General features: G+C 39.9%; 1 protein-coding gene across 8 annotated transcripts; it reads right to left on the bottom strand.

The window, feature by feature from the left end:
• Nucleotides 1-63,109: 63,109 nt before the first annotated feature.
• On the bottom strand, nucleotides 63,110-121,382 carry LOC146367227 (activated CDC42 kinase 1-like). Of its 8 annotated transcripts, XM_084911822.1 has the most exons (19): nucleotides 121,169-121,382; nucleotides 110,048-110,288; nucleotides 81,092-81,269; nucleotides 79,797-79,867; nucleotides 77,263-77,532; nucleotides 76,844-76,996; nucleotides 76,465-76,628; nucleotides 75,417-75,536; nucleotides 75,088-75,214; nucleotides 74,831-74,977; nucleotides 74,534-74,628; nucleotides 72,653-72,847; nucleotides 72,298-72,389; nucleotides 71,906-71,950; nucleotides 71,126-71,559; nucleotides 69,777-71,012; nucleotides 68,159-68,254; nucleotides 66,803-66,933; nucleotides 63,110-65,653 (listed from the first exon to the last, which is right to left on the bottom strand). In XM_084911822.1, exons 3-19 carry the CDS (start codon nucleotides 81,252-81,254, stop codon nucleotides 65,647-65,649), a joined length of 3,546 nt encoding a protein of 1,181 aa, XP_084767948.1. In that variant the 5' UTR covers nucleotides 81,255-81,269; nucleotides 110,048-110,288; nucleotides 121,169-121,382; the 3' UTR covers nucleotides 63,110-65,646. The 8 variants fall into 8 exon arrangements, with proteins under 8 accessions (XP_084767948.1, XP_084767944.1, XP_084767941.1 ...); XM_084911818.1 differs by lacking the exons at nucleotides 110,048-110,288; nucleotides 121,169-121,382 and adding an exon at nucleotides 94,568-97,068 and having other exon boundaries at nucleotides 77,266-77,532; XM_084911815.1 differs by lacking the exons at nucleotides 110,048-110,288; nucleotides 121,169-121,382 and adding an exon at nucleotides 94,568-97,067.
• Nucleotides 121,383-121,896: the final 514 nt, after the last annotated feature.

Consider the following 121,896-nt stretch of genomic DNA (forward strand, 5'->3'; position numbering starts at 1 on the left):
AGGAGCATGTTGAGACCATTGCTACAATATTCTCATGCTAATGTTAGCTGTTAACTACCTTTAAAATGAGTTGTTGTGGTGTTACAGTAAAGGTAGAGTGTGTACAATCTCACTTCTATAGAAAGTAGTCAACTGAAAACTGTTTTCTTACCTATCACAATTCAAGTGCATAATCCGAGCTATCGTGGTGACTGTGAGACAAACATGTCTTGCTGTTTTTTAATCTGTATTGAGTGTGAGCAGTTGCCAGCTATCAGGAGACCGGAGGCCTGCGTGTCTAATTTGCTGACAAGTAGTCAACAGTATTTGAGACAATATCGGAAATATATAATCATGTTTGTACAAGTTTCTGTATTTTAGAGCCCTGACTTCAGTTCAGGAGATGAGGCTGGAGGTTAGGAGGAAGACGTTGAGGTAGAAAGGAGGGAGGATAGAGAGCAGTGGTGGAGGAAGAGAAGGAGATCGTCGGAATCTCGGATCCATTGCAGCTGCATCATGTCTGACAATTGGTTCAAGGATTTCATCCTGACACCTAATGGTAGTCAGGGTGGTGTTGCCGAGCCTGTAGAGGTCTGTCCATCCCTCCATGGATATGCTACATACCACCAAACCGATCATGCTGAATGCTGTTCCAGGCAGAGTAAAGTTGTCCACGGCTTCTCCTCATCCTTTCATGTCTGTCACATGTGTTTGGGTTGAACCCGCTCTTAACAGTGAAAAGCACAGGGTACCAGTGATGAACCTGCCAATTCTGCTATTTTATGGCAGATATCAATCGGGCTCCACGGTTCCCACTAACGTGAGGCCCACTGGAGGACATCGGACCCTCAGACCACCCTCATGAAGTCTCTTTCTGATTGTTTGTTCAGGCACATTCACACCAGAGGCCTGCTGGAGGTCATTTTGTAGCTCAGGCAGGGTTCATGCTGCCAGAGAACTGTTGGTAGACTGCTCACTATGGTCCTTAAGCCGAGCAGTTACTCACACATTGATACTGTAGAAAGGTTGCATTAAAGGGCAGACATGTTTTCTTTAAGAAACAAACTTAAGCAGTGTCATCTATGCAGCCTCTTTGTTCTTTGCGTTATTCTTTACATTCTTGTTTTAGTTATCGTCTCATTTTGCCCGTCACCTCTGTTCCTTTTCCCTCTTTTTGTCTTTTTGGCTTCTCCTTGCTACTTCATCCGTGACTCCACAGCTATAAATTAGAATCTCTTTCCTTTTCTCGCCATCTCCTTCTGTCACCCCCCTCCCCAACTTGCCTTTGTTGCCATCTCTTTCAGTTTTTCAATTTTCACATTCCACAGGTACTCCTCTTTCCACGCATTAGCTTCCTGTTGCTTCACCTTTTGCTCCGTCTCCTTTCCTTCTTTCTTCTTATCCTTGGCTTGGTGCTTGTGATTCCTGTGCCTAATCTGTCACTATAGACATATGAGCAGCAACACAAGTCATTTCCCACCTGGTCTGCAGGCAAATCTAAATCAAATCCTCAGAGAGACAAGGAGACAAAGGGATAGGGTGAAGAATAACAGACAGCTCGTGAAAATGAGGAAGAAGAAGCCCATTAGATAAACAGGTGGGGACATAACCTCTGATAGAGTTAGATATCACTCCAGTGAATTAATTAGACAGCCAAGGAGGAGTGCGATAACCTCACAAGTAAAGCGATAACCTCACAAGTAAACTTAAAGAAGTCCAGACGCTTTTCTTTGCAAGCTCCTTTGACTACGATGACCTGGATGACTGAGAACCTTCACAGACAACCTCACAAGAGAGACTTCCGTAGTGTTGACATTTTTTATTGCTACTGGTCAATGAGACCCTACGCAGTGTGTTCGCCATTTAATGGGTTTTATTGAAGACCACTGCAACTTTAATTAACTCGTCCAATCATCTGTGTCGTGGCAGATGGTTAAATTTGTACATTTACATAAATATTGGCTCTTCTAGAAGACACTGATGCCGGTGAATCCAAATGTGTGCGTGTCCCTCCTGTGTGTTGACTTCCTTTGACGGAAGGGAAAGACAACCTACCCTGTCAACCTCCATCCCAGATTTAGAAAAAGACTTATGTTCACATTACACCCCCACAGGTTCCCTCCTGATTAAGAGATAGCGGATGGAGTAGGTGACGGAGAGGTGACAGAACAGCCCTCTTGTTCATTATGTATCTGGATATAGTGCTGACAGCTCTGATGACTAATGGACAGAGACTCTGAAGAGATGAGAAACTGGCTAAACTTTGTGACCATGGGGTCTTTTTTTATATTGACTGTGAAAATACTGTGTTCATTCAGAAGATGTAAGTGCTTCATTTATTTTTAAGCTGTCAAACCTGCTTTTGTTTGGCTCTACAAGCATTTAACAAAACATAGCAATTTTTCTTAAAAACATAATCTCATTTCGACACGTACCAATTATGATGAAAGTGTTTTCTAAGTCTTACTAAAAACTGTAGATGGTTCTAAAAAGTCAAATAAAATGAGGTACAAAAAAAAGTGTTTTATCTTATTAACCAGACCCTGGTTATATAATTTCTGAAAAAGAACCGCCATAGTTTTTCTTTTAGTGCTCAGTTCAATTGAGTTTTATTTATGTAGTGCCAAATCACAATAACAGTCATCTTGCTTCACATATTTGCTTTTATGCTTTATATATTTAAGGTAAAGATAATTCAGTAATAGAGAGGAATCTCGAACTATGAGACGGTCCTCTGTGAGCAAGCATTTGGCAAAGAGGCTGCAGATCATTTACATTTCTTTTCTTTTTTTTTTACATTTACATTAACAAATGTTAAAACTAACACATGAAGTTGTTTTTGAGTGCTCATAAAGACACAGTGATATCAAAAGACTGGGAAATAATAATATTAACAAAAGAGTATCCCAGAAAGACTGAGTCTTACAGAGACTGTGAAAGACTGTGTGAGGAAATGGTTGGAAAAAGAAGGGCTGGCCACACACCAGTCACCCCCACCTGGCCAGGACAACAAGGACTGGGACCAACCAGATGCCAGCCGTCCCCACCCGAGGAGCAGGCATTGGTGCAGGGATGTACTGGATCTTGGTCCTGACTAAAAAAGTGCTTCTGGTTCTGATTTACTATAACATGAAAACTGATACTTTTTAAGTGACAGATATTATAATGTTTTCCATGCGATTTGTTAGACTGAAATGGGCATTTGGATCTACATACTCTAATCAGCCATAATATTTAAATTGTCAGCATAATGATGTGTTCTGTGTCCTCCCAAATTGGGTCCAGCCTATGGGCATGTCCTGCAGCACTAGGAAATCAGCGGTGGATTCTTCAGGTCCTGTGGGCAGTGGGTGGAGCCTCCATGAATTGGGTGTGTTTGTCACGATCCTGGGTCTTTTGACCCAGCGTTTTGAGTTTTAGTTTATGGTTTATGTTTAAGCCCTTCAGGTTTTCTAAGTTCATTTTTATCATGCCTAGGTTGTTATAGTTCTTTGTTATTAGATTCCCCTTGTGTCTTCCACCCTTGTTAAGTCTCCCTTGCCCTTCATGTGTTTCATGTCTGTGTCTTACGTTGTCAAGTTCAGGTTGTCATGTCTGCGTGTTTCCTGTTTTATTTTGAAGAGGTCTTGTGTTCCTGTGTTTAGTTTTACTCTTCCACTGTGACATCGTTATGTTCATGTGTGTCAGCTGTTCCCCCATGTGTTCCCACTTCTCTCATTAGCCTCCTGTGTGTATTTAGTCTGTGCGTTCTCATTCAGCCTTTGTCGGATCATCTGCATTGTTCCCATGCCATGTCCTGCGTTCAGGTTTTCATAGATCCTCATCGTCATTGCCATGTTTAGAGTTTGTTTGTTTTTCTCCTTGCCAAAGTTTTTCATGTTTCCTTTCTAGTTTACCCAGTTTAGGTTATTGCTTAGTTTGCGTTGTTTTCGCCCTTTTATTTTGTACTGTTCTGTCTGCTTTAATAAACAGTTCATCATCAGTTAAGTTTGAGTTGTGTTTGCACCTGGGTCCATTCCTCACATTCCATGCAGTTTGCCTCGGCAAACTGCAGTGTTGTGGAGCATTCGGATTAGGATCTAGGGAGTTTAGAGGCCAAGTCAGTGCCTTGAGCCCTTTAGCCTACTCAGTCTGTTCCTGAGTAGATTTTGAAGTTTAGCAAGTTGCATTTTCCTGCAGGAGACTACACGGTATCAGGAGTGCCAGTTGCATGAGAGGAGGGTCTATAGCAATGTTTAGGTGGAAGTGGCGTTAGATGTCAAACTGTCAAATTAACATACAAACCAACACCTGGGCTTTTCTAAAAGAGCACTATATTCTAGCAAGATCATGTTATTAACTTAATCTGTCACCTGGTGTTGTTATGGCTCATCAGTTTATATTTTATATGTCCTACAAGGTAAACACAAATTCAGAAAGCAAAAGCACAAACTGAATTTCATTCCCAAATTTAAATTAAAATGCCCACACTGCGAAACGGACTACTCTACTGGACCTTGGAGCACGTGCAAATCACAATAACAGTAGAGTTTACTTGAAGAGATCAGACTGTTACTCTTAGTAAAATAAAGAACCTCAGTTTTGTGGAAGTTGGTGCTCCGTGAAGATTTGAAATTAATTTCAGCTTTGTGTATATATGACCTCTGCAGCACATCTGCAGGTCTTAGAGGTTTCCATAGTGACAGCGTTGTTCACCTCCTCAGGAGTGCTGCTGGTGGGTGATTACTGGAGATGAGATTAAAAAGTCTATAATGAAAAAGATGGACCTGACTCTAGATGAGAAAATTATATTCTTGTTCTACAAAAAAAAATGTGGCTGAACAGCATCTCCTTCAATTGCTGCAGATAATCTTAAACAACCGTCCTCTGCTTATTTCTCCTGCAGTTTTGGGTGCTTAAAGTACTTCAAAATATTCAAATGAAGTCAAATGATATTTTCTTGCCCACATCTGATTAATGCACTACACCTGGAAGCGAGGTTACAGTAATGAGACCCATATTTTTTGTCAGTATTTTTCCAGAGGTGTTGTGTGTGTTTTTACAAAAGTCTGTGTGTCTGTGTGTGTGTGTCCCTGAACACGTGTGTGTTTGTGTCAGTCAGGCGGGGCCATGTTCAGCATGTCTAATGAGATGGAAGAAGGTGCTTGGAATGAGGATTAGAGAGGAAATAGTTGAGAATCTCCTGAAGGCCAGAGGTGAGACTGGTAACTCGTACAAGGCGGGCCTCATTACAGCAATGTGTTATAACAGAATCACTTCCGTAGAATAAACACGGGACTCACAGGAACACTGACATTATCTTTAGAGCTCTTTAGTCATTCGTATGTGAGCATCTCTACATGTGTACACATCATATGCATAATTTTAAAGATTTAACAAACATAAGACCAATACAAGGTAAAAGGAAGGAAACTTTTCCCCCCCTTTCTGCTTCACCTTCACAGTGATGTGACACGTTGGCTGATGTTACAAGTTCTTTATTATAGTTCTTGCTGCCAAGGGTGGCACAAATAGCCATTAGTGTTAGGAGGCAAGCCAGGTATGTTTGGATATTATTTTTTCCATTAATGAATGAAACCATCCTGCAAAAATGTCCATCTGGCAGATACAGAACATAAAAAATAGTTTGAAGCAGCCTGATAAACTCCAGAATTTATTCTTCTTTTAGCTGTCTTTTAGAGCAGACAATGACGACTGCTCCCTTTCCTTCAGTGTAAAGAAGTTTATCCATGTATCACCCTTACCTAACCCAGTCAGCCAGTCCTATAGTGCAGATGAAGACTTGTTTTCAAATAAAGGGATTTCTTTAAATTCAGGAAAAAAGTGATATAATCTTCTTTGGCAGCAACTATATAATATCTGAGTCTTCACAGGTGCATTCAAGAAAACCCAAGTAAATATTTCTATAAGCTGCAAATTTAACCTGATCGGCCCCACGCCCCCAGCACCATTTAAACTCTAGCTATTACATTGGATTTGTAACTGCAGACTGCATTTAAACGTGAGACAGTAGTTACACCATTGGTATCACAAAGAAACACTTAGACCATACGAGATCACTGAATCTGCAGCCAAACAGGGTAATAGGGTGCATAACAGGCTGTCTTTGATCCACAGGCCGGTGAGCTGATTGAACAGCGGAGTTCTCTTGACTTGCATTGGCTCTAACCTGACCTCCTGAAAGAGGATGGCCTTTACTCAGCTGGAAACGCTCCTGTCTCAGAATATAGATCACTTTCCAAAGCAAAGCACGACAAGACAACTGCAGGTCAGGTCAGAAAGATCCTCACAAATAAAATTTAAACTTTTTTCCACTCACAATTTTAATTATCTGCATTTATATATCAGTATGCAGGTGTTTGGTTTTTTGGTTTTTGTTTTATTTGGTGGTTCTGGTGGGGGGTTCAATTGCATGACTAATGAAATCATCAACGAAATGACTAATGACAGCACAAATAGAAGTGTCGAGGCATATTGGTTTGGTTAATAGAGAGAAACCATCCCAGTTTGACCTGATCAGCTGTGATCAGTCGAAACAGCAAGGGTCAACACTATCATCCCTGGCTGTGAAGTTGCTTTTTTGAAAATCACAACCTGGCACACCACATGTGAAGATAAATAAATGAGCTGGAAAAAAAAAGAAAAAAGAAATGCCACTGGCTTCCAGTCTCTAGACCTCTTATTAGAGAGTGAGATGAGTGCTTTGTGTGCATCAGATAGTGGTATATAAAGGAAAGATGCCCTATGGGCTGAATGATGGACGATTTCCCATGATGAAATCAGCAGCCAGTGGCAGCTGACAGCAGACAGGAATACAGGGCAGTGGTATGTCTGAAAATAGTCATTTGGTGGTTGGGTGGTAAAGTAACAGCGGCCACCCGCTGGTAAATTATAGGGACAGGCCAGTGAACCAGTTTCATAAATAGACCAGTTGAGCTGAAACACTAAACTCCAACATGTTACAGAAAAAAGTGTATATTTTTTTCACTTATTCATTGAGCAGAACAGCAGTAAACACTAGCTGAAATAACTGAGCGACATGTCAGATTAAACTTGTATTTCAATGAAAAAGGTGAATGTGTCACTCTTTTGTGTCTCTACAACTTTCTGTGTGCAGCCTAATCAGCTACTGCTTGTTTTTCTTATAGTAAAGTTATTTTTGGGTCTCATTGAGACACAAACCTCGTCTTTTCTCTTTTGTTCCAGCTTTGCATCTTCTCTCCTCATTAACTTTTTATGTTCAGCAAATTTGTGACATTACCAGCATGGCAGCCTGCCAGGAAATATCACAATTGGCAACATTTTTATTGACAAGCAAAAGAGAAATGAGCAAATTATGCTGCAGCATCGCTCGGGCATGTGAGGCCTGGAAACTGGAGAATGATTCAAGTGATGAAAGACAGCAGGTATAACTGGGCATCATGGGAAGGTATAAAATCCAGGATGATGTCTAATCTCTTTTTCTTTAATAGTTGGTGCTATTATATGAAATCAAGCGAGCACAAATGGCACAAAAGAAGAATCATTTTTCATGGGGACACAGACGGAAAGTGTTTTGTTTATATTCAGTTAACAAAAGTCATATTTAAGAAAAAAAATACTTTGAATAATAGTTACGCAGAATTACGGAATATCTTCAAAATACAGGGGACAAACCTTCAAAGGGTGTAATATATATATATGTGTGTGTGTGTGTGTGTGTGTGTGTGTGTGTGTGTGTGTGTGTGTGTGTATGTGTGTGTGTGTGTGTGTGTGTGTGTGTGTGTGTGTGTGTAAAAATCAGGAAGTTATGAGCACCCTTGAGGAAATACTACTGAGGTGCAACTATATGGGAAGAAGGGTAAACATGAAATGATCTGAAAAGAGATCAAATTACAGCGTCATCTGCTACTGTAGCTTCAGTCTGTGTCAACTGTGTCTAATGATCACAGTAAAAATCCCGGGTTAAAGTACCTGTGTTTCATTTTAGTGCATTTTCACACATTCATCTTACAACTTTAAATTTACTGTGTTGCATATCTGAAGAAAATGATTCACACTCAATTTATCTATAATCTAAGGTTACTGATTATTTTTCATCTTAACATTGTTCAAAAATCTTAAGATGGTAAATTAGGTTTTATCTTGTTAGAGTCCCAATCATGTTGAGGGATTTATATTTACTGTTCAATAAAGCAAAACTAAAATGTTTCTTTCTTGCTAACCTCTGACTAACACACAACACTGGTTCATCCTGTGAGTGAAGTGTCATTCTATGCTTGAATGACTCCCAAGTCAGTGTTGATTGGTTCGAAAAACACAAAGACATTTCTCTGAAAATGGTCAGGACTGGACTGAAAATGAGTATGAAAGCAACCAATGTCCAAAGACAATCTTTGAAAAACTCCATGAGGCCTGGAGAACTATTGCAGAAAGTCCACTTTAAAACATCACATGGCATTCTGGCTCCTTAGAAGCAAAATGTAAACAAAGAAAGGGTGACTCTAGACTTAACACACCACAGCACTGCACTTTCTTTTATCTTTATTGTACATTAATCAAATCAGAGAATTTTATTTTAAAATGGCCAAATCTGTTGGAGATCAATGGAATCACTATTTATATCAGTTAATATAATTTACAGATTATTTGAGTGTACAAACAGTTCCATTCTGGTGAGTCTTGAGACTTCAGGTACCATTAGTCATTGACCAAAGTCATCTTCTTCATCATCCCTTTCTTCTGATTTTGATTTGTTTTGGCATCAATAACACATTCCCTCATGCTTCGATGAGAAACGTCTATTTCTCTTTATGTTTTATAGCAGCACGTGTGATAATAATTGATTGGGATATGGTTAGAACGGGACGGACTGTGTGCAATGAATTCTGCAGCAATCACTCAGCTGGTCAGTGTACATTAGCGGTGACTTGTTTGCAGCATTCCTGTCAAAACAAGAACCCAAATTACTTTGCTAATGGCTAAGTTTCACACAGCCAAGACAAAAAAGGAATCAATAGCACAGCTCAAAAGCAAGAAGGCAAAAATGGTGTAAGGCTGGCAGACCAGTTAAAGAGAATAATTAACAACCACCAGTTAGTACTGCTGAGAGTATTTATCAAACATGCAAGCACCTAAGCAAAGAAGTTAAAACACACACAAACACACACACAATCTTGTACTGTCATAGGAAATCTTTGAAATTGGCTTGCTGTGTTTTAAGATCTTGCAGAAATTATAGTGAGTGCTTTTATTTGAAAAAGAGATTTGCACAAAGTATATCTCAGTGTGTTGGTGTGTGTGAGTCAGTAGCCTACAGAGACCAACAACTGGGGCTGTACTCTATACAATAGAGTGGTAGCACAGTTCAACTCTCATTGCACTCTGTCTCTCATCCATGAGCTAGCAAGGAATGTTTGGTCCACTAGGCATTGACATACTCCTAGACAGAGGCGGAGCCAGACATTTGAAACACCCGGGGCTTAGCCCTAAAGGGTAGTATGCATGTGGGATTTTTTTTTTTTTTTTGGGGGGGGGTTAGAAATGACTGAACGATTATTAGGCTCTGTTTTGAGTTTTGTTCAAAAAAGAATGACTTCATATAGGGAAAAATATATATCACATATGCAGGACACCTTAAACTAGTTTTTTAATTAAGCAGCAAGGCAGAACAAAGTCGGGGCTGTATCAAGACACGAGGACTACTGAGGACTTAACCAAGACAGAACCAGAATCAGAACTAGATGATAGTAGCACTAAAAATCATCATAGACCTGCACTACACTTGTTTTTTTAATTCTACCAAAGTCCACTATTTAGATTGAGAAAAGTTTATATAATTATTTAGCCTTGTAGTGCAAACAAGCCTGCATAACTTAATAAATGTAGAATTTGAAAAATAGTAAACCTAAAAAGAAACACTAGGTACGAGATGCATGAGTACCTATGATACGGTGATACTTTTGGTAAACAACCATTTGACTAACATGTGTGTCTCACCTGCTCTTGTTCCATCTCTGTTCTGTCCTCATTCTCCATCTCCCTCTCTGTTCCTCTCTCTCCCTCTTTGTGCTGACAATCATCAAATATACAGTTGAAACCAGATATTTACACACTCTTCAGATCAAAACACAAACACTTTTTTAATTGTAACATCAAATCAGACTAAATGTTTATTTTTTTAGATTGATAAATATAAAAAACATATTTGTTAACTTTAAGAGTAAAGAGAGAAACTATCTGTATTTCTTAATTGCAAATGGCACCAAATTGTATTCAAAATTGAGCCACATTTATGGAGCTCCACGATTCTTTTTCTGGTGTTTTGGTTGATATCTCTTGATTTTCCCATTTCAAAGAAACAGGCTCTGTGTTTTGCCTTATATGCATCCACAGCTGTGCCACCAATTTACTCACATGGACAATAAACTTAGTGTACATGTACTCCTAAATTTGATCAAAGTGATAAAAAATAGACAGCTCTGTCTCTCTTTATTCTGACATTTAACTAATTCAAAAGATATTTCAATATTTATCTAAAACAAAAGTTTACTCTAAATTGATGTTGTACAGTAAAAATGTTTTATGTTTTCTCCCTAAAGTGTATGTAAATATCTGGTTACCAATGTGAATATCCTGCTGTGTACTGAAATCCCTCTTGTTTTGCATAGAAATATACTGAAAAACATACAAAGCATAATATATAAAATAACATTTACCTGAGTTTTTTCTTTGAAAGAACCCTCTAATGTCCATTCTTATATTTCAGTACATAACTGAAACCTATTTAGTCGGGGAGGGTAAGAACTGAAAATATGAAATAAACACACGTAAGCTAAGACTCTCTAAAAAAATAGCATTTGTTCGGCTTTTCATTTCGCCATTTGTTGATTCACTTGAAGAGCAAGTAACGTAATATTGGTCAAGTGATCAGTTTGATATCAATCTTTCGTGATACACCGTCATATTTACATTATTTGTACGGTACGAATGATTTGCTTTGGTACCTGGTCAAACTTAAGCTCTCCTTAGTATGGCTTTCTCCGTTTCTCCAACAGCGCACTCACAGGCAGCAGCTGCCCCGCCCTCTCGCTCAGTCGCTTAGTGCCTGAGCTTGGATCATACCAATATCAGGGGGGAATTCACGCACAGTCGTAAATTCCCACAGTGTGCACTATGTGCTTCGAATATTGTGTGTACTTTTTGTTTTATACAGTTGTCAGCCAGGCATCTAACTATGAAAAAATTACACTCCAAAAGACCCCGGGCTTCTGACAAAACAACCCGGGCTTAAGCCCAGTAAGCCACCCCCACGCTCCGCCCCTGCTCCTAGATAGGATTGCAGCAAAAAGCCATTTCACCATTAAAGAAACAACAGATGGGGTGAAGAGGAGGAGGAAGTGAAGAAGGAACAGTGAAAAAACAAGGGATGAAGAAAGGGTAACCTGGAGAGATACAGGGTTTATGGATTACCTTTCCTTACATCTAACAAGACCACCTACACAAAGACACACACACATACAAACAATTCCTCCCAGAATACCACTCATCCTAATCATAATTACACAGGTTGGGCAGGATAATAACCCGCCCTCAGCCCATCATGTTGTTCCCCCTACCAGATAAGAGGCTGAAGCAGCAAAGAAAATGAAATTGGAGATTATGGAAGCTGACACATGTGTCCTTCAGTGCCTGGACCGGATCCGGCTAACATTTCATCCCAGGAGACGTAAATGTGTGTGTGCGCAAGAGAAATGAGGTGGGGAAAAAAGCAGAAAGACAGTTTATATTTATTACTAAGGCAGATGGCTTGTGTGCTCTTTAAAAGGTTTATTTACAATTAATTTAAAATCTTGCATGTTTTATAGTCTTATTATAAGACTGTTAAGTATGTTGTCCTTAAAAACGTTAAGGTCAGGAAGCCTGTGAAAAATCAAGGACATGATGCTTTGTTCTGAGTGAGCTGACCCACTGTTGTAACGATATTCATGGACCATTGTTTTGGTAGTGCGTCACAGACCTGTAATGTGTAACAGCAACACTTCCACTGAAATGGAAATATATTACCTATTACTCCTCCCCCTCTTGTTAATTCCAAGATTTTTGGAGAGGATAGAATTTCTTTCCTATCATTAGATACCTTTATTAGATAAAAAACAAAGGACAAATGAAATGGCAAATGGATATAATGATCAGCCATAACATTATGACCACTGACAGCTGAAGTGAATAACACTGATTATCTCTTCATCATGGCACCTGTTAGTAGGTGGCATATATTAGGGAGCAAATGAACATTTTGTTTTCAAAGTTGATGTGTTAGAAGTGAAGTCTGGCCTGTGTGTTCTGATCCAACAGATGAGCCAAAGTTCATGGTGGTTGTAATAGAGCTAGAATACACAGAGCATCACAGTTTGTTGTGCAGACCAGTCAGGGTGCCCATGCTGACCCCTGTCCACTGCAGAGAGCGCCAACAATGGGCATGTGAGTATCAGAACTGGACCACAGAGCAATGGAGGAAGGTGGCCTTGTCTGATGAAATTCCTTTTCTTTTGCATCAGATGGATGGCCATCACTTATCTAGGGAATATCTGCCGCCATGGACTATGGGAGGAAGGAAAGCCAGCAGAGGCAGGGTGATGTTTTGGGGATTGTTCTGCTGGGAAACTAAATCAAATGGGAAATCAGCTGCTATCTATGTGGATGCTACTTAATATGTACTACCTACATAAGCAGTGTTGCACTTCATGTGCACCCTTTCATGGAGACGGTATTCCCTGATGCCTCCTTTGTGGCAGACGCACTCTGCCACAAAGGAGGCATGATTCAGGAATGGTTTGAGGAGCACAATGAGTTTGAGATGTTGGTTCGGCCTCCAAATTCCCTAAATCTCAAAACAGTCAAGCATGTGTGGGATGAGCTACACAAACAAGTCCGATTCATGGAGGCCCCACAGGACTTAAAGGATCTACTGTTGATATCATTGTGACAGATAGCACAGCACACCTTCGGGGGTCTGATGGAGTCCATGCCTCAGTGGGTCAGGGCTATTTTGGCAGCAAAAGGGGGACCAATGCAATAACTTGCTTTTACATTTTTGCATTTACACTTTTCTGTCTTACATTTAATTGTGTCTAACTGTGTCCTTATGTTTGAATAGTAAAATTGAAATTAAGATGCTATAATAGTTAGTTTATTCTTTTTATTAATTTTTTCCATTTAGGCTTTTCTTCTAAATAAAATTATCCTCAGAGAAATTCATGTGAATTTTAAAGCAAACTGAAAATGAAAATTAGAAATGTTAAAACACAAATGATCTCAGTGATGTAAAATATAAAAATATTAAAAATTGTTGAGGGCATTTTAGTGCATCTGAATACTGCTAATGGATTTGGGGGATTTTTCCTTGAATTGTATTGAAATATGTTAAGGGTTCAAATATTGAGGAGGGATACAGGAGGTAATCCAAATAACAACACTGATCCGGCCGGGTGGAGTCAAACGATGATTTTAATGAACACACGTGTGGGAGATGAACACTGTACGCAGACAGCATCGATCTCTCTCTAACAATACACAATCAGTTGTTTTTATATCATCAGGGAAATTTATGACGCCCCCTCATGCGTCATCACATGCATAAGTTTCAAAACCACAATGACTTTTAACACAGTTTGAAAAAGCAACATTGCCTCATCTCCATGCCAGGTGTCTTCCTGTCGCTGCCGGATGCTCGCTTATCGTCTGGAACATCAGGCACACATTCTGCAACAAACTGTTCTTTTGCAGGCACAATTTTGCAGTGACAAGCAAAATATGATTAACCTCTCACCTATAAATGAGTCTATCTACTGTGTGTGTGTGTGTGTGTGTGTGGGGGGGGGGGGGGGGGGGGGGGGGTGTATGTATCAACCTGAAATGCACTCAGTTTCACCTCTCACCTCACCAGCTAAACCTTGTAACCTTTCCACCAGACCAGAGGCTCATCCTTATGTGTAATAACCTAACTGAAACTATATCTGTATGTTGAATAAATGTTTTAATCAAGAACCTCTACTAAAAGCTTAATCAAAAGATATAAATGAATAAAAGACAATAATGAATAACCTGGTTATTCAAATAGCATCCTCCCAACAGCTCCTCAAAGTAACTTACACTTAGACTCTGCTTTAGTTTCACTTTCACAAGCACACTCTGCAAAAGCCTGCGCTTCCTGTCTACTTTGGCACAGAGTGTACTCAGAGTTAGGCCTTTCTTTTATAATGCAATGTAATCTACATATAAATATTTAAGATTATGAAAAGCATTCCAAAGCATTTAAGATTATAGATTTAACTCAACAGTTTAAAGTGGTTATAAATGCACCTGTAATAAAGGCTAATTGGGTGCCAATATGTTTAAACATCTGAATACAATATCAATCCTGTAGATTATGTTATTAATGCAATGATAATGATGATGACCATGAACAATAGCAGTAAAATATTTCTCTGATCTACACAAATATTCAGAAGAAAGTTTTTTTTAAGTAGTTTATTTTCCACTTTTTCTTCTGTCTTTGAATCCTGTTGGAGTCTAAAATTACTCAACTAAAAACAGTATTTTGGTCTATGTTGTATCAATTTGTTCCAAAAGTTTTTGAAAGTAGTTTAAAAAGTTGATTGATTGAATAAATCTGCAATATGTCTATAATACTGCACGGCCTGAAATCACCACATTCAACCCTTTATTTCTCGATTTCTTCTCCAGATACTGTAGTCTACAATCACTTCATGATTTAATGAGCTGTGCTTGGCCAACTTAAGAGTTTATTATTTTGATTTATGATTCCTGTGGTATATAAATAAAAGCTTAAAGATGAAAAGTTAGTTTTCTAACATGATCCAAATTCTCTTCATCTTTCCCACGATGCTCAGAGCAGCATTCATTTTCCTCTCTCTCTTCAGTTCTATCATCCTATATAAAAGCTTGTTGCTCAATATCAACTTCACAGAAAGACTCCTCCGTACAGCCTAATAGTGGTTTTGACCTTTTTGGGGCTAAGGCACATCAGACATCAAACCAGATTGTCAGGGCATTAAACCAGTTTAATTCTAAATGTAAATATATTCTGAATGTTAAAACTCTAACACTACATTTAGATAAAGACAGTACCTTAGTTGATTAGTGTAATAGCAGTGTGTCTCATGTTTTACATTAAATTAGGTTTATTGTATGTATATATTATCATGTATGTGAAATGACATTGATCAAGCTGCAAATAGAGCTGATTGCTATTTATTTAATTGTTTGTTTGTTTGTGAAGTTTTTAAAAAAGAAGACAAATATGTGTATTTAAAATAGCCAGGGCAAAGGTGCTTAAGCTATTGGATCTAGCACCGGTGCATGTGCACAGATGAAAATGGGACTGTACTTGTAAAATATTAATATATCAGCAGGAAATTGGTATGCTTAGCTATGTTTGCCCTATTCCATTCTGGGACGGGAATTCAAATGACCAAAGGACAAAAGTTCCAAAGTCAAGAAAGTCTGACAGAAATTTGATAAAGCTTAGAACACACACACACACACACACACACACACACACACACACACACCCTTGTGTTTCATCTCTCGCTCTTTAAGTCCAAATAAAGACATGTTTTTAGATTTCATTTTCTCAAATGATAAACTAGTTTATTCAGTTTTATTTAATAATAGCTTCAGTGAGATAAAAATGTCTTTTTTCAACTAAATGGGCAAAAAAGCCAGCAAACAGACATTGTGCCAACAGTAATACAACCTGAAATAGTGTAGGATGAATGTCAGGGTCTATTAAAAAACAGAATGAACAGCTCATGCATGAAGAGTTATGACCTTCCAAAAGTAAAATAGATCCTCCACTATCCCTTAATAATTCAAAGTCTTACCATCTATTCCTAACAGTACAGGCATTTGTATATATGCAGGGAAAGACAAATGAATCCAGTAACCATAAACTATAAGTTGCTTTAGTTGTTGAAAGAACAATGCTCAGTATTGAGTAACATTATTTTAATGTTAAATGAGACCAGTGCAACCTTTCAAATATAACCTGGTTTGGGCAGTTTGGGAACATCTGATGATTCTCTCAAAAATTCTCTGTCAAAATGTAGAGTCGAATCACTGTTTGGGATTTTATTGTAACAACCCCAATTTAAATAAAGCTAGAGAGTTAATTAAAAATATGTGTTTCTTAAAATATTTTTTTTCCTTTCAGTGTACAGTCAGTACACTCTCATTTTTCTCAAAATGTTAAAAAACTTGTTGTTCTTCGCAAGTTTCCACAAAATCCAAGAACTAATTTACAAAGACATTGAGAGCCTTAACTGTGACGATGTACCAAGATTCACCCTGTTTGATTTCTTAATCCTTTAGAAGTGTCTAGAATTTCATTAGAATCCACTTGTGGAAAATGATTAGACATCTATGTATACAGCATACCACAAAGCACACTGTGTTTTAAGACAAAAAGCACACCATGAAGTCCAAGGAACTTCCTGTAGGCATACATATCCACAGTTAAAACTGTCTGAAGAACGTGTCAAAGGACAACCATTGCAGGCCCCTCTACTAGAGCAGCTTTACAGAAGCATCAGTCAACAAAGCCAAACATGAGCGCCTGTTTGGAGGGCTTCATATTTGCATTCAAAGGTGTGAGAGCATCACCTTCCCTGTGGTAAACCATGGACGTGGCATCAATTTTTGCTTCTCAGCAGGAAAACTAGGATACTAATAAAAACTGAGAATAAATGCATCTACGAATGCAAACATCCAGTACATGTCTGACTTCAAAAAAAGGCAGGTAAAGCCCACAGAACATCTGTAGAATGAACTGTTCATGGACACAGGGACATTAGAATAAACAGCTTTTAAAGCCAGTTTTTAAAAAAGAAAAAAAGTCAATTTCATCCACATGAAATAAAATTTGAAGCACTATCACATTTGCAAACACATTCTGTTGGATTTACAGTAAAATACAGGCAACTGTAGCTGCAAACCTTCACTGTAAGAAATACGATGACGATATTTAGCTTGAATACTTTGTGAAATTACTGTATATATAGACAGATATACACTATATAAAACCCTGTGGTATACAAGCATAACATTCTTTAAATGAATGGGCATAAGGGAAGAACATAATTTGATACACTCCCATGTGAATGTAGCAATAACAAAAGCAGTGTTGTGTTACATAAACACAGATAATGGCAAGGAAAGAAAATCACAGCATTTCCTGCTATCGTCATTATTTGGACCATAATTCTCAAAGCTTTAAAAAACTATTTTTTAAAGCTTTGAGAATCCTTAGTGAGCCTTTTCCCTCCAGGTTTTAGAAAGCATCCACTGTTAAGTGCCTTTGAATATCTGGCTTTTTGGCTTGGTAGTTATGTACAGACATCAATTACGAGATCTTATCCTCTTTATTTTCTGAATAATTTGTCATTGTGCTTCATACACAGACAACAGAGTCTGCCCGTGCCAGGCAAGGTCAGGTTGCTTCAAGTAAACGTACCATTAGTCAAAGAAAACCATTTGGCATGACAAACAAATCCTCTCAGCATCGTACGGAGGGAAGGTTTAGTCGATAAGTTGGGAAAAAACAGCAAGAATGAAAGAACGTTGAATGACTTTTCCCAGTCCTCTTTTATTCTTCCCTGAAAAGGGAGAGAAAGCTAAAGAGAGAGAGTACAGCTTAAAAAACACATTTCTGAAATATTAATACATGACATTCCTCAGCCAGATTCCCACTGCCATTATTGTCTGTGAAAGGGTGACATATTGTAGAGAGTGGGTGATGATGATATTCAGTGTGAAAACACACTTCCTGTGCACGCTCGCTGTCGTTTTGAATGAGGCAAGCCGAGAGCTGCCAGTCTGCTCCACACATTTCCACACGTTTTCCTACAAATTAAAAGTAAGCTGTGTGTGTGTGTGTGTGTGTGCGTGTGTGTGTGTGTGCGTGTGTGTGTGTGTGTGTGTGTGTGTGTGTGTGTGTGTGTGTGTGTGTGTGTGTGTGTGTGTGTGTGTGAGATAGTTCAAATTGATATATTTAATCATCAATTCTAAAATCATTATCTGAGAAATGTTCATCCCTTAAAGTCTTCTGTTGTGCTTTCCATAATTACTTTTGGGGAATATCCAGGGAGCCTCAAACGCTGCTGGAACTTCAATTTTCAATTTTATTGGTTTAGAAAATTGTCGCCAGTGTTGCCTCACAGCAAGAAGGTTCAAATCCACCATCTGGAGTTTGCATGTTCTCCTCGTGTGAGTACTGGCTTCCTCCGACTGATGACAGACAGGCAGACAGACAGACGGATCAATGGATACACAAACTGCTTTTCATTATATTATTCCTCTCGGAACTACACATGAACCAGTTTCAGCAATATTAGTGCAGTTTGAGCAGAAAAGAAAATTGGTTAGCTGTTTGCTTAAATATTTGCATTCATTACTAAATATTTTTTAATCAGAACTTTTTGAGTCAATGTCATAAAAAATATCTTCAAAACAAACTTTCCCAATGGGAAAGAAATCGTGCTTTCCTCTGATCTCAAACTATTCAATTAACGATCACCAGAAGACCAATTTCAGTGAAATACCTAAATGAACCATCTGGTTTAAGGAACTTAGACAGACAGCAATTTCTTATTCATCTCAGAACGAGAAAAAACAACAACTGGGGTACAACCAAGAGACTTTTGAACACAAAACATGGTGCATACTGAAATTCTTTAGACGAGTCTTGTGCATGCGTCAATTACCACAAACAGTCACTACAATAAGAGTGTTGTGTTGGGTGTGACTTTAAAAAAGGGTATTTTATCAAGCTGTGTTGTGCAGAGCTGAAGATGCTACAATTCTCTTTAGGAGTAACCAGGACTGACAGGATTTTAAATCAGTGCATCAGAGGGAGAGCTCAGGTTAAGCAGGGAGACTAAGTTAGAGAGGCCGTGCTGAAGTGGTTTGAACATGTGCAGAGAAGGGATTGTGGATACATATGAAGCGGACCCCTCTGACACGAATCAGGAGTTCAGCAAACAAACCTACCTATAACAGATAATATGATATCACTGTGTTGGCCAGCAAGCACCTACCAATGGGGTAAAATGTCCATTTTTATTGTGCATCTATAACACCTGAGAAAAGCTTGTTATTATTTAACTACCTGAGTCCACATCCTCATTTCCTGTAGATTTGGCAGCATTTCTAGTAGAGAATGGCAGATGGAGTAAGGATTCATTGACGCTGCCATTTTGGGAAGGCCTCAGCATGAAAATGAAAACAAACACCTTGTAGTGCAGAGAGCACAGGATATGTAGACGAGACCTGGAAGGAGAGCGTGAGCATTTTGAGTTTATTTTGTATTTTTGTATTATTTTGTATTGTCTCTGAGTTTATTTGTGATATATTGTCTCTGTCATCTTCAGACCTTTGTTGGTGCGTCTGTTAACCCTCCCTCATGTCTCCAAGGTATTGTCAAGTATTTGTACAGTATAGTGATTAGTTCCTTGTTAATTTGGTTTTCCTGTTTAGTTCACGTTTTGCACCAGCCACAGTAAACGGCTTGCTTTTCGTTTAGTCCAGCCTCTGCATTTGGATCCTGACGGAGAGTGTATATGTTGTGGTTCTGCTCCTGATTCATATAAATGATCTCTTCATTACATCTAATTTGAATATTATGATAGCTTACGTCACATCACCTGGCAACCACCCAACAATGGACTAAAATTACATTTATATAGCAAAGTAGGACCTGAGCATTGCAGGGTACCCAAAAACAGGCTAATTACTGTTCTTCATCACAAGTTCTTACTAAGATTAAATACAAATTTATCAGCCACAGCTGTCTTACATTAACAGCATTACCATAATCATTTTTTATGCGTTTGGAGTGAGGAAGCTTAATTGGGATGTGTTACAATCAAAATGAAATTTTTAATGCCAAAATATAACTGTTGTTGTTATGGAATTTTCCAATTTACTGTTTTACAAACAAAAACAACAACAACAAAAGAAAAACATAGGCTATGCTATAATACACGTTACGATAGATAGATAGATAGATAGATAGATAGATAGATAGATAGATAGATAGATAGATAGATAGATAGATAGATAGATAGATAGATACTTTGTTACCTGGCTATATATTTATGTCAGCTAGTGTTAATACTAATAGCTACATGTGCTCATTACTGACCCGGTTTTTGGGAAACAGATGTCCTCAAACAAAAATTCTGTATCAGGTCTAGTGAGATATGTCAGGACAAATGACTTCAAGCAGAACTTTTGGGGTCACAGTCAACAATACAACAAAAGCAAAAAAACTACCATCAGTTTTTATGGTTCTACTCTCTCAAGTCTGTTTTTGTGCTGATATCGAGAGGGGTTGGCAGGGATCAGGTGTTGTTTCTTGTCTCACTTTATCTCTTGATCAGTCCTTAATACTGTGCAGTATCTGAACACACTGGAACTGACTTTCAACTCTGAAGTTAGAAAGCCCCATGTAAGTAAAGACCATTTAATCATATGCAGCACATACGTTGTAGGTTTAAAAATTATTCACACCTTAATGATTCATTTTGTCGCCATGGTCATGTCAGGCTCTCCAAAAGCAGTCCAGATTAAAAATAAACAAATTAAAGGTAACTCATATGTTTCCTACAATTTGATTAATGTAGTGAAAAAAACATGTTGGCTTCTAGATTTACTTCAGTATGTTTATAGTTAAGTTTATGCTTGGGTAGAAACACTATTGCAAGTATCAGACACACAAAGACTTCTTACACTTAGAAATTGTAATTTCTTTGTCTAACTTTAATGTGACATTTAATGTCACAGTTCATCTACTCAACTTCGTATTTTGAAGCTCGCAAAGTGTAAATGTGTCAGATTTTAACTGGCATGTGCTGCTTTGTTAAAACAAGTGAAACTCTAATAAATACAAAATAATGTGACATTTGTTGCTGCTATAAACCACCATTAGCACCACTGGTGTGATGGCTATCTACCATCCTGTCATCCAGCAATTTACAGTGCTGTTACAGTCATGAGCTTCAGCCCATTTCTTTATATTTTGTTAGGGAAATGGGATGCAGTGATTTGTTGATTATTGGACAAATAGTGAATAAGGCAAAAACAAAGTTTGTACATTTCTAACAATGTTGAAAGTCAATATTTAGTATGATCACTTATATTCATCAGCACAGCCTGAACTCTCTTAGGCAGCCGTCTCACCATTACTTTTAGTGGTCTTCAGGAATAGCTCTCCAGACTTGTTGTTCATTCAAATATATGCAGTGGCTGATTTTTTGTCCCAGTCCAGACCTGAATCTGACAAGACAATACTCTTCTGGGTTCATAATCTCAACAGTTTTTTCTCTAACACAACTGGCTGAAATGCAGCCCCAAAAATGTCAAATTTGGAATCATCATTACATCAGACCTGTTTCCACTAATTTTCAGTGCAGGTCTTATATAATTTGGCATTTCTCATCCTGTTCTCCCTGATTTCCTTCCTTAAGAATGGCTTCTTGACAGCCACACTTCCACTGAGACCATTTCTGATGAGGCTTCAGTGAACAGTAGATGAGCTGAAGGACAGATGCATCTCTCAGGTCATGTGAAGCTTTTTTGTTTGTTTGTTTGTTTTCTTCTTCTTTTGTACTCCAATCCATTTTCTTCAAATTAAAAAAAAACAAACACTGTACACCATGTACATCATATCTCAACATCAGTATGTTGAGATATGATGTTTCCTGTGTGAATGGATTACAACCCAAAATCCCAGTTTTGAAGACACATGAAACTCTACACATATAAAGGGTAATTTATATCACGGAGCCCTGCTCTCAAGAACACTGTCTGTGACGCTGGATTTAAGAATTAAGTGCTTTAAGTTTAAGCTGAATTTGAGTCACCAGACTGACAAGCTGAATAAGGAAAGATTATTTTATTTTATATAATAGCACTGATCACATCAGCTACTTTCGCTGGACAGGAGAAAAAAAATCTGATGCTGACTTAAGCTTGTCTGTCATGATCTGGGTGAGTCTGAGTAACTTTCCACAGCATTGGCTCTCCTCTCCTGGGTGGAGCCCTCCTCACTCCTCCTTGCTCCTCACCTGTTGGCAATTACTCCAGCAGTATTTATGACCAGCGCTCACAATGAACCTTCACCAGATTGTCTGCTTACCATAGGCAGTCCTCGGCCTCACATTCTTTCTTGTCCTCCTCAGCGTGTTTTGCTTAACCCTCTTCTCCTGTTCCCTAGTCGGCACCTCGATATATCTTCCAACTGTCGCCACAGTCAAGCCTCGGGATTCTGGTCTGTTGCTGCTGGTAAAACTCACTCTTGCAAACTGCCATCCTCACCTGCCTTCCTCCCTGCGCACCCACATCACACTCTGTATTCACTCGGATGTAGTTCACCTCCTCCTCAAGCTAATCTCCACCTGCAGCCACGTAAGAAATCTTAGTTGTTAAATCTTGGATTCATTCACAACGCTGCGGACCATTCTGATTATTATTCCTTTGTTCCAGTGTCCCTGGTCCGCTATAGTTTCCATCAGCCCTTTCCTCCCCCTGCTGTTCCTGTGATCTGACTCAGCTTATGTTCTGGCCTTAGCTCTGCACTTCTCATAATACCTAGCTATTGCTCGCTGTTGAATTTAGTTGCTATTAAGCGTTCTCTGTCAAGAAATAAATAGTAAAATTAATTTATGTTCAAAGTCACAAAGCCTCCGGTTTTTGGTTCTGTGCTTGAGTCCATTCCTTTTCACGGGTCATTGAGCCCTGACTTTGTCCATCTGATGAACAACCTGACTCATACGGGCTCTCCTCTACAAAGTCCTCTTTTATAAAGTGCTTTACAAACCCAAACACTACTGCTAACAGACAGATTTTCCCATTTGAGTGCAGCTAGCCAAATAGGATAGCTAAAGAGACAAACAGTGAAAATGGACAGTATATCCGTGGTTTAACATCAAACTCATTGTTGCAGCCGGGGCAGCACAAAAGTGACCCCCTTAAACTGACTTGTAGTTTTAGTGTACTTATGAGTTATCAGTTCTAGTTAGCTAACAAGTCTATTAGCCACAATCAACCAACCACATGACATCACGTCCCGTGCTGACAGAGGATGGCGGTAAACATGTTTTTACAACTTTAAGCACTTATTTCTTAAATCCAGCTTCACAGACAGACTTACATCTAGAGGGCTCCATGATGTGAATAAGTCATTTCATGTCCTGTTTAATTTTAAATAGATATAGAAATTAACATTTGCTAAGTCCTTCTTTACCTACTATTGGAATCTTTTTATAACATTTTTCAATGAAAATAGGCACCGACTTACAAAACAGATGGTTGCTGTTAAATAGTAAATACTTAATTTTCTAACTGACAGCTCACTGTTATGACATTATAATCAACATGCATGAAGAAACAACTGAAAGTTGCTGGAAGACGTACTCGGATATACGGGTGATTGTTGTTGCATCTAACCGTAATTAGTCATAAAAGTAATATAAACCAACCTTAATACACTAAATGGGATAGAAGAGAGTCAACTTAATGAAAATAAAAGGCATGTGAAGCTCATTACTCACTGTCACAGCGCGAGTGACAGCTACATCAGCCCTAAAAATGTACACTGTGAGCCATTTATAAATAACAGTGATAGGAACTCAATATTGATGTCCCACTTGATGTCAAATCCCTCCCACCATCCCTGCCATGTTTCTTTTCTCTCAACAGCTGGTGCAGATGCAGCCGAAGATCCCATGTGCAAATACGTCAACATAATAACCCTTTTTTTTAAGCTGTCTTCTCCCGGAAAACACACATACCTGTGATGAGCTCCCTTGTCCACCTGTCACCAACTGGCGTGTAATCCTTCCTGGGAGCATCTTCCATTCAAGGTTATTTTAATTGGTTGCTGGTCTCCCCAGAGAAGGAGCTGTGTCTAACAGAAGACTCTGTAATGGCTTGCCATGGGAGCTGTGCATTAAACATTCAATTCAATTCAATTCAATTTTATTTATATAGCGCCAAATCACAACAAAAGTCGCCTCAAGGCGCTTCATAGATACAGAGAAAAACCCAACAATCATATGACCCCCTATGAGCAAGCACTTTGGCGACAGTGGGAAGGAAAAACTCCCTTTTAACAGGAAGAAACCTCCGGTAGAACCAGGCTCAGGGAGGGGCGGCCATCTGCTGCGACCGGTTGGGGTGAGAGAAGGAAGACAGAATAAAAGACATGCTGTGGAAGAGAGACAGAGGTTAATAACAGATATGATTCAATGCAGAGAGGTCTATTAATACATAGTGAGTGAGAAAGGTGACTGGAAAGGAAAAACTCAATGCATCATGGGAATCCCCCGGCAGCCTACGTCTATTGCAGCATAACTAAGGGAGGATTCAGGGTCACCTGGTCCAGCCCTAACTATATGCTTTAGCAAAAAGGAAAGTTTTAAGCCTAATCTTAAAAGTAGAGATAGTTTCTGTCTCCCGAATCCAAACTGGAAGCTGGTTCCACAGAAGAGGGGCCTGAAAACTGAAGGCTCTGCCTCCCATTCTACTTTTAAATACTCTAGGAACAACAAGTAGGCCTGCAGAGCGAGAGCGAAGTGCTCTAATAGGGTGATATGGTACTACAAGGTCATTAAGATAAGATGGGGCCTGATTATTTAAGACCTTGTATGTGAGGAGCAGGATTTTGAATTCAATTCTGGACTTAACAGGAAGCCAATGAAGGGAAGCCAAAACAGGAGAAATATGCTCTCTCCTTCTAGTCCCTGTCAGTACTCTTGCTGCAGCATTTTGGATTAGCTGAAGGCTTTTCAGTGAGTTTTTTGGACATCCTGATAATAATGAATTACAGTAGTCCAGCCTGGAAGTAATAAATGCATGAACTAGTTTTTCAGCGTCACTCTGAGACAGGATATTTCTAATTTTAGAGATGTTGCGCAAATGGAAGAAAGCAGTCTTACATATTTGTTTAATATGTGCTTTGAAGGACATGTCCTGGTCAAAAATGACTCCAAGGTTCCTCACAGCGTTACTGGAGGCCAAGGTAATGCCATCCAGAGTAAGAATCTGGTTAGATACCATATTTCTAAGATTTTCAGGGCCGAGTACAATAACCTCAGTTTTATCTGAATTAAGAAGCAGAAAGTTAGCGGCCATCCAGGTCTTTATGTCTTTAAGACATTCCTGCAGTTTAACTAATTGGTGTGTGTTATCTGGCTTCATGGACAGATAGAGCTGGGTGTCATCTGCATAGCAGTGAAAATGTATGCTATGTCTTCTAATGATGCTGCCTAAGGGAAGCATGTATAATGTAAACAGAATTGGTCCTAGCACTGAACCCTGTGGAACTCCATAATTAACCTCAGTGTGTGAAGAGGACTCTCCATTTACATGCACAAATTGGAGTCTATTAGATAGATATGATACAAACCACTGCAGTGCAGTACCTGTAATACCTACAGCATGTTCTAATCGCTCTAATAGGATATTATGGTCAACAGTATCGAACGCTGCACTGAGGTCTAGCAGGACAAGCACAGAGATGAGTCCACTGTCAGAGGCCATAAGAAGATCATTTGTAACCTTCACTAAAGCTGTTTCTGTGCTGTGATGAGTTCTGAAACCTGACTGAAACTCTTCAAATAAACCATTCCTCTGCAGATGATCTGTTAGCTGTTTGACAACTACTCTTTCAAGGATTTTTGATATGAAAGGAAGGTTGGAGATTGGCCTATAATTAGCTAAGACTGCTGGGTCTAGAGATGGCTTTTTGAGTAAAGGTTTAACTACAGCCAGCTTGAAGGCCTGTGGTACATAGCCGATTATTAGAGATAGGTTGATCATATTTAAGATCGAAGAATTAATTAATGGCAGGACTTCTTTGAGCAGTTTTGTAGGAATGGGGTCTAAAAGACACGTTGATGGTTTGGAGGAAGTAATTATTGAAGTTAACTCAGAAAGATCAATTGGAGAAAAAGAGTCTAACTTAACATCAATGGTACTAAGAGTAGCTGTAGATAATATTACATCTGTGGGATGATTACTGGTAATTTTTTCTCTAATGATAAAAATTTTACTTCTGAAGAAGTTCATGAAGTCATTACTAGTTAACGTTAAAGGGATGGTTGGCTCAACAGAGCTCTGACTCTTTGTCAGCCTGGCTACAGTGCTGAAGAGAAACCTGGGGTTGTTCTTATTTTCTTCAATCAGTGATGAATAGTAAGATGTTCTGGCTTTGCGGAGGGCTTTCTTATAAAGCAGCAAACTATTTCTCCAGGCTAAATGATGATCCTCTAAATTTGTGACACGCCATTTCCTCTCCAGATTACGAGTCATCTGCTTTAGGGTATGTGTTTGAGAATTATACCACGGAGTCAGGTACTTCTGATTAGAGACCTTAGTTTTCACTGGAGCTACAGTATCCAGAGTCATACGTAGTGAGGAGGTGAAATTATTAACAAGATAATCGACCTCTGTTGGGGTAGCGTTCAGGTAGCTGCTCTGCTCTGTGTTGGTACAGGGCATTGAAGATTCAATTCAATTCAATTCAATTCAATTTTATTTATATAGCGCCAAATCACAACAAAAGTCGCCTCAAGGCGCTTCATAGATACAGAGAAAAACCCAACAATCATATGACCCCCTATGAGCAAGCACTTTGGCGACAGTGGGAAGGAAAAACTCCCTTTTAACAGGAAGAAACCTCCGGCAGAACCAGGCTCAGGGAGGGGCGGCCATCTGCTGCGACCGATTGGGGTGAGAGAAGGAAGACAGAATAAAAGACATGCTGTGGAAGAGAGACAGAGGTTAATAACAGATATGATTCAATGCAGAGAGGTCTATTAATACATAGTGAGTGAGAAAGGTGACTGGAAAGGAAAAACTCAATGCATCATGGGAATCCCCGGCAGCCTACGTCTATTGCAGCATAACTAAGGGAGGATTCAGGGTCACCTGGTCCAGCCCTAACTATATGCTTTAGCAAAAAGGAAAGTTTTAAGCCTAATCTTAAAAGTAGAGATAGTTTCTGTCTCCCGAATCCAAACTGGAAGCTGGTTCCACAGAAGAGGGGCCTGAAAACTGAAGGCTCTGCCTCCCATTCTACTTTTAAATACTCTAGGAACAACAAGTAGGCCTGCAGAGCGAGAGCGAAGTGCTCTAATAGGGTGATATGGTACTACAAGGTCATTAAGATAAGATGGGGCCTGATTATTTAAGACCTCGTATGTGAGGAGCAGGATTTTGAATTCAATTCTGGATTTAACAGGAAGCCAATGAAGGGAAGCCAAAACAGGAGAAATATGCTCTCTCCTTCTAGTCCCTGTCAGTACTCTTGCTGCAGCATTTTGGATTAGCTGAAGGCTTTTCAGTGAGTTTTTTGGACATCCTGATAATAATGAATTACAGTCGTCCAGCCTGGAAGTAATAAATGCATGAACTAGTTTTTCAGCGTCACTCTGAGACAGGATATTTCTAATTTTAGAGATGTTGCGCAAATGGAAGAAAGCAGTCTTACATATTTGTTTAATATGTGCGTTGAAGGACATGTCCTGGTCAAAAATGACTCCAAGGTTCCTCACAGCGTTACTGGAGGCCAAGGTAATGCCATCCAGAGTATGAATCTGGTTAGATACCATATTTCTAAGATTTTCAGGGCCGAGTACAATAACCTCAGTTTTATCTGAATTAAGAAGCAGAAAGTTAGCGGCCATCCAGGTCTTTATGTCTTTAAGACATTCCTGCAGTTTAACTAATTGGTGTGTGTTATCTGGCTTCATGGACAGATAGAGCTGGGTGTCATCTGCATAGCAGTGAAAATGTATGCTATGTCTTCTAATGATGCTGCCTAAGGGAAGCATGTATAATGTAAACAGAATTGGTCCTAGCACTGAACCCTGTGGAACTCCATAATTAACCTCAGTGTGTGAAGAGGACTCTCCATTTACATGCACAAATTGGAGTCTATTAGATAGATATGATACAAACCACTGCAGCACAGTACCTGTAATACCTACAGCATGTTCTAATCGCTCTAATAGGATATTATGGTCGACAGTATCGAACGCTGCACTGAGGTCTAGCAGGACAAGCACAGAGATGAGTCCACTGTCAGAAGCCATAAGAAGATCATTTGTAACCTTCACTAAAGCTCTTTCTGTGCTGTGATGAGCTCTGAAACCTGACTGAAACTCTTCAAATAAACCATTCCTCTGCAGATGATCTGTTAGCTGTTTGACAACTACTCTTTCAAGGATTTTTGATATGAAAGGAAGGTTGGAGATTGGCCTATAATTAGCTAAGACTGCTGGGTCTAGAGATGGCTTTTTGAGTAAAGGTTTAACCACAGCCAGCTTGAAGGCCTGTGGTACATAGCCGACCATTAGAGATAGGTTGATCATATTTAAGATCGAAGAATTAATCAATGGCAGGACTTCGTTGAGCAGTTTTGTAGGAATGGGGTCTAAAAGACACGTTGATGGTTTGGAGGAAGTAATTATTGAAGTTAACTCAGAAAGATCAATTGGAGAAAAAGAGTCTAACTTAACATCAATGGTACTAAGAGTAGCTGTAGATAATATTACATCTGTGGGATGATTACTGGTAATTTTTTCTCTAATGATAAAAATTTTACTTCTGAAGAAGTTCATGAAGTCATTACTAGTTAACGTTAAAGGGATGGTTGGCTCAACAGAGCTCTGACTCTTTGTCAGCCTGGCTACAGTGCTGAAGAGAAACCTGGGGTTGTTCTTATTTTCTTCAATCAGTGATGAATAGTAAGATGTTCTGGCTTTGCGGAGGGCTTTCTTATAAAGCAGCAAACTATTTCTCCAGGCTAAATGATGATCCTCTAAATTTGTGACACGCCATTTCCTCTCCAGATTACGAGTCATCTGCTTTAGGGTACGTGTTTGAGAATTATACCACGGAGTCAGGTACTTCTGATTAGAGACCTTAGTTTTCACTGGAGCTACAGTATCCAGAGTCGATGATAACAGTGGGTGGATTATATTCTTAAACTTAGTTACAGCGCTTTCAGAAAGACATCTACTGTGATAAAATCTACTCTCCACCGCTGTGTAATCAATTATTGTAAATGTAAATGTTATCAGGAAATGATCAGACAGGAGAGGGTTTTCAGGAAACACTGTTAAATGTTCAGTTTCTACGCCATATGTTAAAACAAGATCTAGAGTGTGATTAAAGTGGTGGGTGGGTTCTTTTACATTTTGAGAGAAGCCAATTGAGTCTAATAACAGACTAAATGCCATGTTGAGGCTGTCATTTTTAGCATCTACATGGATGTTAAAATCACCCACAATAATTATTTTATTTGAGCTCAGAACTAAATTAGATATAAAGTCTGAGAAATCAGACAGAAACTCTGTGTAAGGCCCAGGTGGACGATAGATGATAACAAGTAAGACTGGTTTCTGAGTTTCACAGCTGGGGTGGACAATGTTAAGCATCAGGCTTTCAAATGAATTAAAAGTCTGTCTTGGTCTTTCATTAATTAATAGGCTGGTGTGAAAAATTGCTGCCACACCGCCCCCTCGGCCTGTGCTTCGAGGTTTCTGGTAGTTAGAATGACTCGGGGGTGTTGATTCATTTAAACTAACATAATCATCCTGCTGCAACCAGGTTTCTGTAAGGCAGAGTAAATCAATTTGTTGATCAATTATTAAGTCATGTACTAACAGAGACTTGGAGGAGAGAGACCTAATGTTTAATAATCCACATTTCACTGTTTTACTCTTTGGTTCAGATGTGGATACTGTATTGTTCTTTCTTTTTGATTGTTTATGTTTAAGTTGTTTGTTGCTGGTTTTTAGTTTGTTTTTTGTCTTTTTGGAAGCTGACACAGTCTCTATGGAGATGGGTTTTTGGGGGGGTAGCAGGAGGAGAGAAGCTGCAGAGAGGCGTGTAAGACTGCAACTCTGCAGTCCCAGTCACCAAGGAATACTTGAGCACATGCACATCCATATGGATGCCGGCTCTTTGGGTATCATCAAGTAAATGTGCCACATTACCTGAGGCCACAATAATTAATCTGTTGATGTTTTGCTATTTTTCCATCTTTAGGCTTCGGTCACAAATATTCAGAGAATTGATGGAGTGACCTTGAATTGGACTTTGGGTATCAAAGTACATTGATTGTTGTTCTTGTTTTTTAAGCACTTACTGGCTGGAGAATGAGGTTACACTCATTCAGTTATCTGTTTTTATATCAGTGTGAAGTTATCTAGACTTTAGCCTAGACACATCCCTATGTTGTAATTTCTATACATTTCACTATAATTCTGCCTTACATACTTTGCATTTCCTTATTTCATGCAAAAGGTCTGGTGGATATATCTGGAATGCTGATTTGAAGGCAAAGAAACAGTCCAGTAGCATGCATATCTGAGACTCGTACAAGAATGAGCAAAATCCTATTCATGTGGTACAGAAACCTTGAGAGAGACTGACCTAACTATTGTAGCTGACGGGCAACTCATTGTTACCAAAGACCACCTTTTGTGTATTCATGGTCCTGACCCAGTCTTGTCCCTGACACAACCTTGTGTTGTGCATCAGACACCACACAGCTATCTATTTTTAATGGATTAATTCTACATTTATAAGAATACATCAGTTCTCACAATGGAGTTGAATGGAATACAGTAATCTTTTTTGGTTTTCAAATAATCCCCAACAATGACTGACTGCACCTTTAACAATATTCCTTAATCATACATATAATAAATATATCACACTTCCACAACAATCAAGGACAGAATGATAATATTAAATCTGCTAATGTAACTTTAACAACAAATAAAGTGGCCAGTACCCTGAGCTTTTCTGCTGTCTGGTGCAAAACTTACACCATTTTTTTCAGACTGTTCTCTGTAAACCATAGAGATGGTTTTGTGGGAAATTCCCAGCAGATCTGCAGTTTCTAAAATACAATCAAAAGCCACGTCCTATTCAAAGTCACTTAAATTATCTTTCTTCCTCATTCTGAACTTCAGCAGGTCATCTTGACCATGTCTATATACCTATAAGTCTTCATTTACATAAAGTTGAATTACAACAAAGGTCTTCTCATTTATTATAATAAGATCTGCAATGACAGTTGCATATGCTTGCACACGCCGTTCACTTTGATGGAAGACTGACTTTAACAATAAAACGGAACATAACAGCCATCAGTGCTGCAATTGTTGTTTTTCTTCTTTTTCAATTCAGATTTGTTTGCCAAGAGTTGGTCTGTTTATGATTCATCCTTGCTGTAGATGTCCCCACAGTGACTGCTTCTTAAATAAGCCTTTGTCAGCTATCTAAAAAGAATAGAAGCTTACAACACAAAGCTGGTAGTTTCTTTGCCGTAGTCAGGCCTGGTAGCCAAATTTGTTTGAAATTCAGTTTTAAGTCAAGGCCATTGTCATTGTTTGGTAGGACTTCAGTGAGTTACATTGTTTCATATTACTTGCAGGCAAGAAATAATCTGTGTCCAAAAGTCTTTATCAATAAATCAGATGTTTTTGTAAACAACTTGAAGTACAGATATCTTTCACACACACACACAATATCATATGTGAAAGTGCATGAGTTGCCCTCATTCTGTTGTTTCATTAACTGCAAGCGTGTCCCTGAATATGCCCTGCCTGGTTAAATCCACCCCAAGCCTCAGAGACAAACAAGTAAATAAATAATAACAGAGCTGCTCTTCAAAACTCGGTTTAATTATCCACAAGGAGCTTAACGGGTGGGGTGGAGGGTGGGGGTGGGGGAGGGGGCGTTCCGAAGGGTGACAACCTTTGTGCCTTGAACCCTCTCACATACACACAATCACATGCACACATAGACATCCACATCTAGCGAATTCAAAGCCATTCATCATGATGTCAGTGAGAGGCCTGTGGGTAGGACTCGGGGGGAGGTAAAAACCTCTCGAATTAGAATTCTATTTCACGAGTTTACTCGCCTCTCGCTTGTCTGTGAGGTCTGGTGCTGTTAGGTTGTGTGTGCGTGTGTGTGGTGTGTGTGTGTGTGAGAGAGAGAGAGAGAGACAGAAAGAGGGGGAGATGAAGAGGCCATTCATGGAGACACAATGTACGGTACAAACTCCCTGCTTCCATAACAAACTGCAGCTTCGTTGTTTTCAGAAAACAATAATAATTTTGTCAGACTCAAACATGCATTGTTAAGCACATAAAACATCACGATCAATGCTTTTGTCCAGTGTGATCTTGGGCCCCCAAGACTGACTCTTTCAGACAAGACTGACTGAATCTAAGGATGCAGACAAAGTTATGCTTGATCAGTGTGTGAACATGTTCCATGATAGAGATCACAGTCAGCAAACCGAATTGAGACAGGGGCTCAGTTATGCTCAGACACGGTAGGGATCACAAAGTGATCAGTACCTGAATTCTATGTCATGTGATTTGATTGTATTGAATTATGCACCAGCTATTGAACCATAGGTTAAAATCATGGGTTCCAGGTACCAGTGAGTTCTTCTTCTTTCTGTTAACAAACAACACTTGTGATATTGTGAGAAGAGGTGAGCACTAAACGTGATTTAGAATTATCCTTACAATCAGAGTGAGTCGCAGCAAAATCCTTTCCTCGCTCAAGCATTCAGAGTTATTGTTGAAAATACAACTTTTCTACAGAGCAAGGTTTGTTTTTTACAAGAGCGGATTTACTACAGTCAGTGTATCATTTTTATTGCTGCACTTCCTGTTTACAACCCAAAAGCAAATAGTCTTACAAGGGAATTTGCCTTATATATTGTCATCAAAAGTTTTGTTTGTGGAATAAAAGATAAGATAATATGCCACTCTGTGTACTATCCCTCATTATTAAAGTTCTTAGTTCAAAACAAATGGGAATTTTAAATATAAAAACTTACCCATGCATCAATTTTCTTATGCTTAATAATATTGCCATGTTGTGGGTGCAGCAGCCGAAGCACAGAGCCCCAGATCTCCCTCTCCCTAGCCACCTCCTCTAGCTTGTCCAGGGAAACACCAAGGCGTTTTCAGGCCAGCTGAGAGATATAGTCTCTCCAACTTGTCCTGGGTCTGCCCCGGGGTCTCCTCCCAGTGGGACACCTCACCCAGGAGGCATCCTTGTCAGATCTAGTCCATGTTTCATTTGTACCTGCATGAAAACTTGCATAATTTACATATTGCCAAGCAGTGAGATCTGCTAGCAAGCCTGTTTGTCTTGTTGTCAGAATAACCAATAACCAGTATAGGTTGGGATGTCTGCACAGGGATGTCTCCCATCAATAGAGGGAGGTGTAACACATTAATGCTCGGTACTCTGATGGTTATTGAGACTGCATAAAAAGTGCAGGGAGATCAAAATAGATAAAACGGAGTGGTTAAAAGGTCAAACACCACCAACACACTTGCATAAGGAAACAGTGAGCTTAACTTGAATTCAGGCACACACAAAAAATCCACATTTGCACAACCCTAGAAAACTGGATTCACTTGCATTCTCTCTCATTCTCTTTGTATTTTCTGCTTTTCCCCACATAGACCATACGCTCTGGGTGTAAAGCCAGCATCTTTAGACCCTCTGTCACAGCAAGGACAAATGTGCTGCAGCAGAAGATACCTCATTTAGAGATTCACTTCAGTGCTGCACCACAGACAGCCATTTATAATCTCTTCCACAGATCTTCACACATTCACACACAAGCATACATATGCATGCATTGCACATAAGGCAGTGCCACCACTGCCTGTGTAGAATATTTTCTACCTAATATTTCTGATGTTATTAATTCTGCACCGTGACACAGTTGTGTTTGCTAAAGGTAGCAGCTGAAGAGTGATCTAGCCTGGACCCTGTAGTGGTATTATCAAATTGTCCCTGACACCTGAGTCCATTCTCAGACTTATGTGTGAACTCATTACTGTCCAGATTTTTGTCAAAGGTGACTGTGTGCTTTGACCCCTCCCCTTCCCCTTTGAAGGGAAAGGTGAGCTGCCTGCACTCGATGTTGAACTATGTAAATGAAAAGCACGCTATCTCTTTCAAATTGTTGATCTTTCATGGGTGAAATAGAAGTCTTTCATGTTGGCAGGACGCAAAAGGCCAACGAGAAGGAAAAAAACTGACAGACAAAAATTTCAGCCATGCTCATTAGATGATTTTTTTTTATTTTGTATTTTTTTCTTGTTTGAAAGTCAGCTAGTGGAAAAATGACATTTGCTTCTGAAGCGATATGAGAAAAAAAGGTTAACATTCAAAGGTGGAAAAGTTGGATCTGTGATTACACATCAAATAGGTAATAATGGTGTTACTGAACAGTCTTACATCACCAGTGAGGTAATGTTTAGTACAGTACATGTTGAGCTGCTGGTTATGCTCTGGAATTTTGTTATAAAGCAAATGATGATTGTCTTGAAAGGCGTTTTAAAAATAACATTTTACTTACTTACTTCACCTATCTGTATTGGAATTTCTTTCATTTATGTATTGATCACATTGTTTATAATGCTTTGGTGCCACTTGGTTTTTAGCACGTCTGCTAAATGTCTCAATGTTTCACGCCGTTAAACAGCTGGATGAGTTTATCTCAGGAAGTTGGGGAGGAACATTCACTCAGGAAGCCTGGCACCAGTGTTGGAAGACTCCACAGGTAAATGGTAAATGGCCTGTATTTGTATAGCGCTTTACTTAGTCCCTATGGCCCCCAAAGTGCTTTACACTACATTCAGTCATCCACCCATTCACACACACATTCACACACTGGTGATGGCAAGCTACGTTGTAGCCACAGCTGCCCTGGGGCGCACTGACAGAGGCATGGTAGTGGAATCTTTTGTTTCTCTTTGAGGAAACTTCGATGGTCACATGTGCAATGAAGTCCAATAGCAAAGAATTGTCAACATTTATTAAACAGTTAATCAAATCAAGGTTATAATAGTTAACTAGTACTAAACCCAAAACTAACGCTGGATGTAAAGACAAAAATGAGATTTAGCAAAAGAAAATGGTTTTGTCTCTTTGGTCATTTTTTAAAATCACTCTCAGACCAGATCAGTGGGGAATCTGTCTTTTTTTTTTTTTAATAATAATAATAATAATAATAATAATAATAAGACAATATCCATCTCCTCTGCCTTATTCTTTGTCCTCCATGGGTCATGCCTAAGGGTTTTCATGTTGAGTGTTAAAAAAGCAACAAGACATTGATGACCAAATATCAGGTTCCATGGGCGAGTGGGTAACTCCACAGTCTGTGATTAGTGTCTGTGATTTTTTTAGTATTCTGTGTGTAGTTAGCTATGTTTACTACTGTAATTTCTGAATTGTCTAAAAACTCCTTCAACAGAAACTGAGTAATATCAAAATGTTGTAGATTAAGTACCGTAACTTTAAAACTAACATTTGGATATTTGCCTTTACTTCAGATTAAAACGTATGCTGCTTGCAAGCAGGCACCGACTTAAATGTCAACAATGTAGACATATTGGCCTTGTTTCAAAGCCCACTTCAAATTCCACATCTAATAACATGACTCGCTCATGGGAGTGAAAGACAACAAGACCTTTCTATCAATTCAGTCTGTGCTAACAGTCATTCCTCTTAGAAGATTAATCTGTAGGTTGTCTAAAACCTTTTTAATGAACAAGTCAATCACTTAAGTCCTTTTGAGCTTGTGCTGCAAAGCTAGCTCAGTCAGGATCTTCTCCTTAATCTCAGCTTTTTCATGTTAGTCATGGGATACAAGACTTTATTGACGAGGGCCTTCAAAAGATCTCAGCGTCAACTGAATGTAAGGCTGTAGCAGTGCATGTTGCAACTGAGCCTGAAGGTGTGTCATTGATATTGGACCCTTTACTAAGATAAGATAAGATAAGATAAAACTTTATTAATCCCTCGGGTGGGTTCCTCTGGGAAATTCGGTTCCAAATAAGCACAGCACCGACAGAAGTTATAGAGTTACAGAATATTATATATATATACACACACATATATAAATACAAAGACATATATAGATAAAAATATACAAAGGGGATAAATAGAATAAATAGGAATAAAATAAAAATAAAAATACAAGTGGATTGCACATTTCAAGTATGGAGTCTATTGCACCGTTGACTATTAACAAAAAGTATTGCACAAAGGTAATTGCACAGTGAGGTGAAGAGGCACTACAGCTTAGTTGTTCCCCCCTCCTTTGTCCTCCTGTTTCCCCTCCCTCTCCCCTCCAGAGAGGAGTTAAACAGTCTGATGGCGTGTGGGACAAAGGAGTTTTTAAGTCTGTTGGTTCTTGTCTTGGGGAGAAGCAACCTTTCACTGAACAGGCTCTTCTGGTTGTTTATGGCCGTGTGCAGAGGATGCCCAGCATTGTCCATAATGTCCAGCAGTTTCTTTAGTGTCCTTTTCTCTGCCACTGTCACCAAAGTGTCCAGCTTCATGCCGACCACAGAGCCAGCCTTCCTGATCAGTTTTTCCAGCCTGGATGAGTCCTTCTTTGCTGTGCTGCTCCCCCAGCACACCACAGCATAGAAAAGTACTCCAGCAACCACCGACTGGTAAAACATCCTCAGGAGCTTCCTGCAGATGTTAAAAGACCTCAGCCTCCTGAGGAAGTACAGTCGGCTTTGGGCTTTTTTATACAGGTGCTCTGTGTTGCATGACCAGTCCAGTTTGTTGTCCACCCACAGCCCGAGGTACTTGTACTTGTTGACCACCTCCACCTCCTCCCCCTCTATCTGAAACTACAAGGATAAAAATAGATAAAAAATGAGATTAGGCAGTAAAAACTAGATTAACTGGGACTGCAGAAAAAAGAAAGAGGGCAGGGGAGAAGATGAGATGAGAGGAATTCCCTTGAGAGCTGGACGCATGCTGAGCCGAGCCCCGTTAGTTCACAGCTGCCCCCATTAATCTACTCTCACCTGCAGGTGTACAAAGCCTATATGTAGACAACATGCTCATGTAGAAATACACATCCATATCTTCTAAGGAGAAAGTAGATGTATTAACAGTAACATTCAGCTGTTATACATTTTTCTGAATTCTTGGTTTGTAAGTTTATTTTTGTTTTTAGTTATTACATTATTTTCGTACTTGGTTTTATTTATTTCTTTGCTTTAGTCAACTACAATAACCTTCATGAGAGAGCCCGCATTGCTTGCATATACATACAAAACTACAATATTTGCAAGTGATGCAGTCCTCAGCTTAAAACACCACTAATGTTACAAAGCGAAAGCCAGTTGTTTGCCCGACACAAACATGGTTTATTAATAGGAAATGTCTTAAGTAATATACAAAATTATGTGATGGAGTATTAACGAAACTGTGGGATTCAGAAGAGAAAACATACTTTAAAAGAAAAATGGTGACGAGATAGAAACATTAAGCTGAAGCAGCAGCACAGACACAAGACACCTGCTAGAATTAGGCAATGACCAGAGGTATTTTAATAAGACAGGTACACTGTGACCGATTCTGGTTTTATCTGTGCTGAAACATTGGTGAGGCAGTTCCGATGTTACCAGTTGTGCTGTTATATCGCTCTAACACCAGAGTTTGTCAAATGTAGAACAGACTTCACCTTGATTTATAGTTGCCGCAATCTGCCAGTGAAGAAAGCATGAAGCTGTTTAATTTATGCTTTGTAATAATGAGAGTGGCAGCATGCTGTGAGCAGGAGAGGGATATGAGTAGGGCTGGGTATCGTCACTGATTTCTAGAATCGATTCGATTCCGATTCACAAGGTCCTGAATCGATTCGATCCACGATTTGATTCGATTTGATTTGATTTGATTTGATTCGATTCGATTCAATTCGATTCAATTCGATTAGAATCGATTCGATTCGATTCGATTCGATTTGAATCTGGGAAATTTTGCCTCAGACAGTCAGAAATATTATAATTCAGATCAGTACATTTACATATTTTTGTATCACAGCAGATGCCTTTGTGTCAAAGTAGCTGAAGATAAAACACAGAAAAACATGAAGGTGATTTTCCTGGCCTGGGATTTTATAAAAATATTCTGCAGTACATCAAAAACGAAAGAAAACCATTAATCAACATATGAACATTACCTCTGAAGTTACAGAGGTTTTAATAGACACGGCTAAGCGTTTTGCATTTTGTATAATTTTAAAAAGTTTAAATTTGTTCAGAAGCCTGTTGAACGGCAGAAATTAGGTTTTCTTTTCGGAAGTAAGTAAAAGGAAAAGAAAACATCGGCTGACAGCGCTGTAAACAACGGTAGTCTTGTGCGTAACAAGCAAGCGAATAATGCAGAAAACAGATTTCGGGGATAGACGGGAAACTGTTCTTTTTTTTTTTTTTTTTTTTTGTTGTCCCGTTTGGATCTTTAGCCATCAGAACTGTTGTCTTAAGGCCAAGAAAAATGCCAAGCGGATTTATTTTACCAAGTGGATCATCATGGCCTTGCCATATTGGTCCATTTGATTGACCTTTATTATAATTATGTATTTATTTTATTTTATTTTCGGTTGCTACAAACGGGACAGACATGACTGGGGGATAGGACAGGGAGAGAGAATGAAAGAAAGAGAGGGAGAGAAAGAAAAAAAGAGGGGAGAAGAGACGGTGAGAAGGGGGGGAAGAAAGAAAGAAAAACAAACAAAACACCTGGATCACCTGTATGGAGAAAAAAAAACCAGAAGAGAATACAAACAAAAGAGAGCAACATAATAAATACAACACCATCACAATAAACTAGCTAACAGTAGATAACAGTAGATACTAAATATTAAACGCTATTTTGCAGCACGCAAGATAGACAGCGCACAATGTGCTTTGAGGCAGCAGTCAAGAAAGGTGTAGTCCACGTCTGTGAACACCCGTGAGTACACCTGTGTGCACACCTGTGTGGATCAGCATGCTTGTATTCCAAAGGTTTCTCCATGTAACGATCTGCTAGGGAGTGTGGGGAGCCATAGCCCTGTCCCCCAGGGCATGAAGCAGGTATGGAGGAGATCCAGGCCCCAGACATCCAGAGGCCCCAGAGTACGAGGACCCGAGGAGGACCACCAAAAGGGGGGGAACCGTGCCACCCTCCTGGGAAGAGCTGAGTAGAGCCCCAAACGAGAGGTCACCCAGCAGCTACGGAGCAGAGGCCAGAGGGGGTTGCAGTGGCGTGCCCACGGGCTCTGCCGGCAGCCAGCTGTGCCAGAGAGGACCGAGCCTCAGGCCCAGAGGCCAGAGGCCTGAGGGCATCCCACCCCCCGGAAGGGGCCCAGCCGGGCCACAGGCGCCAGGCCCCGCCAATCGGCCACCAGGAGTGAGCCGGTACATACATGAGCGCCCAGCCCCAGTCGACAAGAACCACCAACACACCAACGTCTGAGGGCATCAGCCACCGGCAGGGAGTGTGGTGAGGGGAGATAGGCCTCCGTACTTTGGAGGGCCTGAGATGTTCCCAGAGAGGTTGAGTCTAAGACCCAACCTGACATATAGACACAGACGAACAGGCGCACGCGGACACAGACGTGCATTCCCACCCCCATATACACAACCAAATACTCAGCACTCACCAACGTGTAGACAGACACAAATAGACACTGCACAGACAGTCACACTCCCCAAACATACTCTATATCCCAGGTCCAGGTACCCCCGCCCCCAGAGGGGCAAGCCGCACCTAGACCCAGGAGATGTAACCCTTCTCTCTGGGGTGGAGGCAAGCGGACCACCTCCTTATTTGCAGTAGCAGGGAGGCCCCGCATCCCAGACCCCAGTCTGACGGCCAGCACCTCCTCCCAGCCCCCCAGCCCTGACGGCTAACAGAACCGGGGTGAGTGAAGACCCCAAACCTCCCTACGCCCGCTCATATGTAGTGTTGCTGTGTGCTGTTCTAAAGTGCATTTAAAACACAGGAGAGCATGGTTCCTGCTTCCTCTCAGAGAGCAGCCCGGCTCCTCCCGAAAACCCTCAGTGTCTATATGCATTTAAAATTGAGGGTAGGGCACCAGCGCCAGAGGTGGGTTGGAATACACCGGCCATCCTCTGGATGCTGTAGAACGTGCCCACCCCCAAGGCCCTATATGTATGTGTTATGTGAGAGTGTGAGTAATGTGGATGTCTAGATTGCAGAATAAAATTGAGGCACAGGCAGCCAGAAGGGGACAGAGGGGGAAACTGTTCTTGAAGTACACTGAGAAAGAGAGACAGAGAGCTGTGCATGAAGTGTGATTTTATTGTGGTGGAAGCAAAACAGCAAAAGTAAGAGGGAGTCCGTGACGATGTTTATGTGAAGCTTAGTTTGGATCTTCTTTTGCTGCTGGTTTGGTCAATATTGTTTGGAGAGAGATAAAACTAACAGCTCTAGAATCAGCGTAAAAAGGGCGTAAACACAAAGCGCGGACCCGCCGAAAAATCAGAATCAGCGAGCTGTCGGCTTTCAGCCCCGACTGTGTCCGTGCCATCGGGTGAGAAAGGCGACATCTCACTGATTCTGATCCGCAGGTCCGTGCTTTGTGTTTACGTCTTTGTGCAGAAGCCGTGTTCCTGCTCTCATTTACTGTTTTAAATGTTTGGTGGTTGTCAAAATTTTGTGACGTTTCACCTGTGATTCTGTAATTTTGGGCAAAATACATTTATATAAAAAAATCGATTCAGGATTTTAATGAATCGATATCACGTTATCCAAGCCAGAATCGATTTTAATCGATGAATCGATTATTAAAACCCACCCCTAGATATGAGGACACATTCAGTGGCACAAGGAACTATGTGAAGCTTTATGACATGCTGGGCATGTTTTGCACCAGGGCCGGGCCCCACTAGTTGCGTTACATTACATTAAGTTAAAAAATAATAATAACAATTGATAACAAGGTCGGCCTGCATGAAGAAGTAAAGCCGAGGGTAAAGGAGTCTTCGTGTATTGAATACAAAATGCGGTGGAGGAATATTAAACGTCCTATAGTTGTATGCTTCATGCTTCTATCAAAGGAGTAAAAGGATAACTGTCTCCCTGCACAGCACTGTGGAGCTGCAGCTGTCATCTGACTATTAGAGAAACAATTAACATGCTGTATGTGTCGTTGCAGTTATCTTGTTTTACTTGAAACAAGGAAGTTCTGAAGAAGTTTGTAAGTTGCAAAGTTGACTTACTGGTTGTCAAAGGGAAGAGAAGCGTGTTTCAGATGTGTCCAAATTTTTAAAATTTAGCAGTTTTAAAAATTTGAGTTTTTTGTCAATTTTCAGCATATAAATCATTAAGCTGACCTTGAAGTCCTTGGTGGATGTAAACTGGATTTTAATAGATTATTGGCATGACTGCAGTCTAATCCCCTACCAATTTTTTAATCAATTCATTCAACACTGTAGAGACAAAAACATAACCATCCTGTTGGCACTTCTTGTCGTTTCAGATCAATGTTTTCTGTCTCGTTTGTATTAAAGACGTCATTTAAAATACATATCGGTGCCAAATGCTATAAATATGTTGCCTTACAGTATAGCGATCAAAAAACCAAAAGGTTATTTCTTGATGCGTCTTGTTTTTGCCTTAAAAACAGACTACGTCTGTGTTATGTTTTTAAAACTTAAAAAGAAAAGGTTGTAAAACTGTGATTTTCAGCCTGATATTAAGTTACTTGAGACTCTTTGCACAGCTACTGTAACACTTAAGGTTAAGGTTGAGTCATTTAATGTTTTTGAGTGCTTTGAGTTGCTTATACCACACACCTGCTGCATTATACTTTAGGAGAAAGGGGCTGCAGAGTTCCTTTTTTTTAGTAGTTATGATGATGTGAAGGGAGAAGATGTCAGAAACAATACTGCTTTTTAGACGAAAGCACAAATAGAGTTTCAGAGGGAGTGAGCAAAAACAGATAAAGAAGCAGAAGAGGATAAAGAAAAAGTCAAACACACACTGACAAAATTCTCTGACTCTGATCTAATTCCCAATATAAATTCAAAGATGCCAAAGACAGTTGTGTAAGATATAAGAAAGAAGAAAAAATAAAGAGGTCTAAGGTGAAAACATTGCAGAGAAAGTACATTCAGACCCCCAACATTTCCCAAAGAACTCCAACTTCTTATCTCCACCTATAGATTCAGTACATACTGTACCGCGTGTTTGTCCTGATGTGTTTCTCTACCAATGTCCTCATGGCAAGCATGGGCTTCCATCATGATTTTCTCTCTCCTCTATGCTCTCCTCACTCTACTACATTTTTTTTCTTGCCCTCTCCTCACTATCTCCTGTCAGCGCTGCTCACTGTTTTACCCAAGAGCCCTGGGCGTCCCTGGCAGCTGTTCACAGCACTAATGGGGCACTGAGAGAGAGAGGCACATGTAGAGGAAGAGAAAGAGGCCCCATGGGCAAAGCAGCACGCTGGTCGCACAGCAGGTAATACTATCAGTAAGTTTACACGTGTGTCAAGTACCTGGTTGACCCAGCCATTCAGACCAGCCCATCAGCAGTGAATTCAAACAGTAACTCATTGTAGCATTGTAATGGAGTTTTCTCTTCTAGTGTGTACGACTGAATCAATCTGCCTGTGACACTGATCCATAGTCCGTGCATGCTTTACAACACCCGCGTGTAGTTATAGAAAGTGAACAATATAAAAAGCCATAAATACAGAAAAGAATCAGACTTGGATTCCACCCCTGTGTAGTAAAACGGCGATATCAAATTAAAAGTGGTGACATCGCTGCAGCCATTCAATATTTGTAGCCGGCTGTATGTACGCTGCAGGCAACCAAAGTGAAATACCGATGCAACAATGTGATGTAAACTGTGATAAACTGTGCCGTACATAAACAAAAGTAACACTGCCTCATCAGTCCCTGAGGTGCTTTCTACACTCTAAACCACTGTAGAAGTTTCCCAAAGTGTAATTGTTTGAGCAGGTTAAATGAAGATGAGAAAGTGCAGATATGGGCCTTGCAGTGAGTCACGTTGTATCTGTTCTGCTTTGTTTAACTGGGTTGGATAGGGAGTTGGTGAACTGGTGCATGGGATTTCATTTGTTGTTACTAAAAATCTAGTGTGCAATCTGCAGTATCTGACAAAGCAGTGTTCTTAACCACCACCATCTGCCTTACTTTGTACACTCTCCAATATTCAGAAGAAAATATGTTCAACTTAACAAACACCAGATTTCACATGATAAGTTTTACCAAACAAATCCTGCCTGAAGCTGGTTTCAGCCAGGTATTGGAATTTTTGTTGCTTGGAATTGGAGTTGTTGTATTTCACTGTCATCAAAGTGCCAAGGCTGTGTTATCATTGAACAAGAATGCCTTTCCCTGTCCAGATAAGAGACAGGTAAAGAATTTAACTGGAATATTCATAGAGCACCAACATCAGGATCACCACAGCGAGCCAGAGCATGTGAGCCAGTGCTGAAGAGGGCAGGTCAGCTTCACACTGGGTTGTTACCAGCTTCATGAGGCCCACTTAGCAGAACGTTAGGCAAACTAGCCCCACATCCACATCACCTGATAACTCTTTCCTGAGGATATTGAGAGATTCACAGGCCAGACGGGATATGGAATTCCCTTTCTCGAGTTTCTCTCCTATCCTCTGCGTTGGACCTATAGGAATCAGGTTGTGATCATCACTGACATGATTTAAAACTGAAGAGAGTAATCCACAATTTTCTACTGAACACCATCACCCCACACTTAGAGTCAGATCACGAGAGTCTTCACACAGTGGCTGTATGTTAATATTCATTTTTAAAAAGTTACAAGGTGAATGCGTCTCAAGGCACAATCTGGCTTGTGCTATATGGTGACAAAACAAGTTCTTAACTTCCTGCCACAAATATTTATTCAATATTTATTCAGAGCAGTTCATAGAAGGACAAGTGTTACCTGCCCTATCGTCCAGCATTATCTTCCACAACATAGCCCAGGGCTTGTCCAAGTCCACAAAGCATATGTAGAGTGGATGAGTTAAGTCTCAGAGTCCCTCCAAGCTACCTTTAATGATGCTGCTCCTCCTAAGCCTTTAAGGTCAGTAGTTGGTCATAGAGTCCTTTGCAGTGGTCATGCATAAGCTTTTCTAATAACACTTAGCAGCGTGGCACCCCTTGTGGGACCTTTGGATGCCACAACCTGTCAAAGCATTTGGAGGTGACAACACGGTTGTTTGGAGATGATGCCACAATTTGCTCCAGCTATTTGGGATTATTTTGTGACCTCCTGAGCTGAGGTGTGGTGCTATAAAATACTGGAGCTCAAAATAACTTGCACCACAACATGCACATGCTTGGTGGAGCTGTGGCAACAGTGGAAGGACATACAACGTGGCAGGTTTATGTACATTAGTCATTTATGACTGAGCACGAAATTAAATTTAAGACTAATTTTACCACACTGGCTCCTTCGCTCAGCCTCAGCTTCATCTCTACATCTCTAACAGTCAGTGTCAGACGCTACAAGTCTCAATCATTTTTCACCACTGAATGGTTATTCTCTCATTCTTTCTCTCAGAAACACAAAATGATTCTCGATTGGTGGTAGAATAGTGTAAATTCTAACTAATTTACATTGGGGGAGAAATTATAATGTGCTTAATGTTTTATGCAATGCTTGATGTAATTTGCCAAAATCTATTTAACTGTAAATACATGCAAATTTTCTCAGAATTGTCAAGAAATGAAGAACCTTTAATATGAAATGCAAACAGGAAATGTTCAGTCTGTATACCACAAATAAGGTGCAAGTACCATGTATTTATGTACAATTTGCAGGTAGCAAGTCAGGTTTTTGCAGGAAACAATGACACAATTAAGTACTCTCTGGGGTTATTATAACTTAATCTCGACTGTGACTTCCAGGTATTTTACAGGGAAGGAGACAAAAATTGTACTGTAAGTAATTTTAAGTATTGAATTATTCATTTTAAGTACAGCATAAGTAATTACTAAATAAGTGCTGGTTAAGCAATTGTGTGCATAATGGATGTTTTACTATTCAATTATCTTAATATATTAAATAACAAAATGATACAGTGATAAGTACTTTGTCCAAGCATACACTCATCTGAGCCTGTATTGGAGACAAGGTGAGTCATTTCCATTAAACTTTAATTAAAAGTCATCCCAACTAGTAGAATAGCACACCAAGGCTTTCACCTTCTCCAGTGATGCCCACCTGTATAGATAAGAATTGAGGTTTTCAATTCAATTCAAATCAATTCAATTTTATTTATATAGCGCCAAATCACAACAAAAGTCGCCTCAAGGCACTTCATAGATACAGAGAAAAACCCAACAATCATATGACCCCCTATGAGCAAGCACTTTGGCGACAGTGGGAAGAAAAAACTCCCTTTTAACAGGAAGAAACCTCCGGCAGAACCAGGCTAAGGGAGGGGCGGGGCCATCTGCTGCGACCAGTTGGGGTGAGAGAAGGAAGACAGGATAAAATACATGCTGTGGAAGAGAGACAGAGGTTAATAACAGATATGATTCGATGCAGAGAGGTCTATCAACACATAGTGAGTGAGAAAGGTGACTGGAAAGGAAAAACCTCAATGCATCATGGGAATCCCCGGCAGCCTACGTCTATTGCAGCATAACTAAGGGAGGATTCAGGGACACCTGGCCCAGTCCTAACTATATGCTTTACCAAAAAGGAAAGTTTTAAGCCTAATCTTGAAAGTAGAGATAGTGTCTGTCTCCCAAATCCAAACTGGAAGCTGGTTCCACAGAAGAGGGGCCTGAAAACTGAAGGCTCTGCCTCCCATTCTACTTTTAAATACTCTATGAACAACAAGTAGGCCTGCAGAGCGAGAGCGAAGTGCTCTAATAGGGTAATATGGCACTACAAGGTCATTAAGATAAGATGGGGCCTGATTTTTTAAGACCTTGTATGTGAGGAGCAGGAATTTGAATTCAATTCTGGATTTAACAGGAAGCCAATGAAGGGAAGCCAATACAGGAGAAATCTGCTCTCTCTTTCTAGTCCCTGTCAGGACTCTTGCTGCAGCATTTTGGATTAGCTGAAGGCTTTTCAGCGAGTTTTTTGGACATCCTGATAATAATGAATTACAGTCGTCCAGCCTGGAAGTAATAAATGCATGAACTAGTTTTTCAGCGTCACTCTGTGACAGGATATTTCTAACTTTAGAGATGTTGCGCAAATGGAAGAAAGCAGTCTTACATATTTGTTTAATATGTGCGTTGAAGGACATATCCTGGTCAAAAATGACTCCAAGGTTCCTCACAGCGTTACTGGAGGCCAAGGTAATGCCATCCAGAGTAAGAATCTGGTTAGATACCATATTTCTAAGATTTTCAGGGCCGAGTACAATAACCTCAGTTTTATCTGAATTAAGAAGCAGAAAGTTAGCGGCCATCCAGGTCTTTATGTCTTTAAGACATTCCTGCAGTTTAACTAATTGGTGTGTGTTATCTGGCTTCATAGATAGATAGAGCTGGGTGTCATCTGCATAGCAGTGAAAATGTATGCTATGTCTTCTGATGATGCTAGGGGAAGCATGTATAGTGTAAACAGAACTGGTCCCAGCACTGAACCCTGTGGAACTCCATAATTAACCTCAGTGGGTGAAGAGGACTCTCCATTTACATGTACAAATTGGAGTCTATTAGATAGATATGATACAAACCACTGCAGCACAGTACCTGTGTGTACCTGTCAGCACTCTTTAATACATTTTTCCACTTTAGCATTAAAATCAAAATAAATTATTTGTCATATGACAGTTGGCATAAGATCCACTCTCCCACAACCATGAATTGGACAAGCAGTTATAAATGTAAAATGAATGTTTTTCATTATCATTTGGAGACCCAAGAAGTACAATGTACAATGTTGAAATCATGTATTGTATTTTTGGCATTTTTTACAACCAAACCATTACTACTACACGTACTGGCCACTTCATTAGGTTCGTCATGCAAGTAACTGGCTGGACCCCTTTTTCCTTTAGAACTGCCTTACTTATTTGTAGTACAGATTCAACAAGGAAACATTCTTCTGAGATTTTTCCACCATATTGACATGACATTCACATCCATGATGCAAATATCATATTTCACTGCATCAAAAAGATGCCGTATTGGATCAAGACTTGATGGGTGTCATTTAAGTACAGTGAACTGACTGTCATGTTCAAAGAACCGGTTTGAGATTATTTAAGATTTTAGATTTGGCAAGTCCTGCTCCTGCTAGAAACATCCACACCAACAAGGTATTTTGACACAGAGAAATGATGCTCACTGGATAGCTTCTCTTTTTTTGGACCATTGTCTGTAAACCTTAGAGGTGGTTGTGATTTCAAACCTCCAGTATATCAGAGCAACCATGCAATGAGCAGAGTCAATTCAATTACTTTTCTAACAAGGGGCAAATGTGCAACAATTTTAGAAGCTGTATTACAAAATTAATGTAAAACACCACACCTAAATATAACACTGTCAGCCTTGTATGGCTTTGTTTCCTTAATGCCATAGCTTTAATCATCTGTGTTTACTTTGTCCCCATTAAAAACGAAAAAGTGTCGACATGTCAATGTTTGCATAATATTTTACAAGACAGCAAGATAGTACCATAACTTTGCACATACTATAGCTAAACAGTAGTCTGTGACAGGGTTGTCTTGTTCACACTGTCATACTTGGGTGTCTCTGCAGCAGACTCAGGGCTTTCTAGCATCTTTTCATAATAAACTTGTACCTGTGGGCCACGTGGACCACAGGGATAGCCACTAAAAGAAGAAGCAAATATTAAACAGACTCAACCTATTTACTCATTTTGTTTATTTTAGCACAAATTTGATGCTGAATATACTGAACATAAATAATCATTTTGTCCATCTACAATGGTTCTGTAGATTGTCAATATCTTGATTGAAAGGGATAGTTTTAGTGCAGCGCATAATATAAACCTAGTAAGCAGTTGTGAACTGGGACTACTTTGTGATGGTACAGCATAGTGCATTGCCCGTCACAGGGTCCTAGCACCTTAGTCGCTCCATAACACAGCCTGTGTTTCCTGCAAAAACCTGACTTGTTACCTGCAAAATTGCACAAGATTACAGGGTATTTGCGCCTTATTCCAGGATCATATTATAAAGTGTTACCGTTTTATTGTGCTCTTTCGTGTTATGGGGCACATTAGTTGATGCTGTGAAGCAGTCAACACACCTTAAATATGATAATAACACCTGACCATGTAATTTTTCTTTATATCATATCATATCAAATTTATTTGTATAGCACATTTAAAGACCAAGGTACACCACAGTGCTTTCCAGTAGAACCATGATACAGATAAAATCACAATATAAAATATAAAACAATTACATAATATAAATGCAGAGCCAGATAAAAAACACACTAATTAGCCTTAAAAGCCAGGTTAAATAAGTAATTTTTTTAGACATGATTTAAAAGATTGAATAGAATCTGATGCGCGAATGTCAATAATTTATATCCCATATTAAAAAGATTATCGAAGTTTTAAAAACTGATTGAATCTCATTCAACTTCTCTGGCTAAATATAAATAACTGGGTGTCCAACTCCAGGCCTTAAGGGCCGGTGTCCTGCAGGTTTTAGATGTGTCCTTGATCCAACACAGATGATTTAAATTGATAAATTTCCTCTTTACAAAAAAAAATTAAATCCTCTTTCTCCACTGAGCCACTCTTTCAGCTTCAGGTGACAACAATCTTTGAAAAAAAAAAATGTCTTCACATGCTGAGTTGATCTTTATACTGTTTCCTTCTGTCACTTTCTGGGAAGAGACCAGCTTAATAAAAACAGTTATTTGCTTCCTTGTCTACAGCTTCTTCTTTTGGTTTGTAATCACGTTAGTCCACTTCACAGTCAGTGTACTTGTTTGCTGGCTATGCTGCCCTATTGATGTACTTATTCCCAGTAGAGAGTCAATAAAATTGCTTTTTCTTTTGTTTTTGTCATGGGTCACAGGGGCAGACCAGCTTAAATGCACATTTACATGAAATATTTCTTTACAATGAACAGTGAAACTGGATCCTATCATAACAGCTTTGAATCTCGTAATTCAAAGGTATTACGATAAATCAGCAAAGGCAACATGTGCAGGCAATACAGCATATGTTGCTAGGAAACGGGCATAATCACATGTCTATCATAAAACAAGGTAAGACCAGCGTAGGTAAGTCCAGGGTTGTTAAGTAAGTTTGGCAGATGCAACCAATATAAAAACCACTTTCAAGACTAAACAAAGTACAATTCTGTCTTTGTCCTTAAAGACCTCATGGTGATAACGCTTTATAGATATTGATCTGTGGGCAGTTTCTTGTAAACTTAATGGCATTTCTAACAGAAGTTTAATCATATATGAACAGACTACAAGTGAGTGTTTGTTCATTTGCATCATTGTTAAACCACAATACTTCAAAGAACAGATACAATTTAAATTAAAAATGAGGAGAGAATTATGGATAAATTAATATTAAATCTGGGCTTTTTTGCATGTTAATCCAGAAGGTTTCAAATGTTAGGAAACATAAAAAATGAAAAAGTTAAAACTTTCACATGCTGCATCACATATACTTAGAACACTAATGGAAGTCCCAGTTTGGCAATAGGTGTGGTCCCGCATCGCATTCACATCATGACTGGTATGATGCTGTTAGCAGAGCCTCTCTAATGTGTAACTGATGCATATGCTCTATAAGCACACCAGTGCATGTAGGATGAAGTACTTGTGACCAGTAATGTAAAAGTAATATTTTTAAGACATTTACAGGAAGAGTGTATAAGTAGTTTTAAAGTTGCTAAAGTATTTGAATAAACAAAAAACATTGAAACCCATTTAAACTGTGAAATCAAGGTAATTATAGCCACTGTTCTCTGAATTATTATCATTATTATTATTATTATAAATTATTATTTTTTTTATTTTTATTATTATGATTATTATTGTTGTTGTTGTTGTTGTAGGGTCTTTACTTTACAACATAAAGCACCTTGAGGCACCTGTCAATATGATTTGGTTCAATATAAATAAATATTTAATTCAATTGAAAGAAACAGATAACAAAGTGTAAAACTGTTAAAGAAATTCCCCCTTCGATGCTCATTTTTCTGGTGAAGTATCCTGTAAACCACCATACTTATTTGAGCTATTTTAGCTTATTTCAGCTAGTGCACTGCATACAAACAGCAGACATCTGTTATAATTAAAATGTTAAATGTGTTGTTCAACACTATTTCTTAGGCTGCCCTGATAAACAGTTCATTTGTTTGCAGAATCAATTTATCATTCCGTTTACATTCACACTAACCCTGATAAGTTCAGGTACCCAGACACAAATGTTTTATTTTTCACTTATGTATTTACAGACCGTCTCCCACCTGTGCAGACAACTTCCCAATCTTTTGTCTTCCTTTCCTGCTGTGAGAGCTAAAAACTGCTTTGTCTGATACCTCTGGAGAAACTTTGAGGATCTTAGTGCTTGTACATCAGAAACTAGGCCCAGGTCAGCCTGGGTCTGGCTGCTCTGCTCTGCTTTGTTCTGTACTCCTCTGTTCAAGACAGATATAAATGGACAGATGGCAGAGGAGAAACAGGCCACAGTGGTGAGGCTAGATGTTTTATTAGCTTTGTTCTTTTTGATGGGGTTTATTCCCTGATAGAAAAGCCTCGTTTTGTGTTATGAAGAATTTACGTATCACATTAATAAAGCATATTAGGTCTAAAAATTCAACAGTTAAGGTCAGATGCAGAACAAATGAGTCATCTATATAATATTTATCCAAAAATGACACTGTTAAATTGCAATTATGCTAACTGACACTGTGTGAGAGGGGAGTGTGTCTTCTAAAAAGACTTTCGGTTTGACTTGCTATATTCGAAAAATATTCAAGCCATGCTAAAATCATTAAATACTTTTTTTTCCCACATTTGTAATAAGGGTTCTTTTTGCTTAATAAAAAATGACTAACTTCTTTTGCATCTGAAACTTATTTTACATTTAAGCAGTTCAGCCTTACCTTCAGATAAGAGCATCAATGATTTGCAAACCACACATGGCCATATTTTATTCACTACAAAACATATGAAACATAACAAATATTTAAACTGAGACATTTTACTATTCCATGAAAAAAATTAGCTCATTTTGAATTTAATGCCAGCAACACGGCTCAAATAAGTTGGAACAGGGGCAAGAAAAGGCTGGAAAAGTAAGTGGTTGTGGCGTGGGTGTGGTCTCTGGCCGGCTGTAGAGGAGGGGTGACACAGTGAGCTCCCGGGGTGGCGCAGGGGCGGGGTGAACAGGTGTACTGGGATCTGAATGTGATTGTGACTCTTTACATAAATAAATAAAAGTATTGCTGTCATCACACTCGTGTCCAGTGTATGTATAACGGGTCAAACGTTACAGTGGTTCTAAAAAAGAAACAGCTGGAGGAACATTTTGCAACTAAGCTCTTGAGACTGCATCCTGGCCACTGTGCTCACCCAAGTCACGAGTTACTTTTGATGGTTAACCCAATGTGTGTCCTTGTGCAACAGACCTCTCCTGTATGTGTCTTTGATGTATGTTGTAGACAGTGCAGGCGAGTCTAAGAGTCTGACCATTAAGGAGCATATCTTGTATCACCTCTGTTTACGCTTTACCACTCGAGAAAACCACCATCAAAAAAGTTGCAGTACTCTTGACATGAAGTCAACAACAGACTAAGGACAATCATTTGTTGAAGATGCCAGTATGTGGGTGTTATACAGTATATGGAGGTCCTACTGCCTCCTTTCTGTTCAAGAACAGCATGTTTTCTGCTGGCAGATTATGGTGGTGTCACCAGTCTAGTCTACAAGGACAATGCAGACACACAGCAGGAAGCAGGAATGTCTTGGTTCTCCAGGACAATGTGATGTCTCTTCTGACAGCTTTATTTACTGTGATTTTTGCAGCTCAGGCAAAAACTAGAACTGTGTGTCAGCTTTCAGAAAGGAGAACTTACAAGAACTTTATTTTAACTGACTTTTAACAGAATTCAGCTCAACTTTTGGTCCACTTAGGTTAAACTAAGCAAAAGTTTGTGGACGAGGTGCAGAGATCCTGACTCTTGTTATGCTAGGGGCTTTCAGGAGCCATGACATTGAGCTGCTGACAGAGTTTGTGTATTGTTTCTTTTTCCCCAGTTATAATAATAATGAAAAGATGACAACTGCTAATGGAAAACTATTGCGTAAGGTTCTCGGTGCACATTAAGAAGAGTTTTACCTAGGAGTGCAGGCGGCCCAGAGAGTGTCTGTGCAGGAGCGTGAACTACTTTGCAGTCTATGAGCTCTTCGGTTTGCTCTGGGGTCCACAGTAGTTTGGCGTGATTGAAATTCTGATGGTACAATCAGAATAACTGCCTGGTCAGAAGGGCTTCAGGCAAGATGTACCCTTAATACTGAAAAAAGTTAATATTTTGTCCTTACGGGTTGGAAAGGTAACCAGTTCCAGCTCAAATCAGCGAGAATGGAGATTGCAGACTTGGGATGTCTGGAGTCCAGTTGTGCAATGTGTTCCTCTGATAAGCATCCCATTTCATCATTTCTTGCCTGTGGGTGAGATGTAGATGCCAGCTGAAATTAAGAAGTGAAATTGTCTGACAGAGGAGACCGGTTCCCAGGATTAATGACAAGTAGTCGGAGGTGGGGGGGGGGGATCATAAGCCAGCATCAATTTGAGGCTCACAACAAACACACTGACTAAACCAGAAAAGCAGAAAACGTAAAACTATTTAAACCTGTTCAGTGATTTTTAGAACTACCAAAATTATTTTGTTGAGGATTCATTTTAATTACAGAATTTAAAGGAATCCACTATAAAACTCTTGAGCCCAAAGATGTCTGACTGACAGGTAAGAAAATAATATGAGCTTCAATCAGCAATGGTTTGACATTTTAGGACATACTTTATTGCCTAGAGCTAGATAAGATTGCTAATTCTCTCAGACATAGTATGAAGCTATAGCCAGAATGCAGCTCAGCATAATGATTGGAGGAAAACTCAGCAAGCCTTACTCTGGTGAGTCACAGAGAAGAGACAGCATAAAACAACCTAGACACAGGACTGACGGCTTAAGGAGTTAAAGGTCCCAGCGACCCTGGACTCTGTTTAAAGTGTCTGACAGTCAAACGGCCACAAACACACTGAGAACAGTCAGAGAAACAAAATTAACAGGAAGTAACTGAAAATCAATCGCAAACACACTCAAGAAAAACACAAACAGACACAAAACAGCCCTTAAAAAGATTGCAAATGAGCTAAATGACTAATAAAATGAATACAAATTACAAAGTTGTAAATACTGCAAAGATGTATAAGAGATTTGAGGCTTTCATAAGTCTCTCCCTTTAGGGGCCCATCGTCTCATAATGGATTGACGATTAAAGATAATGATTAGTGAGCTTTGGAGGTGCTGCTGCTCAGTCTGACAGCCTTTAGACCAGGGGTGGCTAATTTATTCCCCCACAGGGCCTTGTGAGAAACTGGGACTGTTGTGGAGGGCCTCGGCAATAAGCTGAACACATTCTGTTCAACATTGATTTAATCTCTTATTAAACCACTACCAGTAAGAGAAGATGTTATAATTAGGCCCCTTTGGGAAAATTAATTGCACATCCATACTTTGAAAGCAGGAACGAGATGATGACGATTTCTGTTTCTACATTACTGCTGACTGTGAACCAACCACTGGCTGTAGGTTCATGAGACTAGTACAAATAACGCTTCTAAACACATTTAATCATAAATCATGATAATCATAAACACGATCACTACCGAGAACTTCACATACTACATTAGAAGAAAACGCCCAGCCTCATGATCAGACCCGGGGAGTATCAGCTAACACTTGCTAGCTACTTAGCTTAGCAAGTTGCTAACAGTAGAAAGCTTTAATAAACAGTAAAGCAGTATATATTTTCCGGAAATAAACAATAGCAATCTTCTTAACATATTTTTAAAAAATATTTCTTTTTTTTGCTTCCAAATAATCTTTTTTTTTATTTTAAAAAAAAAAGAAAGTTATGTAAGTTTTCTACTTAAATGTTTTCTTTAACTGGGGTTAAACGTCACATTTAGCTGCTGTTAACCCTCTCAGGCTCAAATTAAACTTTTTGTTGCTAATGCACAACCAAGTCCTGCAGTGGTACTTCTGAGTAAAAAAAACTCATAAAATATGTATGTGGGGTAATCAGGTTGTTAGTTTTTAACTGTTGCAAATCGGCAACGCCTGCCTCGAGAGGGTTAACTAGCTCCGTGGACCACGGGCTTGTCCCATGATGATGCACCTGGATCATCTCACACTGGGAAAAAAGACGGTGGAGGGAGTAGAAGCTTCACACAGAGAGATATCTAGCCAGAGGGAGAGATGAGAGAGGCATCCCCTTCCTCTGGAGAAGCTCACACACAAGAAGCGTTGGGTTTTTCTTCTCAGTCTTCCTCAAACCTGAAAGTTATTTTTGTGTTTGTGCCAATGTCGTGATTCACTTTAGATCCCAACACCTATATGTAGTATTTCAAAATTTCCCTTAATCTTTTAAATGTTTAACATCTTTGTTTGGTGTCCATTTTAATAGTTTGGATTGCTTTTTTCTTATAAACTCATAGGAGCAGATTAATTCTTCCCCAAAAGAAGTTAAAATAAAAAATTAACTTTTTATCAATGTTATGTTTATTTTCCATATATTAGCTTTACAGTCCTTATACTAGCTTTTACAACTTCAGCTTTGTCTGAAGAAACAATACAGGAGGTTATCACTTCCTGCCGTTATCAAACTCTTGAACTCATCTGTGGCGTGGGTGTGGTCTCTGGCCAGCTGCAGAGGAGGGGTTACGTAGTGAGCTCCCGGGGCGGTGCAGGGGCAGGGTGAACAGGTGTGCTGGGATCTGACAGTGATTGTGTCTCTTTATATGTTGGCAGTGACAGTCGGAGGAGGAGAGTGGACGTGACAGCGGAGAGAGAGAGCGGGAGTGTCTGTGTCCCAGTAAAAACCACAGTATTAAATAAAAGTTCTGCTGTCATCATATTCGCTCCAGCTTATGTTTCTTGGGTCCAACGTTACATCATCTACTTTGGTTTGAACCAGACGATACACGGCTCACTGTTCTCCGTCACGCCACGGTGTGTATTTGCATACCTACCAGCATCTTTTACCTGTTAATGTCTCAGAAGCATTAGTCTTAATACTAGTGCCCATTTACATTTGTATCTCTTTTTCTACACTTCTTGCTTTGTTGTCTGTGGTATCTCTGCTGCTATGACAACTCAATTTCTCTTTAGGACTAATAAAGTTTCTCTGATCTGACAAGACTAAAAGCACGTGTCATACTATGATTTACTTATAAAACTAGCTTAATCTTGCATGGATGAATGGAAATCACAGTTGCTTCAGTTATACTTACGGTACGGCAGAAAGAAAAGAAAAGCAGTAAGATCTCAGCCACCTTGCTAGGATGCACACTGCCTCTCGCTCAGTAACAGTAGAATGAGACTTCTTCTATGTCTTTTTCTTATTGGCGTACATCTGACAAAAATCATGGGTGAGAATCTTTTCAAAGTAATGTCACCTTAGAAATGATTTTTCTTTTAAACACACATCAAATGTAACATTTCTGTCCTCTCCCCCACTGTACCTGTGAGGGAACTCAAATCAAATTTGAGTTTTTGTAGCCCCCTACAAGGTGAACAAGCTATCGACTCTTTTCCATCAAAAAATGTTTTAAGACTCTTCACTTCTGAAAGCAGCAAAACTCTCTCTCTTAATAAAATGTCATTTTCTCCTCTGCACTTGTTACTTCCTGCACCAGCGGTCTATAATGGCTTATTTTTGAAAGGCTTCTCTGTGCTAATGTACTGTAGCTTGGTTTGGACCACATTTCTAAATCACTGAAGGGTCAGTTTCTAAACCAGTGGCCTCGAGGGATCCGTTTCCCTCTTTTACTGAAGCATTTTCCCATTTCTCTTCCCACCATCCGAGTCCTCACATCTCCCCAATCAGCTGCTCCTCCTCATTTCTCCAGTTTTTAAAGGAAAAAAAGCTCCCATTTCTTCCTCTTACCCTTCACCACCTTCTCCTGCAAACTCCCTTATCACGCTCACTCCTCCTCCCATCTCCTCTCCTGTCATTTCTTTTTCTTTACAATGTGATCTTCTGTAAGGCTTTTTTCCCCCGTGCCTTGACAAATATTGCAGTGCGTTTGCTAAAGTTTTCTCTTTTTCTCCACTATTAATACACGTCTTAACTAATTACAGTCAAGAATTTGCCATTAGGGAAATCATTTTTCTCCATTTTGTAAATTAGTATGTAGAAATTGCTGTCAAAATGCTTGGCTGACAGAAAGTGTAATGACATATAAAGGAGCTTTGTGAGAGGTTTTATTGGCACAGGAATGTCATTAAAGCAACTATGCAGGAAGACAGGATATGCATGAATGTCACTGCCTTCTTATATTAAGGCACAATTGCTTTTCAAGAACATGGAGCCGCCCTGTTTAATTTACATGAACAGACAGCAGTCGCTGCGGCACAAAAAAAAAACTTGGTCTTTTTAACCTGCAGCTGTGTGACTGTAATAACATCACACCCCTTCGTCTTCCTTCCTTGAAGCCACCGCTCCTGCACATTTCACACGTGCACCTGCTCCATACAATATGCCTACAGAAATCCAATTACATCCATGACTGGAGGTCGGCAGTGGGAGCGTGCACGTAACGTACAAATGTTAGTCATTCATGCGCCCCATAATGGGTCCCTGAAAATTTCACAGCTGATGTTCCCATGTTTATGTCTCATTATGCCAAATGACAGGACATACCGCTCGGCATAATTGATTGCATCATGTGATGTTCAAAGCACTATTGGGATTAATTTCAGTGTGAGTCAATATTATGATTTAAAAGGTGAAACTTTAAACAGCACGTATTGAACTAAGCTAAAAGTTCATTAGTTGTATAAGGTTAGCTAATCATATAATGACCTACAAGGTCACGGGGACATTGAACACAAGGCCATGATTAATTGCTCTTGTGGGCGTCGAGGTTCATTATTGTGTCCACACTCTCAATGGCAAAACACGCTCTGTGTTTTCACTCAGCCACCCAAGTAGACTTGGGAGTCAGTTTCATATACTCTCCCTAAGCTTTACTGATCGGTCCATCTAAGGACAGGACACAGTTTACTGCACTGTTACTGGAAATTCCAGAAAATAAATCTGTTTTTCTTTAAAGACTGTCTTCAAGTGAATCCAAATTTTTATATTAACAATACTCTAAATCTAGTTCTGCACTGCTCCTCATTGCTATCTGGCATTTTAGCCTCTTTCAGTCCAACCTTTTGTGCTGATTTGCCTGTATTCATGCTGTTATTTGTTTGACCTTACTGTTTTTATATTTTATAGAGTGCCTAAAAAAATCAAAGTATAGCATCAAGTCAGTTAAACTTCTGGGATATTGATCTGGTCATTTGAGGCTGTTGTTAAACAGTTTCAGCTGCTTTGGTGTTAATGAAATTAATAACCGGTGCTCCAGTGGGGCAACAATGAGACAACTCCTCAAACAGAAATGGTTTTAAAGGTGGAGACATTTTCCCTCCTCATCCTTTCTGGGTGTTTTTCAATAGTTTTGTATTTGACTAGAGTCAGTGTCACTGCTGGTAGTTTGAGGCGTTACCTGGACCCTACAGAGTTTGCACCAGTTGTTCAACATGTGCCTCCAAGATGTCACATTAATACATACCATTGCCAGAAGGTTTGCTGTGTCTCCCTTCACAGCCTCAAGAGCATTGAGGAGACTGCAGGAGACAGGCAGTTACTCTAGGAGAGCTGAACAGGGCCGTAGAAGGTCCTTAACCCACTCAGCAGGATTAGTATCTGCTTCTTTGTGCAGGGAGGAACAGGAAGAGCACTGCCAGAACTACAAAATGACCTCCAACAGGACAGTGGTGTTAATGTGTCTGACCAAACCAACAGAAACAGACTTCATGGGGGTGGTTTCAGGGTCCAATGTCCTCTGGTGGGGCCTGTGCTCACTGCTCGGGTCCAAGAAGACTGACTGGTATTTGTCATAGAATACCAGAATTGGATGGTCCACAACTGGCACCCTGTGCTTTTCACAGATGAGAGCAGGTGTGTGGTGGGAGTATGTAGGCAGTTCCTAATGAATTGATACTATTGACCGCACCCACGCTCACCTGACCTTAATCCAGCAGAACACCTCTGGGACCTTATGTTACACCACTAGGTTGCACCTCAGACTATTCAGGAGCTCAGTGATGCCTGATGTGTTTTTGCAAAGTGTTCTTTTAATTTTTTTGAGAAGTACAATTTCCAGTGAGCTAAATGGGCAACTTTTTTTTAACTGCAGAAGAAGACCTAAAAATATTCACAACTGAAGTGTTAATTACAAACCAGTTTGCATTTGTCCATTGCTGTTTCACACTTCTTGGTCTAGAGCAAGCCAGGAGTCAATTTACAAACTAACTGCAGAAGTGACAACTTGTTATTGTCACCATGACTTTCTCTATCTTCCAATAAGAGTTTAAAAAAGACAGCACTCGCATGTCGTAATTATAGGAAAATGACCTCATCATTAAGAGATAACGTACTACATGGGGAGAGGAATAAAGGGGCAAGAACTCTTCATAATGTGGCTGAGAAATGTGAGGTTTTTAAAGACATCCTTACCATCAAAGTAATTCAGTAAGAGTCGTCAGTATCATTTGTAGAATTTGTCTCCAGTCAGGACCCATTAGTTTTTCTTAGTATCCTCGTGATAGCAAAACTAGGTATCGGTAAGCAAATGACAAGTCTGTAGCTCAGTCCAACAACAGTTACATACATGGAGAAATTATTTATACATAATATATATTGAAGTGAAGAGCTTTACCTAAAGAAGCAGAAGCAAATGTGTGTTTGTGTGTCAGAGACAGAAATAGGAAGGAAAGACAAGAAATAGAGGGATCCATGTAGGTAGTGCACCTCCATTTCTCACTAAGTCCAGTCTCCAGTCCCTCCATCTTTTGTGATGTTTTTCTTCCCTGCTCCGGCTTCTCGAGCATCTCTCCTGTGCATCTCTCTTTACCCTGTCATCCTGTCACTACTCTGTCTCTCGCTGCTCCACAGCCAGCCGATCCATCGCGCACTCAAGGTTTGTTCCTGTGCTACAGTGTGTGTGCTCAGCTCCGAGCTAAAGTTTCAACTCCGAACTACAAAGGAGATGGCGAGGAGCGAAAACGACAGGTTTCAAGGAGAAAAATATACCTTTCTTAAGAAAGAAAAAAGAAAAAGGGGGGGGGAAGAAAGCAAAGGCAGATACTGGAATCATATTCTCTAAAGCAAACGGTACACAAACACACACTGACACATATATAAATGCACATTCCTGAGGATTGTTTTTTCCTTTGGCAAAAGTTACATTCTTTATCTGCTCTTTTGGAGGTTTCCCAGCTGGGTTTACTTTGTCTCTCTTCCCTCTTTATTTACCCTCTTCTATTGAGATAATTTCTCAGGGGACTCCTCTCTGAACCCTCTGCTACTGTGACCAACACAACTGGAGCACCAGACATAGGGACTGAGAAACAATAAAGTACACGCACACACAAACACACTGCCAAGATGAATAGAGGGCATACAGGGCCAGCTCGCATTAGCAAGCAGGACTTCTCCGTGTGCAGCAGTAAAGCAGAGCGTCTTTCAAGAAACACAACAGTGAATGATGTAGAAGGAAAAAAGATTAAATATGCTTTTTTATTTAATTTGTGAGAGTGTATCCTATAGGCAGCTTTGTTCCATTATATTCTGTAGTCCAGTTTCATTGCCCATGAGACAGCCACAACATCAATAAACAAATGAGCCAGTTATATGCACTTTTAAACCCTAACGCACTGGAAACAGATTGTAAACCCTCAGTCACCAAGTGCTCTGCGCTGCAGCTCCTGACACGAATATACAAGATGAAGGTGAATTGATAGGTTTGTGTGATGGATCAATACGGTCAACACATCCAACGCCTGGGATTTATTTTCTCGCGGTGTTGCATTGTCAGAACATCTATAATCACGGGCATAAACATGGCCTCATTGACTCAGATCGATCTGCCACATGTAACAGCGCAAGGCTGAGGGAAGAGAATAGTAATCCACAGCACAGCTGATTAACTTAGATTCACATTGTATTTATTGATTGGAACCTATATTTAGTTATTTTAGCCCCCAAAACGTTGATAAATACTAATCCTGGAGATCAATTCAACAATAGCAGCTCGTGTCCACCAACTATTTAACTGTCGTTCAGAAATGTGAAGACTGAAGAGTGGCTCAAACCAGCTCTTTGGCATTGCAGTCACACCTCTATTGGCTCAATAACCCCTGACTTTTTCTTTTAGCATGCTGATGTTTTTGTGTAAAGTTTCTCTGCACCTATCGACTGATTTTTCTTTGGTAATCTCATTTGTTTTCTTCATAGAAATAATTTCAGTCAAATTAGGTTCAGGATTTTTAACACTTATTACAGTAATATACCAAAAAATATTGGGCTTACAACCAAATGTAGCTTTTAAAATTTGATGATTCAACGTAACTAGATACAGTGCATAAAGTACAAAAAAAAAAGTCATCATGAGACATCCTGTGGAAAATGCTTTGCAGTCTGTGACGCTCTGAGTTCTTTGACTCACAGTTATCAGCGGAGGCTTTGTGTCTTTTCCCTGGTGAGGCTCTCCTGTTCACTTCACACAGCCTTGGCTCTTGTTTGATGTGGCGTCTCTGCCACTGATCTGCAGTCGATGCATTGCGATCAGCTGATTGACTCACCCAATTGACCGTGCTTCACTTCTTCAACATTAAAAGCTCTTTGTTTGTACTGGGTTTACAGGTAAGACAGTAAGGTGGTCGACGAAATGTTGTAAAATAAGTTTTGGGTTTTCGACTTACCTACTGTCCTAGTGAAGTTTTTTTCATCCTCTCTCTCTCTGTTTCTCTCTCTCTTTCTCCTTCACACACACACACACACACACAAAGCTGTTTCCTTCATAGACATTACCTGCTCAAAGGGCACAATTTTAAGCAATTTAACGCCTTTCTCTACTGCCAACAGACCGGATGTTGTGCTTCATTTGAAACACTCCCCTCATCCCTTGAAGTATTTGCTGGGATGTGGTTTCACCTTACCCGCTCAGTGTAGTGATTTCTTCCATTTCCACTGGCTTTATCCAACCCCTCATGGAAAAGATTATCCTTAATCGTGCTGTTTACAATAAACACAACTCAGGTTTCAAACTACTGTTTACACTCAAAACCTCAGAAAAAGGCAGCGTCTGAAATGTCTCTCACATAAACATATTTTGTCTGTGAAATATGTGATCAGTTTTTATATGTCTGTGTATGTTATGTGGGGATGACAAAGATTCAAAAAGGTGGTGGAAGCTTTCCTCTGAGGTTTTGGGCCATATTGAAATGACAGCATCATGCAGTTGCTGCAGATTTCTCATCTTCAGCTCTGTGATGTGAATTTCCTGTTCCACCACATCCCAGAGGTGCTGTATTGGATTGGTGACAACTTGGTAGATGCCATTTAAATACAGTGGACTGACCGTCATGTTGAGCAAATCGGTTTGATTTTAGTTTTGTTTTTTTGGTATGAGTATATGAATTGTAGTCTCAGCTTCCTGTTCTAAGCTGACACGAGTGGCACCCAGTGTGGTCAGCTGCTGCTTCATGGCTTGATGTGTTGTGTCTTCAGAGATGCTCTTCTGCATACCTTGGTGGCATATGAGTTGTTGGTTATATGAGTTACTGTTCCTATCAGCTCAAAGTAGTTTGGTCATTCTCCTCTGACATTAACGAGGCATTTGCACTTACAGAACTGCCAGTCAATAGATGCCTTGACCATGTTGGCATGGATTTTCTTAATGAACTGAGTAGGTGCCGTGGGATTCACTTGAATTAGATTAACAAGCAGATGAATAGATGCACCCAATGAAATTGCCAGTGTATATATACCAATAGGGCGCAAGAGGTAACTGAATGGTTTGATGAAAATAAAATGAAAGAATTTATTATGGCTTTGCAGTCTCCAGATCTCAAATGGAACACATATGGGAAATTGTTTTTCCTGGTGTAACATCAAATGTGTAAATATCTTTTGGTAGAGCCACAGACATCCCACCTACAGCAGAAGCATCACTGCAACCTCTCTCCAATCCAGCTCTTCCTTACAGCTGCGTCTGACTTAATGTCATATCTGTTGTCATGAATGCCTGCTCTGTTCTCTTCAAAGACAGTATAAAATATGGATGTGACCACAAAAATCCATTGCTGAATTCTTATTATTAAGTCTTGAGCCATCCTGGTGTTTAGATGAAGTGGTGGTCCAACTGCAATATGACATGCTCTTTGGCTACCAACTTGTGATTTATGAGTCATTAGTCAACAAGTACATCCTGGATAATCTTCCGTGAAGAGTGAATGACTAATTTACCAGACTAATTGTTCTGATCAATATACCGAACCCATAAAATAAGTTATGTTCATCTGTTGTACCTTCTGTTGTTCTATGCTTTAAGCTTGCTGTCACTTTAGCTATTACGAGTTCACCATTGTGACAATTTTAGTAAACACATAGTTTATAGTTTGGGCAAGATTAGGTGACCCTGAATCCTGCAGTAGGCCAAGGCTGCTGGGGGCTTCCCGTAATGCACTGAGCATGTCTTTTTCATTCACCTTTTGTCACCCTCTCTGTTTATATACCACTCTGCATTTCACATTATGCCTTTTGTACCATCTTCCTCGCCTCACCCCCAGATGGTCACAGCAGATGACCGTCCCCTCTCTGACCCTGGTTCTGCTGGAGGTTTCATCTTGTTAAAAAGTCGTTTTTCCTTCCCACTGTCACCAAATGTTTTCTCATAGTGGGTTGTCTGATTGTTGGGGCTTTCTCTGTATTATTGTAGGGTCTCTACCGTACATTACAATGTGCCTTCAGGTGGCCGTTGTTGTGATTTGGCGCTATATAAATGAAGCTAAACTGAATTGAATCTTGCTGCTGCTCACCTCACCTTAGCTACTGTGAGCTCACTATATGGATTTCAGTAAAAACAATGAACAAAACAAGTTAAAAAATAGTTAATTCTTTAGTAAAAAATACATTTATAAATTCCGCAGCATGATCTTCATTTCCATCCATGACAATAACAACCAACTGTACAGTAGGCATTTACAATGAAACACATTCTGGGAAGGCAAATACATCAAAATGAGGAAAAAATATGGCAATTTGAAGGAGAAACAGCAAAACCAATAAAAAATAAAGATTTTTAAATGAACACAGATTCAGGAAAAAAACCAAAACAGATCTGACTGTTTAACAGAAACAGAACAGAGTTTCAACACCCCAACAGGAGAACTTTGCTTTGGGTTCACCAAAACACCACAAGGTTAACTTCAGTCCTTCTAATACAACTACAGCAGCTCGGTATGAAGACGAACAACACGTGAACAGACTAAGGAGGCAGCACTCACATGCAGCTGTCCTTATGCACTGCTTTCACAGTCAGCTTCACCGCGTGACTTTAAAGGGAAAATGGCAAAACTGGCCCCAAATCAGTGCTTAAGGACAACTTTATCTCACTTTGGGTCAGAAAAACAGTCAACAAACATTTTACACTGAAAAAACAGCTTTTCTTTTGATTTTTCTTATTCAATTAGCAGGATAGATTATAACAGATAAAATCTCTGCTTTTGCTACTGGATGGTACTGACGGACAGGCTGGGAGGTTAGAGGATTGACAGCAGCCCTATTGCACATGGGAGAAAGCTTTTACTGGAAGTTTCTACAATCAGTCCTGTACATCCTTTAAAAAATATATTTCAAAACTTATTTCAAAGCTTCTTAATTTTTCAGGTTGTTATGACTCTATGTTAGCTTTTTTATTCTTTTTTTTTTCTTTCAGTCGCATCCTTGGAGATTTGTAGACATATTGAGCTCTGGTTTGGACCAAAGCCAGAGCATATGTGCAGTATCACACATGAACACACATATTATGTGTTTTATATGTAATATAATGTAATTCAGAAAGAAAAATAGATATTTTGGCAAAGACAGTTCAAAGAGGAGCACCACAGAGATCACGGGAGTTAACTAAAAACTATGTAAAGCACTGCTTTCCAGCATTGGTTACTTTTGTAACCAATACTTTTGTGTGGTTGGCCACACAAAAGTATTCAGTCTACCTTACTGTAGATTTTCCTTCCTTTCACTGGTGTCATCCCCACATACTAAGAATAAATATCAGGAGGAGCCCAACTGTTCCCTGTTAACTGGCTCTGCTGCAGTGACAATGCAGTCAAAAAAAAAAAAAAAAAAAAGAGTACCATGTCATCGAGCAGTCAGTTCACCCAGAGCAGACGCGTCCTCTCAGTATTAAATTATTACCCCTAAAGCTGCTGACCAAAATATCACAGTTGTGGTCTTAAGTGATGATTATGGGATGGGATCTGTGCCTTGGGGTAAATTTCACTACACCGCTGATATTAGCTGCCGGTGTATTCTGGGTGCACGGAGAAAACCGCACGCTGGCAGGACTTTTCGGTTGATGCGCAGGATTCTGTGTAGGCAAAGTGCTTAGAGGGAAGAAATGAGGAAAGACTAAACCTGCAGTGAAGAAAGTTTCCACTGGATGGGTATTTTTGTTTTTTGCCACATGTGGCAATAGAGACAGAAGAGAATGAAATATTTTTAAAAAATGGTGTCACAAGTAATGGAAATAACAGTCTTCTCTCATCTCTGAGGACTATGTTCAAGATATATTAAACAATATCATACACACATGCATGCCTCCTCATAAAGAGCATATTGTATATACCCTCGAATGTAGGTGTACAAGTGTACAAACTTCTTCTGCCGTCTTATATTTCCATGAATTGTCTTGATTCGATGCTTATCTCCATATTTTCACTTTCCTTTAATGGGCAGAATAATCTCCTGTACAATACAGAGTTGTCAGCCAATTAAATGGCTTATTGTATTGTGCTTGGATGTTTCAGAGGTACCGTGTGACCTTTCACAAATTATTTTCCAAGTGATGCAATAGCTGCTAATACAGGAGGTTTAGCTTTAAAGAACTGTACGCACACGGTACAGTTCTTAGGTTCAGTGCTGATATTGTACATCGTGTGAGCTCTCCAGTAAACTGTGCATTGCTTTGAGACAACACAAAGACTTTTTTTGTTTTTGAAAGTGCTCCTATGTATATTGTGCTAGCCATCTCATTTTGGCCTCTTTACATTTCCTTTCAAACCATTTCTTTTTCTATGCAAGTAGCTCACAAGACGACGTCTGAGTGTGGCAGCACCCAGAATCTGTGAGACATTTCAGGCTAACCCGCTGGTCCTGAAAATACAAGTACAGTCATTTCTTGCCCTTGGGTGGGCACACCAAAGTAAAAATATGACCCTACACATCCATGTTAAGTACAAACACAGCCATAATGAAGTTTGGTATTTTGTGCTTGATTTCTCCGTTCTCTAATACAGTCTTGATTGGAAGTGTGACTGAACCAACAGACAAAAAAGGTCAGGAGATGATTCATCTCTGATGATGTTTTACTGCGGACGAAGTTCCAATCAGAGCTCAGCAGCTTGAGATTTCTGTCACCGTCTGCAAACAGAAAGAAGCTTTAGAGGTGGGGAAAAATGATGAATCATGAAATGTTAAGTGCTAATCGTCTTGGACAAGACTTCACCTTTTTTGGGGTTTTTAAGTGAGATAAACACTGTGCTGGCATTAAGGACAAGAGTTACAAGCAGGCGGGGATTCATCTAAATAATGCAACACAAAGAGTTATTGCCAGTTGGCTCCCACTTCTTTCACAAACCCCCCCAAAATACTACATATTTGGGTTTGTAGACAAATATAGAGCACCATTTGAAATCATGTAAATAAACCATTTCAGTTTGTCTCGTCCTATCTATTAGATGTGTTTAAATCAGCATAAAAAAATTATAAATCAATGTTTGAACAGCGAGCATCAGTATATCAGTCTGATTGATCTCAAAAAGCACTTCAGTGCCTGTTGCACACAGCTCCGTTATCAGGCATGAAATGCTTCCCTGCTGAGGGAAACGGAGCACACATGTTGATAAACCTGCGGGACGTGCAAATGTCCGCCACAATTATCTTTATGTTCGTTTGACTTTGAAAAAAAAACAAACAAAAAACAAAAAAAACCCAATTATCTTTATCAAATCACATTCAAATGGTGAACGGACTGCTACAAAATAGCTCCCTCTGCTGTTTTGAAGTCATGTTATTGCCACTCAACTCGTGCGTCGTTATTTTTTTAAGGGCTTACACCCCCTCGCCCTCCCCCCTTCCAACACCTCCTAAATCTAGAAGCCACATATGAGCCTCTATCTCATTAACGGCACATCAGCATTGCATCACAATACTGCCTGCTTACATTTTCCATATATATACTAAATAAATCTGCAGTAACAATCTCAGCAGCTCCACTAGGAAGTAGATTTTAATTATACGTTTCACAAAGAGATACGAAAAATAGCATTATGTCAGCATGAAGTTCCTATTAAAATTCTAGTAGCAATCTCTAGAAACTATTAAATGAGCATCAATGTCAAATTGAATGAAGGGAACTTTTTTCCCCCTCCAGTGTAGACTCTTGCTCCTAGATAGGGTCAAGGAAGATGAATAGTAATTGCTGGGCAGTAATATAAGAGTACGGTCCATTCAAGGTAATATATGCATTCTGGGAAGTCACAATCATTGCAAAATCGTAGGAAACACTACCTTTGCCTTGTTGTAGATCCATAGTTATCCAGCATGTGAGTGCTGGCCACCTCCAGGTTCCAGTCACACATCTCCAGCAGCTTTAGACACTCTGATCTGCTCCTCAGGCCCAAACAGAACAACTGTTCTACCTGTAGAGAGGCAGGTCACAAGACATTGTTCAAGTGACAAAAGAGTTATCAAGAGGTAAAAAGATGGGACTGTTAAAGAGAGTTCAAGGTGAAGAACTTTCATCTTTTTTACTGAATGGAGTGCCAGTGAGTGTAAAATTATTTCTGTCTTCGTACAAGCTCAGCTTGTTCAAACACATTCCTGTAGCTTAGCAGAATCTGAACCACGTGGATGAGTTTTTTCTGTGTCTCACAGATGTTCCCACCACCATCAAGGAACACTCAAGTGTTCCCTTGTGTCTACTGAAGTCCTAACAAATTGTCCATCCTGCCACGTTGGGCAAAACCACAGCCAGTTAAGACGGTGTTAAAACCCACCCTAAACATATCAGAGTGTCTACATGCTTTTTCATTTGTAGCTGCTCGCTGCAACTTTTCCTCAAGGATGAATAAAGTTCTCTTATCACATCTCGATATGAGCCTATAGGGTAAAAGTGTAACTGACTGTATCCATTTGCAGATATACCCTGTTATTACACAAACGACTGACCTGAGACTTGATAAACCAGATCTGGTAAGCACTGAAGTGTTTACCGCTGAGGTAACGGATTTTCATACAATCTTTGTTTTGATGGCCTGAGCCGTAAAATGTTTTGTTCCTTTTATTTGTACAGTTTTATTTTATAAATGTGTTTCTGCCAGTTGTGTGTATGCAGTACTTTAAGACTATGGAACCTGACCTTCAAAACAAACTACATCCCTTTTGCTATTGAGCTTTTTTACATTTGTTATTTAAAATGAATTAGTTTGAAACTTTATACAGACTTTTTTTCATCTTATGACAAAGTAAAGATTTAAATAAACACCATTAAAAATAAACACCGAACAGAATTTTCCATTTAGGGTTTGTAGCCATACTTATTACTGATGATCCATACATGCAGTTATTACACTTTACATGCATATAGTCATGTGCAAATTGGAAATAACGCCTTTCAAAAATAACATTTCAATATGTAACAACACTAGAAAAGGGGAATAAACAAAAATTAATAAAAAGTCAGTAGAAGTATCTCAAAAAACTAAAAATGACTGAAGCTTAAAGGAACATTTTTCCTTCTCACTTTTTACCATTTTCAGGCCTCCATACGAGTTAACCAGTAACATATAATTTCTGAAACAACTCAACAGTCATAGTGTGCCAACTATGGCAGGAAATGCATTAGCTTTCAGTAAATGCAGAAACCTTTAGATAATGCACAGCTTGCTGAACATTCCAGTTGTGGTTCTGGAGGGCGGCCTGGCACTCCTCCATCGTCACACCGTGAACCGCCTCCTGCACCTGAGACACACAACAACACTGAAGTTTAAACCCCTGATTCCTCACTTCTTGTTTTTTTGGGGTCTCAGTAATCTTTTGGTATCTTTTTCTGATGATGAAATCATCTAAGATTAAAGCTCCATGTACATCCTTTAGGTGGACAGTGGATTTACTGCTAAACATGATAAGAATCTCAGCTGGATTTAAGCATCGCTGCACAGATCAAGTTTTAAACGTTCACATCTCTTTTCAAAAACCACCTTAAGCCTGCTCAAATTTCAAGAAGATAAGTCTGACACAGTGTTCCTGTGTGTACCGAGACTGTGGCAGCATAATCACCAGCTTTTTTTTGTCAGTACTTCTCTTCGCATGAACTTGATTGAAACCCATGTTAACAATTTCATGTTACCAACCACTGCAGTTTTACGCAGATATTACGGCTAGTAAACTCATAAGGCGCTATATACATTATATTCTTATAATACTCTGTCTTGCACTGAACTCCTCTGCAATGCAGCTGAGATAGCTCACATTCTTGCTGCACTACTTTTTGCAGCTGTATCAACTACAAAATGCCAAGTGCCTGAGAGCCTTCAGAGTTCACAGCGCTTCTGACTCCAGCCAAACTCGAACAGCACTAGAATCAATTGACCAACCTAAAGAAACAAATGAAACTTTGAAGTTTCTTCTTTGAAATCTGATTCTCACCAAATATTTATATGGCCTTTGTCTCATAACGAATGCTAGTGTATTATTAACAAGTTATGAGAAAATTTTTGAGAATGCAAAAGAAAAAGCTAAAACATGTATTCTAACAATTTTTCTACTAAAAGGCATATAAAACATTCAATTTCCAATTTAATTAGTTACATTTGATGCATAACACATTAATAAAGATTGCCTCCAGTTGTAAAATTACACCGTTTCTTAATTTGGTTGTTACGATAGAAAGTTGATCTTTTCAGAATCGTTCCATTAAAAGCTGCTGTATCACCTTTAATTCCTCACTCTTGCTGTCAGTGCAACAGGAAAGGAAACACACCGCCGTACACCCACCATGCTCTTCCTTACAGAAAGCATTTAAACAATGAATATGGAGCTCCAGAAAACAGCATTACAACTGAGAGGAATCAAGCAAGCCATTCATGAAATATGCACTGCAGACTATTTAAAACCTGCTTCTTAGACCGATGCTAATGAATTACACTGAACAATGGGCTCATATTTTAGTTCTTTGATGTGTGATAAGGGATTTAGGATAAGGAACTGATGCTTTTATTGCCTTAACAACAGTGATACTGAACTACAAACAGATGACTATCTGCTTAATACTTCTTACCAAATGACAAAAAGTAGCATTAAGAAGAACAAGGACAAGTATATGTAGCAAGCAGCACATCTTCCTGCAGGGGTTTCATATCCATCATGGCCAACCTCTGCACTTTCAATACAGATGTAAATCATTAATAACTTTCAGTGTTTTAAGTACTTTGCAGTTCAAATAACATTTTCTTAGAAGCACTTCATCCATCTTAGACCTTACCATCTTGACCCTATCAGCTGAGTTCCCTCCTCCGTCTGTCCTGGTACAGAAAGCAGTGACTGCTGGTGCTGTCAGCCCGTCTGAAGAGACGCGAGGAAGACTAACTGAACTCTTCATCCCTGACCGTGGCCAACCCAGATTGCTGTTATTATTGGAGGAGAAATTGGCTTTCAGGTCACCACCCGGCTGGACCAGCCCCTGCACCTGGGTGTGCCCCTGCAGTGTGTGACTGCTGACCACCATCGGTCTGACTGTGGCTGTGTTGGCTTGCCGTACATGCTTTTCTTCCACATCGTTGGCAGGAAGGCTTTCAGCCTCCCTGAAGAAGCGATCAAATCGATCGAGATAAGGTGGCCTCTCTGGCAGAAGGTAATAGTGGGTGTTACTGACTTTACGCCCGTCACGGACGATGGGCAGGATACAGGGGCCCTTGCTAGCAGCGTCCTTCCCCTGCACCTGGGCCTGGATCACTTTGGGTGCAGCATATTTGGGGTCCGAAGCAAAGCTGTGTGTAGTAGGCATGAGTTTACCCGGAGAGGTAGAGAGGTAGGAGCTGTAGGTGTGTGTGGGTGGGCAGGTTGTAATGGCAGCCTGCATTGTGTTGGGGCTGACAGAGTAGAGCCTCTGCTGGGGGGAACCCACTACCAGACCCATTGGGCTTGGAGTTCTTGATCCAGGCTGAGACAAAGGGTCTCTGGGAGGGATTTGAGGTGGTCGTTCCTGTCCTGCACCTGAAACGTTTTCCGTGGTTTCAGTCGGCACTGGAGAAAGGGAGAGGTCCCTTGACCAGCGGCCAGAGGTGTAGTCACCCTTCTTTATGGGGCGAGGGGGGATGGGAACTCGTGGGGGGATCTGGGGTCGGTCCTCGTTACAGGAGAGGACACTCTGCTGTTGTCCCTCATGGGTTTGGAGACTTTGAGGAGTCTGGGGACACGAGACTGAGCTCTGCAATGGCGAGCACGAACGAGGAGCACTTGCTGCCGGTACATTGAGCCTCCTCATGCACTCTTGTTGAAGTTCTTGAAAGATCTCTGCAGACTGTGAAAAAGAGGTGGACAGGCCCTGGCTGTGCTTGCTGGGGAGAAACAGGTTGTCTTCCAGACCTTGTCTGTCTGAACCTCCGGAGACTAGAGCCTCATCATTGACCTTCTGCCCAGAGGACAGAGTTTCTTCTGGATTGCGGCCATCACTATGCTCTGCCTCATTCTGCTGCTCCGAGCTGTTGATGGAGCTCACCTTTCGGAGAAAGAAACAAGCTCACTGTAATATTACTTCAGGCAACAGAAAGACAAAATAATTCCACTTTTATAAAATTTTGACACAGTGTTAAATGTATTGTGTAGCCCTACCTCCATATCATCCTCATCTTGTGCTACATCGTCATAAGCTGGGGGTGGGGGTAATGGCCGTGCATCCCAGTCCACTACTGGCGTAGGGTGAAGGGGGCGGGGCAATGATTTGGATGGGCTTTGAGGTGGAGTCCTGTCCAGGAGATTTTCTGCTTCCAAAGCCAACTTGGCCAATAGAGGAATCGGAATTTCAACCACGGGAGAGGGGGACGGTGTGGCTATTGGGTAGTCTTCCCCAAAGTCAATGAGGGACACTTCACTGTTAGTGTTCTGGCCTGAGCCTAAAGTCCTGCAACCTCCCTGTTTGGAAGCAGAGACCCACACGGCCGGTTTAAGTTTGAGGCCTTTGACAGAACCCGTTTTCCGAAGTGATAATCTCTTTAGTCCCGCAGAGGTCAGATCCTCCTCCTCATTTACTGGGTCATAGGAAGGTTCTGGAGATGAAAACACAACATATTCTTGATGCAGTTTAGAGATCATTGACACCAAGGTTGTTTAAGATCACTTAATACCACTAAATGCAAGACACACAGCTCCAAAAAAAAAAAACTCGCCAGGTGTGACTGGAGAATACAATGCACAGCAAGGACACTGCACACCTTTTAGAGGGACAAAGGTGTAGAAAAAAACAGGGGGGGTGGGGGGTGGGGGGGGTCCACTGCAAAGACAGGCAAGGAAAAGATGAAAAACTCTGAGATGTACCTTTGAGGAGTGGAACTAGGAGGGAACAGAGGGGGCAGGAGCAATGGGTGAAGAGCTGCTGAGAGAAACCAGACTTACTCTTGATCAACACTGCTGGTTGAGGAGGGCGGGGAGGAGGCTCCTCTGGGGAAAATAATAACAGATGCCACCAGCGCAAAGGAGAAACAAAGAGGGGAAAAAATGACAGCAGTAAAAGATATTAAGATAAGAATAAAAACAGCAAGCGCCATTACATCTGAAAGCTCTGTTAGGATAAAAGCAAAGCGAGCTCTTCAGTGTCTTTTTGCACAGCAGCAGATCTTGAAATTTCAACCAGCAATGCATAATGGAAATAAGAAGAAGAAGCACTTTAAAAATTAGGAATCATCTGCTCAGTCTGTCACTGAACTGAAGAGGTATTGAGGCAAGCTTTTTGGTAACAGTTATACATCATACAGGTATACATTTCTATAAAGAGCTCTTTCACTCACTTTTAGCTCGTCCTGCTAGCTGTGTGGGCTGTGCAGCACTGAGGTCCAAGCCCAGAACGTCAGGAGGATCCATGGGATTCCCGAGGTACAAACTGTCGGCAAGAATGAGACATGTTAATGCAGGAAACATCAGTGGACTGCATATAACTAACCCACAGCAGGTGCTGTACAATCACGTTGCAAAAGCAGCTTAAGCAGCCCGCTAGTGCCATCTATTGGTGAGTGCTTACTATCACTACAGCCCAACCGAAAGACCATTTAAAACATTTCGAGATGCATGATATGAATGCCATTTCACGTTCATTAAATAATCAAACTCAGCTTGAAAAGTTAATAAACAAAAGCTGTCCCTTACTCATCGATCCTGTCAGGGAAGCCCCAGCAGCGATGGGGGTTGGTGTCTCCATGTCCTGTGTGGATGAAGCTGTTCTTGAGTGGACGACTGATGTCGTGTGCAGACAACCCTGCTACAGAAGTCACCACATTCCTGGGGAACTGCCCGACCTTAAGGGTGCGCTTATTTTGACCTCGCCACCAATAATTCTCTGCCCTGAAACGTATTAGGACAGATAATTATATTGGGTATGAAAGCAGACTGCCACTTTTTGACATTGAGAGTCAAGGATGTGTTTTTTTCCAGCCCATACCATCCTTGCATTAGCTACAGGCCCATCTGTTGGAGGTGAATGTGGGGGTTGCAGCTGGTACCAGCTGACACTGAGTGGCAGATGGGGTAAAACCTTGAATTCACGCTCACATTCACACCCGCGAGCAATGTAGACTTGCTGATAAACAAACACATCTTTGGACTGTGGGAGGACTCTGAAGTGCAGCCTTGCACACTTCTCTGCACTGCACTGTGTTTGCATTCAAGACAATATTTATCAGTAGTGGGGTTGGTATGTTGCAGAGGAGAGTTTAGACCCATTTGGGGGGTGCTCACTCATACCCGAATGTAATCAGAGCACCCCTAAAAATATTAATAGTACTAATAATAGCGTATTTTAGTATTATTTTCTGGAAATATCTTCAAATGTCTATCTGTCTATTTATAACACTACAGGATAAAATAAAAACAGTAGTCTGCTGGTATATCAGGAGCTGCCAACCAAGGAGCTGCTGTACTTTATTATTTGACTTTGGTAAATATTTATTTTCCTATTCTAGTCAAATTGGGCTCCAGTGTTTGTTTACAGTACAGCATCAGATCCAGGTGACAGCAAGTCAAAAGGTGATTGCCTGTCTATGTCCAGCAGCAGCCTGTATTCACTTTGAATATTGCTATAAACTGATATGGATCATGTAGATCAGTTTGTCTTTTATTCACTGTAACATTTAACTTTTGGGTGACGGCACAAAGACTGAGAGAGGATAGAGAGGGAGAGAGCAGGACGAAGACAGCAAAGAGAGCAAAGAGAAACAGGTAAGAGTGGACATGTAGTCAAATTCACCAGAAATGATAACGCTGTAGCTTCTCTTTTACCCACATTCATTAATGATGAGTTCACATAACTAAGCAGTGTGTTTTCCTGTTGTCTGTGCCTGATGTAATAATTATTATTATAAGATTATATTTTTGTTATTGTCTAGTTTCTAGTCGAGTGAGGAGGCTGGAGAGAGAAAAGACAGAGATTGTAGAAGAACCGCAAGAATGAGGGAGCAATATCAAATGCTATTTTTCACAAAGTAGCACTTAAAACATGCCAGTGGACATTCTAAAGAGAGCATATTGATATATGATGCTGTGTGCTGAGTCTGCTTAATAAATGAGGGTTTGTATTAATATAAAACAGCTATTAGCAGTTTGCTTCGTTTGCAGGTCTATGGACTGGCAGTGTGATTTTCCAGTGTCTGTACTGAGTGAGTGCTTGATGAGCTGATGGACTGCCTCTATGTTGTTAAGAGGCTGAAAATTTTTTTTGCATGTTTTTCATGTTTTCTGCTTTGCCACAAATGGTTCTTTAACAACTGAGCCTTTGTATCGAGTTTGATAACTAAAGGCTCCACCCTAAAACGTGTGGAAAAGATTGAAAACTCTCATTGTTGACACTGAATTATTGTCACACATAACAACACATCCCCAACCAATTAGGTTGCCTTTGAAGATCCCATTTTAACGTTTATCCAATTGAACTGAGGTCTGCACATGCGAAAAGGGTTGATTAAATTTGTCTGAGCCTAGAATCGCCCCTGATGTGTCGGTTTAATTACTATTTTAAGACCTTTTATCACCCACCTCCCCTCTATGATGGTGATAATGTCATCAACCTGGATCTGGAGTTTGTCAGGCTCATCAAAGTCCTGGAGAGCACACATGTCTGTAGGCATAGACTGAAAAAAGAGACAAAGACAGAAAAAATATAACAGATTTAATAAGAAGCCTGTTCACGTTTTTCTTTGAAATGGCACCACTAGGTGGAGCTAATGGTAAATTTATATAATAACAACATGATGTCAGCAGAGAAGTTAAATGAATGTAGAAAACATGCATGTTTAAATCCTAGAGCAATGGTTAAATGACTGCTAACGCCACCTCGAGCAGGAACTCGCGTAGAGCAACAAAAGTTGGTCTGTCATCAGGTTTCTGAGCCCAGCACTGCAGCATGACGTTATAGATATCCTGTGGACAATCCTCTGGCTTAGGGAGGCGCTCACCCTCTTTATCAATCTTATGGAGAATCTAAAGACAAAAGAGTACAGCTACGGTATATGAATCACTGTCTATATGAGCAAATTTATGTATTTTGGCTTCAGAAGTTTGGTTTTTGTTGATCCTTTTTGTGCGTTTACCTGACTACCATTAAGACCCAGCCAAGGCTCCTGACCGTGTGTGAACATCTCCCAGAGGGTGACTCCAAACATCCAAGTGTCTGTTGCATGGGAGAAGGTTCTGGTCTTTAAACTCTCTGGGGCACACCTGTAACATGAAAAACAATACACTGCAGTCTATAAACCAGCTGTGCACAGTCTGAGCATAAGTGTGGTGTAGGGCATTAAATGGGGTGTTTCTCTGGTGTAAGGATTCGTTTTTCTTATTTTGAAAAAAACGATTTCTAAATTCTGCCTTGGCTGATAGTTTTAACAACAAAGCAACAATGAAATGAGTTCATTCCACCCACCACGCAAAGGGGACCTTGCGATGCTCCTGCATGACATAGTGCTCATGGTTGTTAGGCAGCGCCCTCATCAGGCCAAAGTCACCAATCTTCACTCTGTGAGCCGAGGCCAGCAGGATGTTCCTGCAAACAGGGTGGTGATGTTAACAATTAGCTGGAAATCCTAAAATGAACCTTCAAGCTCGAAAACATTAAATGAACGAACTCTTCTACATGTAGAACTAATGTTCTTAATAATAACTATTTCAATAATAATTGTAGAGGAGACTTGGTCCATATGCATTTTACTGATAGGCCAAGCACAAGACTGCAGATGTAGAATCTATTGAAACTGAGCATGACTAAAAAGATTAAACTCATTTACAAGTAAATAAATATTTTAGTTCGATCTACTAATATGTAAAGACAACTATTATTTCTAGTAGTTTGGGTCTGTTCAGCTCCCTGTCTTTCCATGTGCAGACATGAAAGCCAGAGGCAGGAAGAGAAACAGCAAGACGTTAGTGACAGATATGACAAGTCACTGATTAGGTCTTGTGGACAGGCTAAAGCAGCTTAAATGGTGTGCCATAACAGATAAAGAGATTTATCTGTTATGAACTTTTTGGTGTGTTAGAAAGTCAGCAGATCTTTATCTCAGAAAGCTTCCAGCGTACAGGATACAGTGCGTGCCCAGAGAGCTCAGCAAACCTTAACGCAGCAGCTGTGTGTAGTCATTACCCTTTTATTACAGCTTTAACTGGTAAAGTGACTCATTTGTACCGGCCATTAAGGTTTTTCCCCAGACCTCTACATAGTGTCAGCACTTAAGTGAAAGTGTCTAATTTTGGCAAGACCAAGAACTTGGACCACCCAGTGCTTCCAGCCAGTGACTCATTGTGCTTATGGGCCAAGTCTCCTGTTAATGGCCTGTAAATTTCTGGGTGGAGGAATAGGAGAGGCAATATAAATAATTCACCACAGCAGAAAAATTATTCCTGAATGTGAGCAATGTATTTTTTTCAGTAGTTTTTTACCTTTTTTTTGCCTCTACCAAAGCTCTGCACCCTACCTCGCTGCCAGGTCCCTGTGGATGAACCTCCTCTGCTCCAGATAAGCCATGCCACAAGCCACCTGCACAGCATACTGACACAGAGTGTGGATCAACACTGGGCCTTGAGGACGAACGCAGCGCAAACGCTCCAGCAGAGAACCGAGAGGTGCCAGTTCAGTCACCTACAGCATGCAGGTGAAAAAGAGAAATAGAGCATGGGTGAAAAGAACAGACAAACTCAAAGCTTCTTTTGTCCTTTCGCATTTGCATATGTGGCAAGTATACACAGAGAATATCGGCCCCGAGTTAAAGCAGCTACTGTAAACGGTTACGTGCACTCGCATTTATCTGTCTGTATATTTTTCCCTGTGCGTGTGCATTTCTGTGTGTCCACTACCATCTTCATTGGGTGTGTGAGCACCACACCGTAGAGGCGGATCAGGTTTTGATGGTCCAGCGAGTGCATGACGTTGACCTCACAGATGAAATCCTCCAGAGCGTCGGGCTGGCTGAGCACATCTGTCTTCAGACACTTCACAGCCACGTTCAGCTAAAAAAATGATGAGTTCAAACATCAGATTCTGCTTCTCCTCATACTCAAAGTGTCTAAAAAGTTCTCATGAAAATCCCATTAAAAAACAAAAGAAAAAAAAATTCATGCACCTGCTTTTATCTGTTCCTAGACAAGATGCAAACAAGCAACATGTTTCATGCAAAAGAACTGTGTGAGCACACTCCAGTTATTTCATATTTCCAACATGTTTTTGTTTTGTTTTTTAAATTGTGGATAAATTGTATAACAATATGCCTCCTCACCACCTTCCCCGCAGGTGTCAACCACTCTCCCCTCTTCACGACGCCAAATGAGCCGTCGCCCAGCTTCTCAAACAGCGTCAAGTCCTTCTCTGGGATGAGGCAGGTCAGACCCTGCTGCTGCCCGTCGAGGAGAGCGCCACCACTGGGCTGCGTGGCTAGGACTCCCTCCCCGACGCCCAGAGGTGGTGTGGGAGACAGCTTACGAAACGAGGAAGCCGGTTGACCCTGCTGGGGTATGTCTCCTCCATCTGGACGTTTACCACTAAAAACCTGGAGAGAAACAGACAAAAATGAAGACATGTGAAAGCAGAGAGAGGGGCACTAGAACATAAAAATATGAGCATAATTTAACATTTTGCATAAACAGCAACATTCTACATCCTGGTTCCCCCTTTTTCTATTTATGTATAATATGTGTAATGTGTGCAACATGAGGAGCAGGTGGTTGAAAAGCACACTCATGCCATGGTGAGAGTCTGACAAGCAGTCTCAAAACCATTACTGCAAGTTCTTGTGTGTGCAGCGAGGTCTTTTAATGGTTTAAATTTTAAAAATGAAGCTTACACATAAAGGAAACATCATGAAGTTTGTGGAAAAAGTAAATAAAATTCCATGCACGTGTACTAACATGAGCACACATGTTTTTGCACCCACACAAAATACTTAGAAATTTCCTGCCTCTTGGCTTAAGTACTAACAACACAGCAGGAATAACTTAGCTGTTAGGAAGTACTCATTAAGAAGCCCTATTAGATTAAGTGACCTGAATGGCTCTGTGTGCTTATGTTTGTATGCCTGCATTTGTGTGTGTGTGTGTCCATGTGTGTTAATGATTCATTCCCAGTCTCCTAAATCTGAACCCATAAAAATATGTGTGCCGTTTGGCGCCACCAAGGGAAGCCTTTGTTTAGAGGACTTGAATTAGACTGTTTACCAAAATAGGAGTTCACAGAAACTGGTGCTGATATTAGCTAGCAGGGATGAAATCAAGCCGATAACACGTCAGATAAAACACTAGAAGAGCCTCTCCTACGGTGGCAACACAAATACTACATTACTTATCAAATCAGTGATGTCGGATTCACTTAAAAACATCTCTTATTGGCTCACGAACATAAGGTCAGTACTCAGAAATTATGTCATCAGTAAAAAAGAGGTGTCAATGAATATCTAGTGCCAAACATATTTGACTGGCTGGATATAAACAGTAGCAAGCGGTATGTGGTTTCACATTCACACTGGACCAGACATGACATAATGCTGCAGACCTTTTTTGAAAGACACCACCTCTGTGTGGTCACGGTGTGGTTAGTTCATTTCAAATAGAGGGCTGGATATTTAAATAATTCTGACTATGGCGCACACACACAGACCCATAAACACACACACACACACACACACACACACAATCACACACGAGTGGAGTCATAAGAGTTGGTGACACACAGATTTGGCTCAAGCTGCATTCGCAAAATGCTGTCTTATTAAATTCCCCTTAAAGAGACAGAGCTTTTTTGCTTTAAGTTACTTCTTCACTTTCCTTTTATAAAAGACTCAAAGGGTAATTAAAACTGCGAGGTATGTAATACACATGCTGACGCAAATACTCAAAGGAATTAACCATCGAGAAGGAATACTAAGGAGAAGCCGTCACAGTTGTGTGGGTGCGCATGTGTTGGATGAGTGTAGCCGTGGTTCTCACAGGACGGTGTTTGCCATCTATAATTACACCTGTCTGCTTCCGCCTCTGGCACTATCCTCAGATAGAGTAATCTGCTTCCTCAGCTGGCTGTGACAGGATGTGTGTGTGTGTGTGTGTGTGTGTGTGTGTGTGTGTCCCACTATCTTTATGAGAACTACTTTGAGTTTGGGAGCCTTACACTGAGGACATTTTGGAAAATGAGGTCTTTTTAGCTGGTCCTTGCTTAAAAGGCCATTTTTATGGGCCAGCATTTAAGTTTAAGGTTAGGATTAGGTTAGGCTAAGGCAGTTAAGCTGGCATGGTTCAGTTTAGGATTAGGAGCTAGGGAATGCAATGTCATTGAATGTCCTAGCAAAAATAGCCTTGCAAATGTGTGTATGTTTATATCTGAATATGGACTCACTGGCCCTCCTCGTGTGTCCTCTGGAGAAAAATTACTCGTTATATAAAAAATAAAAAACTCTCCTATAATCATCGCAGGTCTAAAAAAAATGTGCTAATTGAAAAGAAAGTTTCTCTTAGCGACACCTCACCACAATCACGAATGTTTGTGGTCGATTTAAAACCTCTGCACTACTAACAGGCAGTATTAAGTTAAAGGCTGCTTTTAAGCACATACGACTATGTTAACATCTTTCCCTCAGATTACAACGTACTGATGCCAGAATTCATTCAGGGGGTGCTGATCATATCTGCGCGGAGGGCGCAGGTTACTGTGGTCATGTATCCACACTGTTACACCCAGACGGATTCCACAGTGGCGACATCCTGCCAAATATACCATGCACCATACTGAGTTCTGATGTGCGCTGTGCTCGTCTGTGTCTGTCACCTTGCTCATCCAGGATTTGCGCTTGCACATGGCTTTCCTCCTTTTCACGGCCTCCCACAGCCTTCTCTGCCCTGCGGTCAAGAAGAAACAAAAAGAGGCAATAGGTCAGTAGCAAGGCATTCAAATGAGGACTGCAACTGCTTAAGGATCCATCAGGAGTAATCTGAGTGAAAGAAGGGTATACCATAATGAATTTCAACACATTTACCACAACAGGAAGAAAACCAAACACCCAGCTTTGATATGAAATGAGACAAAGAGCAAAAAGCAAAGGGAAGGAGGAAGAAGAAAACATAATAAAACCCCAGAGAGCAGTGAGCTGTGCAGTGGAGAGACATGTGAGGGAATATATGAGCATGTGAAGTGGGTGTAATTAGTCTTAAGCGGCTGTGAAGCACAGGCCCTGAGGGCTTCAATAACTGGATTTAGAACAATTCTGCTGTGATCCACTTTATACACACCGCAGACAAAAGATCTGACAGTTTAATATCCACTCTCACTGTACCTAATTACAAATTGTGACTTTGTAATGACATTAAATGCATTAGTGACGCAGGATTTGTTCAAGCAACATCAAGGGTGAGCCAAATGACACAGTGCCATTACTGAACACAAGAGTCATACTTAAGGCTATGTATAGATGCATACAGAGAATAAAAGTAATCATAAATATAAAAATTGCTCATTAAGCTATGAAAGGCCAGTACTGCTTTATTAGGAAATAAAACACATGAGCAGAGAAGATAGTAAATGATGATTTTATGAAGTCGTAGTTTGGAATCAGAAATTCTGTGTCTCGCGCTCATTTCCAGTCTTGAAAGAGTTGATAAAAACAAGCCACTAAACAACAGCCATGCTTTCAGATATCTAGCTACACTAAACCACCGCTCTGAGCTAAAAGCTAATATCTACTTCTACAGTCTACAGCCTGGTAACAAAGGCAGTGCCAACATCAATATTTTAAGACTTATAATGTATGTTAAATATATTCAGCATCTGAATTTAGCATAAAAGAGTTACAACATTTGCTAATTAGCACTAAAACTACAGGACACAGGTCACAAATTGTTGGACAAAGAGCACAGGAGATAAACCGGAGGATTTTTCCTTTGAATAAGGAACATTTATACTAAGTATCTAACACTGGAAGCCACTAGCAGGACTACAAATTTAAACACACAAGAGAGACATGCCAAATGAACATCTGGATGAGCTTCTTTGGCACAACAAAACTGCGGTTCTCTCATTCACTCACTGACAAAAACACACACATACACGCAGGTACTGTGTCTCACCAGGTCGACCCATGCCGATTTTCTCCAGGTCTTCATTCTTTACGTAGTCAAAGTGCGACAGCCGTGTGACGTTAAGGTCATCTCGGATCCGTAAGAAGTACTGCTGCAGCTGCACTTCCATCAGCAGTTCCAGCAACCATTCCGTCCCTTCCTCACATTGCATGCTGCTGCCCAGTTTCTGATAAAAATACAAAGACACACACAGCGTTAAGCCCATTCAATAGTCATTCAACACCTCTCCCAAAATCCGTAAAATACACTCAAAAAGGAAGTCAGCCATCAACAAACAGAGAAAGAAAGGAAACTGAGCTCGGAGCCAGTTCCCTCTTAACTAAATCATTAACAGCCTATTGCTTATAAAAATCAAGTCACAAACTCAAGATCAAGGGGGCTAAAGCGGCAAACATACTGTAGCATAAGCTACTTATCAAAGGATAAAAACAATGAAAACAGTCGTTTTCACTGCAATTTGATGTCACTGTGGTGTCAACAAACCACTTAGTCTTCAATTAAGTGATGCTCAAAACAAAGAAAGTTGTTTTTGGCTGACTTGCTGTAGACTGCTCAGACATGAATGTGCCAAAAAAAACAAAAAACAAGAAGAGTGATACAAGAAATATATTATGCAAAACTGATGTCCAAACGTCCAAAAACCAGACGTGGCCCCGAAACGGTTTCACCGCAATTCCTCACAACACCGAGTCAGCCCATCAATCTTTAACGTAAAAACAAAAAACATCCATTTAACGTAACCAGAAACCTAAACCTAGATGGGCTTCTTCACAAGGCTATCGTCTCAAACTGATGCAAGTGCAATTCAAGACAGTAAACAGCTTTGCTGGAGAACAGCTACACCTGCTCAGAACTTTAAGGAAGTAAACTTGTAAACCAAGCTTAACAACACATTGAAAAGAGAAACATTCCTAATCCGCACATAAAGGCAGACAAAACTTTACGATGGGTGCTCTTGGCTGAAGGGGTCACTCCACTGATCAGTATTTAGACTCGGCGAATGAGGAACTTCCTGTGCTGGCAAAGGCGAGGTTACGAGGTCCAGAGAACAGTGTCACAAAGGTCACTGCTTCCTTGCTCGCTGCCATTTAAACTTCCTGAGGGAGTTGCTTAGAGGCCATTTCCTATTATTTAATGATTCTGGCCTTAGAAGCTCAAGATCACACACACACATACACATACTTCTAATGGTGGGCCATAAAATAAAGCCCGTATGTGACCAATCCCTAAATCTATCCCTAAATCTACTATGTCTTTTCAGAAATAGTTGTTCTGTATTTTACAGGAATTTTAGATGTGAGGTCTGACTGAGGTCAACTTACTGGGAGGGCTCAGTCCCCAATGGTTATGGCAGATGTTTGTATCCTGATACAGATTCATTCCTATAACCATAAAAATGGGTCAGCTGTCTTTTTGAAATCACAGGAGTCCTCTTATTTTTGTAAAAAAGTCCCATTATTTGAAGTTATCTTTGAAATCCTCCTGTTTGTTGAAAACAAGAAGTAAAACGGTACACTGGTAAGCCAGGAAACATTCTCGCGTGATCCGGTGACAGTAGTGCCTTTGGTTTTAGGATTAACTAGAGCTGCTGTCATTTGAATCCATCTCCATATTTTGCATTTTGATACATCATGCCTGACTCTTATCCTGAGAAAAACGATCCAATGGCCCTTTTGGCTGGTCCACTGCGGGTTAAGCTGTGCCAGTGGCAGACGTGCTATTAAGAGTTTGACGCAAAAGTTTTCCCAAACAAGAAACAAATGATTTTTCATTTTCATTTAATCCTTTCATTTTTCCATGAAAACAAGCCCAACTCATCCTTTACAATCTTCCCCAGCAGCAGTCAACACTGAAGAAAGAATGCTATTTCTCTGGACGGTGCCAAAGATGCAAGTCAGCTTTCTCTTGGGCCTCATTTCATGGCAGTGTCATTTGAGGCATGAGGGGTCAAAATCAAGGAGATGAAGCGCTTCTACTTCTTGGCCCACTAGCAACCAAATTATAAACCCATTAAGGCATGTTGGGTTTGTTTTTTCCTAAGACACGTTCATAGGAATAAGCTTTGATACAATTAATTTAGGGGGTTAAGAAAGAGCTTTATACAGGGTGTATCAAAAAGAAACATCTGACTTTAAAGTGCTTTAAATCCGCAGCTGTTTACTGGTAACAGTCGAAACATGTACTGGTAGAAAGCGAGGATTTAAAAGATTCATGTGGTGGTTGGGACGAGTTATCGTATTGATGTGTGCCATGTATCTGGTTGGGGACACACTGAGCACGTGTAAACGATGCAAGTTTTGTATGTAAAACTTTACATGCAAGCGTCTATGCCCATTACTTTGAAACATATAGCCTTTTGAATTAAGGTGATTCTTTTTGATACACCCTGAATCTTCACCAGCTGAGATCATCAAATTATACTTTCTCCAAACAAAACAGGGTCCTTCCTTTATTTAGTTTATGTAAAATGTCATCAGGGGCTTAACTTCTCCTAAAGTAGGAAGTAGAAAACGTACATTTTGAAGATGTGAGGTTAAACTTGAAAGAAATGCTGCATCCCAACTGTTAGAAATGACTTCCGTTACGACTCTGAAGAATCCAACCAGGGCTAGAAATCCAGAACTAACTAGTGATCTATATACTTTCCTTCATTTCACCATATTTTAAAGAAGCATCATGAAATTCTGACAGATTAAGAAGCTAAGCCTGTTTGCACTAAACTGTCCAAGCTTAGCGTTTACTTCAAAAAATATTGAAAACGACCAAACGGGGAGGAAAACAAAGAGAAATAAATGAGGGATGCAGGAATTTAGATGCAGACAAACAACATGGTGTCATTGCTGAGAAATGCTTTTGGCCTGAACGAATTCCTCAAGGTGGTGCTGATATTCACACAGGCGCATGTACACGTACACACACACACACACACACACACACACACACACACACACACACACACACACACACACACACACACACACACACACACACACACACACACACACACACACACACACACACACACACACACACCTTCTGGCCAAACTCATGTCCTGTGTTAAATCGGTTCTGCTCTCACATCCTGCTGCAATAACAACCATCCCTGGGGAGAGCCTCAGACCAGCTGGAGAGTCCACACACACACACACGCAGAGTTACAGACAACTGACCTCCACCATACCATATTCATGATTCATGTATTCTAACAACTAATTAAACCACATGACTCTGACTATAGTTACAAGTATCCATGTCATGCTAAAGAAGATATCCCCTCAATGGAATATGGAGAGTAGACAATCCAGCAGAGCAGACTTACTCGATACACGTGAAAGCGTGCCAGGAAGGGGAATGTCTTTTTCAGCTTGTCAAAGCGTCGCATCCTGAATTCCTTCGTCTGGGATGAATGTAGGTGCAAATAAAGTGCATACACGTTTAAATGGCCCGTGGTTGTTGCTTGTCCTTTAAATCATTACCAGAGCCACAGCACCCTTGGTTTGAGTCTCTGAGGGAATTCTAAGAAGCGCACACAGTTTTTGGATCCGGACCCAGACCTATGAACCCGAGAAGGGGAAGAAAAACTTCCTGAAACCCTGCACGCAAATCTACAGCATTCCATGGCGGGACAATCCTCCTCTAAGCCCCTTCTACTGCTTCAGCTCCCCACAAGAAGTCAAAGAGGCATTTATGTAGCACTTGAGAATGCAGAAGAGAACTCAAACTGGCTTGTAATATTAGGAAAGAAGGCTGGAGAGCGAATGGAAGCTGCTGCTTCTAGCAGAGAAAGCCTCCCAGCTCTGCCCTCTGCCCAAGTCCAGCCATGTGCCCTCCTCAGACAGCAATGAGCCAGTCATCCAAACTTGCAGAACTTCACAAATAAGTCACTCCTTCTTCCTCCCTTCCTTTCACTGCCTCTGTCTCTCTCTCCCTCTCTCTCTCCCCCCGTCTCGCTCTCTCTGCTTTGCCTGTGCATATACTGTCTGTTTGCTTTTCGATCCCTCCATCACGCATGGGACTAAAAATAGGAGCGTCTTCTGCCCGATTCAATCCCCTCAGCAGCACAAACAGACGAGCCAGAGTCGGCGTCTCCGGCTCCACTTTTTAGGCTTTAAAAACATGCATGTCTGCCAGCGGGGGGAGGGAGGGGGGCCAGTCTGCATTTGTTTACAGGTAGCATATGTGCTTGAGCTTCATGTTGACTGCTTATAATTCTCACTTCTGCATCAGCCAAATTTTCTCTACCCCTTTATCCTGCCCCCTCCTGCAACTCCACTCCTCACCCTATCTGTCCTGACCCCCGAACCCCCCACCCTCCTCCTCCTGCCGTCCGTGCAGTGCAGAGCAGAGCGTGGTGCAGAGGACAGAGGCTTCATGGTATTCAGCCCGGAGGAGCATTTGATCCAGGGCCAAAGGGTCACATTCAACTGCAGGAGGGGGAGCTTGTTTCCTGTGATGCAACCTCCCAAAGAGACACACACACACACACACACACACACACCCCAAGCGCTCTTTCAGCTTCTCCCTCTGTTGCCTTGCAGAATCTCCCAACCTGCTTAGTGTAATATTTTGAATGGCAATCAATATCTCTACGATTTACGAGTAGATTTTCCTACTATATATTTTTTCAAGTTTCATTTTACATCTATTTGTTATGATCTTTAATCACTTATAACCAGCGCATTGTGTAAGAGTATCTGCTTAACAAACCCAGAAGCATACTCGAAGCACCAATCATTAACCACCAGGATCATTCGGACAATGAAATAGTGTATGAATAATTTCTGAGGTATGAACCACACAATGTGCCAAACAGGTTTACAGATATCTGTTAGTGGATGACTAATAGTTTACAGTAATAGTGAAGAAAAAACCCACATGATGATAATTATGATTACATAAGACCTGCTCAGGTCACTTAACCGCGGTAAACTCGCACACTCCTTTGCTGTCACTGTGACGTCTTTTTTGCGCTGACTAAAACTCCTGCCATCACTCTTCTCCTCCCCATCCTTCACTCCTTCATTAATCCCTTCTCTTTCACTCCCATGCCTCCTTCTGTCCCTCCTCTTTATCCCTGAGGATCTGGCCAAACTCTTGCATTTTCTTCTTTATTTGGTACTGCCTTTTATTTCCTGCCTCTAATCCTCTAAAAATGTTATCTCTCTTCCACTACGCTGACTATAAACAAACCCGTAGCGGCTGTTTTTCAGACCAATGGTGGCAATAAGCCACATCTGCCTCCGTGGGCAGATATTATTAAACTTTTGCCTTTCTGATTTCACCACTCCTCCTCCCCCTTCTTTCGCTCGCTGTGCTGTTTTTCATAAGTCTACCCCATCAATCCACACTTTGACTTAGCTGTTCCCTTTTCACTAGATTTAGTTTTTTATAATGCTCCCTCTGTCTCACTCTCCCTTCCATTTACTACCACACACTTCTGCTTTGAATTAGGAAGTTTTGTGTTTACTAGTCTGAGGATGGACAGAAGGCGAGCAGGCAGAGGTGTTATGGGGTGGAAATAAAAACTACAAATGGTGTTTGGTCATGAAGTCTTGGAGTTTAATCAGAGACGGGAAAACAGGCATTTGTCAGAGGCGGGTGATGCTGTGCAGCGTGAGTTTGCATACCAATTTATTTGTGTAGTTTGTGTACTTTAATCAGCTGTCTAAATGGCAGACTTTATTTGAATGTTTTGATCTATAAAAATTATTATTTTTAACTGTAATGTGTAAGTGAACAAATTGTCTCACTTCAGAGTGACGTTATAATAGATTCAACGAAGTCAGCCAGGCAAAGGCAGGCGGCCATACTGTCATCAACACAGGGAACAGTGTGCTAGCTGATGATATCCACATTGGAGTTTCTTTGCTGTGCCCCTTGCCCACATGGAGAGGGATCCGAATGACATCAGCCAAAACTTTAAGAGAACATGGCCTACTGTATCCTGCTGGAAATTCGGATGTAACGTGATGTGTAATTAAATAAATCCACAAGGCCCTCACACAGGTGGAAAGTCGCAGCTCACGGTCATCACCTTAACACAAGCCGACTAAGGATACCAAACTTTTTTTATATAAGTAGAACAGCCTAAAAAATCCCAATGCCTTCCGTTTGGATTTCTTAGTTTACACAGTCTCTATTGCTTTTGTTTGACAGCATTGCATTAAAGTATATTATAGTTACTATATGAGTCAAGCATCCAGAATCATAAGGATCACGTAGACCAATTAATATCATAACTACCTCCCTAGACTATTCAGATTTTTGCATCAGCCGTATTTTAATAGATGCCAATATAGAATTTGTCACAGTAAAGTTAGCTTCAGTGATATGATAAATAAGGAAGTAATGTTTGCTTTGGAGCACTTATGTAACTCACAAGACTGTGAAACAGATGCTATGAAATAGCCCACATTCCTGAAAATCAGCAGCAGGACAAAGAAGGACATTACTAACATAACTGGATTTTTACAAAATGTTGTCCATTAATTCATCAAAAGAAACAACACTGAACAATTATCAGTTGTCAGTGTGTGTGTGTGTGTGTGTGTGTGTGTGTGTGTGTGTGTGTGTGTGTGTGTGTGTGTGTGTTGGATTGATTAATCAACAGGATTCAACAGTAATGAAGGTGAAAAAAGCAATAGCTTTAAACCACTTCAAACAGAACTCATTATTAATTACCTTTTTTTTTTAATTAAAGAAATTTAAAAAAACAAATAAAGAGATAGGCTGGGATAAAAAGAAGAGGAAATATGGCGCCACCAGTGTGGCAGTTTAGTGAAACGGGAAGCTGTGTGTGTGATAATGCAGCGTTTGTGTAGAGTACCATCAAATATCCAATTTCATCTGATGTTTTGTTAGAAATCAGTGGAAGGAATGTGTCAGAGAGCCGTCAGCTGCCTCCTGACTAAGGAGATTAGAGCGATACGATTAACATAAGTCAATATGTATTGTTGCCATATGAACACTAGGGGGCACTAAATCTTAATATGAGGTGTTTTCATTGCTCTGTGTGTGACAGGCATTTGTTTTTCCACTCTAAAAAGACTTTGGGATTACACAGGTCACACAAACTTTTATCAGTTGCCATTCTGGTTATGTGGGGCCAGTTTATGACCAGTGGCAACAAAATCCACCTAAAGTCCTCAGAGGAAAAACAGCCCATTTTACCAAGCCTCGAGGTGTCTTGACAACTAGTGGCTGGTGATTAAGACAAAAAATTATTATCAGTTTTTTTATTGCTTGCTGAAATAACGAGAAAAGTCTCGTCCTAATAAGTTCAAGAGTTAATTAGGATTCAAATGCTGAAAGTGAAGAAAATTTTGATTCAAAATTGTAAATATCTTGAAATTTCAAGTTAACAAACTGAAATCTCAGTTTGGATGAATTGGATGAAAACTATGGTCATTTTTTAAATCAGAACCAGATAGCATTTAAAACCAGGGCTCTATCTGGCATTACCGTGTAGTTACAGTAAGTCACAATATGACTATAGTGATGGCATTTGTGTCAAACAATACCAATATTTAGTGACTTAAACATGTGATGTTTTGATATATTGGCCAGTATTTTTTTCCTTCATAAAAACAAAACAAACAGATTTCCAAAACACCTATTTTGTGTAGTTGCTTACTCATTTACACTGCTCAGATCAACTGGTTGGTTGGGCGTCCATACATGCGTGATGCCATAGCGAAGCTGCAGAGTGCCCTCTGGTGAACAAGCTATGCAACATCAACACTCATCAGATAGTTTTTCTCCCATCTCTTCTTTATCTTTTTTAATTTTCATTCATCAGTTGATATAAAAGCAGTTGCTGATAGTTTAGTAAACACCTAATTTCAGTTGATAATTGGTTGATTTTCTTGATTTTTTTTCTTTTTTCTCAGTTTTCACTGTCTGTTTGGTTTGACTGAGGTTTGGTTTACGCCCTAGTTTGGTTCAAAATACACCACTGTGCAATGTTCATGGTAATAAAGCTAAAGTAGAAAGCTAAAGTAAGCTAAATAAACTTTTACACGCCGTCTCCTACATATATCTATTCTACATATATCACACCACAATAACCTGATCACCTGTGGTGACGACCCTGGAGGAAGCTAAATGTGACCCGTTTATCAAGATCAATGAAATTGATTCAATGAAATAAAACTGTTTGGATTTTTTTTTTTACAGATTTACTGCTACTAGCCTTACATTAAGACTGCTGTCTGACCTCGCATGCATGCACAAAGTAGTCTGACTGAGTGGCTTTACAAAAGGACACTAATACTATAAAGCCCAAGTTAAATGTTTGACCGTGAAGATTACATTATCATGACCAGACATCAGATTAGGACCTTTCTAGCTAATAAGATTATGAAGAACAAAAGGCTGTGAGCTCTATTATGTTACAGTACTGAAACACACATGCACATACACGCACACACACATTCTCGTGTTGATATCTTAGTGAGGACATCTAGTTGACATAATGTTTCTCTAGCCGCTTACCCTAACCATCAAAAATGTTTGCCTAACACTAGCCTCCATCCAACCACAACCTAATTGTAACTGTGACACTAAAACTACAGTCTTGAGTCTTAAAAATGCCATCAAACTTGTGGCACTTTTGTGCTGACTAGTGGCTGTTGGTCCCCACCAGTGTTGGTCAAGTTACTTGAAAAAAAGTAATCAGTAACTAATTACTGATTACTTCCCCAAAAAAGTAATCCCATTACTTTACTGATTACTTATTTTCAAAAGTAATTAATTACTTAGTTACTTTTTAAAAACACGATTTACAACCTGAATAGGTGATAAAGCGATAGATCTTTCAGCCCAATTCTACTTTTTCTACAATCCATCATACAAAATGTAATCAAATGGAAAAGTCCCTTTTTAAAACTTGTTTTATTAGTTTTAATCTTTTGACTTTATGCATCAAGCAAAAATTTGATTATATGCAACATTCTCTGACTGGAAGAAATTTGTTTTAAACCTATTTAAACCTATTTTCTGCACATTCCAGCACATAAAATATATATTTTTTGTGTTTACACTCAGTCTTTCAAATAGATGCAAGTAAAACACAGCAGAAAATAAATAAAGTCAAAGACTAGCGGTCCTTTTGTTCTATTTTCACCTGTAAAGCAGGAGTAGGGTAGGCGGAGGTTTACCCTGGTGCAGGTGTGCCGCAGCGGTCAGTGGAAGAATCCGCGAGTTTCTCTGTGAATTTCCCATTACGTCATAGCGCACTCGATGCTTGCTTGGAAGTTTAGGGGGTTTTTTTCGCTGTAAAAAGAAGTTTTCTTCCCACGCACAACGGACACTAATGTTTTTGTCACTTTTTATGGAATCAAACTTAAAGTAAGGTCAGTACTTCCACGCTTTAAACGCTGCACGCTCATACTCTCTCCCGCAGTCGATCCATTGTTGATCTGCACACAGCTGTTGTCACGAACGTCGCACTTGCTGACGTCACTGTCATGAGACATTCTCACAAAAAATCACGGTTTTAGTAACGCAGTAACGCAGCGTTCCTACGGGAAAGTAACGGTAATCTAATTACCGTTTTTGCAATAGTAATCCCTTACTTTACTCGTTACTTGAAAAAAGTAATCGGATTACAGTAACGCGTTACTTGCCCATCTCTGGTCCCCACACAGATGTCTAAACAGGTACACACACACACACACACACACACACACACACTTCTAGATTCTGTAATATGATGCTCACTGTATACAGGAAGGCATGCAAAGGCATGCACACCGACTAGATTCATCCCGAGGCACTATGTTGGGAATTAAGTTAGCTTACTGGGCACCAGTGTATTTCTAAACTAAGTTCCAACATTTTGGTAACAAAACATCAAACTGCGTTTTGGGTGCCAGGTGCCAAAAATGCAGAGTGAAGAAGAAGGAGTAGTAGAACTACATTAATCACTTTAGAAACTGTGCTAGAACAATATCTACACAAACACACAAAAACCTCTGACAGAGGACAGCATGCACAGACATACAGAGATCCATCATTCCTAATGTCACAGATAGCAACTATCTCCCAAGGTCTGGCTTTTACGTTTTCCTTAAATCCCTTTACCGTCCACAGGAACTCATTACTCACAAAGCCAGGAGGGGAGAGGCGGTATGAGGCTGTGAGCGTTAATGTGCCCATGAACCGATTATGAGAAAGATGAGAGCTCTGGATGCCAGTGGCCTGCTTCCAGGTCATCACTTCCAGTTTTCAGGAACATATGTGCTGTGTTTTGTCAACAAATTGTTTTGGTAGCTTGACCTAATATGCATAATGCCAGACTGTAAAAAACAACCCCCACAAAACAATGAAAAACACCCGTACTGAGCAATCCTTTCTTTGATCCCTTAAAGCAGGTTAAGAGGGAGAAGGAGGGGCCATTAAAATAAATATCAAATATCATGAATAAAATGATTGAACTCAAAATCTATCACAGCAGGTAGCTCAATCAAAAGAAATGACTTATTACATTCATATTATTCCAAACACAGTGGATGCCCAGCCATACTCACGGCCAACACAAATTCATCATTTTCAGATAAGGCTTGCCCGCTAATCCCTTCATCCTCCACAGGGGGAAAAACATCCATAAGATATCTGTGTGGAGAATAAAATGGTCACTCTAATAACACAATAAGTATTTCTAGTATTTTCCATACACCTACATTTTCCGTACATCTACCCTTAAGTGTTTTTCACTCAGTTTCAGAATAAGATGAGGCAGCTGCAGGCTGTGGCGCTGAAAGCTAACCCTAGAGAAACCGCTGTACTCAGCACAAAGCTGCAGCTGTGGAAGGAGACTGATCTGATTCAGCCCCAAACAGAGCACAACAGCTGCAGCGTCCATCGGTTCAACTCTGCTCAACTAGCACACAGATCCTCAACACACACAGGACAGTATTACATTTAAACTGCCGCACACATCTACACATTCATTTATCTTCTCCCTATATTTGCTTATCAACAGCAGGTCCCGGAGGGCTGAAACCCAGTACACGTCGGGGAAGACCAGCGCAGGGCATTGCTTGAAGTAGCAGCGGTAGTGAGTCAAATTTGAACCCAATTCAATTTAAACACAAGTCACCATAAAATGTTTAAACAAACATAATAAATAAAAAAATAACATCCTTCATTTTGAAAAAGTTCAAATTGTAATTCTCACCAATAGTGAAATCACTCTGTTCAGGCAATTTTTTTTTACATATTTTCAGTTTGTGTTTAGTTTTTTGTTTAAATTTAGATTTTTTGTTTTTAAATTTTGAATTAATTTCTTATTTTCTTGTTTCATTTTTACATTTAATGGTAGAAATTACACATTTCAGTTAAGCTTTTATTAGTTTTTGATATTTATTTTGTTTACTTTGTTACAGGATAACTTTAAGAAGTTTAGGATACACATTACAGTAAAAATTGTATAAAAAGAAATACAAAAAGAAACATTGTGCAGGCAGCTTACATATCACAATTTCAAATATTTTTATATATAAATAGTTACAAAGAACAAATTGACCAAATGAACAAAGACTTAACATTTCCCGTGAGTTTTAGACCTACGTTTAGACTGAAGAGCAGAGGCGATCGTGCCTTTGCCTCAGCTGCACCCAATCTTTGGAATAGCCTCCCTGCTTCTATTCGTGCCTCGGACTCTGTCCAATCCTTTAAATCAAGATTGAAAGCATACTTATTTAACCTGGCTTTCCTGACCAGTTAATACCCTTTTTATTAAATGTATTATTTTATTATTAATTTTACTGCTGTTTTTATCTTCTTAGTAGATATTTTTGTATTCACGATCTGACCTTCCTCCTGTAGAGGTTTGATACCCATTTTACTTAACTCTTCTGGTCTATTAGTGCCTCCATTCTGTCTGTGCTAGTGCCTGATCTGTACTCTGTTATTGACTTATGTTGTTTCTCCGTATTACTGTGAAGCACTTTGGCATGCCTTCGGGTTTTTAAATGTGCTATATAAATAAAACTGTATTGTTTTGTTTATTTATTATTATTATTATTATTCACAATACGTTTCAGGGTTTTTAAGTCCAATTTTTACCTTTATTGTACTTTTATCTGTTTTTTCAAAATCAGTTTTAGTTACCAGTAATAACTGCTTTAGCCACATTTTAATCACATTGAAAATACAGTAAAGACCAAACTATCAACACTGTATATTTCACACCAGACAGTTTTTTCTTGTTTTTTTTTAAGCCAACTTTGAATTTTAAATAATCTATTCCAGCCTAAACATGACAGCAACACACACCCCTGACATCTAATGCCCTTGCAGACTGTTGAAACTATTCAGTTTACAACATCTCTACAAAAAAGGGTAAAACGGTGAATTACCGACCTGGTGAATTTATTTATCTAGCTCTGAGTTCAGTGATTCTACACATTTTCTTCTGATGTTGAAAACATTAAAAAAAGGCAACAGAGATGCTTCACAATGGTTTGATGTGGAAATTAAACAGCCAGCCTAAAAGCCAAACAAAACAACAACAAAAAAAAAAAAAAAAAGAGTCGGGCCGTCACAGCATTTGTGAAATAGTGTGTGTGTGTGTGTTTGTGTGTGGCTTTGCAGAATAGGTGGGAGAGTATAAAATGTCATAGTTTGCCTCTCACCAACCTCATTCTGCAGCACTTCATCAGTGACCTCATGGCTCTGCATTCAATAACTCGGCCTTGTGTGTGGGCGAGAAGTGCCGTGTGTTGTGCGTGGTGGCTGAGCAGGGCGCTACTGACATACATGGGTAAAAGAGCTAGTACTGTCTGACAGATGAATGAGCACTTTGGGAGATCTATGAAGTGGAGTTATGTTCGCACAATCCAACCAGACTTTTTCCCCCTCAGCAGACGTATGTCTTGCCACAGGTGTTACTAAGAACAATGGCCGTTGTAATATTGTGTTTCAGCAAGCCGGGATAGAGTGACAATGAACACGCACAAGCAATGCCACTGAAACTAAAGTAAACTTAATGGCATCCAGTATTTACACCTGTCTTTGTTTACCCCTTATGCTCTGACGTGTCAAAGAGTCTGTTTGGGGGAAGAAAAAAAAAAAAAGCTTATAAATTTTCCACATTATTTAACACTAAAAATGATGGAGCACCTTCATCACCTGATCAGGTGCTGCTAATCCATCAGTATGTAAACTGACACGAAGGGAAAAAGGATGCTTAAATGTCGGGAAACCCGGCCCGACACTGACTGAGGAGTGAAAGCCATGTCACAGGAAAACAGCTGTGTACATTCACCAAAGTGTTTTGGACATGACACCGAACAAGACAAGATACATGCTCACAATGGCAATGATTTGAAATACAGAGACACCTACAAATCATAAATCATCATTTCATTTCCCTTTGACAGGTTCATACTGCTGGCTGAAATTAATCCATTACCTACTATTACCTACTACTGTAAAATAAAGGGAACTGCACAGGTCTACCTCTTCATCATCGCTAGGCAGCCTTTGGTAATCCGACTCTGTCGTCTCCTGCAGTCTCTGGTATTCTGCCGTCTCCCCCATGGTGGAGTTCTGAGACCCAGCCGGTACCTGTTCGGGTGCTATGTGCCCTCAAATAGCTGCTGCTCCAGCCCAGTGAGCAACCCACACACTCAGTCGGTCAGTCAGCTCGCTTCGACATCCATGCAGGAAGACAAGTGCGATATTCTGGGCGTCGTTCACGGAGCGGCGTTGCATTATTCCGCAACAATACGTCTTATTACTCTGCTAACTCTGCTGTCACTCCTGCATCCAGTAATACCACCTTCATTGTCTTCATCGTTTAGGTTGAGTCAGCATTTGTTTAAAATGGCCGGACAATGAGTTCTTCATTTTCACACCTTTGTGACAGGAACTGACTAGTCTCTGAAAACAAAGCTGCTGATCTTCATGGAAACAGTTTTCAGAAGTGTAATTGTGCTGATAATCTGCAAACAATTCTTAATACAGAATGAATAACTCAATTCAGTTCGTGCAGGCAGGAGTAGCTCCGCTTTTGAGAAGATATACAGAATGCAATCCTCTTGAACGGTCTGTCCTTTTCATATGTCAGCAGCATTAAGAAGCTTCTGGGGTGTGAAAATGATCATTCAGAAGTCATTCAGCGAGGATTATTGTCCCTCAGACAATGAAATTCCAGCCTGGGTCCTTGGAGCTGCTGCAGTCAAGAGGTGGGAGTGTTAGGAGGATGAAGCCAAGGTGTGGCACAGAAGGTGAAAAGTCTAACAGGCTCCGCTTGTATCCTCACATCAGCTTCTAACCTCAATCTCTCTCTTGTGCTCAGTTGTGCTCATCTCTGCTGTCACTGCCTGCCTCTCTCTCTCTCTCTCTCTCTCTGACTCTTGTTCACCCTTCCTTAATGCTGACGCATGCTCCTCATATCCAGCGACGGCTCTCTCCGTTTCCATTTCCATGCCCCAGGCACTACCATGACCAGCTTACCTCCTCTTACTCATCGGCAGTGAAAAATCACAGCAAGCAGTGGCAGCGGTCGTCCGGGTGACGTCTTTCATTTTTCACCTGAATTAGCTCCTTCCTTCTTTGTGTGGTTTTTTATTCATTCCGGCGGCTCAGCACCAACGATGCCGACTGAAGTCTGGGAGCATTTTGGACTCTGCTTTGTCCTAAATGGACTTCCTGATTGCTCGGTCGATGCCTAATCCCTCGCCTGTTGTTATTGTTTTTCCCCCCTCCTCTCCTTTCGAGCCCTAACCCTCTAACCCGCTTTCCACATGCTTCCACTTTTTTTTCCCCACTCGATGATTTGGCGAGTGGTCGCCTCTTCTATTACCGTGGCAACATCAACCCATCCCACCTCCTCCCCGCTCCTGTGTCCTGTAGCCACGGTGATCCACTCAGCTGTGGTCCTGATAAAAGCAGCCAATGAGAATAAGTCAAGCCAACAGGAAAGGGAGGGGGAGGAGAGTGTCAGGCGAGAGGTGGAGAGGCGGAGGGAGCCCTAATGAGGAGAGTTAATCTTCCCTCTGAGAGGGAGAAAAACATGGCCATGCTGCTTTGTCTGTGTTTGTGTGTGTAAAGCTCTCCAGTATAGAGGACATCCAAGCCATCTGGACCTTGCTGTGTGGACATCTGGGTGAAGAGGAAAATAGAATAAAAGAACAACGCATGTGCGTCTGCGTACACACACACACGACACTTCCCCATCGCTCCAACTGATTCCATTGAGGAAAAAAAAAAATCTTTAAAAGCACTCTGGGACAGCACAGAGCATTTGTTTACACATGCATGATCTCCTCCTCCCCTCAGTCCATGTCACTCTTTATTCCTTCCACTTTCATATCCTTAACACTCGCCCCTCTTTTGTTTTGCCTCCTCTCGCTCTCTTCTCCATCTCTGACTCCACTCCAGTCCTGTTGATGTCCTTAGGCCAGTTATTTGCGGCCCACTGCACAACATTCATTTTTTGCTCTCATTCCTCCACCTCTTCCTCTGTTCTGTGATCTGGTCCTCCGGAAGCAGACTTCCACAAATTTGAGAGGCACGCAACACAACACAGCAGTGGGACAAAAGCAACAAGACTGCGCAATTAAAGTTAAAAAATTATTATTTTGGTCAATATTGACATCACCACTTTTTAAAGTTAGAATTTGTCAATTTTCTTTTCTTTTCTTTTTTTAATTCTTGCTTCTCGCTCAAAATCTAAATCCAAAATGTCGTGGTTTACCTTACTTGCATTACAAAAAAAATTGCAGAATAAACCTTTTATCTCGATGATGTCATTTCCATTATTGCTGGAAGAGCAGAACTGAATATAAAATCAATTATCAGCCGTGATATGCGTACGCCTCCAAAGAAACACATGGTTTGCGCATAATTATTTCTGCAAATGTAAGTGATACGATTTGGATGCACACATTCATAAAATTGATTGATTGATAGGTAATTTATTTCAACATGTGAACAATATACAAGTACATTTAGAAAAGAAAATAAGAGAGAAAAAAAATACTATACAAATTACATACAAAAAAAAAACAACCTTCTGATTAATTTACATGTTGAAAGGGAGTGGGAAGAAGTATACACTTATTTAATCCCACCCCTTTGCCATAAATTATCAGTGAATGTTTAGTCAGCTTCCTTACTGATATAATTTGTAATAAAAATAGTGAACAGATTTCTGATATACTATATACTATAATATCACATCATGAGTTTTTTGTTTGTTTGTTTGTTTGTTTTTAAATAGAGACATTCACTTAATTTAAATATTTTCCTTTTCTTTATAGTTCGAGAAGATCATATTTTTATAACTCTTTTTGAACAGTTTTATGTTTGGACATTGCTTTAATATTCAGACTGTTCCATAGTTTCACTCCATGAACAGAAACACAAAAGCCTTTTCTTGTAGTACGTACCTTCATTGTTTTGAAGTTACAAAAACCCCTTAAATTATAACTTCCTTCTTTCAAAAAAAACATACTCTGAATATTACCTGGCAGTTCTTTATTTTTTGCTTTGAATAGAATTTGTGCTGTTTGGAATTTCACTAGATCGTCAATTTTCAATATTTCAGACTGCAAAAATAGTGAGTTTGTATGTTCCCTATAACCTGCATTGTGGATGATTCAAATTGCTTTTTTTTGAAGAGTAAAAAGTGAATGTAATGTGGTTTTATAGTTATTGCCCCAGACCTCTGCACAATAGCTTAAGTATGGTGAAACCAGTGAACAGTATAGAATATGAAGTGATGTTCTGTCGAATACCTGTTTTGCCTTGTTTAGTACTGCAATGCTTCGTGATACTTTGGAATGAATATATCTTACGTGAGCTCTCCAGTTAAGTTTTTCATCTATTATTACCCCCAGAAATTTATTTTCACTGACTCTTTCAATATCAACACCATTTATTTGAATCTTTGCATTTGTATTTAAACTACTATTTCCAAATAACATCAGTTTAGATTTATTCAAATTTAATGATAATTTATTTTTATCAAGCCAGAACTTCACTTTACTTATTTCATTAGTCATATCCTCCAATAAATTCTGCAGATCATCACCAGAGCAAAAAATGTTTGTATCGTCAGCAAAGAGAACCATTTTTAATACTTTGGACACTTTACAGATGTCGTTAATGTACAAGTTGAAGAATTTTGGACCCAAAACTGACCCTTGGGGTACACCACAAGCAATGTCCATACATAAGGAACAACCACCATTTATTTTCACAAACTGCTTTCTGTCACTTAAATAACTCCGGACCCAATCTAAAACTACCCCTCTGACACCATAACGTTCCAGTTTTCTTATTAATATATCATGATCTATAGTGTCAAATGCCTTTGTCAAGTCTATGAATAACCCAGCCACAAATTGCTTTTTGTCTATGGAATTTGTGATGTATTCTATTGAATCTAATAGTGCCGATGATGTTGATCTGCTTGATCTGAATCCGTACTGACTCTCAGTGAGTAGTTTATGTTTATCTATAAATTTTTCCAGTCGGTTTTTAAACAGTTTTTCAAGAACTTTTGAGAATTGAGGTAGTAAAGAGACAGGCCTGTAGTTTGTGAAATGGTGTTTGTTTCCAGATTTGTATAGAGGTATAACTTTTGCTATTTTCATTCTGTCTGGAAATCGACCAGTTTGAAATGATAAATTACAGATGTATGTAAATGGTTTTATAATAGCCTCAATGACTCTTTTAACCACTATCATATCAATATCATTACAATCCAAAGATTTCTGATTTTTACATTTTTTGACAATTTCAAAAACTTCATTTTCATCAACAGCTGTGAGAAACATAGAATATGGATTTCTGTCTATCAGTGTATCCGGTTTTTCCTGTGCTTTCCCAGGATGAGTGATTGTTCTTGCTAAATTTGGTCCAGCAGTTACAAAGAATTCATTGAGACTATTTGCCACAACATCCATATTGTATTCTTCATGGTCATTACAAATGAAATACTTGGGATAGTTCTTTTGTCCAGTCCCACATTTTATAACACTGTTCAGGATTTCCCATAATCTTTTTTTATTATTATTATTATTATTATTATTATTATTATTATTATTATTATTATTATTATTATTATTATTATTTCTATTTATATCTAATTGCTTCTTATAGTATTCCTTTTTACTATATCTAAGTATATTAGTTAACCTATTTTTATATCTTTTGTATCTGATTTCAGCATCTTTAGTTCTCGTTCTTAAGAACTCTCTGTATAGAGCATTTTTCTTTATACATGCATTTTGCAGACCTTTTGTTATCCATGGACAGTCCATATATTTATGTTTCCTACTATATTGCTTTATTGGACAGTTGGTATTGTACAGTAATGTAAATATTCTAAGGAATTCATTATAAGCACTATTAACGTCCTGTTCCTGATATACTTCACCCCAGTTTTCTTTCAATAAATCTTTTTTAAATGCATTCATTCTTTCTTCTGTTCTTACTCGTCTGTACTCTTTTTTACTGTCCATTTTATTGATCTTGTAATTCCTATCATAGATTGTAAAAATTGGAAGATGGTCACTTATGTCGTTAATCAGGAGTCCACTTACAGTCTTATTTTCAATGTCACAGTTACACACACTGTAGGTCAGCGATTCTGCATTTACTATAAATCAGGTCCTCAGACACCTACTGTGTCCAGGTTTTTAGTGTATTTATAGGGCAGTAATATCAACTCATACTCTAGCAGTACATGCTGACCTCTCCTCTTTTACCCCTGCTATGGATTCGTGTTTTATTATTCCATCCCTCTTACAGCTCAATCTTAAATGAAACCTCTTTATATTAATTTACTTTTTTAGTGGAGTAACCAGGATCTGATTTTTAGATGCAAATCTCAAGAGCTTTCAACCTTAATGGCCAACAACATTTCTTAAAAATAGTCATGAGGGGGTGGGATTCACAGTGTTGCATTGCCTATGATCTTAACAACATTCTGCACGTATTTGAGAACTGAGGTTACCAGCTGCTGTAGTTTTGAAAGTGAGGATTTTAACTGCTTAGCAGTTCAGAGCCTGGGAATTCAGCATCCAGATGCCAACTCCTGCAATACATGCGGGTGTGTTTGTTTTCCTAAAGTAAGGAAAGTCTGCCCTGAAAGAAAGATGTATGGCAGCACAGGCTTCTCTAAAACTGTGCTTCAATGGTGTTTTCATAGAAGTTAAACTAAGCAACGCAGTATTCACTGATTAATACCCACTCTGGGTATTGGATTTTCAAACTGTGGGTTGACAACAAGCAGGCATCCATAGTTTCCACAAGAAACTCAGACTGCAGGTACCATTTAGTTATGAATGTGATTTTTTTAAGCATGTTTTACTTTGATACACATTTTTCTAAAATTCCTAAACAATTTTTCCATGCAGACTTTCACAGAGCGCTGAAGTGCACATTTTGAAATGGGGACATACAGCGAGCCCTCCATCAGTGTATTTCTCTCTTTAAAGTGTCTAATGATACATTTGTCCATTCAGTTTCTAACTTTCTTGAATCATATAAAACGTGTAGGCATACAGAACGAAATTTTAAAAAAGTACAGTGCAGTATAAACAACACAGCACTGCTGAGTAACAGCAGATACCTTTCCTGTTTATCTGAAATGTTTAACTGCATAAACTGTCCAAAGTAAGAGGCAGTGAAAGAAAAGTTGAGCCGTAGGAGAGACGAGAAAACAGAAGGGATCTGCGGTGAATTGAGGCCATGATAAATGGAGCAGTGCTGAGCTGCGGTGTTACGCCGGGTCACTGCTGCCCACCAGCTGCCCCCTGATGAAGTTAACACACTCAGTTCTAGGCTGCTCCACAGACTGATAAGAGCGAAGGGCAACGGTGAAGGACGCTGTGAAAATATTTTTCCGCACCAACCTGAATTTTAAAAAATCGGTTTGTAGCCGATGATAAGCACCCGTCAACCTTAAAAGTAGAGCTTTGTTTTGCAGGAAAAGATTGCATTTTTTTCTGGACATGTGGATAATATAAAGTGCATTGCTCATTCACCAGCATCATCAGAATACACTCATCTTGTGTGTGTGTGTGTGTGTGTGTGTGTGTGTGTGTGTGTGTGTGTGTGTGTGTGTGTGTGTGTGTGTGTGTGTATGTGTCTGTGTGCACGTGTCGAGGGGGGACAGAGCTGAGCCTGTTAAAACATGTAAACGCCTTCTCTGTCCCCGTGATGGAGAGCACAGCAGACAAGCTGTGGGTGTAATGATAAAGTGTTCCCAGCCCAGGCATCGCAGCCTGTTTAAACCTACCTTTAAGAGACTGTTAAGCATCCTGAAAGACTAAAAGGACTGCAAATCCTGGGTCCCTCCTCTCTTTATGACTGTTGGTGGGTAGGCTTCAGGCTCTGGGGGCAACACTAAGCTTTTCAACAGGAGCTGGATGAAATCCCCGATGTCTACTCCTGATTGTGGGGCTTGTATGGTGGAAACATAATCAGGGTAGTAACTGGACAGTATAGCTCTGGTGCACTGTATGAGTGTGTGAGTAATATAGTGGAAAGTATTACATTTCTTTTGAATTTGTATTATATTTATTATTTGCATGAACAGATGTCCAATGATAGTATCTATCCAAGTCATAGATAAGCGAATCTGCAGAATAGTTTCTGAATTAGTTACAGATTTTAAAAAGAACGACAGGTCATCAGCTATCAAAACTAAATGTATGGCTTCAGTGTGTCTGCATCTTATCATTAAAAAAAAAATCCATGTGACTCATAAAACCACTTTTACTGTCAGACTAAGATTTATCAATTATCCGGCAGCCTTCACCTGAAAGGAAACTTTCATTAGGGAAAAAATAAAGAATGACTTACACTGTGTCGAGGAATTAAAGCGTGAAATCTTCACTCTAACAAAACAAAACACACTTGTCTCTAAAAGTTTAATCTCCTTTATGTATCTACCTGCGGTTCAATGAAAGGGATACTTCTACTTCTACCTCTGTCTCAGCCTATTGCTAGCATCCTCCTCAGCTTGTCTTCCTTCACTACAACAACAGCTTCTCTCTGTGGTCTTCCTCGTTCCCTTCTGTCTGGCAGCAAACAAGAAGGTGCCCAGAGCTCATTCCTGATGTAATCGCACCCCCACCTTCAACTCATCCGTCACATCTACTGCACACCTCACCACTGTCTCGCTATTCACACATGTTCTGCACCAGTTTCACATACTTTCTCTGCCGCTCTTGACTTCCTCTTTCAATAACACCGTTCCTTTTTCTACGACAGTGCAGCGCCTTCACATTACCTCTCTTTTTGTCTTTTCAGAATCACCGGCAAACAGCTCAGACAAAACATGACCCCTTATTTCTATTCCTCACGATTAATTAACTGCCAGTTCTTGCCGGTTAAAAACAATCAATGCAAGACAAATAAATGAATGATCACATGCAGCAAAAATTAATAAATTAATTTAAAAAAATTAAAAGAACACAGGCTAACAAGATCTTCTTTGCTGGCTTAGTTCCCTAATATCAGTATATTTTTCCACCAACAGACCTATTGTGTGGTCAGTGTGATTTCTATTCTTCCACAATAAAACACTGAGTCCTAACAAAGAAGGTTTTTACCTGTAAAGGAATACTAATATTCTAATAATGAAGTACGTTAATTCTATAGACATGCAATGTGGGTTTCTACAGGTTAGTGTTACATTGTATTACAGACCTGTGTCTTCTTAAGGTCCCAGATAAATTCTGCTTACAGCTAATTTGGGATCCCAGCAGTAAGAAGCACCCATGTAAGAAGACATTTCTCCTTACAGTAAATGGCAGCGACGTCCACCCACCCACAACTTCTCATCAGAGACCAAATCTTTTCCCCTTAAGGGATGACTTCAGCTCACTGACTGTGAAAACCACTGTAAATCCTATGGTATGATTCACTACTCCACGATACTAAAGAAGAACTTTGACTGCTGGCTCTGCTGCTGCAATGCTGAGTTCACTGCTGCTTGGAAAATGTTGATTCAGCAAGGACCAGAGAGGAAGCTGATGAAGCTATGGTCTGGGGTGTCGACAGTGGATTTGTTGCACAGTGGCTCCGTTAGCATTTTTATTGTTTTATCGTACAATCTTTACCTGTGACACTGGTTTAGATCCACCTGGTTATTAGGGGTGGGGAAAAAAAGACATTTGAAGGCGTAATTTGCTAAATTGCAATACATGTTATCACAATACTCAGCATATTGCAAAATATTAAAAATTGCAACAATATCATATTGTCAGTGAAGTGTCGTGAAAACATCATATTATGGTGCGTCTAGTGATTCCCACCTGGTTTCTCCCATCTATGAACAAAAGCAACATCTCTTCTCTCTCAGTAAGCCGTCACCACCGGCCGCTAACTTGAGTTTCAAGCAGTAAAAGTCTAAAAGTGGAAACTTAATGAAAATGGTGTTCTTGAAATATGGCCTGTCCCATGGCCTTGACCCAGCAAACTCACTGTTAGGATCAATCGCAGCTGGGCACTCATTCAAGCCCTTTAATGATTTCCATTCACTCACAATATTTCATAGCTGTCATGAGAAATATTATCCTCAACAAATCCTTTCTAATCACCCCTTTCGTAGAAAGATTTCCATTTCACCTGAATCACGGGTGAGCAGGCACGCTCAGTAAATCCACTGCGGACAGAGGTGTGTGCATGTGTGTGTGGGAGAGCGATGAGGAGACAAAGACTGAACGTGTGTGTGTGAGTGTGACTGAGACTAAGAGACAGATAGACCTCCAAGCTTTATAATCCTTCAGCTCTCATGTTGTCTTTCTAGGAAGTGTTAAAGGGGCACACGAGTGCGCGTGGTGTTTGCTTTCCACTGTCCCATCAGCCCAAACAGCTGGGATTTAAGAGGGTCATTTAAAACGTGCAGAACAACACTGAAGGCCAGATAAACCATGTGCATCCTGTTCTCTACTTCATGCATACTTCTGACCAGGCATACACACATGTTTAGAGTAACTCAAGCTGATAAGGATGCTAGGTTAGGATGATAAATAAGGTGTGATAGAATTTAACATGAAGCAAATTCATATTGCTTTCACAGAGCCTCCAATTCTATTGAAAAAAAAAAAAGATCATTTTTACTCCCACAAACACACATGTTATATTTTGCCTTGTGAACATTTGACATGGTACTGAAACTCAGAACTTTAACCTCCTTCAATAGTTTTTCCCCTTCCTCTTTTCCCCCCTAATTCCATGTCGCATGTCTTAGTTTCACATTGGGTAAATCTGAGCTTCCTCTTCCTCTTCACTGCTGTTTTTCAAAAACAATGTAACTACCAATATTACAATCAGCATTTTTAATCAAATAAAAACGCTGCTGCAAATAATCATTTAAGGAAACGTCTACATATTCACACCTTAAGATCAGAATTCAGGTTTGTGAATGTAAGTAAAAATTCATGACGACTGAGATTTAGCTGTAAATCTTCATGGGTGTGACTGGGACACACAAAAATAAAAAGGAGGACAGGATCAGAGGGAGCAGAGAATGGGTCGAGGTTCTCGGGTCTCACTTAATCTGCATGTGCGCATTTGTGCCAAGGTCATAGGTGAGGAAGTATGCATACCACCAGAGGCTAAAGCGCTCAATGCCATCTGGATGCCTGGCCATACATCATGCCAGGGGCTTTGACAGTGTGTGTGTGTGTGTGTGTGTGTGTGTGTGTGTGTGTGTGTGTGTGTGTGTGAGAGAGAGACATTGAAATGACACCAAACATACCAGCTCATTCACAGCCTCAGCTCACATGCCAGACAAGCCGTTCACAGAATGCAGATCCTAAGTTTTAGTTTAAGCTGAGCCGTAACGTTAGACAACACGGAAGATGATTAAATCGATCTTTCTGTTACGGAAACTACAGTACAAAGTTTCAAAATTTACTGCTTTGAATGCACTTGACACACTGTAACAATTATCCTTGGCTAATAATTAAGTGACAATTTATTATTACTTAATCCATTTGTTTTTGTTTTTGTTTTCATGAAAATGTGATCGTTTCCAATAAACAAAGGTATTAAATGTATTTAATTTATGCATTTTATGGTCAGAAGAGTTCAGAAGAATTAATAAATTCTCACATAATGAGAGCCTGAAGTCAACAAATGTCATCTTAAAAGAAAAACATTTTATTAGCTGCATATCCACTGACTATCCATCTATCAATTCTGTAATAAATGTCCTACAACATTTAAAAATGCATTAATCCAAACTAAATGTCCTCTTTTTAAGCACAACATGCTGGCGCTGACGTCACTTTTCTACTTCTAACGTGTAACAAAGTGCTTGGATGAAGCCATTCGGTTAACTGAAACCATACGGTCTGCTTATCATTTCTTCCTCAGGCCACAGGGGGGCAGTGTGAGACAGTGACGGAAGTCACTCTCAAAGCATTTTTGTTTAATTTGAGTTGTTGTACCTGAAAGTTCTTTCAAAGACAGTGCGAGGAAGAAAAACAATACTGACATGACTTAATTCATATTTAGTCATCCATATATTTCAAATGCTGCTTAAGTACAGACAAAACTCACTAACATTAACATAGTGTGTTCACGTGTGCGTGTCAGAAATACATACAATAAAAATTACATATACAGTTTTCATCGAGATGATGATTTTCGGGATATTTCTGACGACAGCAAAGATAATAACTAAACTACAGCAGTAGAAACAACAATAGATGACACACTATTGCTCAAACTCAGATGTTAATCATTCTTAGCAATGTCTGTCTGCAGCTGTGAAGGATGCAATGTCTTCTATTTTTAGAAAAACAAAACCTCCCAGCCTAGAACGGATGTCATGCTTATCCTTTAAGTTGGTAAAGATCACAGGTAAAATACCAGCTTAAAGATTTCAACTGATACAGTCACCAAGGCCTCATAAACAAGCTCACACTAAGGACTGCAACATTACCACAACATTACACCTCTAACATTAAAATAAATATATAAAGATTTTTTTACAAAATATCAAAAGTTTCAAACTGTCATCTCTGTAAAAATACTTAACAAGACATATTTAAGCGAGATGTAGGCTTTGTCAAGGACCTGTCAGAAGAATTGCATCATCATGTGCAATGAGTGTGGGTGTGTGTGGTCAATATGTAAGCTACTCTTCCGGTCCCTCTGATCAGGAGAGTGAAAGATAAGGAACACAACACACTCTATACACTGCAGCCATGTGTGCGTTTCTGTGTGTGACGACAATGTGAATTCTTCAGTTCGTATTATCACATGCAGACTAAACTATGTATGCCTCAGCTGAAACTAATACAAACCCAGTAACAGAAAAGTTTGTGTAAAATGTAAATAAAACCTAAATAAAAACTTGCAAATCTCATAAACTCATATTTTATTCCACGCAGAACATGTCAAATGTTTAAACTTAAAAAATTTACTATCACTTTGAATTTGATGGCAGCATCACGTTCCAACTTTTTTGAGACAGGCCCATGTTTACCCCTGTGTAGCATCCTGTCTTCTTTTACCAGGAGTCTGTAAACCGAGGAGACCATCTGCTGGACTTTTGGGAGACGAATGTTTCCCATTCTTGTCTGCTCAACAGTCCTGTGTCTTCTTTGTCATATTTTAGATGATAATATTTTTTTGATTTTCTTTTAAATGTTTCCATTTGGTGAAAGCTCTTGGCTGCACTTCAGCACCCAGACTCTTCTACCACGAAGCCGTGCTGCGGGAATAGCTGCAGTATATGAGGGTCGGGATTGTCTTGCTGAAACATGCGAGAGCTTCCTCACAAAATACATTGATTGGATGGGAGCTTTGTTGTTTTAAAACCTGTATATAGCTTTCAATAGTGATGGTGTCTTCCCAGATTTTCAAGCTGCCAGTTCTATGGGCACTGATTCACCTCCAAACCATCATATCCATGTTCCACAGACAGTGATTCCTGGAAGTCATCCTGAGTCCCTGCGGTGATTTCCACGACTAAATCATGCCCGTTTTTAATGCAGTGTTTTATAAAAAATCTCCAGATTCTCTGAATTTCTTTGTGACATCATGTACTGTAGATGATGAGATATTCAAAGTCTTCATAATTTTTTGTTGAGGAACTTTATTATGAAAATGTTCTACAATTTCACGTTTTGGAGGGTTTTTTCAGATTTTCCTTTGCTCATATTTACATAAGAGAAACTCCAAACATGCTATTTATACCCAATTATGTTACTGCTTTGTTCACAAATAAACTAATTAGTTCTAAAATGTTCTTTTGTTTCTTTTTAGTACCAATTCCTTTTCCAGCTTTTTGGAGACCTGTTGCTGCCGTCAAATTAAAAACACTCAAAATCTTCTTAAAAAGGTACATTTTTTATGTTTTTTATGTTCTATTGTGAAATTTGGACTTGAGATTTACAAATGATTGCAATTTGCTTTTATTTACATTTTACACATCATCCAAATATTTTTGGAATTGGGGTTGTAGGTTTTTCCACAGTCGTGCATACACTGTTAAATGCTAAAATACACATGACCACAGATTCAAATAAACATATGTGAAATCCCACAGTTCCTGCTGTGAGCATAGCATCCCCCAACCACTAACTGAGGACAACCAACCAGAAGAAAGATGGCTTCAAGGGAGCAGAAACGGCTCGTCTCAGACGGTGGATGAACAGAGGGGCTGGTGGACAGCGTGGCAACCCTTGCACTGATGCTAGTGCATAAACTCCTGATCAATGGACCAAACAAAAGAAACTGGCAATGCTAAAACTTTCCTTCTTTGTTACTTTCCATTGGCAGGATGTGAAAGGTTATATGATATGCAACAAGCCACCAGTTAGTCACTCCATAAACATTTCTAAGCTATTATCCTATAGAAGTCGACTTCTTGGTTCCTGGATGCCCTGAAACTTCAGTGATTAATCCTGTCACAGGTATGAAGAAGACGAATCAAATGAAGATGCAGGTCAGCACCCTGATGTTTATCTTTTAGAGATTGATTTCAGATTATAAGAGGCTCAAGTATTCTACCCCAGAGCTGTGCGACTGTGTTACCAGTGTCACAAGGTGATCTATTACAGGGACACTTAGTCAGGAAACCCGACGCACTGACAACAGGCCGGACATACAATACACCAGGAAGTCACAGACAGCACGCCAGTCCTCAGGGGGTCTGGTAATGTAATACTTGTAGATCAGGAGAAGAGAAGGGATTATTAAAAGAGCGAATGGTGAAAGGAAAAGGAAGAGCCAGAGGAGGAATGAAACCAACAGCAGGTCATGTGACAACTCGCCTGCAGGTAGTTGGACTGAGAAGTGGAGCGGGGGTGGGAGTGTATGGAGTGCCAGCCGGATGTAAGTTCATGGTTAGAATAACACTGTCTCACACCCACACGCGCACACACTTTGACTCCCAGAGGCTCCCTTTCCTCCAAGTTCTCCTCTGTCAGTCTGGGCCCCAAAAGGCCCTTCAAGCATTCAGAGACACTCTCCACAAAAAGCACACGCACTGATCACTGCTACTATTCTGGGAGCTTCCGCTTTACCTCTCTGCTCCAGAATAGAGCAGAATATCCATTTCTAGACGTCCACATGCTTACTCCATCTCTGTCCACGTCTCCTCCGTCCTTCAGTTGAGTTTGTTAATCAAATCAGGGCCACAGAATCACTTTTTTGTCAGGAACTATAGGATACTTTCTTAAGAGCATCACAAGCTATCTCTCCTCCACCTCTCATTCTCTTTAAACAGATATGGGATCAAAAACCTCATTAACTTCAGGCCTCTTTGTTGTTCCATTAGACATTTTACTATGTAAAGGAAACCTAAGGCAGGTGATGGTTTGTTACACAGAAACATCTGGAACACGACAAAAAGATCCGTTGTGGAATCTTTTTTTCCTTGTAGGTGATGGTATCTATTTACTGTCACACTAAAACACATCCTAAGCTGCCACCGACTGGTCCAAACTGACCAGTAGGCCTGGCCAGACGGATTCTTTCATGACATGAACTCGCAAATCTCAGCAGAACCCAAGTGACTCGCAAAATAAGGCACCAAGTGGAGTTTCAGACAAGGAAATGTGATGTTTTCAATCAGTTTTACAATCAAAATTCATCTTCTCTCCTTATCCATGAACAGGACTCAAAACAGTGCAGTGCTGTTCTACAAGCACGAGCCAAGAACACTCCAGTCCCGAATCAAGAGAGTGTGAGTGCACACGTGTCATCTTAATTGTGCATACAGTCTGCATTGCTTATAGTCTGCCTCTGATAAAGAAACGCCAAACCTGACAGCAACAACCAGTTGTTTGGCTTGTTTTCATTAAAGCAAAGAACAACTCAAACATAAGCAGTATTATTATTTCTCTTTCTGCTGAGTTCTGCAGACACCTGCTTGGGAGTGTCTGGCAGGCATCCTGTGCGTGGGTCTGTGTTTGTGGCAGTGGAATACAAGGGTTTCTATTAAAGCCACAAGTGTGACTCTCACTTCCTCCTAACTCTACCTCATCAGCTAAGAATTCTTATTCAGTGGCTGCGACCAGAAAAACAAACTAAGCTGGGACGTGACCGATCCCTTTTGGTTACACAAACAAAAGCATTACGAAACAGGAAATGGTCAGCCACATCTATCTTCAACTAAAACACACACGCACACTTAAAATCAACATTATGACCACTGATGACATTATCTGAGGAATTTGATCCTTTTCAAAAGGTGAATAGTTCAATTTTAGACCTCCATGAGTTGGTGACCAAAGCAGAGTCAATGTTTGACATGACCTCATGTTTGCATAGTGAGCACATACACACAGACACAGTGTGTCAAAAAGACACAAACATGTGAAGTGTTGAAGCAATTACCACTATGATGAAAACTAGGCATAAAAACAGTCACACCCAAATGCAATGGGCACTGCAATAGTGCTATAGTCTAAGATACTGGAGGTACGAGCAAATACGTGCACTGAAGTTTCTTACCTGCACTATTTGACCCACAGAAACACGGTTTTCTTTCCAGTGTTGGCTCTGTCGTTGTAGATCCTTCTCTCAAGTTGACGAAAGAAGGTCAAACGCATACAGACGAGGGCCCCAATCCATTGAGGTGAGATTATGCTGAGCTACAACTCTGTGGCACTGCAGGGTTAGTGCGTCCCTACATGATTTCATCTCCATCCATTGACGAAACCAGACCTTGGAGTTTTTTCCTTGCTGAAGTAGCCTAAAAAAAATATATAAACAAACAAAAAAAGGGATATGCTTTAACAAGTTTTGACTTCATTAAGCATTATAAAGAGTCTGAATGTTGCTTCAATGCAGATGTGCTGTATTTGCATGAAATGTTACTAGCACTAGCACCGTGGATGTTTGTGTACCCTCAGAGCTCCCTAATGTAGCGATGCCAGAAAGAGTTGTTAGCTGAGTTGTTAAAACTCAGGAAATTACTTAATTACTTACTTAAAAAATTCTAGGTATACAGCATAAAACAAAGGTTCTTTCATAACTAACAAATAATTTATTTCAGGACAAGTTCGTTTTTGCATCATTACGCTGTCCAGTCTAGAGCTGGTTCCACAGTTCTTCTTTTGGCTGCTCCCTTTAGTGGTCGTCACAGCGGATCATCTGGCTCCATCTCACCCTACTCCTAGTACTCTCCAGGCAGCTCCATATTTAACATCCTTTGCCAATATCCCCTGTCCCTCCTCTACACATGTCCAAACCATCTCAGCCTTAACTGTTTAACTTTGTCTCCAACCTAAGCCGTCCCTCTGACGTGGTCACTTCTGATCTTTCCACACATTTCTACCTTCCAAGGATCCAAACCTTGACACCAGCATCAACCTAGCTCTCTCTCTAGCTCTCTCTCCACTGTAATTCATCACTATAGCTATGACGAGGAATTATATGTGGGCCAAGATTTTACATTTGTGAGTAATAATAAACCTTTACATTAGGAATTTTCCTTCCCAGGAGCATATGTTTTAATTTTGAAAACATAATACTTAATGACAACTTTGTGGTTGACTTGATTTATGTAATGGCAAATTTAAAACACATTTATTACCACTCAGCACAAACTTTAAGAAAATGAAAGCCTATTTCACTGAAAATGAAACATCTTCTAAGGTGAAGCTGAAGTCAAACTCTTTCCAACAAATCCACCCACACACATACATGACCAAACAGAGTGCTGGCACCAACCTGAACTGAGTTAACATTCCCTGATTGCAAAACACCGCACGCGGTCAGACGAATTAGATTTTTTTAATGACTCTGCAAAAATACTAATGAGCACAATTCTGGATCCATCAGAAAGGATTTAATGGAACTCCAAAACCGAAGCATGAGCTTCTGCCCCGCTGAATCAATACCTAGAGCAGTCTACTACCGGAAGCAACTTCCAATGTTGGACATGACTTGGCATTTTTCCAGACCAGGTCTGGGGGCTGGGGTAGGAATGCCAGAGGGGCCCTCTGCAGGAGAAGGCAGTATGAATGAATAAAATGCGATTCACACAGACACATGAGGACACAGTCCACCCACCACCTAGTAAAGTAGCTGACTGGAGCCTACAGTGTCAGAGGAGGAACACCAGGCTATTCTTTTTGCCTGCATGCGCCCGACAAACAACTCCTTTGTCTCTGAGAAAACAGAACCCGTATGTAACTGTGGACACTGCAATAGAAAAGTAACACACACTAACCACATACAAGCTCATAGGCGTGAATTGTAAACAAATACACACACTCAACAGTCTGGCAGCTTTTAAGTGATAAATAGCCACGGGAAGGTCAATTATTTATCGACAAGAATCTTTCATGCTTTGATGTCAGGGGCTTGAAACAGTTAGCCACTCATTTTTCTATTGACAAAAAAAAATTGTAAAGTGCCAGAGGGCAACATCGCACCATCCCAGGGGACTTTACATTTTTGTTACGCAACAGGCAGAAGCTAGTTTATGGCTGTGGCCCTCACCCTGGCATATAAAGTCACACAACCACCACCCAGTCTCTAGAGGGTGCGGGAACGGCCAGAAATAAACTGCGCACACACAGCCGAGCACAGAGGCCACTTATAACACCACAAATGCACAAGAGCAGCAGTTCTTGTGCCTAACTGAGGTGAGAGGACCAACTACAGAAGCTACTAGCATAAACAAAAGAGGTTTTCTGTTCACTACTTAATGACAGTCAATTGAAGTTGATTTGAAGGTACAGTTAGAATTTTTTGAGATTATTCGAAAGAAAAACTGGATATTGTACTCATAAATATACTTTGTTTAGTGTGTAATTACATCTTTCAACAAATTGATGCATTGTTATGAGCTTGGAATTAATCCATTAAAAATACATAGGAGCGGGCGCTGGTTTGTGGAAGCCGCCATGTTGCACCATCATCTTGAATACACTGGTCCCTGCTGTACCAATAGCGTTTTATTTATGTATCTAGAGACTGGGTACATACGTAGTACGCCGTATAAAGAGCTAACAACAAGCCAGTTAAAAACAGCAGCAACTGGTTATAAGCTAGCATTATACCAGCTAAGCTAATATTAGGCTTAAGTATCCTAAAAATCACGTTTCTAGTTTTTTGTCCTACAGCGGCCACCGTAACTAGGATAACACACTCTAATTAGGAGCAGTAAGAAAACAGAACTGAAGCTGAATGCAATCTACTGACATCTAATAGTGATTTTTTACACACTGTACCTTCAAGTTACCAAATTAATGACTGCCTGAAACAGAAACACTCTTAACTTTTACAGCTGACAGAAATTTGTCTTTTTAAAATCACTAGGTCAGATATTTTAACTGACATTGTAACCAAATACATGAAAAAGTAACATACTTATTCAAATTATCTGTTAGCAAATATTCGCATGCCAACACAAAACTAGGACGTTACACAACAAAATCATTCCTGCTAGCCTGGACACTTTCCACAGTCATTTATTAACACAGTGATGACAGCGTCTGGTTCAAAGTAGCACTACTGCTAACCCTATTGAAATCTTCTTAGAAATGCTAGAATGGCTAAATACTCTTAATCATTTATAAAATTTGACTTATGACCTGAGAACGATCACTCAAACATTCTGAGATAGTGACTAACTGGTGAGTTCAACATCTGATTGACCACAAGTTTAGGCAGCTATCATTTTTGGGTAGTGTTTTGAAAAAAGTTTATTTTTTATGTATGTAATGGAAGTAAGCATTGTGGATGAAATTGTATATCAAGTTAATACTTCTGACTCCAATGGAACAAATCTTTTGATCCATTTAGGCACAAACAATTGTTCTACGAGCTTAGTTATAGTTAAGCACTAAATAGCAGAATGTAAAAGTAAGCATAAAAAATGAGCTAAAATGTTGTTGTAGCACTTAACTTTAGTACATAAATCTTCCCATTTAATAACTGTGTTTTTACATAAGCTCATAATTAACTGGGATTCGACAGGCTGAATAGAAACGCTGCTTCTCCTGTCCTTTTAAAGCAGAGTCAGTGCTGATTCATGCTTTATACTGTCAACAGTAAAGCCTTTCTTTCATGCAGACTCCCCGACTGACGAAGTCAAAATGTCACCACTCACCAAACAAGTGTTTTGAACTGCATCATTTATACAGACTCTGACACACTGACAATAGATGCCTTTAGTTTTTATATACACACAACCTAAAAATGTAATTATACTCCTGATACAAGCTTCATGTAAACTACATTAAAATGTAATTTCATTTAAATGAAATTAAGCTATTAATTTCATTAAGCTTCAGCAAACACACTTGGACTTTTTGGTTGAGAGGATGGAGCAGAAAGAGCCTGAGCCAACTAGCATATACTTCCCTCTGGACAGAGCTAAGCTGCAGTTGGGGGTCATGTGATACAACACGGGAGGGCAACACTTTCTCTGGCAGCCAGTGAGGAAGAGGAAACACTATGAGGGGTTTGGAGAATTGAAACCATTCTATCTTTGCTATAGGAGACACTACAGGAAACCCAATACTCTCTATTGCTGTCACACGCACATACATATCTTTAGTGGGTTTTGGAACATATGCTATAGTAAATCAGTCTCCTCCCTATGAATAGAACTGATTAAAGCATGTTCATGTTTAATATTTCTGTTATTTATGGGCTGAATTAATAGTCAGTCATTTGGATTTAGAATTTTTTTTAGATTATAAAGACTTTTAAAACTTTTAAATAAATCAAATTTTTCCAAAGAGTCAGTGTTGACCCTTCTTCATAACCTGTGCAACTCTGGCATGCTGAATATCAGCTTCTGGGCCAAACCCTGATTGATAGCAATCATTTCCCTACAGCGCTCCAAGTTGATCGCAAATTGTGGGCTTCTGGTTCTCCATCAGCTTTTCAAGGACTGACCACAGATTCTCAATCAGATTAACATCTGAGGACTTTCCTAAAAATGTCAATTAACATTAATTAGATTCCGGGTCTTCTGACATAGCCCTCCACCATGTTGGAAAATGTGCAGATTGTCACCATACTGGTCCTGGATCGTCAAAGGTGTTTTCTGCATGGTCAATCCTTAAAAAGCGGGTAGACAAGGAAAAGCTGATGTACTTCAAGTGCTGAAGCAGCAAAGTGTAGTGAAAGTGAAACACAATTTGTGCTACTGTCCAAACTTACCAACTTAGACAACCACAGTGACTCCTACCTTTGCTGACTAACATCTTGTACATTGGTATTAGTACTTTGTTACTAACAAGTATAATAAAGAGCCCAAATTCAACTCACTTTCAACATCCCTCACACCTACCCCTGTCTAATGCTAACATTGATCTATTAGCAGTGGAGTATGTTACAGCACCAGGACAGTATATGAGAACCAGACTAACAACAAACTGCATACCCCATGATTACTGGAAAAAAAAAACGCATTTCAGTTTTCATGTGTTCCTCATTTCTGGCATATTAGACTAAGATGTGACGCACTTTTGCTACTAAATACTTTCACACCAATTCTGCTTTTTCTGTTTGCGATGATCAGTGTTACCCTTTAGCAGCACTCACTATAAAAGTCATATGATTGAAAAAAGAAATGGAACAATTCAAATTCAACAAGCTTTGTTGTTCGTGAGCTGAGAAACTGCTGAACAATCAAGCTGACTTGAAACACCTCCCTGCAGAAAACTTCTGGCACACTGCCTCCGGTATCTTATCCCCATCTGCCATTCTTAATTACCGACTCGGACATGCAGTCTAAACTACACCTTGCACTACTCTGAGTCATCAAGTATTTACTGAGATTTTTTATTACTCATGCAGGAAGGTGGCACAACACCCATGTAGACTCTAACATCCTGTTAGGGAGCTGGCACTGAACACATTTGGCACTGTTCCTGCACTAACTGCTCGCTCGGCATCGAGCCAGTACTGACAACAGCTTCCTCTTAATCTGTTTTACCCATCCAGTCCTCCGTAGCCATGCCGTCTCTAAGCAGCAATGACCGATTCAATGCAAACATCATTAGTTTAAACACATCAACAAGACCCCATGTAGAGATTTCAGTCCAAGCAGTGAATTTGTTACGTCATTAAGCAGGCGTTTCTTTGACACATACACACAGATATTCAGTGACAAAGCGTGGGACTGGATGCTGCCGAGATCAGTTACAGCTTAATTACGTCTACAATCGTTGCATAATTAAATATTAAACTAAATTTATTATTTTTTATACTTGAATGTCATTCTGGAACTAGCAATTAAGATAAACACTTACTTCTGACCTGGCAAATTAAAAGTTAAACAGGACCCATTATGCTTATTTTTAATTACATAGTTCTAGTCTTGAGGTCTATTACAGTACCTTTGCATGATTCATAGGGGTTGGGAAAAAAAACTTGTTTTTAATAAATTACTCTGTGCATACTATGAACGCAAAGGCTCACCACATGCTCAGATCCTTAAACAACATTAGCCAAACGAACCGACACTAAATCAGCTAAACTGAAAAACAACACTGGCCACACTTAGCGTGACAAAACGATCTCCTTATTCAGAGTAAGGTAATGACTCAGTCACAGAGGTGAAAATAGGACAGCAACCCTTGGACTCTCAGAGAGATTATCAAAGGTTTGCAAATAATTGCCATCTAATTTATAAATGCAGACAGACTGCCAACATGTTGGCATTAGTCTGCATGAGTCTTAAAGCACAACTTTAGGGGACTCGGATCAACAGTTGCCATCTGGTTGTATTCCAGTTATACTCCTATAGAACAGGAAGGTTGCTAAGTGTAATTGTAACTGTGAAATGTGAATTTCTGTCTATGTAGACACCAGCAAATGTGATTGTCGGCCAATTATCAAACTTAATTGCTTTATTATCAGAAACAGATTGAATGTAATTGCCAACTTGACTTAGTTCAATCAAAGACTGATCGCAGACCTATAGCAGACTGACTTTGTCTTTTGGCAACATTTATGGCAGGTTTCAGCGACAGTGTTGGTATGTTTCACGATCTCATTTTGCAACAAAGCATTATTTTATTAGATAATATGGATATTGACAAAGTTCAACTTTGAGGACATAATTTGCAGTTGATAAGAGGCGATAAATTGCAATATATGTTATACTTAGCATATCATAAAATATCACAAATTGCAATAATATCGTATTGTGACAATATTGAACTATGGGGTGTGTAGTGTTTCCCACCACAATACATTTTCTTATACTTGATGTAGATGCAGCTCGTCAGTGCTTCCAAAGCCTGAAACTAGCCGTTTGGCTCCTTTGCTGTTAAGCAACTATATTCTGATTAGCTACCCTGAAAAATAGTAACTTACAACATCCCATCAAATGCCCATATATAACCAAATATAAGTAAGTGTTGTTTATTTATAAAACACCTTTCACGAACAAGGGGTCACAAAATGCTGTGCACTAATTAGAGTAAGGAGAATTAAATGCAATAAAAATAACATAAAACAAGTTGAGATACAGAATACATTAAAATCAGTTAGTACCAACAAAAAACGGATTAAACAAATAAGGTAAATGGCATCAAAACCTCACATTTGAGAGACCAGCCACGTTATTTTTAGTTCTTTCAATTTCTACGCCCAGGCAGCTGTACAAATGTGTCCTGTCTGTTACTAGATCAGCCCCGAGGGAGAAGAGCATGACTGATTTTGTGTCAGTTAAAGGTATTCATGTCATATGACTGCCATCCACGTCCTACTAGTTTAGTAACTAACAGAACATCCTCCAAGTAATTAGATGAGAAACTTACCAAATAACAACACAACACGATACAAAAGCAAACTAAAAGGAAAAAAGTATTTAAAGTTATCAGCTGCTGAGAGCATGTGGATCTGCAAAGCACAAGGACTTTCTCATCAGCAGAGCATAAAACAATATCAACTTATGTGACAGCACGTACATATGTGACACCATAGAGTAAAAAGGTACACTCGGTGGGAGCCAGGGTTTGATAATATCTAATTCAAACAGTGTGTGATGCTACAGAGTTGCCTGCAAGTTTGAGCATGTTAAAAGTGAAAGCAGCTGTAGCCAAATTTAAGCCAGAGGAGTGAGGAGGTCAAGGTGCAGGCAGGAGATACGAGGAATCATAATCTTCTCTACGCAAATTATAGTGTTAAAGCATAACTGCTTTTTTTAACTCAGTTTTTGGAGTTAATGTGGTTTTTCTTCATGCAAATGTAACTGAATATGTTATAGTACGTGTACTGTAATCAACTGCACTTATGATTGCAAATAGCAACCACTGAGCAGTGCTGTGGAAAATGTGCAAGCCATACTGCTAACACCAGTCATGGTGTATTAATGGAAAGGCTTTACAGAACTAGCTGGAGTTGGATTTTTATACCCAATCAGCTGTGCATCTCCTTCAGAAAAACCTCAACTTTCACATCAACACGAATCAAACAGGTGCTTTGTGCAGTAACAGACTCAGTGTGGTAAAAAAAGAGCCTCAGCTTGTTGTATAATAACAATGTGTCAAGGCCACAGTTATACTGATCAAGCAACAGTTGTACCATAGGAAGTCTGACTGAAACTGCAAGGGTGACTCTTATCACATCTTCTCTGTGTTGAACAAATGCATCTACTGTCTAAAAAAAAAAAAAAAAAAAAAAAAAAAAAAAAAAAAAACAGTTTTCGCGCCATCGCCGCTCCTTTTGAGTCACCTTTATTCTGACTGACTGCCTGCAGCAAACAGGATGTAGTCACAGCCAAAGCATCCAGGCCAGTCTGAAGTCTAGCTTCTTGGCTCACTGGAAACTGAATATTTTAATGTTTTTTTTCTGATAAATTTTCATTTATCAGCTGATGAATGAAAATTTTAAAAGTAAAAAAAGAAACACCCTTCAACCATGTTATTAGTGGTTTGTCCACCAGAGGGAACTTTTCCCTGTTGGCAGCAGGTTTAGAACAAGAAGTTAGACCGTGCATAAACAAGTAACACGTGACAACAGGACAAGTTTATTTTTTAACCTAAATTGTGTTACATTATTTCAGTAAGGACTAAATAACTATTCCTAAGAAATTTTAGCAAAACTGTTTCATGTGTCTGAAAGAAAAAGAAAAATCCCCAGATATTGCTATCAGTCTTATGTATCACTCACATATCACCTGTGAGAAAATGAGAAAAACCATAAAAAGGTTAACGCGTTTTTATAGTCAGATGTATATTAAATAAGAGTTCACACTCATGATTGATGTGACATCCAATGACAACAATAACAGATGTCAAAACCTGACCTGGACTTTGTCAGCAGACAGAGGCTCATTTTGATTTTACTGTCAAACCATTAAAATCAATTGGCCACTAAAAAAGAAAAAAATCACTTATGTGCAAATGCCTTGCATAATGCTAAGCATAAAGCTATAAACCCTCCTCACAGGCTACAAAGATAATGACAGCTATTACAGCAGAACGTGTGCGATGTGACAGGCGTGTGTGAGCAGTGCAGACATGAAGCCTACAGAGTGCATCTGCAGTGAAAGGACACATAATGGAGGTATCGCGTGTATGTGTTTTGTGGTATGCAGAGGCCGGGTCAGCTGAGGTTAGATTTACAGTGTAGAGGGTAGCGAGCTTTGTTCTGCTGCCCTCGGGCCTCCTATCCGACACCGGGGTTTGTCATGTGTGCACGCATGTGGGTGAGAGAAAGAAGCGGAAGACGGGGAGATAACGTACAGCAAGTGGGAACAAGAGCTGAGGTTGAGCTGCATAGTTTCACTCTGTGAAGTTCAATGCATTTTTTCTTTTTTACTCTTAAGGGTTGGTTTGATTGACGAGATGAGAGAGGCCGTTTCAACATCCCATAATGAAATTGTTCTGTCTTGATGGGATGACAAGACCACCATCCGTATGGCAGGAGGTGGCACTGAATGATTTTAGGCAGGGGTGTCAAACCTAAGGCCCGGAGGCCAGAATTGGCCCGACAAAGAAGACATGAATCTGGCCCACTGGATAGCTTTCGACAATGTGAAGGAGGGCATAAAATTTTAACTGTATTTTCATGGGTTTTACAGCTTTTCCTACTAAAGATAAGGATAAAGGCATCCCCGGTGACGTCCATATTACACCAAAGTAATTAAATAAATGATAAATAATGACAGAAGTGTTATTGTTTTTTCACTATGGACCAGCGAAGGCACATACAGCTCACTTTGATCTTAAGTGGGCCAGACTAGTGAAACCCTCCTTTACCTCAGATATCTTAATATAAGAAAAAGAATTACAAGTTCAAACATGCATCTCACTTTTTCTACACATTTAATCCCCGAGTTTAAACCTGTAGAAAATAAATACTGCTGTAACAAATCAAGGAAATGTGTCAGCACAGCTCCTCACACTTAAATCATAAGAAATAAATGTGCAAAATTCAAGAAAAAGTTCTGGCAGCTCTGTATACCTATTACTTCATTACTTTATTTTAGTAAGAATGGCTATGAGAGATGTATTTATCAGCAGGAAAAGTTATAAAAATACAGTTAAAAGTCAAAAATGTATACACTGTTATTGAAATTGCACTTCTTTGTCTTATATTTAAATATCTCAGGGATTAAATGTGTAATTTAAGGTCTTTACACTGACTGAAAGGGGTGTATCAGTGGTTCGGCCCACTTAAGATCAAAGTGGGCTGTATGTGACCCTCAATGTAAAACGATTTAAGGACCTATGGGTGTCATGAAAACACTAAATTATGGAACATCTTTTGGAAGAATGGTGTTCCACTTCTTGGGAGCATCAATGCCAATGTGTATCAAAGCTGAAACAACTTACTAAAGACACTTTATCACGGTTTTTCCTTTCATTTGCCGCGCGCCTTATATACAAGCAAAGGGCTGGAGGATGTTTGCGGATCTTATTTAACTACTTGAATGCATTGGCTGAAATCCCTACACAGACTCCTCATTCTAGACTGTGTAATTATACATTTGCAGTGAGTGTAGGCATTGATATCATCTGTCGTTCTCTCTTGTTGTGCGAGTGTTGCGTGACTCCTTCACTGGTCAGGTGTGCTTTATTTATCCAAGTCAGAGCCTAAACAGAAATGTTTGTATCGCTGTGTAAGCAAGTTAAAGAGGCAGAAACAGGTCAAGTGCGCGTATAGAAACGCACTACCTTTAAAAAAAAAAAAAAAGACATTTTATAGACACTTGACATCACCTTTTGCCTTTTTCATACTTCTATGTGACTTGCTTCAGTAAAGAGGACCTGTTAGGCTAACTAAGCACACCTGGGTGCCCTCCTCGTCTGCCTGAGCCTCTGCCCGGACCCTGAGACAGCTATCCGCATATAAAACTCACGTACATGTACAAGATGGTCAGGTTGGCCCCCTCTGTGACCTGCGTTGTTGCAACTAAAGTGCTCCGGTCTTTCACAACAGAAACACGGTGACAGCAGCTCTCACCTGCTGCCTCCTTCCCGCCACCAAGCCTATTTAACCGGCTCGCGTTGCATTTGAGGACCTGGACAAGTGGCCGTCTGACAACTAAGTACTTGAACTTTAACTGCAAAGCTAACATTTCCACAACTAAATGAAGACTGCAAGTAAAGTTTACTACTCTGTTAGTCACTTCTGTTTAATGAGCGCACCTACCTGTCAGTCTCGGTTCCTGTCACCTTACGCTCCTGTAGCCCTCTCTTTAATGTTACTATTATTTCATTGATTTGGCCTCCAAAAAACTTTCTACAAATGAAGAGGTGCTGGCATCCCCGAGAGCTCCCTGTCCTGTGGAGTGGATGAAGCTGATGAAAGTTTGCTGAATGCTTACACAGCAGCAGTATCCGAAATACTGCCCGGGTATGAATGCAGAGGCTGCTGGCGTCGGTTCTGTGCTGTCCTTGTACAACACAAAGATCTTCTATACGTTTACCGATGGATAACTCCATTAAAGAGCAGTCATTGTTTAATTTATCTGAATTTATGTGTATTTATGTATTTAATTTATTTGTATTTGCATAAGGAGGCATTTAAAATATATATTAAAATGAAAAAAACATGCAAAAATACGGAAGGCTTTATTAAAAATAAATAAGGTCCAATTAGTCAACTGATTGTCTCATTCATGATATTTTAATTATAGAACTGAGGAAATAGTCACCTTGCTTGCTCACTCATTAATTAGCTGATAAATATCGCTTCATAACACAGTCATGCTTTACATTATTATGACATACAATTAAAAATGACAGAGCCACTAAAGGCACAGTGAGGAGTGCCTGATCTATCTATCTATCTATCTATCTATCTATCTATCTATCTATCTATCTATCTATCAAGTTATGTTTCAAGCGATCTGCCAGTCATTTCCCTTTTTTACTAAA

This window comes from Perissodus microlepis, chromosome 18, assembly GCF_051167445.1.
Source record: "Perissodus microlepis isolate ML-2025 ecotype Zambia chromosome 18, ASM5116744v1, whole genome shotgun sequence".
Taxonomy (NCBI): domain Eukaryota; kingdom Metazoa; phylum Chordata; class Actinopteri; order Cichliformes; family Cichlidae; genus Perissodus; species Perissodus microlepis.

Coding starts and splice junctions, on each gene's coding strand:
- LOC146367227 (XM_084911815.1), bottom strand. CDS start 94,648: ATGGGGGAGACGGCAGAATACCAGAGACTGCAGGAGACGACAGAGTCG. Junction 77,533..79,796: donor GCAAATCCTGGATGAGCAAG/GTGACAGACACA, acceptor GTTTCTCTCCAG/GTTTTTAGTGGTAAACGTCC. Junction 76,629..76,843: donor TCACACACCCAATGAAGATG/GTAGTGGACACA, acceptor TGCATGCTGTAG/GTGACTGAACTGGCACCTCT.